This window comes from Coregonus lavaretus (genome assembly GCF_964263955.1).
Source record: "Coregonus lavaretus genome assembly, chromosome: 40".
In the NCBI taxonomy this organism is placed as follows: Eukaryota; Metazoa; Chordata; class Actinopteri; order Salmoniformes; family Salmonidae; genus Coregonus; species Coregonus lavaretus.
In genome coordinates, this window is record NC_140027.1 from 12,678,030 (window position 1) to 12,792,038 (window position 114,009).

At 41.8% G+C, this 114,009-nt stretch overlaps 1 protein-coding gene across 1 annotated transcript; it reads left to right on the forward strand.

The window, feature by feature from the left end:
• The first annotated feature begins 9,987 nt into the window (after positions 1 to 9,987).
• On the forward strand, positions 9,988 to 111,307 carry LOC311113690 (CSC1-like protein 2). The gene is made up of 24 exons (XM_084156992.1): positions 9,988 to 10,260; positions 43,916 to 44,159; positions 50,873 to 50,952; positions 53,870 to 53,908; positions 58,323 to 58,413; positions 59,297 to 59,334; positions 70,704 to 70,846; positions 71,789 to 71,840; positions 72,378 to 72,486; positions 72,652 to 72,722; positions 80,723 to 80,803; positions 83,572 to 83,695; positions 83,804 to 83,937; positions 84,127 to 84,264; positions 92,342 to 92,495; positions 94,599 to 94,705; positions 97,371 to 97,457; positions 98,399 to 98,464; positions 98,757 to 98,919; positions 99,004 to 99,109; positions 104,748 to 104,915; positions 105,073 to 105,188; positions 105,349 to 105,432; positions 106,890 to 111,307. The coding sequence occupies exons 2-24, from the start codon at positions 43,986 to 43,988 to the stop codon at positions 107,067 to 107,069; spliced, it is 2,505 nt and encodes an 834-aa protein (XP_084013118.1). The 5' UTR covers positions 9,988 to 10,260; positions 43,916 to 43,985; the 3' UTR covers positions 107,070 to 111,307.
• The last annotated feature ends 2,702 nt before the right edge of the window (positions 111,308 to 114,009 follow it).

The window sequence follows — 114,009 nt, forward strand, 5'->3', positions numbered from 1 at the left end:
ACATTTCTGATGCTCCATATGTGACCTCAGTCTGGATGGGCAGATCAGATTTTTTGGCTCTGACCTTAGCCTCGTGAGAACCATCCTGGGCCAGGTTTCCCGATATCGATGGCTTAAGAGTGTTTAAATGATGCATCTTTCCTACAACAGCCGAAGATGTAACATGCGTTTCCCAAAACACCATGTTGAGAGAACAGTTACTAAGTGCGTCATTGGAGCATGTCGATACTGATAGGATCGAAAGAAAAAGGCAGTGCTTCTCTCGGATCAGCTTTCTCAATTCAAATCTCACTTTAAGATTATAATTATTTCACAATACTGACAACGGATACGCTCCTAGAGAGATACAGTATTACCACCTACGGCTGCAAATATCGAGACGGCTTGTTCTAATGCTTACCCAATAAAATGCACTAAATCACAGATTTGGCACTTCATTTGTGCACGTTAGCACATCATGAAATATATATATATTGTTTAAATTGTAAAGCATTGCATTTGCGTAGCATACAGTTGAGCAGACGCGTTTTTAGGATTTCCACACTTAGGGATTTTCTTTTGCAGGGTGTAGATTTTTTTGTGCCTTTTATAAACACATTTAATTCATTCTACGTCATTTACATGATAGAAGACATTAGCAGAATATTTTTTAAATACCACACCAATTGCCAAACGCAGGATACTGTGCAACTCGCTATTCAGGTAGGATGCAATTTTGTAACTTAATGTATTATTTTTTCATATTTATAATCATTTGTTTTATTATTATTATTATTGTATATCATTGTTATTATTGTATGCCTATTATAATCTAAACCAGTTCTTTAAATAGTCTATGCAAAATGTGTTTTGTTTCATTCTGTTGAGACATTTTTGTTGGCTAAAGTAAGTTTGTTCTGTCTTTTGAATTGTGTTCCGTATTTAGTTTAAGGTTATACAGTAAGTAGGCCTGTTGTAAAATAAATATCATTGTTGTCATTTGGTGGGTACTGTAGGCACTGGTTTTCTTAGGATTAATATGGAGTTGGTCCCCCCTTTGCTGCTATAACAGCCTCCACTCTTCTGGGAAGGCTTTCCACTAAATGTTGGAACATTGCTGCGGGGACTTGCTTCCTTTCAGCCACAAGAGCATTAGTGAAGTCGGGCACTGATGTTGGGCGATTAGGCCTGGCTCACAGTCGGCGTTCCAATTCATCCCAAAGGTGTTAGATGGGGTTGTGGTCAGGGCTCTGTGCAGGCCAGTCAAGTTCTTCCACACCGATCTCGACAAACCATTTCTGTATGGACCTCGCTTTGTGCACAGGGGAATTGTTATGCTGAAACAGGAAAGGGCCTTCCCCAAACTGTTGCCACAAAGATGGAAGCACAGAATCGTCTAGAATGTCATTGTATGCTGTAGCATTAAGATTTCCCTTCACTGGAACTAAGGGGCCTAGCCCGAACCATGAAAAACAGCCCCAGTGTCACGACTTCCGCCGAGGCTGCCTCCCCTCCTTGTTCGGGCAGGTTTCGGCGTTCAGCGTCACCGGCTTACTAGCTACTGCCGATCCATTTATCATCACTCCATTTGTCTTGTCTTCAATCACACACACCTGGTCCTTATTCCCTCATTAGTCATTGTATAAGTGTTCGCTCTGCTTCCTTGTCTGTGTGGGTGATTGTTTATTGTGGAGGTTAGTGAAGCTCGGTGGAGCTTGTGTATTTTGTATCGACAGGAGTATTTTCCCATGTGCCTTGTATTTTCCAGTGCGCCTGTTTTGTGCCCTGCAGTGTGTTTGACGCATTTCTGGGTAAACCTGTATTTTGCGGATTAAAGCCTCTTATTCTGTGATTTACCCTCCTGCGCCTGACTCCTTCAACACCACCTCATCACACCCAGACCATTATTCCTCCTCCACCAACTTTACAGTTGGCACTATGCATTGGAGCAGGTAGCTGTCACACCCTGGCTCTGGGACTCTATATGTTGAGCCAGGGTGTGTATATTCTATGTATTGTATTTCTGTGTTGGCCAGAGTGGTTCCCAATCAGAGGCAACGAGTGTCAGCTGTTGCTGGTTGTCTCTGATTGGGAGCCATATTTATAGAGGCTGTTTTCCCACAATAGTTGTGGGATCTTGTTTCCAGTTGGTTTGTTCCTTTTGGTTTGTTACCGTAGGACTGCACGTATCGTTTGTTGTTTTGTTCGAGTGTTTACTCTCTTTAAATAAATATGTTTGCCGTCAACGCTGCGCCTTGGTCCACTCACTCTAACGATCGTGACAGAAGATCCCACCATACCAGGACCAAGCAGCGTGTCCAGGAGCAGGCGGCCTGGACATGGGAGGAAGCGCCGGGAAAGGAGCTGGAGAGGTTGGCGATGGCCCAGGTGGGCAAATCGTGGTCCTGGGAGGACATGCTCGGGGGCAAAGGGCCATGGGCTAAGATTAAGGCCCTGGCGAGAGAGGAGCAACGGCGTCAACAGTGTCGTCGTCGGACGGACGAGAGGCAACCCCAGAACATTTTTAGGGGGGGGGCACACGGCATGGGCGACTGGGCAGCAGGAGGCTGCCACAGGGCGAAATGGGAGACGAGGAGAGAGGGCCACCGGGTTACGGGAGCCATTGGTGAGAGGAGGGAAGGAAGTTGTAGAGGCACGGCGAGAGGTACTGAGGTGTATTACCAGTCCGGTCCGGCCCGTTCCTGATCCCCGTTTAAGGCCAGTGGTGTGTGTTCCCAGTACGGTCCGGCCTGTTCCTGTTCCTCGCACCAAGCCTACGGTTCGCGTCGCCAGCCCGGCCCGGCCTGTTCCTGCTCCTCGCACCAAGCCTACGGTGTGCGTCGCCAGCCCGGCCCGGCCTGTTCCTGCTCCTCGCACCAAGCCTACGGTGTGCGTCGCCAGCCCGGCCCGGTCTGTTCCTGCTCCTCGCACCAAGCCTACGGTGCGCGTCGCCAGCCAGGCCCGGCCTGTTCCTGCCCTTCGCACCAAGCTTACGGTTCGCGTCGTCAGCCCGGCCCGGCCTGTTCCTGCTCCTCACACCAAGCCTACGGTGCGCGTCGCCAGCCCGGCCCGGCCTGTTCCTGCCCCTCGCACCAAGCCTACGGTGCGCGTCGCCAGCCCAGCCCGGCCTGTTCCTGCCCCTCGCACCAAGCCTACGGTGCGCGTCGCCAGCCCGGCCCGGCCTGTTCCTGCCACTCGCACCAAGCCTACGGTGCGCGTCGCCATCCCGGCCCGGCCTGTTCCTGCCACTCGCACCAAGCCTACGGTGCGCGTCGCCAGCCCGGCCCGGCCTGTTCCTGCCACTCGCACCAAGCCTACGGTGCGCGTCGCCAGTCCGGCCCGGCCTGTTCCTGCTCCACGCACCAAGCCAGGGGTGCGAGTCGTCAGCCCGGTCCGGCCCGTTCCTGCTCCACGCACCAAGCCAGGGGTGCGAGTCGTCAGCCCGGTCCGGCCCGTTCCTGCTCCACGCACCAAGCCAGGGGTGCGAGTCGTCAGCCCGGTCCGGCCCGTTCCTGCTCCACGCACCAAGCCAGGGGTGTGCGTCGTCAGCCCGGTCTGGCCCGTTCCTGCTCCACGCACCAAGCCAGGGGTGCGAGTCATCAGCCCGGTACGGCCCGTTCCGGCTCCACGCACCAAGCCAGGGGTGCGCATCGTCAACCCGGTCCGGCCCGTAGCTGCTCCACGCACCAAGCCAGGGGTGCGCATCGTCAGCCCGGTCCGGCCCGTTGCTGCTCCACGCACCAAGCCAGGGGTGCGCATCGTCAGCCCGGTCCGGCCCGTTTCTGCTCCACGCACCAAGCCAGGGGTGTGTGTCGTCAGTTCGGCACAACCCGTGCCTGGGTCACCGGTGCCTGGTCAGGTACCGGTCAGCTGCTCCACACCGGAGCTGAAGCAATCCGCTCCTACGATGTCCAGTCCAGCTCCAGCCAGCGGGGCCAGACCGGACCAGGGGCGCTATGGGGGGATTATTGGAAGGTGGTGGGCGAGCCCGGAGCCGGAACCGCCTCCGAGGAGGAATGCCCACCCAGCCCTCCCCTGGTTTGTTTATGTTTAGGCGCGGTCGCAGTCCGCGCCTTTAGGGGGGGGTACTGTCACACCCTGGCTCTGGGACTCTATATGTTGAGCCAGGGTGTGTATATTCTATGTATTTTATTTCTGTGTTGGCCAGAGTGGTTCCCAATCAGAGGCAACGAGTGTCAGCTGTTGCTGGTTGTCTCTGATTGGGAGCCATATTTATAGAGGCTGTTTTCCCACAATAGTTGTGGGATCTTGTTTCCAGTTGGTTTGTTCCTTTTGGTTTGTTACCGTAGGACTGCACGTATCGTTTGTTGTTTTGTTCGAGTGTTTACTCTCTTTAAATAAATATGTTTGCCGTCAACGCTGCGCCTTGGTCCACTCACTCTAACGATCGTGACAGTAGCGTTCCCCTGGCATCCGCCAAACCCAGATTCGTCCGTCGGACTGCCAGATGGTGAAGCGTGATTCATCACTCCAGAGGACGCATTTCCACTGCTCCAGAGTCCAATGGCGGCGAGTTTTACACCACTCCAGCCGACACTTGGTATGGTGATCTTAGGCTTGTGTGTGGCTGTTCGGCCATGGAAACCCATTTCATGAAGCTCCTGATGAACAGTTATTGTGCTGACGTTGCTTTGAGAGGCAGTTTGGAACTCGGTAGTGAGTGTTGCAACCGAGGACCGACGATTTTTACGAGCTACGTGCTTCAGCAGTCGGCGGTCCCGTTCTGTGAGCTTGTGTGGCCTACCACTTCGCGGCTGAGCCGTTGTTGCTCCTAGACGTTTCCACTTCACAATAACAGCACTTACAGTTGACCGGAGCAACTCTAGCAGGGTAGAAATTTGACAAACTGACTTGTTGGAAAGATGGCATCCTATGACGGTGCCACGTTGAAAGTCACTGAGCTCTTCAGTAAGGCCATTCCACTGCCAATGTTTGTCTATGGAGATTGCATGGCTGTGTGCTCGATTATGTACAGCTGTCAGCAACGGGTGTGGCTGAAATAGCCGAATCCACTAATTTGAAGGGGTGTCCACATACTTTGTATATATAGTGTATACAGTATCTTTACCAAATCTATGCAAATTGGTATTGTTCCTAAATATTTGAAAATTGCCAAAGTTATCCCCCTCTATAAATCTGGGGATCCAAGATCTTTTACAAATTATCGCCCAATATCTGTACTATCATGTTTTTCAAAAATCCTAGAAAAATGTGTGTATAAGAGAATGTTGAAACATTTAAATCAACACTGTATTCTATATGAGCACCAATAGAGTTTTCGTAAAAACTACTCCACAGTATGGTTCTTTGGCAGCTTGTGGATATAATCTTTAGAGCCCTTAACAACAATGAATACGCTCTTGGCATCTTTTTAGATCAATCCAAAGCGTTTGACACGGTTGATCATGAAATATTACTTTCTAAATTGCATTGTTACTGTTTTCATGATTATACATATAATTGGTTATATAGTTATGTTTATGCTAGAGAACAATGTGTTATGCAAACGGCTGTGCATCTACCAGGGCCAAGATATCCTGTGCTCTGCCACAGGGTTCGATAATTGGACCTTTGTTATTCCTAATCTATGTCAATGACGTTGCTGCTGTGTCTTCTACCGTACTTCCCATTCCCTTTGCTGATGATACCAATTTAATTTTATCACACAATTTTTATTCACTAATTAATGAAGCCAACTCAGGTATGGCCACATTTTCTGAATGGTTCCAGATAAACAAAATATCTTTAAATGTAAAAACTATCGAACTTTATTGTATTCACTAGTAAGAATAAGAAATATTGTTTAAAAAAAGAGCCAGAATCTCAATTGGTGGGAATGAAATGGAACAAGTCACATCCACTAGATTCCTCTGAGTTCTAATTGATGAAACGTTATCCTGGACAGATCATATTCAATTTGTCTGTAGCAAAGTGATGAAATCTGTTGGTATCATCAGAAAGATTAGTGGTTTGGTTCATCAGGCTTGCTTCCTAACTCTTTACTATAGCTTCATTTGCCCATATCTCATTTACTGTAATATTGTCTGGGCCAGTACATATGCCTCCTACCTATACAAATTACTCATCATACAAAAGACATTTGCAAGACTTGCCATCTCGTCTAATTACCTGGCTCCATCTGTACCTTTGTTTAATAAACTCAATATCTTGTCTATTTAGGACATTCATGTATGCCAATTATGCACTTTCATCTACAAATACTCATACCTCCCAGACAGTTTACCTAAACCCTTCAATGGATTCTTCCAGGTTAATTCTGAAATCCATCTATATAACACTACGATAACCTTCACCTTCCCCACACCTCACAAAGTACATTCTCTACCAGATACATAGGAACCATACTCTGGAATTCTTATCTTCACATTGCCAAAACCTCATCATGCCTCACTAACTTCAAGTGAAGACTGGGGGTCAGCCTGATGAACCAAACTACCCAATAATCCCCTCTATGTAGCCTAACTCTCACTCACACACACACACACACACACACACACACACACGCACACACGCACACACACACATAATCAAACAAGGTTTTTCTTGTATACTGAATATATCATGTACAATTATAATTAATATGCTTTGTTTAACTAATTGAAAAAAAAAAAAAATGAAAAACATATGGATTCTTTAGACATTCAGAAAGGTGAGAAAATGCATGCTGAGGGCAAATAGAGAGCCACTCTACAAATGATCACTAACCCAAACAGGTCTATAATAGATGGAAAGACTAAATATGTTACAGCTTCCCCCGGTCTCCCCTTACTAAAAGTGAGCGTGCAACTTTTAAACGATTTCCCCCACTCTTCCCTACCAACAAATCAAGGAAATTCTGATGAACGCCACAAAGTTTTCAAGGACGGTAGGTAACTATTGACAAAAGTAGCAAGCCCATGTTTCAATAGGCGATAAGATATTGTGTCATGAAAAGAGTGTGGATATTTGGCCTGGCAAAGCAGTTTAATGCGCTGATGGAATGGAAGCTGATACTGGTCGCATTCCACTGCTTACAGTGCATTTCCACAGAACACTATGGGGGTGATGAAACAACGGAGCCCCATTCATTTTCAATGGAGGGAAGCGAAGTGGACAGGGGGACCGTTGGGCGATGCGAGCATAGGCGAGGGAGCGTGAACAGAGCAGGACCAAAGTTGGGGAAAGCTGAACTTTATGCAAATACTCTGCGATAACGCAACGCTATTGACCAATCGAAGCTCACTATAGCTTCCATCCCTTACTGGATTGGCTGTTGATACCTAGCACTACCTAAGCTGCTTGCTAGCTTCCACATGAGGGCGAAGCTACAGTGGTTATTGGAATTATTATGTTATATGGAAATGTACGATCTGTCAGTCGATGACACAGTCAATGACGTGGCACCAACCATTGGTTGATGCATGCAATGTCTAAGCAGTGGAACGCGACCACTGTAATTATTAGTTCTTTACTCTGCTGGTCTCGGCTGGTCTCTGGAAGAAATTATGAGTCATTGTCTGAGACTGAGTCAAGACTGAGTAAAAATGTATCAGACACTGAGACAAGACCGAGAAACTCAAAATGTGGTCTTGATTATGTAGTGTATTAAGAATTATGACTTTGCTCATGTTTTCAAGTGGAACCTGAGAGGATGTTTATTTAGTTTCAGAGGGAGTTGTTTTAGGGTGACGCCCCATAGAACAGAGGGAGTGTGTGTTGTAGACAGGGGATTGGACAGTAGAGGGAGCCACCCATATTTTGGGGAATATTATAAGTACTGGGTTTGAACAAAGAAGATTAGAGCAGACATATTCTTTTGGGACACTGCTCTCCGGATGCTCTAGACATCTGTAAACTTATGCTGAAATCTTGTGATATGAATAAAACGTATGATCAAAGCTCAGTATAAGCAGACTCCTTTGTTACAGCATAATTAGCAACATTGACTCGACACTACAATTACTACAACACTGAACTGTTCCTTGTAGTTACTGCAGACTGCAGATAGATATTATAGGGAAATATGGTCACAATGCGGACACAGTGGACAGATAACAGACACATTTTATTACCATGTGTAAACGTGACAGAACTTGCTTGGATCATCTTGATCTGATAATGAAAACCACATTAGCGCAAGGTGAAAACAAGGCTTTTGGGTTTGTACAGCCTTTAGTAGCATTTAGAAAGAATATCGTACACACCTGGGCACACCTAGGGGTCCGAGGATGACTACAGGACAGAAATAACACACTTCACCCAATGGTAAAAGGAAAACAGACTCATTTTGTATGTGAAAAACAACAACAAGGAAACGACAATAAACTTCAGAACTATAAAAGATGATACCGGGCCCATTCACATTGACTCAGAACAAATAGAATCAGTTGAGCAATACAAATATCTTGGAACTATAATTTACTCAAAACTCTCCTGGACTGCAAACACACAACAGATATACAAGGGACAACAACGCCTGTATTTCATGAGGATATGAATTAAATATCAGGTCAATAAAAGAATAACAACCATATTCTACACATCTTGTTCAGTGTGTTGTCACTTTCTGTTTCCAAGCCTATCCATACAAATAAAATAAAAACTACACAAAATAGTAAAGCTGTCAAGCAAAATCAGTGGAGTTAATCTCAAGAACATGGAAGCGCTGTCCTTGGAGAGAGTAGTGAGGGCAGGAGCGAGAATCGCCTCCGACCTGACACACACACTCAACCCACTCAATCAGCTCCTACCATCAGGCCGCCGATGCAGAGTCCATCTTTACAAAACAACCAGAGCTCAGAAATCATTCATTCCCACCATTGTAAATCAATTCAGTATAAATCAAGAAATAACTGCTCAAACCCCTTCCTCCTCCCCCCCACCAGAATTGACGAACTGAATTACGAACTGTGTCCACATGTCTGCTGTAGTTATTGCTTGTGATTTCTGTATGTATTTCTGTATTTATTGCACTTATTGGTGATGCTGTGCTGTTGTTTGTTCAGATGCAAGACACATTTCCCAAAAGGGACACACAATAAAGAATTATTAAATATCTCATCAGAAAGTTCGGACCTCTTGGTGCAACAATTTAAGTTTTGGACTCACAGTAGCAGTGACCTGGGTTTGTGTCCTGGTCGGGCTACTCCCCATATTCGCTACACTGGTGTTAGAAGTGGGATGGTGAGGCCATCGAAAGTGTGTCCCAAGGGACTTGTGAGAGAAATATGGGGATGGCAGTAGCATTCAGTAAGCATGTAGAGACCTTTGTACAACAACTAGTGACCTCATCGAGAGGTGTAATAGTCAGAGTCCCGAATTTGCTACAATATGTTCAAAAACAGCAGTCTTCCGGTAGCCTAATATGGATGAGTGTAAAAATGATCATAATGGTTAATTTACATTATCATTAGTCTTCATTTTATTTTGTGGATATGGTTACTGATTTACTGATCTATTTGTGCATATGTAGCAGATGGGGATCTGTGAAACTCACTCCTCAGCCTGAAAGTGTCACCCCTTGCGCTATTGAAATAGGCATTTTCTGGAAGTGCAATGGGTTGGAACGCTCTAGGAGGGCGGTCATGTGTGCTTGCGAGGCAGAGGTCCTGAGTTTGTGCTGGGTAGGAGCCGAATTGTGTGGAAGTGGCACTCCCTAAGTATGCAGTTGCCACTTTGTCATTTGCAACTTCCATACTAATACAATTCGGTTTTGGTGAGCTGACTGGACTGGTTTTTAGTTGAGACAATATTTTTTTTGTCCTTAAGAGTTCAAGTAAATAAAACAGATGTGTTCCAATGATTCCAATGAGGTGTAACTAATAGGACATAAATCAAATAACACTTTACAAAATGCCTGTGGACACTGACAGTCACACTTTGCAAAATACCTTTGCATGCGTTGCTGGATAAGGGGACTTTTATTCTGAAAACCAAACGGAAGTGTTACTTTGTCGCTACCTAGTGTTTATTGTTGGAAGAGAGGCTCACAATGGAATACGTCGGGCTTCTAATTGCCGGTATTTATATTCCCAGAGCGTCCGCGTCCATTTTCGCTGTTGTTCAAAGGGACCGTGAAGCAATTTGCCGAATGTGTTTCTGACGCTTCTCAGTAGCTTACTCTCGTGAGGCTGATTGCTTGGTTTCCAGACCTCGTCACCTTGGTGGTGGATTTGTAAGGATATATTTAGCCGATCTCGTTTGGGATATTGCCATTTGAGCAAGAGAAGACGCAAACGGAAAATCAAATTGGATTGCCAGGTAAAAGACGCTGGGGCTTCATTTAATTTGTTTTAACATATGGCATGAAGGTAAAGACCTACATACAATATAGACTATTGCGAGGGTTCACGTGTTTAAAAATGTTGACGCAGCGCAGCAATCATGCAGAATCGCATTTGCACTATTGTGCTCTGGGCCTGTCACGCCTATAGGCTAGTTGAGGGATAACCTATTTTATATAATTTTATAGTAGCCTAGACTATTTTATTAATTATTTCAATACCAAACAACGTCGTGTCATATGATCTAATTGACGTACCAAGAAAATAACCGCATTTAAAATAATTTTGCACTGAGCTGTCTTTGCAGAAAGGCTTTGTAGGATCCAGTGAGCGGAACAGTCTTGACTCCAGCCCAGCTTCTAGACAGATATTGTAATCTCCATCTCGCAGCATAGGGTAACTAGCACCCCCTGTAATTATCACAGAAACGACTTTATGTTACACTTTCCGTTGCTGCCACTACCCGAGTTATGTATCTCATCTAAATTTTTTAAGTCACTAACAAAACTGTTCTGAGGTAAATTGATCTAATATTTCGTCATTTAGAAGAAAAAAAAAATATATAGAACAATTTCAACAATTTTACTGAGTTACAGTTCATATAAGGAAATCAGTCAATTGAAATAAATTCAGTAGGCCTTAATCTATGGATTTCACATGACATGGGCCCACCCACTTGGGTGTCAGGCACAGTTTTCCCCTCAAAAGGGCTTTATTACAGACAGAAATACTTCTCAGTTTCATCAGTTGTTCGGGTGGCTGGGCTCAGACGTTCCCGCAGGTGAAGAAGCCGGATGTGGAGGTCCTGGGCTGGTGTGGTTACACGTGGCCTGTAGTTGTGAGGCCGGTTGGACGTACTGCCAAAATCTCTAAAAGGATGTTGGAGGCGGCTTATGGTAGAGAAATGGACACAGATCTGGTGGACATTCCTGCAGTCAGCATGCCAAATGTACGCTCCCTCAAAACTTGAGACATGTGGTGTTGTGACAAAACTGCACATTTTAGTGGCCTTTTATTGTCCCCTGCACAAGGTGCACCTGTGTAATGATCATGCTGTTTAATCAGCTTCTTGATAATCCACACCAGTCAGGTGAATGGATTCTTGGCAAAGTTGAAATGCTCACTAACAGATTGTGTTCACTTTTTCCAGATTTTGTTACGTTACAGCCATATTCTAAAATGGATAACAAAAACTCATCAATCTACACACAATACCCCATAATGACAAAGTGTAAACAGGTTTTTAGAAATGTATGCAAAACGGAAATACCTTATTTACATAAGTATTCAGACCCTTTGCCATGAGACTTGAAATCGAGCCTGATCATCCTTGAAATGTTTCTACAACTTGATTGGAGTCCACCTGTGGTAAATTCAATTGATTGGATATGATTTGGAAAGGCACACACCTGTCTATATAAGGTCCCACAGTTGACAGTGCATGTCAGAGCAAAAACCAAGCCATGAGGTCGAAGTAATTGTCCGTAGAGCTCTGAGACAGGATTGTGTCGAGGCACAGATCTGGGGAAGGGTACCAAAAATGTCTGCAGCATTGAAGGTCCCCAAGAACACAGTGGCCTCCATCATTCTTAAATGGAAGAAGTTTGGAACCACAAAGACTCTTCCTAGAGCTGGCCGCCCGGCCAAACTCAGCTGTCAGGGGAGAAGGGCCTTGGTCAGGGAGGTGACCAATAACCTGATGGTCACTCTGACAGAGCTCTAGTGTTCCTCTGTGGAGATGGGTCAACATTCAAGAAGGACAACCATCTCTGCAGTGCTCCACCAATCAGGCCTTTATGGTAGAGTGGCCAGATGGAAGCCACTCCTCAGCTTGGAGTTTGCCAAAAGGCACCTAAAGACTCTCAGACCATGAGAAACAAGATTCTCTGGTGTGATGAAATCAAGATTGAACTCTTTGGCCTGAATGCCAAGCGTCACATCTGGAGGAAACCTGGCACCATCCCTACGGAGAAGCATGGTGGTGGCAGCATCATGCTGTGTGCATGTTTTTCAGCTGCAGGGACTGGGAGACTAGTCAGGATCGAGGCAAAGATAAACGGAGCAAAATACAGAGAGATCCTTGATGAAAACCTGCTCCAGAGCGCTCAGGACTTCAGACTGGGGCGAAGGTTCCCCTTCAAACAGGACAACGACCTTAAGCACTCAGCCAAGACAACGCAGGAGTGGCTTCGGGACAAGTCTCGAATGTCCTTGAGTGGCCCAGCCAGAGCCTGGACTTTTACCCAATCGAACATCTCTGGAGAGACCTGAAAATATCTGTGCAGCAACGCTCCCCATCCAACCTGACAGGGCTTGAGAGGATCTGCAGAGAAGAATGGGAGAAACTCCCCAAATACAGGTGTGCCATGCTTGTAGTGCCATACCCAAGATACAATCTTCCCAGCTCAGCAGATTTAGCTGTGAAGAGACAGAATCATTAGATCATTTGTTTTGGTACTGTCCATTTGTAGCTTGTTGTTTGTCACAGGTCCAGGAATGGCTGAAGGATTGCAATATTTACCTGGAGCTAACCCTGCAGATAGCACTACTGGGTGATCAGAAAACTCATAGTCAATCGATCAATAATATAATATAATAATACTTTTAGCAAAAATGTTTGTTTTCAATTTACAATCTGTAGAAACAATGAGAATAGAAGGTTTCAGAACTTTTGTGAAACATCACAGTTAAAAATTATATGGCAAATAGAAATCCAATATGGTGTTAGGAGATAGATGGGAGGTGTTGAATGGAGCTGAAGGATGGGACTAATAACAGCTAACAACAACAAATAACAACAAGATAACTAATGTGAAGTATACTGTGTCCAGTATGCTTTACATAAGTATATTGGTTATAGGATGAGAGCTTTTGTGAAAGAGCACAGTTAGAAAGGTATGGCATATAGAAGCAAACCGGATGGACATCATGAAAATGATCGGAGAGGTTGAGGGCAGAGGACGTTGAGGAGTAAAAACAAACAAAATAGAATTATTGTAAAATGTACCATAAAATGTGTATATAGTATGTATAAGCACTGCTGTTCGCTAGTTTACTCCAGTTAGGGGAGGTGTGGTGGGGTTGGAAAGTAATAAAGGGAAATATATATTTTTTAAAGGATGTGTGTATATATATGTATGTATTTATATGTATGTATGTATGTATTTATATATATATATATTTTTTTTTTGTTTTTTTTTGTGGAGAAAAAAAAAACTATTGGAGGTGATGCAGACAATTACATTGATGGAAGTTACAATCTATCTGCAATATTAAAGCAGATCTACCCCCTTAAAAAAAAGAAGACTAGAGGCTAAAGGTTCTTCAACAAAGTACTGAGTAAAGGGTCTGAATAATTATGTATATACAGTGCATTTGGAAAGTATTCAGGCCCTTTGACTTTTTCCACATTTTGTTACATTACAGCCTTATTCTAAAATGGATTAAATGGTCCCCCCCCCCCCCCATCTATCTACACACTAACCCATAATGACAAAGCAAAAACAGGTTTTTAGAAATGGTTTCAAATGTTAAAAAAACAATTTATACTGAAATATCACGTACATAAGTATTCAGACCCTTTACGCAGTACTTTGTTGTAGCACCTTTGGTAGCGATTACAGACAAGTCTTCTTGGGTATGACGCTACAAGCTTGGCACACCTGTGTTTGGGGAGTTTCTCCCATTCTTCTCTGCAGATCCTCTCAAACTCAGTCAGGTTGGATGGGGAGCGTAGCTGCACAGCTATTTTCCGCTCTCTACAGTTTGTATCATCATACCCAAGAAGACTCCAGGCTATAATCGCTGCCAAAGGTGCTTCAACAAAGTACTGAGTAAAGGGTCTGAATACTTATGTACATGTGATATTTCAGTTTTTTATTTTAAATACATTTGCTAAAAAAAATCTAAAAACCTGTTTTGGCTTTATCATTATGGGGTATTGTGTGTAGATTGATTGAGTTCAATCTTGGTTTCATCAGACGAGAATCTTGTTTCTCATGGTCTGAGAGTCATTTAGGTGTATTTTGGCAAACAGAGCGGGCTGTTATGTGCCTTTTACTGAGTGGCTTCGTCTTGCCACTACCGTAAAGGTCTGATTGGTGGAGTGCTGCAGAGATGGTTGTCCTTCTGGAAGATTTTCCCATTTCCACAGAGGAACTCTGGAGCTCTGTCAGAGTGACCATCGGGTTATTGGTCACCTCCCTGACCAAGGCCCATCTCCCCTGATTGCTCAGTTTGGCCGGGCGGCCAGCTCTGGGAAGAGTGTTGGTGGTTCCAAACTTCTTCCATTTAAGAATGATGGAGGCCACTGTGTTCTTGGGGACCTTCAATGCTGCAGACATTTTTTGGTACCCTTCCCCAGATCTGTGCCTCGACACAATGCTGTCTCGGAGCTCTACTGTCAATTCCTTCGACCTCATAGCTTGGTTTTTGCTCTGACATGCACTGTCAACTGTGGGACGTTATATAGACAGGTGTGTGCCTTTCCAAATCATGTCCATTCAATTGAATTTTCCAAAGGTGGACTCCAATCAAGTTGTAGAAACATCTCAAGGATGATCAATGGAAACAGGATGCATCTTCTTTTGCTTTGTCATTATGGGGTATTGAAAAAAAAATCCAGAAAATCACATTGTAGGATTTTTAATGAATTTATTTGCAAATTATGGTGGAAAATAAGTATTTGGTCACCTACAAACAAGCAAGATTTCTGGCTCTTACAGACCTGTAACTTCTTCTTTAAGAGGCTCCTCTGTCCTCCACTCGTTACCTGTATTAATGGCACCTGTTTGAACTTGTTATCAGTATAAAGACACCTGTCCACAACCTCAAACAGTCACACTCCAAACTCCACTATGGCCAAGACCAAAGAGCTGTCAAAGGACACCAGAAACAAAATTGTAGACCTGCACCAGGCTGGGAAGACTGAATCTGCAATTGGTAAGCAGCTTGGTTTGAAGAAATCAACTGTGGGAGCAATTATTAGGAAATGGAAGACAGACAAGACCACTGATAATCTCCCTCAATCTGGGGCTCCATGCAAGATCTCACCCCGTGGGGTCAAAAGGATCACAAGAACGGTGAGCAAAAATCCCAGAACCACACGGGGGGACCTAGTGAATGACCTGCAGAGAGCTGGGACCAAAGTAACAAAGCCTACCACCAGTAACACACTACGCCGCCAGGGACTCAAATCCTGCAGTGCCAGACGTGTCCCCCTGCTTAAGCCAGTACATGTCCAGGCCCGTCTGAAGTTTGCTAGAGTGCATTTGGATGATCCAGAAGAGGATTGGGAGAATGTCATATGGTCAGATGAAACCAAAATAGAACTTTTTGGTAAAAACTCAACTCGTCGTGTTTGGAGGACAAAGAATGCTGAGTTGCATCCAAAGAACACCATACCTACTGTGAAGCATGGGGGTGGAAACATCATGCTTTGGGGCTGTTTTTCTGCAAAGGGACCAGGACGACTGATCCGTGTAAAGGAAAGAATGAATGGGGCCATGTATCGTGAGATTTTGAGTGAAGGGCATTGAAGATGAAACGTGGCTGGGTCTTTCAGCATGACAATGATCCCAAACACACCGCCCGGGCAACGAAGGAGTGGCTTCGTAAGAAGCATTTCAAGGTCCTGGAGTGGCCTAGCCAGTCTCCAGATCTCAACCCCATAGAAAATCTTTGGAGGGAGTTGAAAGTCTGTGTTGCCCAGCGACAGCCCCAAAACATCACTGCTCTAGAGGAGATCTGCATGGAGGAATGGGCCAAAATACCAGCAACAGTGTGTGAAAACCTTGTGAAGACTTACAGAAAACATTTGACCTGTGTCATTGCCAACAAAGGGTATATAACAAAGTATTGAGAAACTTTTGTTATTGACCAAATACTTATTTTCCACCATAATTTGCAAATAAATTCATTAAAAATCCTACAATGTGATTTTCTGGATTTTTTTTCTCTCATTTTGTCTGTCATAGTTGACGTGTACCTATGATGAAAATTACAGGCCTCTCATCTTTTTAAGTGGGATAACTTGCACAATTGGTGGCTGACTAAATACTTTTTTTCCCCACTGTACAATCTTAGTGTTAGGCTTTCAAAGGCACGTCAGACAAACGGATTGTAATTTTACATTTTCAAATATGGAAATGTGAAGTGCACATTTGGACTCATGGTTTTGTGGTTTGCTTGTATGACATCAAAGTGTTAATATAATCCTCAATGTCTCATCTTTCAGAACATATCGACTCCTTTTGATTTACAGCATTTCGCGCTCTCAGACAACAGCCAATGCGTTCCAAGTTAGGCGCAAATCAATGACAGTTTGCCATTTTCAACCCGTATACGGGATGACGGGCTGTGAGTGGAAAGGGCTACACAGAAGCAAACTGAATGAAACTGAGAGGGACCTAACTGCATTTGTCTAATAAACGTACGTTTTGGAACTGTTTGGCCCTTCACGTCAGCGGGCGAAAGCGGGGAGGGAGGAGCGTCCTTCTCAAATCGAACAGTAATCTGCTCGTCCATGTTGTCAACAAGGCAGCATGGTACAGCGTCCAGAAACACACATCGCTTTCCATAAAATAAATGTTTGAATTTTTTACCTACTTTTCATTGGGAAGGCAGATAAAGCGTTTTATGTATGGGAAAACACAGATCCCTAGTAATTGCTACAGGTGCTTAATGATGTAACTTTTGTTTTGAGTGGACTTCGCTGTCGGACAGAGCGGGGCACCTGGCTCACACCCGGGAGGCATCCCGTTTCCAAATTGAATGCAATCAACTTTTAGCCGATGCAAAACACGAGATTAATCGAACCCCCTCATGGATTACACGCCAGGTGTGAAACACAGACCGGTGTGTGCCCAGATAGTGAAAACACAACATGGAAACCATCCATGTTTGGTTTTAATTTACAGGTGGGTGATAGCATCTAACAATTGGATTTACTTATTTCTTGGGCACCGCTCGGCAACGCAAACAACAACTTTCTGATCAGAACTGTCAATTTTTTTTTACCCTTCGACCTGGGAAAAGCTATGTCAAACAGGCACAGACACAGGTCGGTAATTAAGTTGAACGATAGCTAACTGTTAAACTGCTAGATGGGGAATACAATCTCCGTCCAGAAGCTACGCTATCATGAGTCTTACTCTAATCTACACTATTTTGAGTAGACTGCTCTGCAGAATTTTGGCTTCTTTTCAAATTGGACTGTAACTACCAATTGGATATCACGAAATTGGGGAGGAAAAGGGGTAAAAGTACAAAAAATATAAATAAATAAAAATGTTGCTTCCTTCCTCCATGGTTTTCACAATGTTGGTGTTTGTTTCCCCCTTAAAGACTGCGTATCGGTCTGTGTAATTTGAAGATAACTACAGGCAACCGTGTAAGTCGTACAGAGGATAGCTAGATTGTTCATTTAGAGCAGTGGTCACCAACCTTTTCTGAGTCAAGATCACATTGGCAGTCAAAAAGCAAGCTGAGATATACAGCTCAGATTTCTTTTAGACATGACTAATAAAAACCAGTTCTATAGCAATGAGGTTTGTGCATTAGGCATATTACATTATCACGGCATATTGGCTATATGCCTGGCCTGGCAATATTGTTCTTACATTTACATTTACGTCATATAGCAGACGCTCTTATCCAGAGCGACTTACACATTGGTGCATTCACCTTATAGCCAGTGGGATAACCACTTTACTATTATTATTTTTTTTATTTTTTTGGGGGGGGTGGGGTAAGGGGGGGGTTAGAAGGATTACTTTATCCTATCCCAGGTGTTCCTTAAAGAGGTGGGGTTTCAAGTGTCTCCGGAAGGTGGTGAGTGACTCCGCTGTCCTGGCGTCGTATTATATTTTCAAACTCTAGCTTTGATAACAGAATAGATCAGTTGGTGTAGCATTTGCGAGACGAAGCTGAGTATAAATTGAAATAATTTGCTTTTTATTTTACTGGACTGATGGTACCTGCATCTGATGGTCATGGTGCTTTCAAGACAACTGGGAACTCAGGGGGGAACGAGGTCAAATCATGACGTCAGTGATCTTCAGGTCGGAAAGTTTAGGTTGGAAAGATGCCTGAGTTTCCGACTTGAAATTCTGAGTTGGATGAACGTTCAAAACTATTTTTACCAGTCGGATCTCGTTTTTTTCCAGAGTTCCCAGTTGTCTTGAGCTCATTGAAGTCGGAAGTAGGAGATTTCCGGGTTCCCAGTTGTTTTGAACACTGCATTAGTCTCAGCGGTTTTTCGTCTTTGTTATTTCTTTGTGTAATCCCTCAGGCTTTTCTGTTTTCTGTGTTTTGCATGTTACTGTTGTTTAATATAGTTTTAAAAAAGTAAAAAGAATAGTCTCAGCGGAGGGAGGGAGAGAACAGCAGAGGGTCCGCATCTCACGGTTCCTGCTCTCTCCTTCCTTTCCTCCGGAGAGACTGATCAGAGAGAGGGGACACCGTCTTCCACCTGATGGAGAAACTCGAGTCGCGCCTCATCTGCCTCATAATTCATGTTATTCCTATGACCAGAAAAAGTTAACTATTCCTCGATATTAAAATAGACATGACGAGCTGATAATAAAAATGAGGCTATCGCAGGGCTAAACACAGGGCTATCGATACACTTACTCATTCATTGCAGTGTGAGTGGATGTAGGGAGAATCACGTTTTGTATTGGTGTTGAATAAAAACAGTGACAGTGCAGAATAAAAACTTAGACATGAACTCACTCATAGTAACAGCAGCTCTTTGCTGTATTCTTTGACAGTCTCTCTGGTCATGGTTTTAAAAGTCATGAAATCTCACATAGGCTAGTATCAAACTTTGGCCAGGGTCGTGGAAGCTGTTGGTATGGTGAGTTGAGATATCCGATTGGCCAGCGCAGTAGGCACACTCGATTTAACCACAAATTTCCCACAAGTATTTTTGACTTTTCAGACAAATTAAATGGTTCCAAATGCGAACACTTTGCCTACCCGGTGTGCAGGGCTTCTGAATTAAGTGCAGATACCTGCAACAGCGCAACACAAAAAAAAAAAGAAATTCAAGCCTTTGTCGTTGGCTTTTCTACAGAAATGTTAGAGCAATTCTGTTTTTAATTTGACATTGCTGCTGTACTGTGGTTGTGTGTGTAATGAAGGTGCTTCCCTTCAGTGGATCACATTTGATCACATATTAGCAGTGTTGTCTTCGAGTCCACATAAAGCGAGACCGATTCAAGACTGAGACCGGAGCCAATTGGGTCTGAGTCAAGACGGGGGGGACAAGGGGTCCAAAACCGAGACCAGAAAAATGCGAGTCCAATTCAAGACCATGATTGTAATTTTGTCAAATCGCCACCATAATAAGAGTTCAAAATGTCCAATATTTCTCTGTTCATATTTCTGAACAACATATGGATTCTTTAGCCATTCAGAAGTGAACAAATGCATGCTGAGGGAAAATAGAGCTAATCTACAAATTATTACTAACCCAGACACAGTAGGGAACAATGGGCCTTCTACGCTAAGGATTTATAAAATAATAATAATTATATTGTTATTTTTAATGATGTTCTGATTTAATCTCTTCAGTTTTAGTTGGAAAGGGAAAATATATCCAATCAGGATTTGGATTTGCTGGTCTCTGAGGAGATACAGTAAATCTAGCTAGATACAGTGGGGGGAAAAAGTATTTAGTCAGCCACCAATTGTGCAAGTTCTCCCACTTAAAAAGATGAGAGAGGCCTGTAACTTTCATCATAGGTACACGTCAACTGTGACAGACAAAATGAGATTTTCTTTTCTCCAGAAAATCACATTGTAGGATTTTTAATGAATTTATTTGCAAATTATGGTGGAAAATAAGTATTTGGTCAATAACAAAAGTTTCTCAATACTTTGTTATATACCCTTTGTTGGCAATGACACAGGTCAAACATTTCTGTAAGTCTTCACAAGGTTTTCACACACTGTTGCTGGTATTTTGGCCCATTCCTCCATGCAGATCTCCTCTAGAGCAGTGATGTTTTGGGGCTGTCGCTAGGGCAACACAGACTTTCAACTCCCTCCAAAGATTTTCTATGGGGTTGAGATCTGGAGACTGGCTAGGCCACTCCAGGACCTTGAAATGCTTCTTACGAAGCCACTCCTTCGTTGCCCGGGCGGTGTGTTTGGGATCATTGTCATGCTGAAAGACATTTTTACATTTTTAAATTTTAGTCATTTAGCAGACGCTCTTATCCAGAGCGACTTACAGTTAGTGAGTGCATACATTTTTATTTAATTTTTCATACTGCCCCCCCCGTGGGAAACGAACCCACAACCCTGGCGTTGCAAATGCCATGCTCTACCAAGACCATGAGCTACATCCCTGCCGGCCATTCCCTCCCCTACCCTGGACGACGCTGGGCCAATTGTGCGCCGCCCCATGGGTCTCCCGGTCGCTACGACAGAGCCTGGATTCGAACCAGGATCTCTAGTGGCACAGCTAGCACTGCGATGCAGTGCCTTAGACCACTGCGCCACTCGGGAGACAGACCCAGCCACGTTTCATCTTCAATGCCCTTGCTGATGGAAGGAGGTTTTCACTCAAAATCTCACGATACATGGCCCCATTCATTCTTTAATTGACACGGATCAGTCGTCCTGGTCCCTTTGCAGAAAAACAGCCCCAAAGCATGATGTTTCCACCCCCATGCTTCACAGTAGGTATGGTGTTCTTTGGATGCAACTCAGCATTCTTTGTCCTCCAAACACGACGAGTTGAGTTTTTACCAAAAAGTTCTATTTTGGTTTCATCTGACCATATGACATTCTCCCAATCCTCTTCTGGATCATCCAAATGCACTCTAGCAAACTTCAGACGGGCCTGGACATGTACTGGCTTAAGCAGGGGGACACATCTGGCACTGCAGGATTTGAGTCCCTGGCGGCGTAGTGTGTTACTGATGGTAGGCTTTGTTACTTTGGTTCCAGCTCTCTGCAGGTCATTCACTAGGTCCCCCCGTGTGGTTCTGGGATTTTTGCTCACCGTTCTTGTGATCCTTTTGACCCCACGGGGTGAGATCTTGCGTGGAGCCCCAGATCGAGGGAGATTATCAGTGGTCTTGTATGTCTTCCATTTCCTAATAATTGCTCCCACAGTTGATTTCTTCAAACCAAGCTGCTTACCTATTGCAGATTCAGTCTTCCCAGCCTGGTGCAGGTCTACAATTTTGTTTCTGGTGTCCTTTGACAGCTCTTTGGTCTTGGCCATAGTGGAGTTTGGAGTGTGACTGTTTGAGGTTGTGGACAGGTGTCTTTTATACTGATAACAAGTTCAAACAGGTGCCATTAATACAGGTAACGAGTGGAGGACAGAGGAGCCTCTTAAAGAAGAAGTTACAGGTCTGTGAGAGCCAGAAATCTTGCTTGTTTGTAGGTGACCAAATATTTATTTTCCACCATAATTTGCAAATAAATTCATTAAAAATCCTACAATGTGATTTTCTGGAGAAAGAAAATCTCAATTTGTCTGTCATAGTTGACATGTACCTATGATGAAAATTACAGGCCTCTCTCATCTTTTTAAGTGGGAGAACTTGCACAATTGGTGGCTGACTAATTACTTTTTTCCCCCACTGTAAATCAGCCATTGGCTAGGCCATCAGAAGCTATATAGAAGGCATCTACCATTCAACTGTATTAGGGCAAAATGTTGAAGTGACAGTGAAATCAACCAATCACATTTTGACTTAATGTGTGGGACCATTTTTACAAAAACCTATGGAAACTTCTGCCTTCTCGAAGGCCAACAGGTCACTGCGCAGTAGCGAGCAGTAGTTTTCCCATGGTCTAGCTAGCTTTTGTTGTCGGCTAGTTTGCAGCAGCTGCAGCAGGTGTTGTTGCTAATTTGTTAGCTTCTCCCTTTTCAAAAATAACTTTCAACAAGAAGTTACGTTTTTTAAATGATCATCATCTGGTGAGTGGAACTGTGTTTTTAATTGCAGCACACTTGCTGTTGTTAGTGTGAAACGTTGCATTTAAATTTTAGGTCACCGGTTACTTTGTGTGCTAAACGTTAAATGTTTTTTGCAATGGGTAATACAAGTAATACTTGTAAATTTCGATTGGGGAATGCTTGATGGTTGTATTCTTATGATTGGGACCTACTTGCTTATTATTTCAGTGAATGGACTGCTTATCCTTTAACATCATGCTGTGTGTGACTGCTGTCTTTCCATCGGCCCTATGCAGTAGTGTAGTGGTGCCTGGAGAAGTGGAGAAGGCATCCTGTGTGAAAAACCTTATGTTTTATGAGTTTTCCTATAGATTGTTTTTGGATCTTCACAAAAAAAAAAAAAACTTTTAAAAAATAGAAAATAAATAAATAATTTATGTTCTTAGTCCACAACAATGCTTAAACCACATCAATCTGATTGGGTGGGCCTGGCTCCCCAGTGGGTGAGCCTGTGTCCACCCAGGCCCATCCATGCCTATGCCCCTGATGCAAACAGCCATTATATTTACATTTACGTCATTTAGCAGACGCTCTTATCCAGAGCGACTTACAAATTGGTTCATTCAACTTATGATAGCCAGTGGGACAACCACTGTCCTATGGACAGATACTCCAATTTTTGCTGTGGAGCTTTGCAGCTCCTTCAGGGTTATCTTTGGTCACTTTTTTGCCTCTGATTAATGCCCTCCTTGCCTGGTCTGTGAGTTTTGGTGGGCGGCCCTCTCTTGGCAGGTTTGTTGTGGTGCCATATTCTTTCCATTTTTTAATAATGGATTTAATGGTGCTCCGTGGGATGTTCAAAGTCTTTGATATTTTTTTATAACCCAACCCTGATCGTTACTTCTCCACAACTTTGTCCCTGACCTGTTTGGAGAGCTCCTTGGTCCGCTTGTTTGGTGGTGCCCTTTGCTTAGTGGTGTTGCAGACTCTGGGGCCTTGCAGAACAGGTGTATATATACTGAAATCATGTGACAGATCATGTGACACTTAGATTGCACACAGGTGGACTTTATTTAACTAATTATGTGACTTCTGAAGGTAATTGGTTGCACCAGACCTTATTTAGGGGCTTCATAGCAAAGGGGGTGAATACATATGCACGCACCACTTTTCCGTTGTTTCAAAAAATTCTAAAAAATAAGTTATTTTTTTCACTTCACCAATTTGGACTATTTTGTGTATGTCCATTACATGAAATCCAAATAAAAATCCATTTAAATTACAGGTTGTAATGCAACAGAATAGGAAAAACGCCAAGGCACTGTATTTACAGACCGATATAGATGTCTTCAGCGCGGGCAATTCCAATGCCAGGTTCATGGGTTAGGTTCCTGCTTCACTAACTATTGTATTAGAGGTAATGCTAATGGCATGCAGACAACCTGGGTTCAAACCCAGACGGTCACACAATTATATAAACTTAATTTTCTGTGGAGTCTTTCAGAGTGTGCATGCATGTGCATGTACCCACTATAATTCTGCACAACCACTATTGATAGAGGTGTGAAAGTATCTTGCAGAATCCGCCACAGACATTTTACAAGGAATACACTCATTTTTATGATCTTGATGGTTGAGTCAAGCTTCATGGATAACATACAGCTGGCGGGATATACGCTGCATCGGCAAGATAGAACAGCTGCCTCCGGTAAGACAAGGGGTGGCGGTCTGTGTATATTTGTAAACAACAGCTGAGGCATGAAATCTAATATTAAGGAAGTCTCGAGGTTTTGCTCACCTGAGGTAGAGTATCTATTTTCTCCGTGTATATCAATGATGTCGCTCTTGCTGCTGGTGACTCTCAGATCCACCTCTACGCAGACGACACCATTTTGTATACATCTGGCCCTTCATTGGACACTGTTAACAAACCTCCAAACGAGCTTCAATGCCATACAACACTCCTTCAGTAGCCTCCAACTGCTCTTAAACACTAGTAAAACTAAATGCATGCTCTTCAATCAAACGCTGCTGGCACCCGCCCACCCGACTAGAATCACTACTCTCGACGGGTCTGACCTAGAGTATGTGGACAACTACAAATACCTAGGTGTCTGGTTAGACTGTAAACTCTCTTTCCAGACTCACATTAAGAATCTCCAATCCAAAGTTAAATCTAGAATCGGCTTCCTATTTCGCAACAAAGCCTCCTTCACTCATGCTGCCAAACATGCCCTCGTAAAACTGACTATCCTACCGATCCTTGACTTCGGCGATGTCATTTACAAAATAGCCTCCAACACTCTACTCAGCAAATTGGATGTAGTCTATCACAGTGCCATCCGTTTTGTCTCCAAAGCCCCATACACTACCGACCACTGTGACCTGTACGCTCTTGTTGGCTGGTCCTCACTACATGTTCGTCGTCAAACCCACTGGCTCCAGGCCATCTATAAATCACTGCTAGGCAAATCCCCGCCTTATCTTAGCTCATTGGTCACCATAGCAGCACCCACCCGTAGTCTGCGCTCCAGCAGGTATATCTCACTGGTCATTCCCAAAGCCAACACCTCCTTTGGCCGCCATTCCTTCCAGTTCTCTGCTGCCAATGACTGGAACGAATTGCAAAAATCTCTGAAGCTGGAGACTCTTATCTCCCTCACTAACTTTAAGCATCAGTTGTCAGAGCACCTTACCGATCACTGCACCTGTACACAGCCCATCTGAAATTAGCCCACCCAACTACCTCATCCCTATATTGTTATTTATTTTTGCTCTTTTGCACCCCAGTATCTCTATTTGCACATAATCTCTTGCACATCTAGCATTCCAGTGTTAATACTAATTGTAATTATTTTGCACTATAGCCTATTTATTGCCTTACCTCCATAACTTGCTACATTTGCACACACTGTATATATATTTTCTGTTGTATTTTTTTACTTTGTTTTTTTACCCCATATGTAACTCTGTGTTGTTGTTTTTATCGCACTGCTTTGCTTTATCTTGGCCAGGTTGCAGTTGTAAATGAGAACTTGTTCTCAACTGGCTTACCTGGTTAAATAAAGGTTAAATAAAAAATAAAATAAAAAAAATCTCATGATAAACTGTAGACCACACTATTTACCAAAATAGTTTTCATCTATGTTTTTCGTAGCTGTCTATTTACCACCACAAACTGATGCTGGCACTAAGATCGCTCAATGAGCTATATAAGGCCATAAGCAAACAGGAAAACGCTCATCCAGAGGTGGCGCTCCTAGTGGCAGGGGACTTTAATGCAGGGAAACTTAAATCTGTTTTACCTCATTTCTACCAGCATGTTAAATGTGCAACCAGATGGAAAAAAACTCTAGAACACCTTTACTCCACACACAGAGATACTAAGCTCTCCCTCACCCGCCATTTGGCAAGTCTGACCATAACTCCATCCTCCTGATTCCTGCGTACAAGCAAAAACTAAAGCAGGAAGCACCAGTGACTCGGTCAATAAGAAGTGGTCAGATTAAGCAGATGCTAAGCTACAGGACTGTTTTGCTTGCACAGACTGGAATATGTTCCGGGATTCCGATGGCATTGAGTATACCACATCAGTCATTGGCTTCATCAATAAGTGCATCGATGATGTCGTCCCAACCAGAAGCAATGGATTACAGGAAACATCCGCACTGAGCTAAAGGCTAGAGCTGCTGCTTTCAAGGAGCGGGACTCTAACCCAGATGCTTATAAGAAATCCCGCTATGCCCTCCGACGAACCATTAAACAGGCAAAGCGTCAATACAGGACTAAGATTGAATTGTACTACACCGGCTCCGACGCTCGTCAGATGTGGCAGGGCTTGCAAAGTATTACAGACTACAAAGGGAAGCACAGCCGCGAGCTGCCCAGTGACACGAGCCTACCCGACGAGCTAAATTACTTCTATGCTCGCTTCGAGGCAAACAACACTGAAGCATGCATGAGAGCAGCAGCTGTTCCGGACGACTGTGTGATCACGCTCTCCGTAGCCGTTGTGTGTAAGACTTTTAAACGGGTCAACATCCACAAGGCCACAGGGCCAGACGGATTACCAGGACGTGTACTCTGAGCATGCAGTGACCAACTGGCATGTGTCTTCACTGACATTTTCAACCTTTCCCTGACTGAGTCTTTAATACCAACATGTTTCAAGCATACCACCATAGTCCCTGTGCCCAAGAACACTAAGGTAACCTGCCTAAATGACTGCAGACCAGTAGCACTCATATCTGTAGCCATGAAGTGCTTTGAAAGGCTGGTCATGGCTCACATTAACACCATTATCCCAGAAACCCTAGACCCACTCCAATATGCATACCACCCCAACAGATCCACAGATGATGCAATCTTTATTGCACTCCACACTGCCCTTTCCCACCTGGACAAAAGGAACACCTACGTGAGAATGCTATTCATTGACTACAGCTCGGTGTTCAACACCATAGTGCCCTCAAAGCTCATCACTAAGCTAAGGACCCTGGGACTAAACACCTCCCTCTGCAACTGGATCCTGGACTTCCTGACAGGCCGCCCCCAGGTGGTAAGGGTAGGTAACAACACATCTGCCACGCTGATCCTCAACACGGGGGCCTCTCAGGGGTGTGTGCTCAGTCCCCTCCTGTACTCCCTGTTCACCCATGACTGCATGGCCAGGCACGACTCCAACACAATCATTAAGTTTGCCGACAACACAATAGTGGTAGGCCTGATCACCGACAACGATGAGACAGCCTATAGGGAGGAGGTCAGAGACCTGGCCGTGTGGTGCCAGGATAACAACCTCTCCCTCAACGTGATCAAGACAAAGGAGATGATTGTGGACTACGGGGAAAAAGAGGACCGAGCACGCCCCCATTCTCATCGACGGGGCTGTAGTGGAGCAGGTTGAGAGCTTCAAGTTCCTTGCTGTCCACATCACCAACAAACTATCATGGTCCAAACACACCAAGACAGTCGTGAAGAGGGCACGACAAAGCCTATTCCCCCTCAGGAGACTGAAAAGATTTGGCATGGGTACTCAGATCCTCAAAGTTATACAGCTACACCATCGAGAGCATCCTTACTGGTTGCATCACTGCCTGGTATGGCAACTGCTCGGCCTCCGACCTCAAGGCACTACAGAGGATAGTGCGTATGGTCCAGTACATCACTGGGGCCAAGCTTCCTGCCATCCAGGACCACTATACCAGGCGGTGTCAGAGGAAGGCCCTAAAAATTGTCATTGACTCCAACCACCCTGGTCATAGACTGTACTCTATGCTACCGCACAGCAAGCATTACCGCAGCGCCAAGTCTAGGTCCAAAAGGCTTCTTAACAGCTAATCAAATGGCTACCCGGACTATTTGCGTTGTTCCCCCCACCCCCTCTTTTACGCTGCTGCTACTCTGTTTATCTATCCATAGTCACTTTAACTCTACCTACATGTACATATTACCTCAATTACCTTGACTAACCTGTGCCCCCGCACATTGACTCTGTACCGGTACCCCCTGTATATATCCTAGCTACTGTTATTTTACTGCTGCTCTTTAATTTTGTTTTTTTTGTTATCTCTTTTTTACTTAACCAACAATGCATTTTAAGATAAATAAGTGTTAAGGGCTTATAAGTAAACATTTCACTGTAAGGTTGTATTCGGCACATGTGACAAATAAAATGTGATGTGGGTGGGATGATTTGGAAATAAGTCTGACTTTATTGTGATATCCTAGTCACGTAAAAAAATAAGTAAATCAATGAAATTTGAGAACCTCCTAACAAAATAATAAGGTATTCAAATGGTTTACTGCCCATAGCTTGTCTGTCAAAATGATAACTAGATAAAATATTTTGTAGTCTGTAGCAATTGATCATCAATTATCATCCATTTACCCTATTTTCTTTTGGGTAGTGAATGGAACTCTTCAATCTAGATGAAGTCCCTTCCCATTAGATCAGGGGTGTCGAACTTATTCCACGGAGGGCCGAGTGTCTGCAGGTTTTTGTTTTTTCCTTTCAATTAAGACCTAGACAACAAGGTGAAGGGAGTTCCTTACTAATTAGTCACCTTAATTAATCAATCAAGTACAAGGGTGGAGTGAAAACCCGCAGACACTCAGCCCTCCGTGGAATGAGTTTGACACGTGCATTCGATTATACCGTGTACCAGGGTATTTTGAAATACGGCAGGTATGATTTCCAATACCATTGAAACACATTTTCTTTAAAGGTATGCTTTTCAGAAAGGTACAAATCTGGATACAGCCCAATCCATCTTTCCATTGGCTCCGTGTTTCTGACATGGAAGCATTGGAGGGAGAATCTTTTTTTTTCTTCATGTGGGGTGATTATAATATTTTATATCATGAAATTCTGTCATTCTTTTTCTCTCTCATTCTCTCTCTCTCATTTTCTCTATTCTCTTACTATCTCATGTTTTCTCTCTCTGCTCTACCTTTTCAAGTCAATTTACTGGTTAGCTTGGGTCTGTGTAATGGACACAGAGAAAGCTTTAAATTCATTTATAGAGCTCCTGCATGGGACCCAATCTACTGCAGCTAATGAGTGAAGATAAGAATTGTGTCAGAGAGGGGTGCACAGTCAGAACACAGCACTTGTTAAACTTCACTACAGCATGTCCTTCCCATTGACTAGGCTGGGTCAGCTTTACGTTGTTCCTAGGGCAGAATTAATATTTATAATCTAGTCTATAACTCAGGTTTACGATACTGATACAGACGAACAATGTACAAACAGGCTATGTACAAGTGGTAAGAAATACATGGACAATCATGGGACTTCTACGATATGTTTCTGTGTTTGTTGATAAGCACTGCACTCATGTTAAGCGGGTGTGTTCTTAAAGGCTACCTATAAAAAAAATGTTGTCTCTCTGCTCCTTTTCCCCTTGTTGCACACTTGCTGTCTGTTTGGCGCAGATAATCTCACTCTCCCAGAAGAACATGCCCAGTGCAGATATGTGATAATGAGCAGCCGGTGCTATATGAAGGTCCACCACAGTTTCCCTTTGAGAAATTGCAATGAGTGTAAAAAATAATTGGCATGTATACATACCACTGGAGTAGAGTTCTTGTTTTGGCCTAAACAAATAGATACACAGTACTTCTAGAATTCTATATTATACATTCTAAAATAAAGTATATGTTATATGGAGGGAGTATAGTGGCTTCTAGTATTCATAAATGGCTATGATTATAATTTATGTGAAATCTGCATCTGCTTGATGCAGTGTTATGTCTCTTTTCCATTGCAGTGTTGTTGACAGCATGAATTAATATGATAAATAATAATATAATATATACAGTGGGGAAAAAAAGTATTTAGTCAGCCACCAATTGTGCAAGTTCTCCCACTTAAAAAGATGAGAGAGGCCTGTAATTTTCATCATAGGTACACGTCAACTATGACGGACAAAATAAGAAAACATTTTCCAGAAAATCACATTGTAGGATTTTTTATGAATTTATTTGCAAATTATGGTGGAAAATAAATATTTGGTCAATAACAAAAGTTTCTCAATACTTTGTTATATACCCTTTGTTGGCAATGACACAGGTCAAACGTTTTCTGTAAGTCTTCACAAGGTTTTCACACACTGTTTCTGGTATTTTGGCCCATTCCTCCATGCAGATCTCCTCTAGAGCAGTGATGTTTTGGGGCTGTCGCTGGGCAACACGGACTTTCAACTCCCTCCAAAGATTTTCTATGGGGTTGAGATCTGGAGACTGGCTAGGCCACTCCAGGACCTTGAAATGCTTCTTACGAAGCCACTCCTTCGTTGCCTGGCGGTGTGTTTGGGATCATTGTCATGCTGAAAGACCCAGCCACGTTTCATCTTCAATGCCCTTGCTGATGGAAGGAGGTTTTCACTCAAAATCTCACGATACATGGCCCCATTCATTCTTTCCTTTACACGGATCAGTCGTCCTGGTCCCTTTGCAGAAAAACAGCCCCAAAGCATGATGTTTCCACCCCCATGCTTCACAGTAGGTATGGTGTTCTTTGGATGCAACTCAGCATTCTTTGTCCTCCAAACACGACGAGTTGAGTTTTTACCAAAAAGTTCTATGTTGGTTTCATCTGACCATATGACATTCTCTCAATCCTCTTCTGGATCATCCAAATGCACTCTAGCAAACTTCAGACGGGCCTGGATATGTACTGGCTTAAGCAGGGGGACACGTCTGGCACTGCAGGATTTGAGTCCCTGGCGGCGTAGTGTGTTACTGATGGTAGGCTTTGTTACTTTGGTCCCAGCTCTCTGCAGGTCATTCACTAGGTCCCCCCGTGTGGTTCTGGGATTTTTGCTCACCGTTCTTGTGATCATTTTGACCCCACGGGATGAGATCTTGCGTGGAGCCCCAGATCGAGGGAGATTATCAGTGGTCTTGTATGTCTTCCATTTCCTAATAATTGCTCCCACAGTTGATTTCTTCAAACCAAGCTGCTTACCTTTTGCAGATTCAGTCTTCCCAGCCTGGTGCAGGTCTACAATTTTGTTTCTGGTGTCCTTTGACAGCTCTTTGGTCTTGGCCATAGTGGAGTTTGGAGTGTGACTGTTTGAGGTTGTGGACAGGTGTCTTTTATACTGATAACAAGTTCAAACAGGTGCCATTAATACAGGTAACGAGTGGAGGACAGAGGAGCCTCTTAAAGAAGAAGTTACAGGTCTGTGAGAGCCAGAAATCTTGCTTGTTTGTAGGTGACCAAATACTTATTTTCCACCATAATTTGCAAATAAATTCATAAAAAATCCTACAATGTGATTTTCTGGAAAAAAAAATCTCAATTTGTCTGTCATAGTTGACGTGTACCTATGATGAAAATTACAGGCCTCTCTCATCTTTAAGTGGGAGAACTTGCACAATTGGTGGCTGACTAAATACTTTTTTCCCCCACTGTATATATATATTACATATACCTATATATGTTTGTGTTTTCGGCAGTACCCAAATTATAGCTCCAGTGGATCGTTTGACAACTATAAGGAACCAGGATTTAAGTGTTGGTTTCTTGCCTTTTTGTTTCACTCTTGAATATGTAAAATCTTTGAGTCCACAGTGGAGCTGCTTAGTATGGTGAGTGAAGACAACTTGTTCCAGTTGAAAGTATGGGGATCAATAGTATTTGGGTCTGTAGGCCGAGGGTTAGCACTAGCAGCCAGTCCTTAAGAAATTGGTGCGGAACCTGGCAGTGTGTCAGTGAAGGATGGGACAACACTCACACACATACACCTAGACATATGGTTGTGATGCAGGACACACACACTAACCTTTGATGTTGGTGAATAATGGGGTTTGCATTTCGCCGCTGTACCCTGACAGTTTGCTATGGCGCAAGGCACCAGGCCTGTGTTAATGGGAACATACAGTTGAAGTCGGAAGTTTACATACACCTTAGCCAAATACATTTAAACTCAGTTTTTCACAATTCCTCACATTTAATCCTAGTAAAAAAATTCCCTGTCTTAGGTCGGTTAGAATCACCACTTTATTTTAAGAATGTGAAATGTCAGAATAATAATAGAGTGAATGATTTATTTCAGCTTTTATTTCTTTCATCACATTCCCAGTGGGTCAGAAGTTTACATACACTCAATTAGTATTTGGTAGCATTGCCTTTAAATTGTTTAACTTGGGTCAAACGTGTCGGGTAGCCTTCCACAAGCTTCCCACAATAAGTTGGGTGAATTTTGGCCCATTCTTCATGACAGAGCTGGTGTAACTGAGTCAGGTTTGTAGGCCTCCTTGCTCGCACACGCTTTTTACGTTCTGCCCACAAATGTTCTATAGGCTTGAGGTCAGGGCCTTGACGTTGTTGTCCTTAAGCCATTTTGCCACAACTTTGGAAGTATGCTTGGGGTCATTGTCCATTTGGAAGACTCATTTGTGACCAAGCTTTAACTTCCTCAGTGATGTCTTGAGATGTTGCTTCAATATAGCCACATCATTTTCCATCCTCATGATGCCATCTATTTTGTGAAGTGCACCAGTCCCTCCTGCAGCAAAGCACCCCCACAGCATGATGCTGACACCCCTGTGCTTCACGGTTGGGATAGTGTTCTTCGGCTTGCAAGCCACCCCCTTTTTCCTCCAAACATAACGATGGTCATTATGGCCAAACAGTTCTATTTTTGTTTCATCAGACCAGAGGACATTTCTCCAAAAAGTACGATCTTTGTCCCAATGTGCAGTTGCAAACCGTAGTCTGGCTTTTTAATGGCGGTTTTGGAGCAGTGGCTTCTTCCTTGCTGAGCGGCCTTTCAGGTTATGTCGATATAGGACTCGTTTTACTGTGGATATAGATACTTTTGTACCTGTTTCCTCCAGCATCTTCACAAGGTCTTTGCTGTTGTTCTGGGATTGATTTGCACTTTTTGCACCAAAGTACGTTAATCTCTAGGAGACACAATGCGTCTCCTTCCTGAGCGGTATGACGGCTGCATGGTCCCATGGTGTTTATACTTGCATACTATTGTTTGTACAGATGAATGTGGTACCTTCAGGCGTTTGGAAATTGCTCCCAAGGATGAACCAGACTTGTGGAAGTCTACAATTTTTTTTATGAGGTCTTGACTGATTTCTTTTGATTTTCCCATGATGTCAAGCAAAGAGGCACTGAGTTTGAAGGTAGGCCTTGAAATACATCCACAGGTACACCTCCAATTGACTCAAATGATGTCAATTAGCCTATCAGAAGCTTCTAAAGCCATGACATAATTTTCTGGAATTTTCCAAGCTGTTTAAAGGCACAGTCATTTCAGTGTATATAAACTTCTGACCCACTGGAAGTGTGATACAGTGAATTATAAGTGAAATAATCTGTCTGTAAACAACTGTTGGAAAAATTACTTGTCATGCACAAAGTAGATGTCCTAACCGACTTGCCAAAACTGTAGTTTGTTAACAAGAAATTTGTAGAGTGATTGAAAAACAAGTTTGAATGACTCCAACCTAAGTGTATGTAAACCTCCGACTTCAACTGTAGTTGTCAGCAGTGACACTGGGATTTACGACTTGCTATTCATGTGATGCCCTTCTATATATTTCATATATTTACTTGCTGTCTACGTGGGCTGGAGAAGTGAATTTTTTTTATATCCTTCAAAATGGTCACAGATACCTTTTTAAAAGAAAAGGTAGAGGCGTGGATCAGAAAATCAGTCATATCTAGTGTGACCACCATTTGCCTCGCGACACATCTCCTTCGCATAGAGATTATCAGGCTGTTGATTGTGGCCTGTGGAATGTTTCACTCCTCGACAATGGCTGTGTGAAGTTGCTGGATATTGGTGGGAACTGGAACATGCTGTTCGTTGTCCATAGCTTATGCCTGCCCATACCATAACCTCACTGCCACCATGTTCTGTTCACAACGTTGACAACAGCAAACCGCTCTCCCATACAAGTGGTCTGCGGTTTTAAGGCTGTTTGGACGTACTGCCAAATTCTCTAAAACGACAATGGAGGAGGCTTATTCTCTGGCAACAGCTCTGGTAGACATTCCGGCAGTTAGCATGCCAATTGCACGCTCCCTCAACTTGAGACGCATGTGGCATTGTGTTGTGTGACAAAACTGCATATTTTAGTGGCCTTTTATTGTCTCCAGCACAAGGTGCACCTGTGTAATGATCATGCTGTAATCAGCTTCTTGATATGCCACACCTGTCAGGTGGATGGATTATCTTGGCAAAGGAGAAATGCTCACTGACAGGGATTTAAACAAATTTGTGCACAACATTTTAGAGAAATACACATTTTGTGCGTATGGAACATTTCTGGGATCTTTTATTTCAGCTCATGAAACATGGGACCAACACTTTACGTATTGCGTTTATATTTTTGTTCAGTGTATTTATCCACATTCATAATATAATGTAATTTATGTGCCCAAATTAGACGTTAAGGATGCACTGTGGAGTAGTGGTGTAAGAAATAGACTTCATTATGGTATCCTGCCACATCTTGCCTTTTGACTCAATAAAATTATTGTTGTATAAAATCTATCCCGGTAGGCTATTTTAATGCATAAGATCTTCTGCTTGGCAGTTAAATCAAGCAGAAATGGTTTGAATGGTATCTGAAGCTTCCGTATATGAATGAACTAAGATAATTATTTAGTTTACAGCACTTTGTTCTCACGCAAACCGGACGGGGGGGACAATGTTGGGATGGGCTGAGGGGTTTCCATGTCCTCCACCATGAGTCACATGTTTCCACTGCATCCTGGCAGTCCATTGAGTGTTCATTGTCACATCTGTGAGAGTTTGAAGTGGGGAGTGAAAGAAAGCGGGAGGGAGAGTGTTTTGAGGTGGGGAGCGAAGGAGAGAAAGCCTGTGGGTAATAGAGGGATTTCTCTGGTCTGCAGTGACAAAGAGGAAAGGTCCATTCATATTAAAACAGAGTGTGACGATTTTAATAATTGTCACTTATATGTGAATTAGAGTTTGGGCATTCTGGCCTCGAGTCGGATGCATTTTTACCCAGATTCTTTGTCGGCCGACCTGCTATCACGTTGCCTTTGGTGACCATAACTCGGACCAATGTATTTATTTTATTTAACCTTTATTTTATCAGGGAGTCATACTGAGACCTAGGTCTCTACAGATGAGCCCTGAATTAGAAAAGTTCACACATCAAATACAGAAATAAGAGAACAAACTTGGGGCTGAAAGAAGATATGTAAATTGCATGTCGGCCCATGTGGGGGAGTTGTCATAAGTTGAAGCTTTTGTTGTCCCGACTCATTTGTATTTAAATTCAGCTTAAGTGTGGGTTGCTGAGGAAGACCAAATCTGTTATATTCTTTCACCCCACACCTCCTCTCTAGCTCTTCTTCATTCTTAAGAGCGAGAGGGAGCTCATTAGCACTCATGAGCTTTCCCTAAAGACACCGCACACATTATATACCCTTACTGTATTTCTCGTTCTCTCTCTCTCACTCACTGTCTGACTTTATTACAAACCCATGGTTGTAGCATAATTCCTCCCTGCAGACCAAGGAAATTCAATCAGATGGATCATTTTAGATTGTATTTTATGTGCACTTAATTGCAGCTCATGAGACGGCCCCAAACTTTTTCCACTCTGTGTGTAACTCTTCTACTGACATGGAATTGGTCTTGTAGGAGAATTGTCCTGTTTCAATATTAATGTGTATGCAGTATATTTGTTTACACAACTACTGCCTTTGTTTGCTACACACACATTTACATTTACGTCATTTAGCAGACGCTCTTATCCAGAGCGACTTACAAATTGGTGCATTCACCTTATAGCCAGTGGGATAACGACTTTACAATGTTTTTATTTTATTTATATATATTATAATTTTTTTGGTGGGGGGGGGGGGGGTGTGGGTTTATGATAATAAACGGAGTCTACCTTACAGTACCCCAACTCTTCTGGAATATGTTTGTCAACAGAAGGGTTCATTTTTATTTCATTAAGCCCTTTATGTGTACTTTTCTGACTGCTCTCATGAAGTCTTAGGGCAATGGAAAGTAATCGCATTTGTACTCATAAGACAGATCATGGGCTTTTCATCAGGATGGTTAGATGGCTGCATAACACTATGTTCAGACACAGCTACAAAGTCATGTCAAACAAAAAAAGGACACTTTTCCATACCAAGAGCAGTAAAAGAGCACTGTATGAAACGAAGTGGTGCACCTGGCCACACTTTCTCAGTTGTGCTGAAGACCGCAGTGTACCTGGATTGAAAAATACCAAAGCCCCTTTTTCATCTGCTAGGATTCAGTGGTAACATGTAGTAGTGAATTTGGGGGGGGGTAGCCTGATCTGGAATCGAACCCATGTCTCTGTGACTCAGTCCAACACCTTAGTCATTACCCCAATGGCTAAAACCTCTTGATGAGGTTCCTACTTTGTACTTACACTTCCAGTCAAAAGTTTGGACACACCTACTCATTCAAGGAATCATGTAGTAACCCAAAAAGTTTTAAACAAATCAAAATAGATTTTATATTTGAGATTCTTCAAATAACCACCCTTTGCCTTGATGACAGCTTTGCACACTCTTGGCATTCTCTCAACCAGCTTCACCTGGAATGCTTTTCCAACAGACTTGAAGGAGTGCCCACATATGCTGAGCACTTGTTGGCTGCTTTTCCTTCACTCTGCGGTCCGACTCATCTCAAACCATCTCAATTGGGTTGAGGTCGGGGGATTGTGGAGGCCAGGTCATCTGATGCAGCACTCCATCCCTCTCCTTCTTGGTAAAATAGCCCTTACACAGCCTGGAGGTGCCAAGATTGTGCAAAGCTGTCATCAAGGCAAAGGGTGGCTATTTGAAGAATATAGAATATAAAATCTATTTTTGATTTGTGTAACACCTTTTTGGTTACTACATGATTCCATATGTGTTATTTCATAGTTTTGATGTCTTCACTATTATTCTACAATGTAGAAAATAGTAAAAATAAAGAAAAACCCTTGAATGAGTAGGTGTGTCCAAACTTTTGACCGGTACTGTAGTTGTACAAGTTACTTTCTACTTAAATTACCCCTTCCTTTGTAAAGAATTGGTTTCAGAAGCATCCCACTTCTGACACCAATGCAGCTAATTTGGGAATAGCCTCACTGGAACTCGGTCATGGGTCTTTGCAACTGTCAGTCAGACACCTTAGTCATTACGAAGAGGCTCAAACCTCTTGTCATGATTACTAGGTTTTGTACTAAGGTCGCTACAATGTTGTGCCCTAATAATGAATGGCAACACCCACAACTGAACCTGTGGCGGTTAGTTTAAAACATTTATATAACACTACTTCACATCCCTGCAACATTTTTTTTTCATGAGATAAGGAAGTAGTAGGCTAAGGTATTAAGTAGGTCCTCTGTAGCTCAGCTGTAACGCCAGGGTAGTGGGTTCGATCCCCGGGACCACCCATACACAAAAAAAAAAAAATGTATGCACGCACGACTGTAAGTCGCTTTGGATAAAAGCGTCTGCTAAATGGCATATTATATTATAAGTATTTCTGAACCCTGTTCTTCAATAACCACAGACAAATCAAAATGATCATTATCAAGGCTGCATAGGAGGTACAACAACATTACTTTTTCTGTGATATTTTACCTATTGAGTCCACATCCTTATTTAATCGTTGGGAAATTCAATGTTGTCAGTAAGATCTTTGCATAGAATTTCTGTTGATCAGCTAAAATTCAGCTGCCAGAACTCCACACTCATCACTATCTCGGCTCATTTTCTCTCTTTCTCTTTGCTTCTCTACTCTGATCCTTCTGATACACAAGTTGAGAAGAAAAAAGAAAGTGGGACGATTAGGTGTGAAAAATAGGTTGGGAACATCCCACAGTATCCATAAAGGGAATGCCGTCACCGAGTTGTAAGGCTCAGACAGATAGTCAGTGCAATCCCTGGAGAGTGGCAGCTGCAAGACTTTCTAAGCTGAGAACTCTGAAGCAAGCAGACATGCCATCTTTCTGGGAATGCAAATAGGCCAAACCCCTTTAATCTTCGCCCTCAACAACATCAAGACCAATTGCACAGTTCATACTGATCCAACCTGTATTAGTTTATCGTCCAGTCAATCTTGGGCATGACTGTACAAGTGCATGGAAAACTCTGAAACAGGTTACACTGTATTACTACTCAGACAATGTATGACTCAATAGCCCTGTTTATAACTAACATGCACCCTTTGTCCTGATCTTGCCCACATTCTGATTGTGACAGCTTTAGACCGGTTTAGACGATTAAAAGACACATTGTGATATGATTGTGATCAGATCTTCCTGACCACTTCCGGAGGTAGTCAGGCACACATTGTGTCTGGATATCAATCAAGTGTTAACCGATCTAGATGGTCAAACCATTTAAATCATAATTATACTGGCCTCTAAAATCATTGACCGGTAGCACCATTCACTAATGGCATCAATAATTATCTTAAAAATAAATACATATTATTTTGAAAGAATCTGTCAGATAATTTGCATACAGGGAGACACCAGCTGATCTGGTCACAATGCGGACACAGTGGACGGATAAGAGACACATTTCAATACAATGTGTAGACGCGACAAACCTTGATCAGATAGTGATTGGATCATATTGATCAGATCACAAAACTCATGTTAGCGCAAGGTGTAAACAAGACAAATGACTGAATAAAATGGCTGAAGTAATGTGGTGACATTCTTCAGGGCACCAATAATTTCAACTATTTAATAACATCAACACTATTGAGCTATTTTAGACCCCACCACAGACAGCTTGTTTAGCTATGCCTTTAGATAATAATGCATTGTCCATGTAAAAACTATGACACCTTTGAGGATAAAGGTGTTTTTATTTTTTGTTTGTTCTTGTCATAAATATTTTGTGCAAATTAGTACAAATCATTATCTGTGGGATTGAATGTCAGAAACTTAAATCAAATAAAATTATATTTGGCACATGCGCCGAATACAACGGGTGCCACCAGAGGTCTCTTCACAGTCCATGTCAAGAACAGACTATGGGAGGCGCACAGTACTACATAGAGCCATGACTACATGGAACTCTATTCCACATCAAGTAACTCATGCCAGCAGTAAAATGAGATAATAAAAAAAAAGAAGATAAAAATACATGTACACATGGATTTTGTGTTATAGAAATGTGGTAGTAGAGTAGAGGCCTGAGGGCACACACTTAATTTGTTGTGTAATCTGTTATGAATGTATTGTAATGTTGTTAAAATGTATAACTGCCTTAATTTTGCTGGACCGCAGGAAGAGTAGCGGTTGCCTTGGCAGCAGCTAATGGGGATCCATAATAAATACAAATACAAAGGTGCTACACATACATTGTTTTTTTTACAGAAAATGTCCATAATATACAGTGCTTTCGGAAAGTATTCTGGCATATGAGCCATTCCTAATGATTCAAAGTTAGAAAATGATAATAAAAATAAATAAACAGATCAATGTGCAGGGGTACGAAGTATTTGAGGTAGATATGTACATGAAGGCAGGGTAAAGTGTCTAGGCATCAGGATAGATACAAATATGAGTGAAATAAAGAATAGAGTAGGAGCAGCATATGATGATTGTAAATGTGTGTGAGTGTCGGTGTAGTGTGTGTGTATATGGTGTGTAGTCCGGAGTGATTATTGTTTTTTGGGGTTCGGGTTTAGATTATTTGGGTTGAATGCTGTAACGCAGAATAAAACAATTAATAAAAGTCCCATGATGGTAGTGACTGCCCATTACTAGTAATAAATCATTTATTCACATTACTTAAAAAACCAAAAATCAGTTGTAGTGTATATTACATTTGTTTTATTTGATTACTTTGTTTCATTCCAAGTCATCATCTCATCTCTATAGAGCTCCCGCCTATGCTGTCAGACAAAATCACTATTTGGTAGTTCTTCAAAGTAAATAAGGCATACTTTTATGACTGCTGAATACCAACTATCAATCACTTAGATCATGTATTTTCAGGTAGAGATACCTCGCAAAGCAACAGCGGCTCTCTATATCCTCACAATCGCACATTATTCTCTCCCTTTGCATGTCTGCCCCACACTAACCTAACGTAGCATGGTCGTTGTATCTAATTACCACGTTTTATGCGGTAAACTATGTAGAATATTGGCCTGTTGGAAACTACAACTCCTTACTACATCTCACAGTTCAGGCTGGATCTGATTTATCTCTAGAGAAACTGTGCAATGTGTGCATTTAGCTCACAGGAAAGAAAAATAACTACATGGAATTCGAATAATTGAACCAATGTCCGTCAATTAGTTGTTTAATAACTGAAATGTTGGTTAATCATTGAGCACTAATGATGTGTATAGTCTTGTGAGTGTACATAGTCAGTGCAAGATAGGGTCAGTGCAGGTAGCCTGGGTAACCCATTAATTAACTATTTAGCAGCTTTATGGCTATTTAGCGGTCTTAAGGCTTGGGGGTATAAGCTGTCTCGGAGCCTGTTGGTCCGAGAGCTGATGCTCCGGTACTGTTTTCCGGACATTATCAGAGTGAACAGTCTATGGCTTGGGCTGCTGGAGTCTTTGGCAATTTTCTGGGCCTTCCTCTGACAGCTGAAAAATAAAACGATGGATGCACTCTAGGAGCTCAGATGCAATAATTTTATAACCAACGTTTCGACAGCCAAGCTGTCCTTCCTCTGACACCGCCTGATATAGAGGTCCTGGATGGCAGGGAGCTCAACCCCAGTGATGTACTGGGCTGTCCGCACCACTCTCTGTAGCACTTTGCGGTCGATGGTGGGGCATTTGCCATACCAAGCGGTGATGCAGCCAGTCAAGATGCTCTCAATGGTGCAGATGTAGATCTTTTTCAGGACCCAGTTACAGAGGGAGGTGTTCAGTCCCAAGGTCCCCAGCTTGGTGATGAGCTTGGAGGGGACTATGGTGTTGAACGCTGAGCTGTAATTTATGAACAGCATTCTCACATAGTTATTTCCCCTCTTGTCCAGGTGGAAGAGGGCAGTGTGGATCTGTTTGGACGGTATGCGAATTGGAGTGGGCCCAGGGTGTCTGGGATCATGGTGTTGTGTGTCATGACCAGCCTTTCAAAACACTTCATAATTACAGATGTGAGGTTACCTTGGAGTTCTTGGAAACAGGGACAATGGTTAGAGTCTGCGGGTTTTCGCTCTTCCCTTGTACTTGATTGATCAATAAGGTCACTGATTGGTTAGGAACTCCCCTCACCTGGGTGTCTAGGTCTTAACCTTTTCACAAGTGAGTTCCAAATATCTCTAACGGTCGCCCCAGCGTGAGTTGCTTTATGCATGTGATGTCAGAATGCACTCACTGTTCCAAAACAGTTAACACGCACTGCCTGCTAATTATCTATAGGCTATGTTTCAACTTGTCAATTTCAAATTATTTTCTAACAAGTTGTATTTTCAGTTGAATTGAGGTGTGTTCCGCCTCATTAATTCACATAGAAGTAACTATTTCAGTGTTGCGGACAATTTATGTTTGAGGCTTTACTGAGCCGGACAAATTTCCCTCTTCGAGGAGAGCCCTGCGCATTCTTGCACGAACTGGCACATTTTCTGGCTGGCGCTCGCATTTTTGTTTTCCTAACAAATAATAACTTTGTACATGTGTGCGTTCCTATCAAAGTAAGTTCCTTATTTTCTGTATATCGTGTTGTCGTTTCTACTGTAGCATACACTATGTATGTATGGATGTATGGAGCATAATGTATTTACAGTTTTATTTACATGTTTTCAAGTACTGGTGACAAATAATGCATTCCGAATATTGCATAGATTGTAATGGACACCTATGATGTGTATAAAATACTTTTTTCAAGGTTGTACTGATTTATAATGAGCTAATGCTAAGCTATTTGCGGTGCCGTGTTTGTTGACATTATATAATGCATTCTGGGTGTCACGTAAACGTCTGTCAGACCAAAGATGTTATAATGAGGTGAAGGAATGGTTCACTCATCTTTCGAATAAACTTCCAGAAGTGAATGAAGGGAAGTGAATGATCGTAGACGACACAACCCCTTCAACATGCATACTGCAAACAGACCAAACTCATCTTGTCTCCTCTTGTCTTTGGTTGACGCGAAAAAACAAATATGGCGGCGCGCACAAACTATCCATCGTCGGATTACTTTCAATTTCTAGAAAGTGTTTTACTCAATTATTTTGATCAATGTTGAGCTCACCCGTGATGTGATGAATTATATTGTGGTTTCTGTCAGCCGAGAGTTCTCTAAATATGACCGCTTGTGTTACGTCAATCTTCCCTCAGTTAGCGCTAGGACTAATGTAGCCTACATTTTCCGGTTTGGATGATTGTGTATGCTGTCGCAACTTCTGTGAATGTCTGAACATTGCGTCCTAAAAATAAACTAGTCACATTCAGGACATAACTTTGTAAGGACTGTGTTTGTGCAAAATGTTTCTGTGAAAAACCAGTGTGGCTAGCTCAAATGCTGACTGTTGTGTCAATCGAAACTGGACGTTCTAAATAAACGTTCTAATCACATCGGTTTGAGCGTACGCTGCAGGGACCACTATAGAATGATCACACCTGTTTGTTGGTACGTGTGAACAGGTTAATTGGACAGATTGAAAGGAAATAATGAAAACCAGCATACACTTGGCCAGCCCTCCATGGAATGAGTTTGACACCCATTGGTTAGAGGAAAGAGCAAACCTTCCTTTTTGGTTTACACTTCCAATGAATACCCTCTTCATAATGGATGAAGCACATGTGTAATACATTTATTATGCTTTCATATGATAATGTTACCTTTTTTTCTGTGACAAGAGACAGTTGAGATCATTGAAGCCAGTACATGACATTTCATTTGTGTCTGGCTCTTCTTGAAATCTCATTGCTCTTTGAGTTTGGTTGATGTCTTTGACAGTGTCTGCTTATCATGTCTCTGTCACATTCTGTTGTTGGCAGTGTCGGTCTCTGGGAGGATTTTTCTGTTATTGGCTGTTTGTTTGAATTGGCACTAGTTCACAAAGCAGGTGAAGACCCACACTGGGTTTGGACTAATGAGGGGAAACACTGTTTTGGATGGTCATTTAATGTAATTCCAGTGCTCCATTACGTCAGACAGACACTTGATAGAAGAAGACACTCCATAACTGTGCTATAAAAATATTTCTGGTCAAACAGATGGAAAAGGGGTCTTAGAAAACATCTACCAGAAAAGGCTTAAAAGGGATTAGAAATTAATCAAAACACTAATGTTGAAAGAACGACCCCTAACTAATATCAACACCTATATTTAGTTTTGGATAAATTATTTGTAAGTTTAAGTACATTGGCCTGTGCCATGACCAAAAACCCACATATCTTAGATATTTTCAAATTTCTCTCCCTTATGAGGAGGAAGGATAATGAAAGTTCACAGAAGTAACAAGTAAAGGTACAGTGCCTTCAGAAAGTATTCACACCCCTTGACTTTTTCCACATTTTGTTGTGTTACAGCCTGAATTTAAAATGTATTACATTTTGATTTTGTGACACAGGCCAACACACACTACCCCATAATGTCAAAGTGGAATTATGTTTTTAGATTAATTTAAAATGAAAAGCTGAAATGTCTTGTCAATAAGTGTTCATCCCCTTTGTTATGGCAAGCCTAAAATTGTTCAGGAGTAAAAAATTAGCTTAATAAGTTAGAGTTTTTGGAAAACGTGGTCACATAAAAAAACTGAGATTTTACCGTCATTCTGTTACCAAACTTTACATCTGCACTGTTCTTCGATTTAAATGTGTTTTTGTAAAATGTTCTGTGGAAATTGTTAAAAGTAGTCCTTGTGCATAGAGTTGTATGGTTTGTTTAATTTTGCAATCAATGGTTTGTGTTTGACATACGTGTAAAGTGAAAAATCTGAGTTTCAGCGTCATTGTGTTACTGTGAGGTGCCCTTAACACACTTATTCTGCTTTGTGAAATGGTCCTTAGCGGCATAGCACTTGCTCTATTTATTGAATTGTGTTCACAACAAGTTCTAGTTTTAGAAACAGTAATTTACAAAGATCTGAGGTTTCAGATATTTTCTGATTTCTATATAAAGTGCACAATTCCTCTCCCTAAGTGATGATGTTTAGGTGTTTTTTGTTGTCATAAATGGTTTATCTGATATCTGAAATAATCTGTGGTTTCACCCTCCTTTTCCCTCCTTCCTTCCACGATAGGTTCCCAGGAAGATGCGGCTGTGAGCTTGCTCAGAGTGCTGATCCTGTGGGTCTTCACCTGATCGTGATCATGGGGATATGGCCAGGTGGTGTCCGGGCCTGCATTGCAGGCCAGGAGAACTGCTCTGCCAACAATGAGTCCAAGGACTACTGTTACTCAGCCCGTATCCGCAGCACCGTGCTTCAGGGCCTACCCTTTGGAGGGGTCCCCACCGTCCTCGCGCTGGACTTCATGTGCTTCCTGGTGAGTCTGCCTAGAGATCAGTCTTGCCTGAATTTCAAATTGATCCCTATCCCCATTCCAGTGTTGCAGGTTTTTCCTCTCTCCCCCGTAGTTAATTTATTGACTTATGTCACTGATTCATTGGCCAGAGATTCTACTTACCTGGGATCCCAGGTCAGCAATACTTATGACCTGAAGGTCCGGATTTAAGAAAAGGGGTCCTAGTGACTTTATGCTAATCTGCAATGATCACATGGGTATACAGTATATCTATGTGTATATATCTATGTGTGTGTTTATATGTATATCTGTGTGTGTGTATATATACAGTACGTATGTATACAGTGCCTTCGGAAAGTATTCAGACCCCTTTGCTTTTTCCACATTTTGTTACGTTACAGCCTTATTCTAAAATGGATTAAATAAAACATTTTCCTCAGCAATCTACACACAATACCCCATAATGACAAAGCGAAAACAGGTTTTTAGATTTTTTGGCAAATATATAACAAATAAACATAAGTATCTTATTTACATAAGTAATCAGACCCTTTGCTATGAGACTCGAAATTGAGCCCAGGTGCATCCTGTTTCCATTGATCATCCTTGAGATGTTTCTACAACTTGATTGGAGTCCACCTGTGGTAAATTGATTTGGAAAGGTACACACCTGTCTATATAAGGTCTCACAGTTGACAGTGCATGTCAGAGCAAAAACCAAGCCATGAGGTTGAAGGAATTGTCCGTAGAGCTCCGAGACAGGATTGTGTCGAGGCACAGATCTGGGGAAGGGTACCAAAACATTTCTGCTGCATTGAAGGTCCCCAAGAGCACAGTGGCCTCCATCATTCTTAAATGGAAGAAGTTTGGAACCACCAAGACTCTTCCTAGAGCTGACCGCCCGGCCAAACTGCGCAATCGAGGGAGAAGGACCTTGGTCAGGGAGGTGACCAATAACCCGATGGTCACTGACAGAGCTCTAAAGTTCCTCTGTGGAGATGGGAGAATCTTCCAGAAGGACAACCTTCTCTGCAGCACTCTACCAATCAGGCCTTTATGGTAGAGTGGCCAGATGGAAGGCACTCCTCTGTAAAAGGCACATGACAGACCATGAGAAACAAGATTCTCTGGTCTGATGAAACCAAGATTGAACTCTTTGACCTGAATGCCAAGCATCATGTCTGGAGGAAACCTGGCACCATCCCTACGGTGAAGCATGGGGGTGGCAGTATCATGCTGTTGGGATGTTTTCCAGCGGCAGGGACTGGGATACTAGTCAGGATCGAGGCAAATATGAACGGAGAAAGGTACAGAGAGAACCTGCTCCAGAGCACTCAGGACCTCAGACTGGGGCGAAGGTTCACCTTCCAACAGGACAACGACCCTAAGCACACAGCCAAGACAACACAGGAGTGGCTTCGGGACAAGTCTCAATGTCCTTGAGTAGCCCAGCCAGAGCCTGGACTTGAACCCGATCTAACATCTCTGGAGAGACCTGAAAATAACTGTGCAGCAGCGCACCCCATCCAACCTCACAGAGCTTGAGAGGATCTGCAGAGAAGAATGGGAGAAACTCCCCAAATACAGGTGTGCCAAGCTTGTAGCGTCATACCCAATAAGACTCAAGGCTGTAATCGCTGCAAAAGGTGCTTCAACAAAGTGCTGAGTAAAGGGTCTGAATACTTATGTAAATGTGATATATATATATTTTTTTTTATAAATTAGCAAACATTTTGATAAACCTGTTTTTGCTTTGTCATTATATTATATATTTATTTATTGATTAATTTAACGACATCTCCTCCCTGTGTTTTAATGTGCCGGAAGTCGAATGACAATCGCAACAAATATGACTGCACCCTTGTTGCCTGGCTACATAAGGTGAATAGTACACTGATCAGGGTTGGGGTCATTCTATTTGATTGTCAGTGCATGAGAGAGATTGAAATTCCAATTCAATAATTTATAAGCAACATGTATGTTCTATGAGGGTTTTTCTGTTTTAAGTGGATTTTCAACTAGCTTTAAAAAAAAAACTGTAATTGTGATGGAATATGCTTGAAAAGTGGAGGCCTCATAGAAAAAAAGTTAACATTGCTGGAGACACTGTCTCCAAAACGGCAAGGTGTCTCAAGCAGTGTTCACTTCCAGTCAATTCAAAAAGCAAATAGAAATTCCACTTAAAAATTTGACAGAAAAACCCTCCTAGAACATAAATGTTGCTTAGAAATTATTGAATTCGAATTTCAATGTATCTCATGCACTGACAATCAAATAGAATGACCCCAACCCTGATTAGTGTACTATTCACCTTATGTAGCCAGGCAACAAGGGTGCGGTCATATTTCTTGCGATTGTCTATCAATGTCCGGCGCATTAAAACACAGGTAGATTTAATTAAATATGATATATATTTGTCAAAACAACTAAGGAACGTGTACAGAATTTGAAAGATATGGTGTGTTTTCACGTAAGCACTCGGAAGCCGACGTTGGCATTCCCATAGACTTAACATGGGGTTAGCTAGTTAGCTTTGTGGCACATCAGATTGCAAATATCCTAATGTTATCTACATAAAAACATTTTGTTTTTTGTCTTTTTTCATTGTCCAACCGCATTGCCCTTTCATTTCTTGATCTTTGATTGAAAAGGGATAAAGCCTGTATGGATGACGACTATTAGATAATCGACTAAACTAGCTAACTACCCCGCCATGTTAAGTCTATGGGAATGCTTACATGCTAACGTCTGCTTCTGAGTGCTTATACTATGCGAAAACACAGGTTCATTATTTTTTAAAATTTTTTCTCACCAGAGAATTACCATATCTTTCAAACTCTGTACATGTTATGTAATAGTTTTAACACATGTAGTTCATATTTAATGACTTCTCCTCCCTGGGTTTGCTTGTGTGTTAATGCGCAGGAATTTGAAAGACACATGCGTTCAAAATGGCTCAGGTCAATTGGGCGGGCCTACATAAGGTGAATAGGGCTAGGCTATTCAAATCCAGACCAGTAAGTTCGTCAGTAGTGTTGGTTTTCTTTTCTCCCTGGGTGTTAATTGATTGATGTCATTGATTTGGTCTGAGTCCATTCAACCTTGTGTCCTTGTCATTTAGGTCTGAATCAGTCCCCGATTACAGGGGAGGAAGGGTATGGTTTGACAAATCTTATTGAATCTTATTAAATTCATTTAGAAACTTTACACCCACCAACTATGGATATCAAATTGGACAAGTCGGTGAGTGAGTTCAATGGTACCAATTTTTTACCAGTCCTAAAGGTTTGGCTGTAGTTCTGGTGTGGAACAGGATGCTCCTGTTCATGACTAATTGATGGTGAAATCCATAGTGCTTTGTGACCACGGGAACAATGGATTGACCTACATAGTGGCTGACTGTCTAGCAGGGGCGTTATTCTAATGAAGCTGTACTGTGTCATTGGGGGTCACCTCACCTCCTGTTGTTTTTTTAATGTATGCTTACCAATTGCATTTAAGGTAATGAGATAAAAGTAAGGAAGTTATTACCTAATCTGCAAAGTAAATTAACAAGGTAATGAAGCAATGCTTATTGTCTCAGGTTAGGTGTATGAGTAAGATAACTGTCTCAGTGCATGAATGAACATGTCTACATTCACATGGCCACATGCTCATCTCTTCAAATGCTCAAATCCAGATTTATTGTAACATTTTACTGGGCAGCCAAGGTCACAAAGTGGTGGGTTATGGCTGTGCGTTGGTAAGCATTATCTCTAACTATACATCTATGAAATAGATGTGTCCAGAATGCGTTTTCACCCAAAATGACAGGGTCTGGTAACCGAATAAGTGTTCCAAAGAAATATTGTAATGTGTGCCTGTGCCCTCAAAGATCTATGTATCTCAAGGATTTTGTTTCACGGGACAATGTCACGTTGATGCTCATAAAGCAGCATATAGCACGTCCCCCTCCCAAAATAGGTTTCTAACTTCAAGGGTCTGTCTATTCCTGGTTAAATAAAATATACTAACAACATGGACATGATATCATAACACAATGAACAGATGAAAAGGCCAGATAGTTGAATCAATTTATTTCATATTATTACTCACATCTTTGTCAGCATAAGGAAAATGTGAAATAAATATGCAAAACTGAATCCTTTTTGGAGTCTGAAAACTGAAAACGTTTTAATTAACATTTAGAATTAAGCACCAATGTTGCTCCATTCTATTGTCGTCCTCTAATACTACATCTACCTCATATAATGTGAAGTGGGGTCTGAAATGATTGACACCCTTGATAAAGATGAGCAATAATGACTGTATAAAATACATACAGTACCTGTCAAAAGTTTGGACACCTACTCATTCAAGGGTTTTTCATTATTTTATTTTTACTATTTTCTACATTGTAGAATAATAGTGAAGACATCAAAACTATGAAATAAAACATATGGAATCATGTAGTAACCAAAAAAGTGTTAAACAAATCAAAATATATTTTAGATTCTTCAAAGTAGCCACCCTTTGCCTTGATGACAGCTTTGCACACTCTTGGCATTCTCTCAACCAGCTTCACCTGGAATGCTTTTCCAACAGTCTTGAAGGAGTTCCTATATACGCTGAGCACTTGTTGACTGATTTTCCTTCACTCTGCGGCCCAACTCATCCCAAACCATCTCAATTGGGTTGAGGTCGGTTGATTGTGGAGGTCAGGTCATCTGATGCAGCACTCCATCACTCTCCTTCTTGGTCAAATAGCCCTTACACAGCCTGGAGGTGTGTTGGGTCATTGTCCTGTTGAAAAACAAATGATAGTCCCACTAAGCCCAAACCAGATGGGATGGAGTATCGCTGCAGAATGCTGTGGTAGCCATGCTGGTTAAGTGTGCCTTTTGAATTCTAAATAAATCACTGACAGTGTCACCAGCAAAGCACACCCACACCATCACACCTCCTCCTCCATGCTTCCCTGAGGGAACCACACATCCAGAGATCATACGTTCACCTACTCTGCGTCTCACAAAGACACGGCGGTTGGAACCAATTTCACCGGTCTAATGTCCATTGCTCGTGTTTCTTGGCCCAAGCAAGTCTCTTCTTATTGGTGTCCTTTAGTAGTGGTTTCTTTGCAGCAATTAGACCATGAAGGCCTGATTTACGCAGTCTCCTTTGAACAGTTGATGTTGAGATGTGTCTGTTACTTGAACTCTGAAGCATTTATTTGGGCTGCAATCTGAGGTGCAGTTAACGCTAATTAAACTTATCCTCTGCAGCAGAGGCAACTCTGGGTCTTCCTTTCCTGTGGCAGTCCTCAGGAGAGCCAGTTTCATCATAGAGCTTGATAATTCTTGTGACTGCACTTGAAGAAACTTTCGAAGTTCTTGAAATGTTCCTGATTGACTGACCTTCATGTCTTAAAGTAATGATGGACTGTCGTTTCTCTTTGCTTATTTGAGCTGTTCTTGCCATAACATGGACTTGGTCTTTTACCAAATAGGGCTATCTTCTGTATACCACCCCTACCTTGTCACAACACAACTGATGGGCTCAAACGCATTAAGAAGAAAAGAAATTCCACAAATTAACTTTTTAACAAGGTACACTGTTAATTGAAATGCATTCCAGGTGACTACATCATGAAGCTGGTTGAGAGAATTTCAAGAGTGTGCAAAGCTGTCATCAAGGCAAAGGGTGGCTACTTTGAAGAATCTAAAATATAAAATATATTTTGATTTGTTTAACACTTTTTTGGTTACTACATGATTCCATATGTGTTATTTCATAGTTTTGATGTCTTCACTATTATTCTACGATGTAGAAAATAGTACAAATAATGAGTAGGTGTGTCCAGACTTTTGACTGGTACTGTAATTCAAATACTGAGCTATATTGTATGCAAACAAGGGGTAAATTGTATTATTTTATACTAATACAATTGCTCAGAGAGATTTTGTGTAACATTTAGTATTTCTCAAAAAGGTAGGGGTCAAAATTATTGACACCCCTAAAATAGTCAAAAGTTTTGTTTTGGTTGAGTTTCAGATTATTTTGTGCCCAGTAGAAATGAATGGTAAATCATTTGTCATTTTGGAGTCCATTTTATTGTAAATAAGAATAGAACCTCCCCTGTTTTTGGTAATGGTGAGAGGTTAGCATGTCTTGGGGGTATAATCTTTGACCCTCTAACTTTCTCACTCACATTCATGTAGAAGTGTTTAGAAACACATTATTCTATTCTTATTTACAATGACTCCAAAATGAGGACAATACATAATTTACCATTAATTTCTATTGGGCAGAAAATTATCTGAATTGCAGCCTAAACGAACTGCAAATGCATCCAAGAAGTTTGTAGTCACAAGCTTGATATAGTCATTGCGTACTAGGAATATGGGACCAAATACTCAACTTTTGACTACTTTATTTATAATCTTTAAGGGTGTCAATTTTGACCCCTATTTTTTTGTTTTGTTTTACTTAAAATTAATAATCTATCTTTCCAATTTTTGGGAGCATACACTATAGCTTCGTATTTGTTTATTTCTGTCATTATTGTTCATCTTTATCAAGGGTGTCAATTTCGGAGCCCACTCTAAGTGCTTACTGGTCTTACTAAATTTTTTTAGAACAGCAGTGACATTGCTATAAAATCCATTTGAATGATACACAGATGTTCTTGGGGCTCAACCGAAGAAACACCAAAGAAGGTGAAAATCATATAGCATTACTTTCCTCTGTGCTTTCAGGTGCTTCTCTTTGTCTTCTCAATATTACGGAAAGTGGCCTGGGATTATGGACGCTTGGCATTGGTGACAGACGCTGACAGGTAGGCCTAACAAATTACTGAGGTTACATCACACACACACACACACACACACACACACACACACACACACACACACACACACACGTACACTGCCCAGATGTAGTCCTACTGGTCATTGGCCCTTGTCTGTTGAATTGTGAGAATTACTTGCCTATTATGACTGTGTGCCTTAAGTAACCCCATAACCATTCCTTCCTACCTCTTCCTGAAGATGATTGGTTTGCAAGTCATTCAGGGAGACTTGTTTCACTGTCACTTACATACTACTCATTTCTGGAGCTGGATATGAACAACGACTGTCTGTGCTGCAGGATTTGCTCACACAGCAGAGCAACTAAATCTTCTTTAGGGAATCTTCTTTTCACCAGTTTATTACCATAACCCCATGGGATACTTATTTATCAATTATGAGTAATCTATGGTTTGGGTATGTTGGTAATAAATATGGAAAGAATGTATAACTAGTTAGCATACTTACTGTATTTTATTGTTGTATTAAATCCATCACCTTGAATGTACATGATCTGATGCAGTGCAATTAAGAAGAGAAATAACAAGTTTCGAACTCCTTGAGTACTGAATCAGTCATTCACTAAGAATATTAATGTAATGTTGATTGAAGTCATAAACTTACCGTAAGGTACCCCTACCTTGAGGTTATAACTCATTACACTGCGATGCAGTCGAACATTTTTTAACTGTACTGCTCAGCTGGAAAGCTTCTTGTAAGGCTGTCATTTTTACATTAAATATTTACAAAAGACAGTCAATGGAGCATCTTACCAAGCACTCTCTATTCTGCAGCGCTTTTTAGTCAGCTTCCTTCTGGGCGCATCTCACAGGAGGCCTTTACACTGATGGGTTAGCTATCTGACATTAAAAGAAGTTCACCATCCCATTACACATCAGTGATCATGAATTCATGAATTTCATCAACCAATTTGTTCCATAAAACAAGTGTATACTTAGAAGACTTGTCCAGGTAATCCAGTGTGTACTTAGATATTGTAATGATGATGTAGCAGTTGTCCTACTGTGGGAATGTTACCAAATATACTCCATACTTGCTGCACGGTCACTTTTGCACAAGATTGAGAGAGTTGGCCTTGCCCAACCAGACACAGGCTTAGACAAGATTTTGAGAACTGCCACAACAAATTAGTTTGTAAAAATATTTGGTAGCACTTTATAATTACTCCACATAATAAATAATTTATAATGGATTAGGACTTGCATTCAGAAAGCCTGTCAGAGCAGAAAGTTAAACAAATGAATGATCGTAAACAAACAATGTACATGCAAAAATACATATTAAAATAAACTATTCTAAAGAAATCTACCTGCAACGGAGCATGCTGGGAAATATGACAGAGGCCCCTCCCAAATTTAACTCCATGTCTCTGGTTACTCTTAATTGAGTTAAACGTACTCCGTCCCAACTAACTCCAGAGAGCGTATCACTCTGAGGGTTCAGATAACTCAAGTAGAGTAAATTTAACCCAAACTATTTTAACACTGTGATTTCAATTCTCCTTGATTTACTGTGTACCAATCCTTGATGGCCGCTTTAAGTACAATAATAGTTTAAGACTTATTTGGTTATGTTAAGGTGACCTGGGTCTGCTTATGGATAGGATGTACGAGCTTTCTAAATGCTTTGTGTACTTTGCCTTTCTGAAATAGTTCTGTCCTCCTTAAAGGACAGAGAGAGAGGGGCAAACCATTTCCTGCTATAGTCCCACAGCTGACTGGACAATCTCTTTTGCACCACATACTTCCTGTTTTCTTGTCTGTCCCGCTCTCTCTCTCCCTTGTCGCTCCCTACACACACACACACACACTAGTGCTGAACGATTAATGCTTTTTGAGGTTAGTTTCAGTTTGGTTTTTGAAAAATAATCACGGTTTTCAATTTCGGTTAGATTTTTTTTTCTTCTGTAACTTCACAGAATAATACAATTAGCTAATAAAAGCCCCATGATGGAAGTGACTGCCCATTTTACTGCTTATCACTTAATTTATTCACTACTTTACTTCCTCTCATGCGGTCTGTGTGTGGTCTTGTTCCCCTGGTCAATCGATGAATTGAATCAACCAATGGGCGAATTTCTGCCGATTTAATGCTGGGTTCATAGCCAAAAAAAGTTTCCCAGCTTTCCAAAAAATGACGCCGCTGACAGAAGTGGAGTCACCACCTGCGTCGGCCATATGGTCGCGTACTGCACAGCGCTGCAGTAACTCTCCCCCGCCTGGCTCACACAGCAACGCTGCTCTACAAGCAAACACATTTTGGGCGGGAAAGAGAGGCAAGCACCTAATGCTATGTTAACTGCTCCTGCGCCTAGATGGAGAAAAACGCACCCTGTGTCTCCGTGTCTGCCCAGACAAGAACAGGCAGCTGTAGGCACAGTGGATTGTGGTCATTGTACTTAATTACCACATTTTCTGCACTAAACTATGTTGAATATTTGCCTGTTGAAAAGTCCAACTTCCCACAGTTTGTGCTGAATTTGATTTCTCTCTAGAGAAACGGCGCATTGAGTTAACATTTTTGTTAATCGCTCAGCAGTAACAGACATACATACACACAGCTGTTTTCTTGCTTTCAGGGGCTCTCTCTTTCAGAGCTGTGATGAGGCAGGGGTCACCAGTGTCGCAGTTGTGTGTGTGTGTGTGTGCGTGTGGGGTGAGGGGATGGGGGGTGACATCTGATCAGGGCCCATGTTATGTGATGGTTCGCCCCTCATCCTCACCCCGTCTATGGCTCTCATAAACCTGTCCTGCTCCTATACATTGTGTAACATCCAATTTGTTGACACTTCAGGATTTCTATCCAGGACTAACCTTAATGAAGTAAATGTGTACTCCTTTTCATGCCAGTTATGCTAATGTTTCCTCTTTTTGTTTCACTGTGAAGATCGAAGAAGCGTTTCAGCGGATTGGAGGAGCGGGAATAGTATGTTGTTTTTTAAACACGTTTTGATTATCTCCTGGTTTTCCAGCGTCTTCTCTCTTCCCTGGTTGCTTTACTGCCCTAACTGTACTTGTTGTCCTGCTCGCTGGTGGACTAACACACTGTTTTTCCCTTTCGGATAGGTGTGCATGTGTGTGCGTGCGTGCTTGCAATCCAATTCCATAATGGACTGGAATCAACCCCAAAATCGGGTGTCCTGTGGGTTGGTGTGTGTGTGAGAAAGAAGGTGTATGTGTATCTATCTTATTAACAAGCAACATGGTTTGGTGTGAGGGCTCTGTCACTGCTTTTTGCTGTGGATTTATTGGGTGTCGACTCTGACTTTTGTTAACCCACCATAAGTGCCTTGTGTGTCAATAACCATACTGTTGACTTTCACCAGTGTATCTGCCATGGCTTCTGATGCTTTGACTGTCACCTAACATATGAATCTTTTGACATGCATGCTTCCTTTTACACATTTGAATATAACATAGTCGGAGAAGGGAAAAGGGTAACTATGATACACTGAGAGCAAATAATACAAGGTAAAAGGTGCATCAGTGTGGATGTGAACTTCCCTAGGCCCTCTTGCTGTGGCGTCTTTGTGAATCCTTGTGACATTAGCTGTGATGCTAGCACCTCCAGAGTGGACCCTTTTTTAGACCATAAGAAACCACGTTCTCAACAGGCTGGGTTCTCATTCAAAAAATCACCCCTTCCCCTCTGTCCATTCAGGGCCATGAAGGGGTCAATAAAGGAAGAGGAAAGGACTGTTTTCAGATTGGAATCCAGCTAGAATGTGGAATGTGGTCTTCTGTCCTGACAGTGAAATGTATACTGCCCCCATTTCTGTACATGTTGTCATTGGACTACGTTTACTGTTGGACTGTGGTAGATTTTCTGTTGTAGGATGTAAGGGTGGGAGATTACAATATACATCCAGTGCTGCAGCTAAAACGCAACCTATTTGTAGACTTTGGGCCCTATTCAAAATCGCTAACTGGCTTTCCGGAATATGTCATAACAAATCCTAGCCTTCAAGAAATTATGGAGTAATACTGTTGTTGTTGAGGCCAGGCACCACACTAATAGTGTATTTTTGGCCCCTTAATCACAATCACCTAGGCTGTAGAGCCCCACAGTGGAGGTGTCATAATACCCATAAAACCTAGCAGTCAAACAGGGAAATGGTTCCAATAATTTTTTTCACCATTCATTTTTCCCATAGGGGATTTTAGAAACACTTAAAATAAGGGATGTGTTTCATGTAGGCTTACCATGGCGTGACGTTTTGATAACCGTGTAAATCTCTCTCGGACAAGGTGATTTTGATCAATATATTCGGCTCTATTTTCTCTGATTTAGAAAATGCTAATTAGCATCAAAGTAGACATCATGCAAAACTACAAATCCCTGCAAGCTCCTGCACGTTATCTCTAGTTGACACCTTTGCTAAAAGGTATTGTGTCAATTTAAAACTTGCACAAGACAGTTCACTGAACTGTCCATTTTAAAGAAATGTTGCCAATTTAGTCAGTACTACATTTAGCTAACATTAGATGGTTAAACCAGACATTCTTACATTTGCTTCGATTTGGCACGCTCGTCCAGATCATGGCATTTGTAGTTCTTTATGATAGCCACATTTGCAGCTAATTAGCATTTCTTTTGGGGGGGATAAATACAGGCAAATATATTGATCGAAATCACCTTGTCCTAAAGAGATTTACATGGTTATCAAAACCTCACGGCAGGTTAAGCCTACATGAAACACAGCCCTTACTTTAAGTGTTTCTATATCCCCTATGGGAAAAATCTATGGTGGAAAAATGATTGGAACCATTTCCCTGTTTGACCTCTAGGTTTTATGGGTATTATGACCCATACTGTGGTACTCTATATAATAAAAAATGCACATATTTGCATATCCTGTAAATCCATTTTTCTGGAAACTGTTATTAGCCCGTGGTGCCTGGCCTTGATTTGCATATATATATTTTTTTTTACAGGATTTCTTGTAGCATTTAAAATGCTAATTGCTCATGCTGAGAAGACAGTTAATAGGTTGAATTGAATAGGGCTCTTGGCGTTTAATGCAAAAGACACTGCCTCCTTTGTCCTGTCAATTGCTCAGTGGAGCTCTAATCACAAAATGAGATTATGCATATCATAGATAGTACACTACATGACCAAAGTATGTGGACACCCGCTCGTCAAACATCTCATTCCAAAATCATGGGTATTAATATGGAGCCTTCTGGGAAGGATTTCCACTAGATGTTGGAACTTTGCTGCAGGGACTTGCTTCCATTCAGCCACGAGCATTAGTGAGGTTGGACACTGATGTTGGGCGATTAGGCCTGGCTCGCATTTGGCGTTCCAATTCATCCCAAAGGTGTTTGATGGGGTTGAGGTCAGGGCTCTGTGCAGGCCAGTCAAGTTCTTCCACACCGATCTCGACAAACCATTTCTGTATGGACGTCGCTTTGTGCACGAGGGCATTGTCATGCTGAAACAGGAAAGGACCTTCCCCAAACTGTTGCCACAAAGTTAGAAGCACAGAATCTGTTAGAATGTCATTGTATGCTGTAGCGTTAAGATTTCCCTTCACTGGAACTAAGGGGCCTAACCCGAACGATGAAAAGCCCCAGACCATTATTACCCCTCTATGCATTGGGGCAGGTAGCATTCTCCTGGCATCCGCCAAACCTAGATTTGTCCGTCGGACTGGACTGCCAGATGGTGAAGCGTGATTCATCACTCCAGAGAATGCGTTTCCACTGCTCTGGAGTCCAATGGTGGTGAGCTTTACATCACTTCAGCCGACGCTTGGCATTGCACATGGTGATCTTAGGCTTGTGTGTGGCTGCTCGGCCATGGAAACCCATTTCATGAAGCTCCCATTGAACAGTTATTGTGCTGACATTGCCTCCAGAGGGAGTTTGGAACTCGGTAGTGAGTGTTGCAACCGAGGACAGATACTTTTTTTGCGTTCTGTGAGCTTGTGTGGCCTACCACTTCGCGGCTGAGCCGTTGTTGCTCCTAGACGTTTCCACTTCACAAATGCAGCCCTTACAGTTGACCGGGGCAGCTCTAGCAGGGTATACATTTTACGAACTGGCTTGTTGGAAAGGTGGCATCCTATGACGGTGCCACGTTGAAAGTCACTGAGCTCTTCAGTAAGGCCATTCTACTGCCAATATTTGTCTGGAGAATGCATGGCTGTGTGCTTGATTTTATACACGTCAGCAACGGGTGTCGCTGAAATAGCCGAATCCATTAATATGAAGGGGTGTCCACATACTTTTGTGTATATATTGTGTATTTCCTCAGGCATGTTGGGCAGCACAATGCAATGGTGGCCAACATAGATCGTTAAAAGCCTTTCTTCTGTCTGAAAATTATACTGCTAGCACATAACCATTATTTAGCTTGAGGGTACCCTCAATGATGCCTACCTTATTGTCTGGATGTTTGGCATCCTTGGGGCACCCTCAGCCAGAGTTGTTGGTCTGATTTGCACACTGTGTATGTCTCTTGTCCTATAGAGTGAGGGGTAACCCTTTACTTGACACCTCCCTGACAAGGCAGATGTCATAAACCGTCATTACGCTGTTGGCTGACGCTATCAGACTTTACAGTCATGACGCAAACCGCTATCTAGGCATCTATCTAGCCCCGCGAGTTTGACGTTTGTGTAGCTACTAATGTTGAACTTGTGGAGCTCGACATCTATTATGTCTTTTCACATAGCAGCCTTCTTGATGTTGGCCTTGGAGTGGGGAGTTCAAGTGAAATGTTGTGTGGTTTTGTTAGTGCATAGTATCTACAGTAAAAAAGTCAAAAATATGTAGGATTATGTCATGTGACAATGACTAAATGAACTATTTTCTGATTGACACCTCTGTGCGTACCAACTCAGAGCTCTGCTCTACACTCTGCAATGCTTGATTGGCCAGTAATTCTGCTGTGGATGATGGGATCTTGAATGTGTCATGTTAGACCCTCCGAGAGATGGAGAGTTTATCAAACTGACAATAAAATATACACAGAATGGCATGGTTCTACGGACATTATTGAGGAACTGTTATGGGTTAATTAATAAAAGGGCATTTTTTATGATAAATATGCAGTAGTGAAACATAATGTGGGTTGGGGTCAATTCCATTGAAATGTTTTAAGGAAGTCAACTGACATTCCAATTTTCTGTTTACTTTCTGAATTGATGGAATTTAAATGGAATCGACCCCATTAGCTGTGACAGTACTGTTCATTTTAATTGTGAAGAAATTCCTCTAGCCTCAATTCCATTCTGTTTCAAACCACAAATTAACAAACTAAACAGTTGCAGGACCCGGTCCTGCCTTGTTCTTCGTGCCTCCGTCAAAGCCTGACACTTGTCCTCTTTTTCCAGTGTTGCCTCAGCTCTGCATTCTGAAACGCCAGACCGCTATGAGCGTCTCACTTCAGTCTCCAGCTCTGTCGACTTCGATCAACGGGATAACGTGAGAAATCCCTCCCTCCTCCCTCCGAATGTCTCCCCACCACTGAGGTTGTCTCCTACTGGTCACACGTGCATCTCTTTAAACGACTCAATTGGCTTTGCCTCCCATCCCTGTTAAATAATGCAGGATAAGCAGAGGACTGCAAAGCCGCTGGTTGCCAGCCTTGGATGTGGGTGGAGTCAGGTGGGGTGGGGGGGGGACCTGTCCGCCAGACACAGATTTCCACTTAAAGTGTGACTCCTGATGGAGACTCCCCACCCCTTATAGATACAGTACATATATGTTTTATCATAAGGGAGACTTATCTCCTTATCTCTCTTGACTCTTCCAACTAATGCAACACAATATCATATATGGTGATAGTTTGAAATAATATCCTTAAGGTGAAATGCCCCAGTGTGTGGAACAGACACTCATAGATGAATTGTCCTTTAGTCCAAACAACTTGTGACTGTATTACAGAAATATAAGCTAAAGCTAAACCTGTCAGTTATCCACACACCAATGTCCTTCAAGAACATTCTATGCAACTCCATACCATATCCCTGAGTAATACGTAGCACTGTAATCACCCTAGGAGGTCAATTCAAGTCCAAATTATCTCTTTCTACCTCCTAGCCTTTGAATCCCAGCTGGTAGGCTAAGGCGCTTCCTCCACTCTCCCTGTCTGTTCACTAAAACTCACATCACGTTTGGGCCACCGCTATACATCAATTTAAGTTTTTTTTTTTAAATCTCCATGTGTTGATGTAATTTCAGCTGTTATGAAAACACCTTTGGAAATGTGACTGCCGACTAATCATGTTTTCAACTGCAAATTTTGTTTTAAACTGCATATTTTTCAAATGTCAGATTTTTTTTATTGTGCATTTCTACACTGCAGGGCTTCTGTTCCTGGTTAACTGCCATCTTCAGAATAAAGTAAGTGGGTCTGTTATCAACATTCTATGTAAATACTTGATTGGGAAAAAGCTAGAGATCATGCATGTCAATGTTGCCACAAAATGTGCAACCGAATGAATAGTGCAGCTACAAGACCATCGCCAAGCAGCTTGGTGAGAAGGTGACAACAGTTGGTGCGATTATTCGCAAATGTACTCCTGAGTGGCGCAGTGGTCTAAGGCACTGCATCACAGTGCAAACTGTGCCACTAGAGATCCTGGTTCGAATCCAGGCACTGTCGCAGCCGGCCGCGACCGGGAGACCCATGGGGCGGCGCACAATTGGCCCAGCGTCGTCCAGGGTAGGGGAGGGAATGGCCGGCAGGGATGTAGCTCAGTTGATAGAGCATGGCGTTTGCAACGCCAGGGTTGTGTGTTCGATTCCCACGGGGGGCCAGTATAAGAAAATAAATTTAAAAAATGTGTTCACTAACTGTAAGTCGCTCTGGACAAGAGCGTCTGCTAAATGACTAAAAATGTTTTTTTTTAAATGTGCTAAAGACCACACCTCTGATAAGAACAAACAGTGATAAATAACTATCGCCCTATTTCAAAACATTCTTGCCTAGCAAAAATATTAGAATCCTTCATTAATTCTCAGCTATGATCTTATCTATGAAATGTATCCAGAATGTTCATCAGTCTGGATTTAGACCAGGATATAGCACCATCTCTGCTGCATCCCATGTCTGCCTGCTTGAACGCCAATAACTCAGATACACATGAAACCCAGGGAATCGATAGAACAGAAATGCACAGAAACAATATAACATTCAAAATGTGTGAACCTTTCCTTTAAAAACGACTTGACAGATCTAACACAATGTATATCTATAGTGTTCAGTTAAGTTTCCTTAATATAACAAAAGGTGTTCCGCAAGGGCTGATTCTGGGTGCAATACTTTTTACTATCTACATTAACAATATTGGTTTGCCAGTGAATAATTGTAAACTGCACCAGTATGCCGATGATACTGTTGCGTATTCTACTCCACCGTGGACCAGGCTCTAGCTGACCTACAGACTGCTTTCATTGTATTACAAAAATATACGAATTGACCTAAAATGTGTATTAAAATACGGGAAAAACAAAGGATATGTTGTTTTCTAGAGCGCTCTACAATGACTCTAAAGATGTAAGCATCTTACAAAATCTCAGCGTACAAATATCTGGGCATTTGGATAACTGAGAAGCTGAGAATAAAACTGGACTTCTATAGAAATAGGTCATGACTCTGACTTAATTGTAGAAAGCAGATCTTTCAGTCGACGTTCCTACCAGTCCTAGACTATGGTGACATCATCTACATTGTTGCAGCTGCCACTTCATTAAAGCCGTTAGATGCAGTGCACTTTGTTTTATCACAGGCAACAGGTTTTGCACTCATCACTGCATTCCCTATCATTAAGTAGGCTGGCCCTCTTTGACATTGCGTAGGTCAAAACATTTCATTCTGTTTATTTATAAAGCCCTTTTGCTAAAACTCCCGTATTACCTAACATTGTAACTAACCTATACAGTGAGGGGAAAAAAGTATTTGATCCCCTGTTGATTTTGTACGTTTGCCCACTGACAAAGAAATGATCAGCCTATAATTTTAATGGTAGGTTTATTTGAACAGTGAGAGACAGAATAACAACAAAAAAATCCAGAAAAACGCATGTAAAAAAATGTTATAAATTGATTTGCATTTTAATGAGGGAAATAAGTATTTGACCCCCCCTCAATCAGAAAGATTTCTGGCTCCCAGGTGTCTTTTATACAGGTAATGAGCTGAGATTAGGAGCACACTCTTAAAGGGAGTGCTCCTAATCTCAGTTTGCTTCTGTGGACAGGTGTCTTTTATACAGGTAACAATCAATCAATCAGATTCCAAACTCTCCACCATGGCCAAGACCAAAGAGCTCTCCAAGGATGTCAGGGACAAGATTGTAGACCTACACAAGGCTGGAATGGGCTACAAGACCATCGCCAAACAGCTTGGTGAGAAGGTGACAACAGTTGGTGCAATTATTCGCAAATGGAAGAAACACAAAAGAACTGTCAATCTCCCTCGGGTTAGAACCTCCTTCCCTCAGCCAGGGCATTGAAAATGGGTCGTGGATGGGTATTCCAGCATGACAATGACCCAAAACACACGGCCAAGGCAACAAAGGAGTGGCTCAAGAAGAAGCACATTAAGGTCCTGGAGTGGCCTAGCCAGTCTCCAGACCTTAATCCCATAGAAAATCTGTGGAGGGAGCTGAAGGTTCGAGTTGCCAAACGTCAGCCTCGAAACCTTAATTTTACATTTACGTCATTTAGCAGACGCTCTTATCCAGAGCGACTTACAGTTAGTGCATACATTATTCTTTTTTATTTTCATACTGGCCCCCCGTGGGAATCGAACCCACAACCCTGGCGTTGCAAACACCAACTGAGCTACCTCCCTGCCGGCCATTCCCTCCCCTACCCTGGACGACGCTGGGCCAATTGTGCGCCGCCCCATTGGTCTCCCGGTTGCGGCCGGCTACAGCAGAGCCTGGATTCGAACCAGGATCTCTAGTGGCACAGCTAGCACTGCGATGCAGTGCCTTAGACCACTGCTCCACTCGGGATGACTTGGAGAAGATCTGCAAAGAGGAGTGGAACAAAATCCCTCCTGAGATGTGTGCAAACCTGGTGGCCAACTACAAGAAACGTCTGACCTCTGTGATTGCCAACAAGGGTTTTGCCACCAAGTACTAAGTCATGTTTTGCAGAGGGGTCAAATACTTATTTCCCTCATTAAAATGCAAATCAATTCATAACATTTTTGACATGCGTTTTTCTGGATTTTTGTTGTTGTTATTCTGTCTCTCACTCTTCAAATAAACCTACCATTAAAATTATAGACTGATCATGTCTTTGTCAGTGGGCAAACATACAAAATCAGCAGGGGATCAAATACTTTTTCTCCTCACTGTAGAAGTATGAGTTACCATATCCTGTCGCAGAGATGACTAACTTTTGGAAATTCCTTCTGTTACTAGGTAAAACTGCTTTTAGTTTGTTCTATAAGTGATGTGCGAAGAAACTTCAGAATACCCTACAGTTGGACGCATTGGTGCCTTTCAGGCAATTCAGATTGTTGGTAGAGGTACCTCTTCACTGTGGAATGGAGTTGTTTTTTATGATTGTTTTTTGTCTTTTCAAATCAAATTGTATTTGTCACATGCGCCGAATACAACACCTTACTGTGAAATGCTTACTTACAAGCCCTTAACCAACAATGCAGTTCAAGAAATAGAGTTAAGAAAATATTTACCAAATAAACTAAAGTCAAAAAATCAAATAACATCAAAAAGTAACACAAGAAAATGTCATAACAATAACGAGGGTATATACAGGGGGTACCGGTACCGAGTCAATGTGCGGGGGTACAGGTTAGTCGAGGTAATTTGTAAAGTGACTATGCATAGATAATAAACAGCGAGTAGCAGCAGTGTAAAAACAAAGGGGGGTGGGTTCAATGTAAATAGTCTGGGTGGCCATTTGATTAATTGTTCAGCAGTCGTATGGCTTGGTGGGTAGAAGCTGTTATTGAGCCTTTTGGTCCTAGACTTGGCGCTCTGGTATCGCTTGCTGTGCGGTAGCAGAGAGAACAGTCTGACTTGTGTGGACTAGAGTCTTTGACTATTTTTTGGGCATTCGTCTGACACCGCCTAGTGTATTGGTCCTGGATGTCAGGAAGCTTGCCCCCAGTGATGTACTGGGCCGTACACACTACCCTCTGTAGCGTCTTACGGTCAGATGCTGAGCAGTTGCCATACCAGGCGGTGATGCAACCGGTCAGGATGCTCTTGATGGTGCAGCTGTAGAACTTTTTGAGGATCTGGGAACCCATGCCAAATCTTTTCAGTCTCCTGAGGGGGAAAAGGTGCTGTCGTGCCCTCTTCACAACTGTCTTGGTGTGTTTGGACCGTGATAGTTTGTTGGTGATGTGGACACCAAGGAACTTAACTCTCGACCCGCTCCACTTTGTGTTTCCTATGGTCCTTCTTTGATTGTGTAATTGCTTGGCCTTGTCATGCAGGGCTCCCTTGAAAAATAGATATTGGTATCAATGGGACTCCCTGCCTAAATAAAGGTTCAATAAAATAAAAATCCAATACTGTAATCTAATACAGTTTTTACGTTCCCCACAAACAATACATTTACTTACACCATTTTTTTAAAGAGGGTAAATGACCTTTTTTAAACAGTCCCTTGAAAACAATTTTGGGGGGTGTATCCCCTTTTGTACATTTCAGTGCACAACCGGCAATTTGGAAGGGCTGGGTTGTTAAACCATGGGGGCTATTTGAAATTCAAATTATAATGGTCTTTAACAATGCAAGTGTTAATGAATTTACCTGCAAAAAACACAGCTCAATTCCCACAGACAGTAAAAAACTGACCTGGGCAGAAAATAATTGTTTTTTGTAGTTTATTTTAAAATACCAACTTTTCAAATACTCTAGGTAGTCGAATATAGAGTTTCAAAAATAGAGTTTTCAAAGGCAATTATTTTCTTTGCTGATCAAATACAGGTCTCAGAAAAACAAATAATATTTGATCATTAACACATGGTTTGGAGGGCTCTCAGATAAGAATCTTAATATATCACCTAGAAATAAATACATGAGGGACATAGAATCATCTCAACATTAGATTAGACCACTTTTGCTATTTCTAAATGACTAACAAATATATTTTCATAATGAGTGAGACATGATGTCAAGTGTTACTGTATAACCTTAAGTTCTTATACATGTGTAGTTACTTTGATTATTACAATAGCAACATTGGTGTTACGTAGGACTTTGTAAATTGTTTTATAAGTGCATAATAGAGTAATACCATAGTTATAAAAACTCTCAGCTCATTGCTATGCAATTATCAAAGTGTTATTTAACAACATGCTAATAAAATGTTGCTCCAAAAGTAATTTGTTTTATTACACAGGCATAAGAACAGTTTAATGTTAACAAAATCTGGCTATTAAATGTCGAAAGGGGAAACAATGTAAGAACTGCCTTCTTGAATCAACTACAGCCAAGGTAGGTTGAAAATCATGTTAGTTTATATTCTGTGTAAACTGTCCCTTTAAAGATGGTTATAGTGTGTTTGAAACAAGCACACTTACCCTCAGATGGAAAAAGAGGTTCAAAATTGTTTTTGCTAAGCATCCATCTTGCTGTTTGCAATGTTTGCAAATGGCTTTGAATGTCTCTGCTGTATTTTCAGGTATCATAAAATCAATTGCAGCTTTCGACCTTTTCAGTGGCATGTTGATAGTCATACAGTAGTTGAGCGTCACAACTTGTTTATACTTATCTGTACAACTGACTTGATTATCTACACCTGGGGCAATGGACATTCAGGAGAATGTACATTTAGAGAAGTTTCAGATATAAATGTATTGTGTAGATCAAATATGATCTGCTGTCGGATAGATTGGAATAGTATAAGAAATTGTATGTGCTCTATTCATATATTTCAGTTCCAGATACAGCAGTTCCAGATACAGCCGTGCAATTAGTTGAAGGCACCCAATCCAATAGTTTTTGAAAATAAGTCACTTCCTGAGGTGTATAAAAACAGAAAAGTAGTTGCTTTCTCAGATCTGTATTCAAATAGTATAGAAAAATTAACTATTTTGGAGGATCTGTATTCAAATATTTGCAGTCACCTCCAAACAAACTATTTGTTCCTCCCAACAAAATGTTGACTTTCCACAAAGCATACAATCAATCAATCAATTTTATTTTATATAGCCCTTCTTACATCAGCTAATATCTCGAAGTGCTGTACAGAAACCCAGCCTAAAACCCCAAACAGCTAGTAATGCAGGTGTAGAAGCACGGTGGCTAGGAAAAACTCCCTAGAAAGGCGAAAACCTAGGAAGAAACCTAGAGAGGAACCAGGCTATGAGGGGTGGCCAGTCCTCTTCTGGCTGTGCCGGGTGAAGATTATAACAGAACCATGCCAAGATGTTCAAAAATGTTCATAAGTGACAAGCATGGTCAAATAATAATCAGGAATAAATCTCAGTTGGCTTTTCATAGCCGATCATTAAGAGTTGAAAACAGCAGGTCTGGGACAGGTAGGGGTTCCATAACCGCAGGCAGAACAGTTGAAACTGGAATAGCAGCAAGGCCAGGCGGACTGGGGACAGCAAGGAGTCACCACGGCCGGTTGTCCCGACGTATGGTCCTAGGGCTCAGGTCTCTCAGTTGGCTTTTCATAGCCGATCATTAAGAGTTGAAAACAGCAGGTCTGGGACAGGTAGGGGTTTCGTAACCGCAGGCAGAACAGTTGAAACTGGAATAGCAGCAAGGCCAGGCGGACTGGGGACAGCAAGGTGTCATCATGCCCGGTAGTCCTGACGTATGGTCCTAGGGCTCAGGTTCTCAGAGAGAAAGAGAGAACGAGAGAATTAGAGAGAGCATACTTAAATTCACACAGGACACTGGATAAGACAGGAGAAGTACTCCAGGTATAACCAACTAACCCCAGCCCCCCGACACATAAACTACTGCAGCATAAATACTGGAGGCTGAGACAGGAGCGGTCCGGAGACACTGTGGCCCCATCCGAAGAAACCCCCGGACAGGGCCAAACAGGAAGGATATAACCCCACCCACTCTGCCAAAGCACAGCCCCCGCACCACTAGAGGGATATCCTCAACCACCAACTTACAATCCTGAGACAAGGCCGAGTATAGCCCACAGAGGTCTCCACCACAGCACAAACCAAGGGGGGGGCGCCAACCCAGACAGGAAGATCACGTCAGTAACTCAACCCACTCAAGTGACGCACCCCTCCCAGGGACGGCATGAAAGAGCACCAGCAAGCCAGTGACTCAGCCCCTGCAACAGGGTTAGAGGCAGAGAACCCCAGTGGAGAGGGGAACCGGCCTGGCAGAGACAGCAAGGGCTGTTCGTTGCTCCAGAGGCTTTCCGTTCACCTTCACACTCCTGGGCCAGACTACACTCAATCATATGACCTACTGAAGAGATAAGTCTTCAGTAAAGACTTAAAGGTTGAGACCGAGTCTGCGTCTCTCACATGGGTAGGCAGACTGTTCCATAAAAATGGAGATCTATAGGAGAAAGCCCTGCCTCCCGCTGTTTGCTTAGAAATTCTAGGGACAATTAGGAGGCCTGCGTCTTGTGACCGTAGCGTACGTATTGGTATGTACGGCAGGACCAACTCGGAAAGATAGGTAGGAGCAAGCCCATGTAACGCTTTATAGGTTAACAGTAAAACCTTGAAATCAGCCCTTGCCTTAACAGGAAGCCAGTGTAGGGAAGCTAGCACTGGAGTAATATGATCAAATTTCTTGGTTCTAGTCAGGATTCTAGCAGCCGTATTTAGCACTAACTGAAGTTTATTTAGTGCTTTATCCGGGTAGCCGGAAAATAGAGCATTGCAGTAGTCTAACCTAGAAGTAACAAATGCATGGATTAATTTTTCTGCATCATTTTTGGACAGAAAATTTCTGATTTTTGCAATGTTACGTAGATGGAAAAAAGCTGTCCTTGAAACAGTCTTGATATGTTCGTCAAAAGAGAGATCAGGGTCAAGAGTAACGCCGAGGTCCTTCACAGTTTTATTTGAGACGACTTTACAACCATCAAGATGAATTGTCAGATTTAACAGAAGATCTCTTTGTTTCTTGGGACCTAGAACAAGCATCTCTGTTTTGTCCGAGTTTAAAAGTAAAAAGTTTTCAGCCATCCACTTCCTTATGTCTGAAACACAGGCTTCTAGCGAGGGCAATTTTGGGGCTTCACCATGTTTCATTGAAATGTACAGCTGTGTGTCATCCGCATAGCAGTGAAAGTTAACATTATGTTTTCGAATAACATCCCCAAGAGGTAAAATATATAGTGAAAACAATAGTGGTCCTAAAACGGAACCTTGAGGAACACCGAAATGTACAGTTGATTTGTCGGAGGACAAAAAAATAAAGGTAACACTAAAATAACACATCCTAGATCTGAATGAATGAAATAATCTTATTAAATACTTTTTTCTTTACATAGTTGAATGTGCTGACAACAAAATCACACACAAATTATCAATGGAAATCAAATTTTTCAACCCATGGAGGTCTGGATTTGGAGTCACCCTCAAAATTAAAGTGGAAAACCACACTACAGGCTGATCCAACTTTGATGTAATGTCCTTAAAACAAGTCAAAATGAGGCTCAGTAGTGTGTGTGGCCTCCACGTGCCTGTATGACCTCCCTATAACGCCTGGGCATGCTCCTGATGAGGTGGCGGATGGTCTCCTGAGGGATCTCCTCCCAGACCTGGACTAAAGCATCCGCCAACTCCTGGACAGTCTGTGGTGCAACGTGGTGTTGGTGGATGGAGCGAGACATGATGTCCCAGATGTGCTCAATTGGATTCAGGTCTGGGGAATGGTCGGGCCAGTCCATAGCATCAATGCCTTCCTCTTGCAGGAACTGCTGACACACACCAGCCACATGAGGTCTAGCATTGTCTTGCATTAGGAGGAACCCAGGGCCAACCGCACCAGCATATGGTCTCACAAGGGGTCTGAGGATCTCATGGTACCTAATGGCAGTCAGGCTACAGTGAGGGAAAAAAGTGTTTGATCCCCTGCTGATGTTGTACGTTTGCCCACTGACAAAGACATGATCAGTCTATAATTTTAATGGTAGGTTTATTTGAACAGTGAGAGACAGAATAACAACAACAAAAATCCAGAAAAACGCATGTCAAAAATGTTATAAATTGATTTGCATTTTAATGAGGGAAATAAGTATTTGACCCCTCCGCAAAACATGACTTAGTACTTGGTGGCAAAACCCTTGTTGGCAATCACAGAGGTCAGACGTTTCTTGTAGTTGGCCAACAGGTTTGCACACATCTCAGGAGGGATTTTGTCCCACTGCTCTTTGCAGATCTTCTCCAAGTCATTGAGGTTTCAAAGCTGACATTTGGCAACTCGAATCTTCAGCTCCCTCCACAGATTTTCTATGGGATTAAGGTCTGGAGCCTGGCTAGGCCACTCCAGGACCTTAATGTGCTTCTTCTTGAGCCACTCCTTTGTTGCCTTGGCCGTGTGTTTTGGGTCATTGTCATGCTGGAATACCCATCCACGACCCATTTTCAATGCCCTGGCTGAGGGAAGGAGGTTCTCACCCAAGATTTGAGAGTACATGGCCCGTCCATCGTCCCTTTGATGTGGTGAAGTTGTCCTGTCCCCTTAGCAGAAAAACACCCCCAAAGCATAATGTTTCCACCTCAATGTTTGACGGTGGGGATGGTGTTCTTGGGGTCATAGGCAGCATTCCTCCTCCTCCAAACACGGCGAGTTGAGTTGATGCCAAAGAGCTCCATTTTGGTCTCATCTGACCACAACACTTTCACCCAGTTCTCCTCTGAATCATTCAGATGTTCATTAGCAAACTTCAGACGGGCCAGTATATGTGCTTTCTTGAGCAGAGGGACCTTGCGGGCGCTGCAGGATTTCAGTCCTTCACGGCGTAGTGTGTTACCAATAGTTTTCTTGGTGACTATGGTCCCAGGTGCCTTGAGATCATTGACAAGATCCACCCGTGTAGTTCTGGGCTGATTCCTCACCGTTGTCATGATCATTGCAACTCCACGAGGTGAGATCTTGCATGGAGCCCCAGGCCGAGGGAGATTGACAGGTCTTTTGTGTTTCTTCCATTTATGAATAATCGCACCAACTGTTGTCACCTTCTCACCAAGCTGCTTGGCGATGGTCTTGTAGCCCATTCCAGCCTTGTGTAGGTCTACAATCTTGTCCCTGACATCCTTGGAGAGCTCTTTGGTCTTGGCCATGGTGGAGAGTTTGGAATCTGATTGATTGATTGCTTCTGTGGACAGGTGTCTTTTATACAGGTAACAAGCTGAGATTAGGAGCACTCCCTTTTAGAGTGTGCTCCTAATCTCAGCTCGTTACCTGTATAAAAGACACCTGGGAGCCAGAAATCTTTCTGATTGAGAGGTGGTCAAATACTTATTTCCCTCATTAAAATGCAAATCAATTTATAACATTTTTGACATGCGTTTTTCTGGATTTTTGTTGTTATTATTCTGTCTCTCACTGTTCAAATAAACCTACCATTAAAAATATAGACTGATCATTTCTTTTTCAGTGGGCAAACGTACAAAATCAGCAGGGGATCAATTACTTTTTTCCCTCACTGTACCTCTGGCGAGCACATGGAGGGCTGTGTGGCCCCCCAAAGAAATGCCACCCCACACCATGACTGACCCACCGCCAAACCGGTCATGCTGGAGGATGTTGCAGGCAGCAGAACGTTCTCGACGGCGTCTCCAGACTCTGTCACGTCTGACACATGTGCTCAGTGTGAACCTGCTTTCATCTGTGAAGAGCACAGGGCGCCAGTGGTGAATTTGCCAATCTTGGTGTTCTCTGGCAAATGCCAAACATCCTGCACAGTGTTGGGCTGTAAGCACAACCCCCACCTGTGGACATCGGGCCCTTCATACCACCCTCATGTTTCTTACCATTTGAGCAGACACATGCACATTTGTGGCCTGCTGGAGGTTATTTTGCAGGGCTCTGGCAGTGCTCCTCCTGCTCCTCCTTGCACAAAGGCGGAGGTAGCAGTCCTGCTGCTGGGTTGTTGCCCTCCTACGGTCTCCTCCACGTCTCCTGATGTACTGGCCTGTCTCCTGGTAGCGCCTCCATGCTCTGGATACTACGCTGACAGACACAGCAAACCTTCTTGCCACAGCTCGCATTGATGTGCCATCCTGGACGAGCTGCACTACCTGAGCCACTTGTGTGGGTTGTAGACGCCGTCTCATGCTACCACTAGAGTGAAAGCACCGCCAGCATTCAAAAGTGACCAAAACATCAGCCAGGAAGCATAGGAACTGAGAAGTGGTCTGTGGTCACCACCTGCAAAACCAGTCATTTATTGGGGGTGTCTTGCTAATTGCCTATAATTTCCACCTGTTGTCTATTCCATTTGCACAACAGCATGTGAAATTTATTGTCAATCAGTGTTGCTTCCTAAGTGGACAGTTTGATTTCACAGAAGTGTAATTGACTTGGAGTTACATTGTGTTGTTTAAGTGTTCCCTTCATTTTTCTGAGCAGTGTAGTTAAATCTAGTTATACCAGGTCTGCACATGACTTGCTCTCAGTCTGGGCTTTTGGTGGTTTAAAATGAAAAAACATGTAACCCCTACCCCTTTAACCAAAAATAAGGTCAAAAAGTTAAAAAAAGAAGGTTCTTGTCTCTGTGTAAATGGGGCTCAACTTATACTCCAAAAGTTAACCCACTTCTCCTGCCCTTACCCCACCTAGGGACGAGGAGATCCGGGAGAAGTGTGGTGAGGACGCCGTGCATTACCTTTCCTTCCAGCGCCACATCATCGGCCAGCTGGTGGTTGTTGGGGTTCTGTCTGTGGGCATCGTCCTGCCAGTCAACTTTTCTGGAGACCTTTTGGGTGAGTGTGCCAGATTTCCCTTCATTTCTATTAATGAGATGTACCTCCTTGTTTAGCTTATAAATCCCTTATTAATGAGATCACCTTAAGCTAAAGACACACACATTTTTTGTTGTCATGTGAGACTTTGTATATAAATGATGTGACTTCAAATTCTTTTTTTTTTTACAATGGAACAATATGAAGGAAGTCGTATTCCATCATATTTGCACATAGAAGTAGCATATCTGCTCTCCATTGTACAGTTAGTTTACAAAATCTCCTATGACAACAAAAACACATGGATCAATGAGTCCTTGTTTTGGGGTTATGATATGCCAAAATGGACATTCTAGACGATTCTGTGCTTCCAACTTTGTGGCAACAGTTTGGGGAAGACCCTTTCCTGTTTCATCATGACAATGCCCCAGTGCACAAAGCGAGGTCCATACAGAAATGGTTTGTTGAAATCGGTGTGGAAGAACTTTACTGGCCTGCACAGAGCCCTGACCTCAACCTCATCGAACACCTTTGGGATGAATTGGAACGCCGACTGCCAGCCAGGCCTAATCGCCCAACATCAGTGTCCATCCTCACTAATGCTTTTGTAGCTGAATGGAAGCAAGTCCCCGCAGCAATGTTCCAACGTCTAGTGGAAAGACTTCCCAGAAGAGGGGAGGCTGTTATAGCAGCAAAGGGGGACCAACTCCATGCTAATGTCCATTTTGGAATGAGATATTCGACAAGCAGGTGTCCGCATACTTTTGGTCATGTAGTGTATCTCAGCTGTTAGGTTGTATTCTTCTGCAGACTACTTTATCTACGTTGACTATCATAGCTAAATTGCTACAAGAAAGTATTATTTAAATTGACCAACAGATAACTAAATACAGATAATATAAATACTTAAATGGAAATGTCACAAGAAAATGTCTATATACAGTGTTTTCTTTTTGTCACCAGAAAATAATGCATACAGCTTTGGGCGGACCACTATAGCAAACCTGAAGTCTGGGTTGGTACATTTTTTATAACACGCTTTTGTTATTTTGTTGGTTATTAAACCAATGGCATTAATTGAACAGAAAGAATGATGGTAGTTACGGAAAATCCCAGCAGGCAAAACTGGTTGCAATGACTTTATTGTTAAGTATTTTGGTAAATCATGATCAGATGATTGGTTGTAATGTTTTAAATATTTTAAACAACCAGCAAAAAAAGTACTTATTGGTTGTCATCTGCTTATCTGACCAGATAACAACCACAATATACTGTCTTTCCTTGACGTCTTAATGACATCATGAAAAATACATCTTCATGTTGTTGTAGTCTGACCTTCCCTGTAACTATTCCCCAGGTCATTGCTGTAAATGAGAATGTGTCAACTTACCTGGTAAAATAAGGGTAAAATAAATAAACAGAAAAACAGTTTACAACTAGACAATTATATCAATATGACATTCCAACCCAAATGTTTGCCCACTAGGATGTGTAGGTCCACAGTTATCAAGTGTTATTGTTGACTTATCAAATCTCTTCTGCGTTTTCTCAGGACTAACCTCTTGTGGCTCCACACTTTGTTTGCGTTCATATACCTGCTTCTGACTGTGTACAGCATGAGACGACACACGTCCAAGATGCATTACAAGGAGGACGACCTGGTAAAGTTGATTTTATTTTATTTATCCAGCTTAGACAAATTCAGATGAATGCAATGTCCCTTAATCAGTGGGCTACTATAGGAACATTTTGAATGTAATAGTTCTGATGTACAGTAAAAAAAGAAATTTTAGCAGTCATAAATCAAGGCATATGCTCTTTTTCAGGTGAAACGCACTTTATTTATCAATGGGATCTCCAAATATGCCGAAGAGGTCCACATAAAACAACACTTTGAGTAAGCGTTTCTCTGGTTTCATTTATTGTCAGGCATCAGCAAGGCATTGGCTTGCACCTTCATGTGTGGTACATTATACAGTGGGGTCCGAATTTATTGACATCATTGATAAAGATGAGAAATAATGACTGTATAAAATAAATAATTCAAATACTGAGCTATATTGTGTGCAAAAAAGGGGAAATTATATTATTTTATATGAATAAAATTGCTCAGAGAAAGAGATTTTCTTTAACAAGTAACATTTTCTTTCTCAGAAAGTTAGGGGTGAAAATGATTGACACCACTAAAGACTTATAAATAAAGTAGTCAAAAGTTTAGTATTTGGTCCCATATTCCTAGCATGCTGTGACTACATCAAGCTTGTGATCCTACAAACTTTTTGGATGCATTTGCAGTTCCTTTTGGTTGTGTTTCAGATTATGTTGTGCCCAATGTAAATGAATGGTACAGTTGAAGTCGGAAGTTTACATACACTTAGGTTGGAGTCATTCAAACTTGTGTTTCAACCACTCCACACATTTATTTTTAACAAACTATAGTTTTGGCAAGTCGGTTAGGACATCTACTTTGTGCATGACACAAGGAATATTTCCAACAATTGTTTACAGACAGATTATTTAACTTATAATTCACTGTATCACAATTCCAGTGGGTCAGAAGTTTACATACACTAAATTGACTGTGCCTTTTAAACAGCTTGGAAAATTCCAGAAAATGATATCATGGCTTTAGAAGCTTCTGATAGGCTAATTGACATCATTTGAGTCAATTTGAGGTGTACCTGTAGATTTATTTCAAGGCCTACCTTCAAACTCAGTGCCCTTTGCTTGACATCATGGGAAAATCAAAAGAAATCAGCCAAGACCTCAGAAAGATAATTGTAGACCTCCACAAGTCTGGTTCATCCTTGGGAGCAATTTCCAAATGCCTGAAGGTACCACGTTCATCTGTACAAACAATAGTACGCAAGTATAAACACCATGGGACCACGCAGCCGTCATACCGCTCAGGAAAGAGACGCGTTCTGTCTCCTAGAGATGAACGTACTTTGGTGTGAAAAGTGCAAATCAATTCCAGAACAACAGCAAAGGACCTTGTGAAGATGCTGGAGGAAACGGGTACAAAAGTATCTATATCCATAGTAAAACGAGTCCCATATTGACATAACCTGAAAGGCCGCTCAGCAAGGAAGAAGCCACTGCTCCAAAACGGCCATAAAAAAGCCAGACTACGGTTTGCAACTGCACATTGGGACAAAGATCATACTTTTTGGAGAAATTTCCTCTGGTTTGATGAAACTAAAATAGAACTGTTTGGCCATAATGACCATCATTATGTTTGGAGGAGAAAGGGGATGGCTTGCAAGCCGAAGAACACCATCCCAACCGTGAAGCACGGGGGTGGCAGCATCATGCTGTGGGGGTGCTTTGCTGCAGGAGGGACTGGTGCACTTCACAAAATAGATGGCATCATGAGGAAGGAAAATTATGAGGATATATTGAAGCAACATCTCAAGACATCAGTCAGGAAGTTAAAGCTTGGTCGCAAATGGGTCTTCCAAATGGACAATGACCCCAAGCATACTTCCAAAGTTGTGGCAAAATGGCTTAAGGACAACAAAGTCAAGGTATTGGAGTGGCCATCACAAAGCCCTGACCTCAATCCTATAGAACATTTGTGGGCAGAACTGAAAAAGTGTGTGCGAGCAAGGAGGCCTACAAACCTGACTCAGTTACCAGCTCTGTCAGGAGGAATGAGCCAAAATTCACCCAACTTATTGTGGGAAGCTTGTGGAAGGCTACCCGACACGTTTGACCCTAGTTAAACAATTTAAAGGCAATGCTACCAAATACCAATTGAGTGTATGTAAACTTCTGACCCACTGGGAATGTGAAAGAAAGAAAGAAAAGCTGAAATAAATCATTCTCTCTACTATTATTCTGACATTTCACATTCTTAAAATAAAGTGGTGATCCTAACTGACCTAAGCCAGGGAATTTTTACTAGGATTAAATGTAAGGAATTGTGAAAAACTGAGTTTAAATGTATTGGCTAAGGTGTATGTAAACTTCCGACTTCAACTGTAAGTAATGTATTGTCATTTTGGAGTCACTTTTATTGTAAATAAGAATAGAATAATGTCTAAACATATGTTTCTAAACATGTCCAATAACAGGGGAGGTTAGCATGTCTTGTGGGTATGATTTCTCACTCATCATTATTCACGATTAATTCAGGATTATCTGTAATCATGGGAGCTTCCACATTAATGTAGAAGTGTTTAGAAAAATATTATATTGTTATTTACAATAAGTGACTCCAAAATGACACCGTACATTGTTTACCATTAATTTATAATGGGCTAAAATAATCTTAAACACAACCAAAATGAACTGTAAATGCATCCAACAAGTTTGTAGAGTCAAATGCTTGATGTAGTCATTTCATGCTAGGAATAAGGGAACAAATACTACACTTTTTAATACTTTATTTATAAGAATATTTATGGGTGTCAATCATTTTGACCCTTTACCTTTTTGAGAGAAAAAATATTACTTGTTAAACAGAATATCTTTCTCTGAGCAATTGTATTGTTACAAAACAAAAACGTATTGTTGTCTATCAACAATGACAAGCCACCAGGGTCTGACAACTTGGATGGAAAATTACTGAGGATAATAGCGGAAGGTATTGCCACTCCTATTTGCCATAACTTCAGTCTAAGCCTACTTGAAAGTGTGTGCCTTCAGGCCAGGAGGGAAGCAAAAGCAATTCCGCTACCTAAGAATAGTCAACCCCCCTTTACTGGCTCAAATAGCCGACCCATCAGCCTGTTACCAACCTTTAGTAAACTTTTGGAAAAAATTGTGTTTGACCAGATACAATGCTATTTTACTGTAAACAAATTTACCACAGACTTATAGGGAAGGACATTCAACAAGTACGGCACTTACACAAATGACTGATGATTGGCTGAGAGAAATGTATGATAAAGAGATTGTGGGAGCTGTTTTGTTAGACTTCAGTACGGCTTTTGACATTATCGATCATAGTCTTTTATGGCTTTACACCCCTGATATATTGTGGAGAAATAACCTGTCTAACAAAACACAGAGGGTGTTTTTTAATGGAAGCCTCTCCAACATAATCCTGGTAGAATCAGGAATTCCCTAGGGCAGCTGTCTAGGCCCCTTACTTTACTAATGACATACCACTGGCCTTGAGTAAAGCCAGTGTGTCTATGTATGCGGAAGAATCAAAACTATACACGTCAGCTACTACAGCGAGTGAAATGACTGCAACACTTAACAAGCTGCAGTTAGTTTCAGAATGGGTGGCAAGGAATAAGTTAGTCCTAAATATTTTTAAAATGAAAATACATTTATTTGGGACAAATCATTCACTAAACCATGAACCTCAAATAAATCTTGTAATAAATCATGTTTAAATTGAGCAAGTTGAGGTGACTAAACTGCTGTAGTATCCCTGGATTGTAAACTGTCATGGTCAAAACATGTTGATACAACAGTAGCTAAGATGGGGAGAAGTCTGTCCATAATAAAGCGCTACTCTGTCTTTTTAACAACACTATCAACAAGGCAGGTCCTACAGGCTCTATTTTTGTCGCACCGGGACTACTGTTCAGTTGTGTGGTCAGGTGCCACAAAGAGAGTCCTAAGAAAATTACAATTGGCTTAGAACAGGGCAGCACGGCTAGCCCTTAAATGTACACGGAGGGCTAACATTAATGATATACATGTAAATCTCTCATGGCTCAAAGTGGAAGAGAGATTTGACTTCATCACTACTTGTTTTTGTAAGAAGTGTTGTCATGCTGAATGCACAGAGGTGTCTGTTTAAACTACTAGCACACAGCTCGGACACCCATGCATACCCCACAAGACATGCCACCAAAGGTCTCTTCACAATCCCCAAGTCAAGAACAGACTATGGGAGGCGCGCAGTACTACATAGAGCCATGGCTACATGGAACTCTATTCCACATCAGGTAACGGATGCAAGCAGTAGAATCAGATTTTTAAAAAACAGATTAAAATACACCTTATGGACAGCAGGGACTGTGAAGACACACACACACCCACACACAGGCACATACACATAAGACACACACTCTACACACACATACACATGGATGTTGTATTGTAAATATGTGATAGTGGAGTAGTGGCCTGAGGGAACAAACTAAATGTATTGGGTAAAGTGTTATGAAATTTAATATTTTAAATTGTATATAACTGCCTTAACTTTGCTGGACCCCAGGAAGAGTAGCTGGTGCCTTGGCAGCAGCTAATGGGGATCCTTAATAATTGTTTTAGCATAATATATAGCTCAGTATTTGATTTGTTTTAGATTTTATACAGTCATTATTGCTCATCTTTATCAAGGGTGTCAATTTCGGACTCCACTGTATGTGCCTTCAGAAAGTATTCATACCCCTTGACTTATTCCACATTTTGTTGTGTTAGTCTGAATTCCAAATGGATTAAAAATATTATAATCTCACTCATCCACACACAATACCCCATAATGACAAAGTGAGAACATGTTTTTAGAAAGTTTTGCAAATGTATTGAAAATGAAATACAGAAATATCTAATTGACATAAGTATTCACACCCATTTGCTAGGGCACTCCAAATTGAGCTCAGGTGCATCCAATTTCCTTAGTCATCCTTGAGCTGTTACTACAACCTGATTGGTGTCCACCTGTGGCCGATTCAATTGTTTGGACATAATTCAGAAAGAAACACTCCTGTTTATATAAGGTCCCAAGGAACTGCCCGTAGATATCCGAGATTGAATTGTGATGAGGTGTACAGTATATCTGGGGAAGGTGTCGTGGAAATTCACCACTAAGGACTCAAAGTCAAAGTTAATCAACATATCTTTATTATCACGGCCGGAGAGGTTACAACAAACGTAATACTCAAAGTACAAGTCTGTCAGAAGCTCTGAAGGGATGCTCTGCCTTCAGCACTCTTTATACTCATGCACAAACTAGGCGTCTCTGCTCTCAGGGTGCAATAGGCTGATCATGACCTTGCACGCACAGTTTCTAGGCGTTGGGCCAAAGTAACAGTGTGTTTCCTTCTTTCTGATCTTCAATCAGTCCCTTCCCTGAGAGCAGTCACAGAACATCCTAACACAATAACAAGAAACAATACGCTACATGTAGTCGCGCATTTGCAGAGACACAAAGGACACTAAAAATGTCCACTACAAAAGATACAAAACCATTTCTAGATTGTTGAACGTTTCCAAGAGCACAGTGGCCTCCATTGGTAAATTGAAAAAATATGGAACTACCCAGCTGGTTGTCCATAAGCATAAGGCAAAATATTCTGTGGTCTGATGAGACCAAAATTGAACTATGTCTGGAGAAAACCTGGCACAGCTAATCACCTGTCTAACACCATCCCTACTGTGAAGCATGGTGGTGGCAGCAGCATGTTATAGGGATGCTTTTCAGCGGCAGGGACTGGGAGACTGGTAAGGATAGAGGGAACAATGAATGGAACCAAATACAGGCAAATCCTTGATGAGAACCTGTTTCACAGTGCAAACGACCTTAAACTGGTGCAAAGATTTACGTTCCAACAGGACAATGACCCCAAGCATACAGCCAAAGCAATGCTGGAATGGCTTTTGAACAAGAATGTGAAAGTCCTTGAGTGGCCCAGGCGAAGCCTAGACTTGAATACTATTGAAAATCTGTGGAAATACTTGAAGATTACTGTTCAATGTCGCTCCCCATCTAATTCAACAGAGCTTGAGAAAATCTACAAGGAAGAATGGAAGAAAATCCCCAAATCCAGATGTACAAAGCTGATACAAGACAACTCAAAGCTGTAATCACGGCCAAAGGTGCTTCTACAAAGTATTGACTCAGGGGTGTGAATACTTACAGTACCAGTCAAAAGTTTGGACTCACCTACTCAAGAACTTTGAAAGTTTCTTCAAGTGCAGTTGCAAAAATCATCAAGTGCTATGATGAAACTGTCTCTCATGAGGACCGCCACTGGAAAGGAAGATTGCTGCAAAGAAACCACTTATAAAGGATGCCAATAAGAAGAGACTTGCTTGGGCCGAAACACGAGCAATGGACATTAGACCAGTGGAAATCTGTCCTTTGGTCAGATGAGTCCAAATTTGAGATTTTTGGTTCCAACCGCTGTGTCTTTGTGAGACACAGAGTAGGTGAACGGATGATCTCTGCAAGTGTGGTTCCCACAGGGAAGATTGGAGGAGGAGGTGTGATGGGGGGGGGGGGGGGGTCAGTGATTTATTAATTAATTAATAATTAATACGCCATCCCATCTTGTTTGGGCTTAGTGGGACTATCATTTGTTTTTTCAACAGGATAGTGACCCAACACACCTCCAGGCTGTGTAAGGACTATTTGACCAAGAAGGAGAGTGATGGAGTGCTGCATCAGATGACCTGGCCTCCACAATCACCCAACCTCAACCCAATTGAGATTGTTTGGGATGAGTTGGACCGCAGCGTGAAGGAAAAGCAGCCAACAAGTGCTCAGCATATGTGGGAACTCCTTCAAGATTGTTGGAAAAGCATTCCAGGTGAAGCTGGTTGAGAGAATGCCAAGAGTGTGCAAAGCTGTCATTAAGGCAAAGGGTGGCTACTTTGAAGACTCTCAAATAAAAAATGTATTTTGATTTGTTTAACACTTTTTTGGTTACTACATGATTCCATATGTATTATTTCATATTTTTGATGTCTTCACTGTTATTCTAAAATGAAGAAAATAGTAAAAAAATAAAGAAAAACACTTGAATGAGTAGGTGTGTCCAAACTTTTGACTGGTACTGTATTTCTTTTTCAATACATTTACAAACATTTCTAAAAACATGTTTTCACTTTGTCATTATGGGTTATTGTGTATAGATAGATGGGTGAGAAAATACATCTATTTAATCCATTTTTTATTCTGTTAGTAACACAACAAAATGTGGAATAAGCCAAGAGGTATGAATACTTTCTGAAGGCACTGTATGTGGGAAGTGAGTTAAGATGAGTGGTGTAAAGTACTTAAGTAAAATACTTTAAAGTACTACTTAGTGGTTTTTTGGGGTATATGTACTTTACTATTTTATATTTTTTACAACTTTTACTCCACTACATTCTTAAAGAAAATAATGTACTTTTTGCTCCATACATTTTCCCTGACGCCATTGAATGCTTAGCAAGACAGGAAAATTGTATAATTCACACACTTATCAAGAGAACATCCCTGGTTATCCCTACGTTTCTGAACTGGCGGACTCACTAAACACACATGCTTCATTTGTAAATGATGTCTGAGTGTTGGAGTGTTCCCCTGGCTATCCGTACATTTAAAAAACAAGAAAATCGTGCCGTCTGGTTTGCTTAATATATTTTTTTTTAAATGATTTATACTTTTACTTTTGATACTTACGTATATTTTAGCAGTTACATTTACTTTTGATAATTAAGTATATTTAAAACCAAATATTTTTAGACTTTTACACAAGTGGTAATTTGCTTGGTGACTTTCACTTTTACTTGAGTCATTTTCTATTAAGGAATCTTTACTTTTACTCAAGTATGATCATTGGGTACTTTTTCCACCACTGGTTAAGATTGCATTGTCAGCATATTGTACCAGTCAATCTCCTGTTCTGGATTAAACCCAAGCACATTGGAATACAGGCACAGCTGTTTTAGGCCCAGTCAAAATAGAACTCTGACAGTGAATGATTGTGTAAGTTCCCCCGTTTACCTTGAAGACACCACGAATGAAATTGTTCCCCATCTGAATTATAATTTAGAAATGTTCAAATGAAATGTAAAACCAAGGTGACTCACTGATAGACACATGTTAGTGTACTAATATTGGAGGTGTAGCTCAACTTATCCTATATACTGAACTTCGGTATATATTCGGTACAATTTTTTATGGTAATTGTTCTGTTTTGTTTTCTCGCCATTGTCACACAGACAAGCCTATGAGAACTGCATTGTTCTGGATGCTCGAATCTGCTACAACGTAGCCAAACTCATGTCCCTGAATGCTGAGAGGTGAGACCTTTTACCTGCTGTTCACCAATTGTGTTCAATCTCACTTTCCTTTAGAATGCTTCATCACAATTTCAGCCCCCAACATATCCAACCCCCTCTACATAAAATGGCAGTGCTTGACAAAATGGTACAGATTTAGGATTGCAGGTGCAGTCTCCGAAGTGACTCTTTACACTGTATGCGAAGATTTCCTTTGTGTTGTCTTAAGAATTTAGCCTTGTCTGTGTTGCTCTCCACATCCCTCATTCTATCACACCTCTGTGAAACAGGTTCCGTTGTCTTTATATCCTGTGGGTCTGATATCTGATTGGAAGTTAACTCAACAGTAATGCTATTGGTCAACAACTCAGATTTTGAATCCAAACAAGTCAGATTCTTATAAAAAGCTCTTAGATTCATTGTCTCTTTCTCTTTGTTCCTGACCTGCGTTGGTGAAATATACACTGTCTTTCTGTCTCTGTCTCCCCCAAGAGCTACGGGACATGGCACAAGTCATGACTTCTCTCTCATTCCCTGTCTGATCATGCCTAGAATAATGTCTTGTAACTTAAGCTTATGCCTTGTATAATTGAATCATTTATTTTATAATGATATTACATATTTTTGCCTTTGACAACTGAGACCTTTCTTGATAGCCTATTACTGTAACTCAACTATAGTTTCTTGCATTTTGCTAAATAATCTTTATGGAGTCAGAAAAACATTTAAATAGGCTAATTACATAGTCTTATCACGGGTCATGTGAGGTATATATTATCTAGCCTATATGATAAATATTACTTTACTACAGGATTTTAATTTGATCACACTTTTGTTGCTGAGATTTGGCTGTGCTGCAATGCAGATGAGTGATTTACATAAATTCACTGAAAACCCGCACTAACACATGGTTATATTATCCGTATTCCACTTTACACGTAGCCTCATTTTGACCAGCGATCAAGCAACACGATGGACTAAACGTTAAAATCCTGTTTCTGCAGGATTATTTTGCTGCGACAATACAGGTCTAATTAAGATCCTACATCTGTAGTTACTGTAGAAGAACTCCAGGTGGAATTTATTCCTGCCTTTTTGAAGGAGACAAAAAGCACCCAAAAGCAGAAAATTGTTGACCAGACGTAGAGAGATTACATTAATTAAATGCATTACCTACTCACGCTCAACAAATGGGTCAAGGCAAGTGTAAGGTCCATAAAATAGTGTTTGAATTGTATATGGAGACGCAGGGTTGGGGGAGTAACTACATAATAATAATAATAATAATATGCCATTTAGCAGACGCTTTAATCCAAAGCGACTTACAGTCATGTGTGCATACATTTTTACGTATGGGACATGAGGAATAACTAAACCTTAACCCTTACTTTAACCATTCGGAGTTAATGCCTAAACTTAGATTACTTTACTGAGTTTGGGTAATCCAAAAATTACATTACTAATTATCATTTTGGATAGGTAACTGTAACAGATTACATTTAGAAAGTAACTGTTACATGTTTACTTCTTGGATTACATTTAAATGCAGAAAGGATGATTTGCGAAAAAATACATTAACTCCTTTCTGTTTTCTCAATGACATTCAATTCAGCATTGGAAAAAATTAACGCAAGTGTAAGTTTGTTCCACACGAGCGAGTCTGACCAGAAGTCCGAGACCACTATGATGACACACCAAATGTGTTTGATGGATCCTTTTTGTCTTCTAATGCCTCTTCAAGGAATAATCCACTCAAACTACATTTGGGTATTTTCTTCATTAGTTCACTGTTAATACAGTGATGTGGCAAGTTACACTTTGCTTCTTGAAAATCCTATATCTTGAACAGGTAGTTCACCCGTGATACAAGTCAGTAATCAACATCCATCCATGTCTGAGGACGTCGGGAGATGACGTGGAAACCAGCCACTAGGGGCAACAGTGAGCGCTGTTACCATCAAGTAGGCTTTGGTTTTGCTAGGGTGTTGTGAACGGGGATGGTGGATGGGTGTCTGCCTCTGGTTCCAAAGATTGCATGTTTGAATCCAGTGATAGAAAGTTGTTTTTGTCAGAATCTGCCTCTGGTTCCAAAGGTTGCATGTTCGAAACCAGCGATAGAAAGTTGTTTTTGAAATTTTTGTTTTAAGCCTATCCCAAACCTTAACCATTACCTTAACCATTCGGAGTTAATGCCTAAACTGTAACTGCTAGATTACTTTACTGAGTTTGGGTAATCCAAAAGTTACTTTACTGATTTATAATTTTGGATAGGTAACTAGTAACTGTAACAGATGACATTTAGAAAGTAACCTACCCAACCCTGTAGACGAACTACTTTGTTTAAAGTTAGTCACAGTTATGGACACTGTTGCAAAAACATGTTATCTGTGTGACCTATAAGATATTGGAGGAGAGAGGCCATATTCTTTAGGTCAGTGAGTTCTGATGACAGAAGTTGCCCTTGATGACTCAGCAGCGGCCATTTTGATCTCCTCCTACTCGCCCACTGGTGCTAAACACTATTGATCTCCAGTGGATGGAGAAATCCTCCGTGCTACTGGTATTGAGTGCCAAAGTTATGGGTCGAAATGCACTCACTTGAGCCTTACTTTGTCTGTTGTGTGAGCGTGTATATGCATGTTTGCGAGTGTATGTACTGCTCTGATGAGATTGTATGGACGTACAGTATGTCACCATGCATGTGTGCAGGATTGTGCGTTGATGTGTGCACCACGTGCAGAGCTCTCAATATGAATTTTGTGTCCGCGTGTGTGTGTGTCGCCTCACAGGAAGAAGACAGAGCGCAGTTTAAAGTTCTTCACTGATCTCATGGCCAAAGAGCACATGCCCACCATGATCAACCCCAAGCCCTGTGGCCACCTCTGCTGCTGTGTCATCAAAGGCTGTGAGCAGGTTGGACACCCAGAAAACCATCACATTTATTAGGCTGTACCTTTAGGGATGTGCAAATGAAACTACTGTGCAATGTTATGTCAGGTATAATCTGTCATTGTATTTCAGGAAGAGGCGGTGAGCTTCTATACTAAGCGGGAGGCCAAACTGAAGGAGGAGTACAGAAAGGAGAAAGAGAAGGTGAACACCAAACCTCTTGGCATGGCGTTCGTCACTTTCCAGAATGAGGCCATGACTGCAATGTGAGTCGATCTCAACATAATTTTATGTTTGTGGGGTGTATGTGTTTGTTTGTACATGCATGCTCTGCTATATGTGATCAGGATGGTCTTTCAAAACGCCTCAGTAGATCAGTGCCATCACCAAATGCCAAATTTAATAAAAGCTTGTTTAGCCTACTCAATTTCCCTGCCATTTACCACTTTTCACAGAATACTAAAGGACTTCAATGCCTGCCAATGCCATGGCTGCACATGCCGCCAAGAGCCCAGGTCATCCCAGTTCAGTGAAAGTCTCCACATCTACAACTGGAGTGTGAGCTATGCTCCTGACCCTCAGAACGTGCGTTGGTAAGAGACAGTGTCCTGCACAGGGTGGGCCAGCAATATAAATAGAATTTAGAATATAATTAGAATAACACTCATTCTATTTCTATGGGGCCAGCACCAACTATGATGTTGAGGTAGAACAAAGGGGGGCGGCAAGAAAGGCAAAAAGAGACAATCATCCTTTAGAAGTGCTGAGTAATCCTTTCTGCATGAGCAACTGCACTCCACGCCTTTGCACTCAAGGACAAAATGTGGCTATGGGCAGAGATGGAAAGAGGGGATGGGCTTATGACGGGTATTTGTCCAAAACTCATTAATGCTCCTCAGCCCCACTTGACCTCCTGTCAGCTCTTTTCCTGAACCCCTGACTTTGGTGCTTCGTGGCTTACTTGCCAATAATTTTAACCCACTCAGTCTCCGCCCATGCTTAGCTGGCTCCACATCAAATCAAATAAAATGTTATTTGTCACATGCGCCGAATACAACAGGTGTAGACTTTACTGCTAAATGCTTACTTACGAGCCCTTTGCCAACAATGCAGAGTTAAAAAGTAAGACAAATTTGCTAAATAAAAAAAGGAAGTAATAACACAATAAAAGAACAAGGTTATATAAAATAAGTACCTTTACCGAGTCAATGTGCAAGGGTATGAGGTAATTGAGGTAATATGTACATGTAGGTAGGGGTAAAAGTGACTAGGCAATCAGGATAGATAATAAACAGTGTAGCAGCAGCGTATGTGAAAGTGTGTCTGTGTGTGTGTGTGGCGTCAATATGCATGTGTGTGTGTTGGAATGTTAGTATAGTACGAGTCCAGTGAGTGTGCATAGAGACAGCATTTTATTAGGATCCCTATTAGCTGTTTGCGAAGGCAGCAGCTACTCTTCCTGGGGTCCACAGCCAGTGTAAGAGAGTCAGTGCAAAGAAAAAAGGGGGTCAATGAAAATAGTCCGGGTAGCCATTTGATTAACTGTTCAGCAGTCGTATTGCTTTGGGGTAGAAGCTGTTCAGGAGCCTTTCGGTCCCAGACTTGGGTTAGGGTTAGGTAGCAGAGAGAACAGTCTATGACTTGGGTGGCTGAAGTCTGTGACTATTTTTGGGGCGGTCCTCTGACACCGCCTAGTATAGAGATCCTGGATGACAGGGATCCAGTCAAGATGTTCTCAATGGTGCAGCTGTAGAACTTTTTGAGGATCCGAGGGCCCATGCCAAATCTGTTCAGCCTCCTGAGGGGGAAGAGGCATTGTCGTGCCCTCTTCACGACTGTGTTGGGTGTGTTTGGAACATGATTTGTCCTTAGTGATGTGGACTCCGAGGAACCCATAACCCACTCCACTACAGCCCCGTCGATGTGAATGCGGGAGTGCTTGGCCCTCTGTTTCCTGTAGTCCACGATCAGCTACTTTGTCTTCCTGACGTTGAGGGAGAGGTTGTGGTCCTGGCACCATACTGCCAGGTCTCTGACCACCTCCCTATAGGCTGTGTCATCGTTGTCAGTGATCAGGCCTACCACCGTCGTGTCGTCGGCAAACTTAATGATGGTGTTGGAGTCGTGGGTGAACGGGGAGTACACCCCTGAGGGGCCCCTGTGTTGAGGGTCAGCGTGACGGATGTGTTGTTGCCTACCCTCACCACCTGGGGGTAGCCCGTCAGGGAGTCCAGGATCCAGTTGTAGAGGGAGGTGTTCAGTCGCAGGGTCCTTAGCTTAGTGATGAGCTTGGAGGGCACTATGGTGTTGAACGCTGCACTGTAGTCAATGAATAGCATTCTCACGTAGGTGTTCCTTTTCTCCAGGTGGGAAAGGGCAGTGTGGAGTGCAATAGAGATTGCATCATCTGTGAATCTGTTGGGGCGATATGCGAATTGGAGTGGGTCCAGGGTGTCTTGGATGATGTGAGCCATGACCAGCCTTTCAAAGCATTTCATGGCTACAGATGTGAGGGCTACGGGGTGATAGTCTTTTAGACAGGTTACCTTGGCGTTCTTGTGCACAGGGATTATGGTGGTCTGCATGTAGGTATTACAGACTGGGTCAGGGAGAGGTTGAACATGTCAGTGAAGACACTTGCCAGCTGGTCAGACCATACTCTGAGTATGCGTCCTGGTAATCCGTCTGGCCCTGCGGCCTTGTGTATGTTAACCTGTTTAAAGTGCTTACTCACGTCACTGGGCAGAAAGAGTCAATATCCGGGGATGTCTTTATCTATATATTTCGGGATATCTGACATTTTATTCGATATATGGAGTAGACATGCTCCAGATACGCATGTCCTTAATTTCATATACAGAGCTAGGATATTCTCCGTAATGGGACAGTTTCTACATGCATCCCAATCCGGACCTCAGAATGAGGTCCACGGAGATATCTGGGGTGAGATATGTTCAAGACACGCACCTGATGCGCGTGCACCCGCTTATATATTTGTAGAATATTCTAACTCCGGAAAGGGTATGTGTCAACATGCTGACATACTGTATCTAAGCCTTTATACTAAGGCATGAACGAATCCACATATTTTCTGAAATGTATCATATCTGTTAGGCTTGGGCGGTATACCGTATATACTGTTTATCGGGGTATTTGGAAATAGCCACAGGATGGTTTTTCAATACCGTTAACTATTTCTTTGAAGTTTTTTATTTTTATAAATTTAAATACCTGCAGTCAACTTGTGAAATAATTTAGGAGATAAAGAAGATTGAGTTCTTCATTTTACCTATCACATAATATTTCATTATGAATCTTACCGGTAGTCCCGGTTGTTTCCAAACTCCCAACTATGACAGACCGGAGCGTTGTGGGTCACTCACTGTTGTGCAGCACATGCCAGGTGATGTATCCTGAACAAAAATATAAACACAATATTCAACAATTTCAACGATTTTACTGAGGTACAGTTCATATAAGGAAATCAGTCAATTGAAATTCAATTCATGACTGGGCAGGGGCGCAGCCGTGGGTGGGGCTGGGAGGGTATAGGCTCACCCACTTGGGAGCCAGGCCCACCCACTGGGGAGCTAGGCCCAGCCAGTCATAATGAGTTTTTCCCCACAAAAGGGCGTTATAACAGACAAAAATACTCCTCCGTTTCATCAGCTGTACGGGTGGCTGGTCTCAGATGATCCCACAGGTGAATAAGCCGGATGTGGAGGTTCACGTGGTCTGCGGTTGTGAGGCAGGTTGGACGTACTGCCAAATTCTGTAAAACGATGTTGAAGGCAGCTTATGGTTGAGAGATGAACATTACATTCTCTGGCAACAGTTCTGGTGGACATTCCTGCAGTCAGCAGGCCAATTGCTTGCTCCCTCAACCTGAGACATCTGTGGCATTGTGTTGTGACAAAATTGCACATTTTAAAGTGGCCTTTTATTGTCCTCAGCACAAGGTGCACCTGTGTAATGATCATGCTGTTTAATCAGCTTCTTGGCAAAGGAAAAATGCTCACTAACAGGGATGTAAACACATTTTTGCACAACATTTGAGAGAAATAAGCTTTTTGTGCGTATGGAAAATTTCAAGGATCTTTTATTTCAGCTCATGAAAAATGGGACAAAGACTTTACATGTTGCGTTTATATTTTTTTTCAGTATAGTTACAGTATAGATTTCACAATTAAATGTTTGCAGCTAAATATCCTATAACTATTAACTGTCTAAAATGTGCTAAATGCTCTGCAGTTGTGCATTTGGTTTGCTAATTTAGTATCTATTTAGCTATCGAGCTAAGTGGTTTGCTTCTTCCAAAATCAAGTTTAGCTTGGTAACAGCAGAGAATCCCCTCCTGGATACTGCTGTCTGATATTTGTTTTGTGCATGCAGCAAACTGTGAGTAGCATTTTTTAGTTAGTTGTATAACTTGATGAGCTGAGATGTCTGTCCTACAAATACTTTAGGTCAGAGACTATAAAATGTTCGCAATGCGCTTGTTAGCATTTAGTTAGCGTTCTCTATGGGATGTAACATTTACTTGTTAGCATTGCTAACCTTCAGATTACAACAGCGCCCCTTGTGTTCAGTGCCAGTATTACTGAATATCCCGGTATGGCACAAGGTCGGTATGACAATCTGGATACCGCCTAAGCCTAATATCTGTAGTCATTACCGGATCATTTACGTGACCGTATTTCAAAAATAATAATAATAATCAATAGATTTCCTTACATAATATTTAATATTCATCCTCGTATGTCTGATCGAAAATGTGCTAAATCCGACTCATGACATGTCCAGCGCCCAAATTATTTTACCTGTTCAGGCGCCGAAAATCATTGTGGTTCTTCACATGAAGGTGACATATCTGAGCATTCATTTGCACCATATTCAGTAGTAGGCTATACAAGACACAGAAAGGCAAACATCGTCATATTTCATCCAAGTTGCTATTTCCAAAGCATATCTCTGCTATTTCTGTTTAAAAAATGCTGCATAGCAAATCCAGAGCTCCAATCACAACACATACTGTATTTTCTGTAAAGATGCAAACGTAGGCCAATCTTTGCTAAAAATGTATTTTATTTATTTAACAGAAATTAAAAGTTGCACACCCTCAATAACCCTGCCTGCCCTGTTTGATTTTGACGATGGATGCGATGGGTGCAGATTGGGTCGCCAGCGGTGGTCCCTCGCAGTCTAGACACAGCTCGGTGGTATTATTTGGTCTGTGATCCACTCCAAACTCTCAATGCATAAATCATAAATCGAAATTGTGTCAATATTGCAAGAAAATATTGTCCTTTCACATAACCATACCACAAGGTAGCTACTCTACCTGCTTCATTCATGACGAGAAAACTAACTGGAACAAGCTAGCTAGCTAGCCTAGTTGCTAGTGTTAAGTTGCGTCAATTCAAATCTGGTATTGGAACAAAAAAGAGGTCAATACACGTCTTCTAAAATAGACTAGTATTTTAATTAATGCAAAACACTTCAATGGTAAATATGATGTTCGTATATACGGGTCCACTGAAATACCACGCAGGGCACTCAGAGAACTGATCCATTGTTCTAAGTTCTTCTTCAAATACTCTGACAGAGATAGGCCAGCAGGGAGCGGGAACTATCAGAGTAGAGACTGAGCGTGGTTTAGACTTACTCAGCCTATCGTTGGCGCACAGGCTGGTCCCAGACCCTTGGCGCTTCACTGTTGCCAGGCATAAGTTGTTATCATCACAACTTGTCCCGAGTCAGCACTTTTGCAGTTTCCCTGTACTTTCCCACCCTAACTATACTCTTTGTACCTACGTCCTTGGACGGTTCAACAAAGAGGCAGTGTGTGTATGTGAGAATCACAAGTCTGTCTCACCCTACTCCCTAACATTCCTCACATTAATCACAGCTTATGTTAAACAATTTATATCAGTACAGTACAAACCTATTATGTTTAATCATTAATGCATTATTTCTAAGCTAGGCATCACATCTAGTTATAAGAAAATAGATCCCCACACTAGTTAGCTAGCTAGCTTATATTGACCAGTAATACAAAATATGCCTAAACGTTTTAAAACGTTAGCTGTCACCTTGAGGCGTGATAGTGGGTAAAAATGTTTTTTTAGAAGGCAATTTTGTTATTTGTCAGCTTGCTAGGCTACCAGTTAGCTTTTACCCGCCTATCAAGCCTAGCTTGCTACTGCTGCTGACCAAATTTAGCTAACGTTCTTCATTCTAGTTACTAAGATAACTAAAACATCCTAAATTAGCTACTCATTTTAGCGTTAACTTCTTTGAGGTATTTTCTGAACAGCTTCTCACTTCTTTGTTTATCCAGTTGTCAGTTTGACCACACACCATTTACACACTCATTTGTTGCGCCCAAATTCAAAAATGACAGTTGGAACTCCACAGCAGAAAATATGTGATTCTTGTTGCTAGGCTACCAGTTACAGTAATTTAGTTTGCGGTTTGTGCGTGCCTTTATCCAGAGGCAATATCAAAATTATAGCTAGTGTCTGAAAGAATGATATGGTTTAATATTTGTCAAATTATTGAGCATGTCCTGAAATAAGCATCAGAAATGTTCCTTATTTAGCATATGAAAATGCATATCAAGATCCTGATATGGACCTCAGTCAAGAGCATATGCATTGTATGTGCTGAGAAAAAATACTTTAGGCCTACTGTCAATATTTGTCATCATATAGAGAAAATAAGATGTCCACATAGGCCTATCTCAGGATATCTAATGAGTCAATATCCTGCCATACCATTTATGATATCCAGAGGGAATCCAAAAATGATTTGTGCATGAAATAAATATAGATTTCATATTTGTCCAATTATTTAGCGTGTGCTGAAAACTTAGAAATGCATCAAATCATGCTATAGCATATGAAGATCCGGATATGGACCTCAGCCAAGAGAAGCATATCTGGAATCAATATAGCTTCATATCTTGAATGTGCTGAGAAAACAGATATGCAATGTATACAGTAAGTATTTGTCAACACGAAGAGAGAAAATAGGTTGTCACATATCTCAGGATATTGAATGAGTCCATAGGACATTTCCATGTGTGATATGCGGAGTAATCCCAAAATCATATATGTCTAAAAGCCTTATCTGGATTCAGACTTTTTCAGGATATGGTACATATCAAACATATGGAAAGCACATGTTTGACTCCGTTCCATTTATTTAATTCCAGCCATTAAAATGAGCCTGCCCTCCTATAGCTCCTCCCACCAGCCTCCACTGGTGAGGACGTCGTCGTAGATGCACTTATTAATGAAGCCGGTGCTGTGGTAAACTCTTCAATGCCATCGGATGAATCCCGGAACATATTCCAGTGTGTGCTAGTGAAACAGTCCTCTAGCTTAGCATCCACTTCATCAGACCACTTCTGTACTGAGTGCGTCACTGGTACTTCCTGATTTAAGTTTTTGCTTGTAAGCATGAATCAGGAGGATATAGTTATTGTCAGATTTGCAAAATGGAGGGTGAGGGAGAGCTTTGTATGTGTCTCTGTGTGTGGAGTAAAGGTGATCTAGAGTTGCACCGGTGACATGCTGGTAGAAATGAGGTAAGACTGATTTCAGTTTTCCTGCATTAAAATCACCGGCCACTAGGAGTGGATGAGCATTTTCTTGTTTGTTTATGGCCTTATACAGCTCGTTGAGTGTGGTTTTAGTGTAAGCCAGCATCGGTTTGTGGTGGTAAATAGACATCTATGAAAAATATAGATTAAAACTCTCTTGGTAAATTTTATGGTCTACAGTTTATCATGAGGTATTCTCGCTCAGGTGAGCAGAACCGCGAGCAGAACCTCGACTCCTTAATATTAGATATCGTGCATCAAAGAGCCGCACACCACCACCCTTGAGTTTACCCAACGCTGCAGTTATGTCCTGCTGATGTATAGAAAAACCAGCTAGATTTATATTTTCCATGTCCTTGTTCAGCCACGATTTGGAGAAACATAGGATATTAGATTTCTTCAAAATACGTTGATAGGATAGTCTCAAACGGAGCTCATCCAGTTTATTCTCCAGTGATTGCACATTCACCAATAGAACGGAGGGTAGAGGTGGTTTATCCACTCGCTGACATAGTCTCTTCAGGTATCCCAGGTAGCCTCTATAACACCGCCTCTATCCTTTCTCGAATGTCGGGGATTTGGGCCTGGTCCTGGATGAGCAGTATGTCCTTCGCCACCAACTCATTGAAGTAGAAATCCTCCTCCAAATCGAGGATCGTTGTTCTGATATCCAGAAGCTATTTTCGGTCATAGGAAACCATGGCGATAATATTATGTACAAAAAAGTGAAGATCAGCAAAAATAAATAAAAATAATAGCACAATTTGTCAGGACCCGTAAAACAGAATAGTAGTATGTGCGTGTGTACACGGGTGTGGTGTTATCTCGTTCACTGAATTTTGTTCAATAGATTTGATATCAACAAATCTTTGGATTTTGACATCTTTTAAGTGATGAACACCAACACTAGTGTGTTCTATTTTTCTTATTTATATTACCTTAGCAGAAGGTATTGTATTAAGTCTGATATGAAGGTAACACTTTAATGTGCATGTTGGGATGACTTGTTTAAATGCTGGATGGTTTACAAATGATCTCTGTGTATGTCAACTTCTCTCTGACAGGGAGCACTTATCGTTGGGGGGGATTTCCTGGTGGATTCGCTGCTTCATCATCAACTGCATCCTTTTCCTCCTGCTCTTCTTTCTCACTACACCCGCCATCATTATCTCCACGATGGACAAGTTTAACGTCACCAAGCCTGTGGAGTATCTCAATGTAAGGAAATCTTCGATATCCCCCAATGTATTTCACTACATATCAAAGGTTTTGTTGTGGCCTGGCTGGTCTAGCAGCCTCTGCCACACAGGTCCTTAGTCATCTGGGTTGTGTTTATTAGGGCAGTGGTTCTTAAACCTCTCCTTGGGGACCCCCAGCCGTTCCCTGTACAGTGAGGGGAAAAAGTATTTGATCCCCTGCTGATTTTGTACGTTTGCCCACTGACAAAGAAATGATCAGTCTATCATTTTAATGGTAGGTTTATTTGAACAGTGAGAGACAGAATAACAACAACAAAAATCCAGAAAAATGTTATAAATTGATTTGCATTTTAATGAGGGAAATATGTATTTGACCCCCTCTCAATCAAAAAGATTTCTGGCTCCCAGGTGTCTTTTATACAGGTAACGAGCTGAGATTAGGAGCACACTCTTAAAGGGAGTGCTCCTAATCTCAGTTTGTTACCTGTATAAAAGACACCTGTCCACAGAAGCAATCAATCAATCAGATTCCAAACTCTCCACCATGGCCAAGACCAACTAGCTCTCCAAGGATGTCAGGGACAAGATTGTAGATCAACACAAGGCTGGAATGGGCTACAAGACCATCGCCAAGCAGCTTGGTGAGAAGGTGACAACAGTTGGTGCGATTATTCGCAAATGGAAGAAACACAAAATAACTGTCAATCTCCCTCGGCCTGGGGCTCCATGCAAGATCTCACCTCGTGGAGTTGCAATGATCATGAGAATGGTGAGGAATCAGCCCAGAACTACACGGGAGGATCTTATCAATGATCTCAAGGCAGCTGGGACCATAGTCACCAAGAAAACAATTGGTAACACACTACGCCGTGAAGGACTGAAATCCTGCAGCGCCCGCAAGGTCCCCCTGCTCAAGAAAGCACATATACATGCCCGTCTGAAGTTTGCCAATGAACATCTGAATGATTTGATGAGACCAAAATGGAGCTCTTTGGCATCAACTCAACTCGCCATGTTTGGAGGAGGAGGAATGCTGCCTATGACCCCAAGAACACCATCCCCACCGTCAAACACACCGTCAAACACACGGCCAAGGCAACAAAGGAGTGGCTCAAGAAGAAGCACATTAAGGTCCTGGAGTGGCCTAGCCGGTCTCCAGAACTTAATCCCATAGAAAATCTGTGGAGGGAGCTGAAGGTTCGAGTTGCCAAACGTCAGCCTCGAAACCTTAATGACTTGGAGAAGATCTGCAAAGAGGAATGGGACAAAATCCCTCCTGAGATGTGTGCAAACCTGGTGGCCAACTACAAGAAACGTCTGACCTCTGTGATTGCCAACAAGGGTTTTGCCACCAAGTACTAAGTCATGTTTTGCAGAGGGGTCAAATACTTATTTCCCTCATTAAAATGCAAATCAATTTATAACATTTTTGACATGCGTTTTTCTGGATTTTTTTGTTGTTATTCTGTCTCTCACTGTTCAAATAAACCTACCATTAATATCATAGACTGATAATTTCTTTGTCAGTGGGCAAACGTACAAAATCAGCAGGGGATCAAATACTTTTTTCCCTCACTGTATTTGATATATTCCAGAGCTAGCCAACCTGATTCAACTTGCCAACTAATCATCAAGCCTTTGACCAGGTAATTTAGTTGAGAGCTAGTTCAGGGCTACAACAAGATTGTGAAACGTCTGGGGATCCCAGAGGAGAGGTTTGAAAAACACTGTGTTAGGGTAGACCACAAAATAACATTTTAAAAGGTTTTGCAACGGAAAATGAAAAATTACCATTGTTACTGGTGAATTCCAGGTAGTCCCTTTCCATTTCCTTCCCTTAATGAACACAACCCTGCTTTCACAGGTCTGATTCAGTCCTTGATAAGAGGGTAAGAATGAAAACCAGCAATGCTTCTGCCGTAATTTAATAGTCATACCCTGCCTTAATACTTTGCTCAGTGAGAAATGAGTCATTGTTCTTAGCATGGTGTTACAGATTGCAGTTGGACAGAATCTAAAGCTTTTTGGTACAGTGCTGAATCTGAGGGCCTTTGAGGAGCAAGGCTTTGTTGACTATTGAGGAAGTGTCTTTCTTCTGTTCCCTCCTGTCCTTTTTCTCCAGAACCCCATCGTCACCCAGTTCTTCCCCACTTTGCTCCTGTGGGCTTTCTCTGCCCTGCTGCCCACCATCGTCTACTACTCTGCTTTCTTCGAGAAACACTGGACGAGGTACTGTTCACTTTCCTATCGTTAGCTATATGCTTTTGCAAGTTGCACCGAGGGTTAGGCCATACTGGTCCTAGGGATTTTCCAGGTCCAAATGGGTTGCTGATTTGGTGTAAAGAACAGAAATCAGCACACACAGCGGGGACTGGAGTTGCTCTTTCCTGAGTTATGAGAGTTATCAATCAATCAGATGTATTTTATAAAGCCCTTTTACATCAGCAAAGTGCTTTACAGATACTCAGCTTAAAACCCCAAAGAGCAAGCAATGCAGAGGCAGAAGCACAGTGGCTAGGAAAAACTCCCTAGAAGGCAGGAACCGATTGACTAGTAAAACGCACACACTGCCCTCTGATTGGACCAGAAAACTCTCAATCAACACAGGTCGGGTGAGCTAGCGAACAGATTGCTGATTTGCAGTACAGAAAATCTGCAATCTGCAACAATTACTATCATAGGCCTACTGGTCTTTTGGTATGTCAAAATTGATTGAAAAGCTTGCATTTAGGCTACTGTGGTGAAGGTGTAGCATAGGCGCATATCTCCACTTGTGCTCTCCAAACTCCTGCCAGTAGAGAGTGCTTTGTTCTCTTGTTGAAATGTTTGCTTTTTCTTTCAAATGTTTAAATGCATATGTGGAAAATATATATTCCATGTAATCCTACAATAATTGCTAGCGTTTCATCATTCCATTCCAGTAACGTTTATTGCAACACTTAGACATTTCTGTTTCATGTTTGATACGATACATTTTCATTTACCATTTCTTACCCTTTGAGTGGGCTCGCGCAATGTTTATTGTGCTCATGAACGTTCGCAAGACTCATGAGGTAGAAGTGCTGTTTATTTAATTCAATGTATGATTTCCTTTGTTCATATTTCCCGGGTTATGTCAGACTATGTCTCTGTCATTTGTGTTATGTGAAATAGGAGCACATGCCTCAGTGGCAGGCACGTGCACATAGGGCTCTACCTGTGTAGAGAGTAATAATAATAATAATAATAATAATAATAATAAGCACATGCCCCTTTGCCCTTCCAGTCTCCAAAGTTCGTTTTTCTGTGGCATGCTTTCCATCTGATCCTGCAACCTCCGCTACAAGTAGGCTGTATAATTTAGCTTGCTCTGTCTGGACTCCAGAGTAAGTAAGGAGCCTTTCACGAGCTTGTGAGAGCCATAACGGCAGGAGCCGATCTCCTGTTTCTGTAGCGTGAGGCAGCTTGATGTACAAGTACACCCCCTGGACAGGACGCTAGTCTACCACAGGGCCTTACCCCCAATCTACAGTATCTCCTTAATACTGCCAAGCAGAGACGCATCAGGTCCCATTTTTACAGTCTTTGTGGTATGACTCAGCCAGGGATTGAACTCACAACCTTCCAATCTCAGGGCGAACACTCTAACCACAAGGCCACTGCGTTGACTTCAGAGTAGTGACATGATATATCCCTAGTTGACATTGGCTACTAAAATGAATGCCCTTCAGATCCACATGCAGGTGTAAAGAGCAGTTTATGCCTCACCGTTTATGGCAGTAATGACAGGCTACACTTACACAGCGATTGTGGACGCATGTTTACGTGTGCACACATGCATGTGCGTGCGTGGGGGGTTGCAAGTTTTGTACCACTCCTTTTTGGGGGTAACGGGTCAAAAAGTTTGAACCACTGGGATGATAGTGGTAACAAACAGTTGGGTTGGATATAGTAATGGCTACAGTATTTCTTACAATCTATTTTGACTGGAATTGTGTTGGTAATTGTTAATAGTGCAGTATTTATTCCAGTTCAAAATAGTTTAGCAAAATACTTTACTCATCAGATTGTGCTGCTTTTCCCTCATTTTGTAATAATTGCTCAACAAGTCTGTGACCGCGGAGAAGCTATTTTTGTTTCTTTTTGACCATTTTCTTGTAAAACAATCACAGTAAGGTACTTAATTGTTACCCAGAAATTATTTGATATTGAGATAAAAACGGCTGCATTGGATCTTTAAGAGTACATGTGGCCATTAAGGTTATGTTCTGAGAGATCTTTAATTCCGACAGCTCTTTGTGCAGATGTGATGTTGACAATGGGGAATAACCAAAATATATGGGAGGGGTTTCTTTCAGTTGACCTATATAATTTCCACTCAATCTGTTCTTGATTTTGGGTTTTCTAATGATCACACACACTTCAATTAGTATAATTGTAGAGATGATGAATACTCTGACGATTACCGATGGCTTTCTGGCGCCAGCGGCTGCCGGTGCATCACCCAAGTGGGTACTACAAATTAGTAGTGAAGAGGAGTAGCTAGCCAGCTACCTACAGAATCCATAAGGAGAGGCTGGGGACGTCGTGGACAGCGAGGTGTGCTGATGGCTGCGGACCTGATATGACCACTGACATCCCTGGCTGTGACTGTGACCAAGATGCTCCCTCCTCCCTTCACCGCTCAGACCGTTCTACCTCCCTTCTTGCCTCAACTCCCAGACGTTTTGATTTTGTTCAATTTGTTGTATCTCATTTTATTAATTGAAATGTGTTTCTTGTATGTGTTACTGTCATTCAGCTTTTAACCGCCATAGTACACATTCAACTAAATGAAATAAACCATTATCATCATGTAAGTGATGTAATGCTCCTTCAGTGACATTGGTATTTTTCTCTGTTTTTTCATGGGCAGGTCGGGGGAGAACCGGACCACCATGCACAAGTGCTACACCTTCCTCATCTTCATGGTCCTCTTGCTGCCTTCACTGGGTCTTAGCAGGTACCTGTTAAATGATGTACTATCTATGTTTTAAAGGCGCAAAACATTTCATGCGGGTCATTGGTTATTTCAACTAAGGGAATATACCCCTTCAATATTTTTATAATATCCCCTATGAAATCCCTTAGACATGCTCTGGAACTTTGGCATCTACTAAGTATTTTTTAATCCTACATCTTTGTGCTGGATGTGTCAATGTGTAGTTCATGCATAATCTATGAGCGGAATTACTGTCTTCCCTCAATTAGCCACGAAATCCCTAGTTTGAAAGCGACTGTTTTTCTGGAAGCTGTGCTGCGTCATTTTCCCTAGATTTTCCCCCATGTCGGCCAGCCGCCTAGCAATTCGAGTTTTGCCAATGAGCTTCAGCCCCTCTCCATTTGAGTGACAGCTAGCAAGATGCACACATAGCAGAGCAAAAGAGAGCGCATTGACATGGTGCACATATCTGCACATATGTGACGTAGTACGCAATTTTCGGGGGCCACCTTTGGCTCGTGAGCGCTACTTTCCGAACTACTGGCTAAAAAGTATACAAAAGTCCCAGAGAATCTAATTAATAACCCCAAAACCTAAGCTGTTGCTATATTTCTTATGCCATCATAGAAGACTTTGAAATATACCTGTACATGAAATGGTAAATGTAGAGGCAAATGTTATAGCTGGCACCTGGAAAGAGAAGAGGTTTAGCCATAGAAATCAGCAGGTGAAATACAGTAATTTTCCTTGGCCCTAGGTAGGAAGTTACATTGCCTGGCTGTGCAAGTCCACCTTGGCCCAAATGCCTTGTAGAGATCGGTCTTGCTCTGTTTTTGCCAAATTACTTTATCGAATAAATGGCACATGAATAATCAACCAATGTCTGCCTACAGATTTCGTCCAAATTATGACCCAACAGAAAAGCTAATTTGATTTCATTTTTTTGGTTGCTTTTAATACAGTTTGGATGTCTTCTTCCGCTGGTTGTTTGATAAGAAATTCCTTGCTGACGCCACTGTCAGATTTGAGTAAGTATTTCTATTTTTATAAAGGAGGACTGTAATTAAGATCCAGTCCTGTTACAGCTGGTATTTGCCTGGTATTATGGGGGAAATATCTAGTACGTCCTGGCACTGTACTTTCAACACAATTGCTAACCACCTGGTACATTAAGGCACATAAGTGTTTGTCTCAATGAAACCAAAGCATAAGTACTGTGTGATTTGTCAGGCCATTACTAGTAAATACCAGTGACATGTATTTACAGTACTATGGTAAATGCTATCTAATCGCACTGGTGGTGCCTCCCCCTCGTTTAAGGTGTGTCTTCCTCCCTGACAACGGAGCCTTCTTTGTCAACTATGTCATCGCCTCAGCATTTATCGGTAACGCCATGGATCTGCTGCGGATTCCAGGCTTGCTGATGTATATGATCCGACTGTCCCTGGCCCGTTCCTCTGCAGAGAGGCGTAACGTAAAGAGGGTAAGAGTTCTTAAGGAATATATTGCCGCTGCTGTGCTCAAAGTTCAATTGACTTTTCAATACTGAATGTTTCTGGGTCTACAGCATCAAGCGTTTGAATTCCAGTTCGGAGCGGCCTACGCCTGGATGATGTGTGTCTTCACTGTAGTTATGACGTACAGCATCACCTGTCCAATCATCGTCCCCTTTGGTGAGTCAGCCCACCTCTCCCCAGAGAGGGAAAGGGGTAAGAGGGAGAGAGGGAGGAGAAAGTGAGAGACGGGAAGAGAGACTGGGGAGAGGGAGGACTAGCTACTGGCAGTTCTTTGTATGAGTCAGAATGAATCACCAAGGAAATGAGGGAAAACTAAACACTGCATTACGGCAAGAACAGGCTTACCCACTCCTGGTGTGTACATACAGTATTAATATATCACTACTGTGCATCTCTTTGTAAAAGCACTGTATAGGTACAATATGCAATGTATCTTTACTAAGACATACAGTGCCTTCAGAAAGTATTCATACCCCTTGACTTATTCCACATTTTGTTGTTACAGCCTGAATTCAAAATGGATGAAACATCTGTTTTTTTTTATCCATCTACACATAATACCCTATAATGACAAAGTAAATACATGTTTTCAAAATATTTAGCAAATGTATTGGAAATGAAATGCATAAATATCCAATTTATGTGAGTATTCACACCCCTGAGTCAATACTTTGTAGAAGCACATTTAGCAGCGATTACAGCTGTGAGTCTTTCTGGGTAAGTCTCTAAGAGCTTTCCACACCTGGATTGTGCTACATTTGCCCATTATTATTTTCTAAATTCTTTAAGCTCTGTCAGATTAGTTGTTGAACATTGTTAGACAAACATTTTCAGGTCTTGCCATAGATCTTAAAGTAGATTTAAGTCAAAACTGTAACTCGGCCGCTTAGGAACATACTGTCTTTTTGGTAAATAACTCCAGTGTACATTTGGCCTTGTGATATAGGCTACTGTCTGGTGGAAAGCAGACTGAACCAGGTTTTCCTCTAGGATTTTGCCTGTGCCTAGCTCCATTCCGCTTCTTTTTTATCCTGAAAAACTCCCCAGTCCTTAACGATTACAAGCATACCCATAATATGATGCAGCCATCACTATGCTTGAAAATATGGAGAGTGGTACTCAGTAATGTGTTGTATTGGATTTGCCCCAAACATAACACTTTGTATTCAGGACAAAAAGTTAATTGCTTTGCAAAAAATTTAGCAGTATTACTTTAGTGTCTTGAAAACAGGATGCATGTTTTGGTATATTTTTATTCTGGACAGGCTTCCTTCTTTTCACTCTATCAAATAGGTTAGTATTGTGGAGTAACTACAGTGTTGTTGATCCATCCTCAGTTTTCTCCTATCACAGCCATTAAACTCTGTAACTGTTTTAAAGTCACCATTAGCCTCATGGTGAAATCACTGAGCGGTTTCCTTCCTCTCCGGCAACTGAGTTAGGAAGGACACCTGTAGTGACTGGGTGTATTGATACACCATCCAAAGTGTAATTAACTTCACCATGCTCACAGATACAGTATATTCAATGGCAGCTTTTTTTATACCCATCTACCAATAGGTGCCCTTCTTTGCCCTTTCATTGGAAAACCTCCCTGATCTTTGTGGTTGAATCTGTGTTTGAAATTCACTGCTCGACTGAGGGACCTTACAGATAATTGTATGTGTGGGGTACAGAGATAAAGTAGTCATTTAAAAAACATGTTAAGCACTATTATTGCACACAGTGTGTCCATGCAACTTATTATGTGACTTGTTAAGCACATTTTTATTCCTGAACTTACTTATTAGGCTTGCCATAACAAAGGGGTTGAATACTTATTGACTCAAGACATTTCAGCTTTTTATTTGTAATTAATTTGTAAACATTTTGAAAAACATAATTCCACTTTGACATTATGGGGTATTGTGTGTAGGCCAGTGACAAAACATATTCATTTAATACATTTATATAGTCAGGCTGTAACACAACAAAATGTGGAAAAAGTCAACGGGTGTGAATACTTTCTGAAGGCACTGTACTTGGAAAGACAGGCCTGTCCATAGTGAAAATAATTGTATTTGTTAAATATAAGTTCATAGTGATACATAAGTTATTTATATATATATATATATATACACAGTTGAAGTCTGAAGTTTACGTACACCTTAGCCAAATACATTTAAACTCAGTTTTTCACAATTCCTGACATTTTATCCTAGTAAAACGTCCCTGTCTTAGGTCAGTTAGGATCACCACTTTATTTTAAGAATGTGAAATGTCAGAATAATAGTAGAGAAAGTGATTTATTTCAGCTTTTATTTCTTTCATCACATTCCCAGTGTGTCAGAAGTTTACATACACTCAATTAGTATTTGGTAGCATTGCCTTTAAATTGTTTAACTTGGGTCAAATATTTCGGGTAGCCTTCCACAAGCTTATCACAATAAGTTGGGTGAATTTTGGCCCATTCCTCCTGACAGAGCTGGTGTAACTGAGTCAGGTTTGTAGGCCTCCTTGCTCGCACATGGTTTTCAGTTCTTCCCACAAATGTTCTACAGGATTTAGGTCAGGGCTTTGTGATGGCCACTCCAATACCTTGACTTTGTTGTCCTTAAGCCATTTTGCCAAAACTTTGGAAGTATGCTTGGGGTCATTGTCCATTTGGAAGACCCATTTGCGACCAAGCTTTAACTTCCTGACTGATGTCTTGAGACGTTGCTTCAATATATCCACATAATTGTCCTTCCTCATGATGCCATCGATTTTGTGAAGTGCACCAGTCCCTCCTGCAGCAAAGCACCCCCACAGCATGATGCTGCCACCCCCGTGCATCACGGTTGGGATGGTGTTCTTCAGCTTGCAAGCATCCCTCTTTTTCCTCCAAACATAATGATGGTCATTATGGCCAAACAGTTCTATTTTTGTTTAATCAGACCAGAGGACATTTCTCCAATAAGTATGATCTTTGTCCCCATGTGCAGTTGCAAACCGTAGTCTGGCTTTTTTATGGCGGTTTTGGAGCAGTGGCTTCTTCCTTGCTGAGCGGCCTTTCAGGTTATGTCGATATAGGACTCGTTTTACTGTGGATATAGATACTTTTGTACCTGTTTCCTCCAGCATCTTCACAAGTTCCTTTGCTGATGTTCTGGGATTGATTTGCACTTTTCGCACCAAAGTACGTTCATCTCTAGGAGACAGAACGCGTCTCCTTCCTGAGCGGTATGACGGCTGATTGGTCCCATGGTGTTTATACTTGCGTACAATTGTTTGTACAGATGAACGTGGTACCTTCAGGCATTTGGAAATTGCTCCCAAGGATGAACCAGACTTGTGGAGGTCTACCATCTTTTTTCTGAGGTCTTGGCTGATTTCTTTTGATTTTCCCATGATGTCAAGCAAAGAGGCACTGAATTTGAAGGTAGGCCTTGAAATACATCCACAGGTACACCTCCAATTGACTCAAATGATGTCAATTAGCCTATCAGAAGCTTCTAAAGCCATGACATCATTTTCTGGAATTGTCTAAGCTGTTTAAAGGCACAGTCAACTTATTGTATGTAAACTTCTGACCCACTGGAATTGTGATACAGTGAATTATAAGTGAAATAAACTGTCTGTAAACAATTGTTGGAAAATTTACTTGTCATGCACAAAGTAGATGTCCTAACCGACTTGCCAAAACGATAGTTTGTTAACAAGAAATTTGTGGAGTGGTTGAAAAACAAGTTTTAATGACTCAGTGAGGAAAAAAAGTATTTGATCCCCTGCTGATTTTGTACGTTTGCCCACTGACAAAGACATGATCAGTCTATAATTTTAATGTTAGGTTTATTTTAACATTGAGAGACAGAATAACAACAAAAACATCCAGAAAAATGCATGTAAAAAATGTTATAAATTGATTTGCATTTTAATGAGGGAAATAAGTATTTGACCCCTCTGCAAAACATGACTTAGTACTTGGTGGTAAAACCCTTGTTGGCAATCACAGAGGTCAGACGTTTCTTGTAGTTGGCCACCAGGTTTGCACACATCTCAGGAGGGATTTTGTTCCACTCCTCTTTGCAGATCTTCTCCAAGTCATTAAGGTTTCGAGGCTGACGTTTGGCAACTCGAACCTACAGCTCCCTCCACAGATTTTCTATGGGATTAAGGTCTGGAGACTGGCTAGGCCACTCCAGGACCTTAATGTGCTTCTTCTTGAGCCACTCCTTTGTTGCCTTGGTCGTGTGTTTTGGGTCATTGTCATGCTGGAATATCCATCCACGACCCGTTTGCAATGCCCTGGCTGAGGGAAGGAGGTTCTCACCCAAGATCATCCATCGTCCCTTTGATGCGGTGAAGTTGTCCTGTCCCCTTAGCAGAAAAACACCTCCAAAGCATAAAGTTTCCACCTCCATGTTTGACTGTGGGGATGGTGTTCTTGGGGTCATAGGCAGCATTCCTCCTCTTCCAAACACGGCGAGTTGAGTTGATGCCAAAGAGCTCGATTTTGGTCTCATCTGACCACAACACTTTCACCCAGTTCTCCTCTGAATCATTCAGATGTTCAATGGCAAACTTCAGACGGCCCTGTATATGTGCTTTCTTGAGCAGGGGGACCTTGCGGGCGCTGCAGGATTTCAGTCCTACACGGCATACTGTGTTACCAATTGTTTTCTTGGTGACTATGGTCCCAGCTGCCTTGAGATCATTGACAAGATCCTCCCGTGTAGTTCTGGGCTGATTCCTCACCGTTCTCATGATCCTTGCAACTCCACGAGGTGAGATCTTGCATGGAGCCCCAGGCCGAGGGAGATTGACAGTTATTTTGTGTTTCTTCCATTTGCGAATAATCGCACCAACTGTTGTCACCTTCTCACCAAGCTGCTTGGCGATGGTCTTGTAGCCCATTCCAGCCTTGTGTAGGTCTACAATCTTGTCCCTGACATCCTTGGAGAGCTCTTTGGTCTTGGCCATGGTGGAGAGTTTGGAATCTGATTGATTGATTGCTTCTGTGGACAGGTGTCTTTTATACAGGTAACAAGCTGAGATTAGGAGCACTCCCTTTAAGAGTGTGCTCCTAATCTCAGCTCGTTACCTGAATAAAAGACACCTGGGAGCCAGAAATCTTTCTGATTGAGAGGGGGTCAAATACTTATTTCCCTCATTAAAATGCAAATCAATTTATAAAAAATGTTACATGCCTTTTTCTGGATTTTTTGTTTGTTATTCTGTCTGTTATAGACTGATCATTTCTTTCTCAGTGGGCAAACGTAGAAAATCAGCAGGGGATCAAATACTTTTTTCCCTCACTGTATGTGTATGTAAACTTCCGACTTCAACTGTATATTAAATAAATATATTCTGGACATAATGAATATGCAACTATATTTTGAATTCCCCTGCATATATGTACATACTGTTTATTATAATACATTCGTGTTCAGTATGGGTAATATACAATTGTCTACTTTAGTAAGGAACATTTGCTTAATGGGCAAAAGTGAGCACACAGTTGTTAATTTAGTAAATACTTTAATCTGGAGAGAATTATTGAAGATAGAGGTCACATGCAAATACTTTCAAAAGTGAGTTGACATCATGTACTGTGCTATAAACATATTTTTAAAAAACAGCCACATGCCCTCAACTCAGGGATTTCAACTGTAGCAACCCAGGTCTAACCCCCCAAAGAGCAAGCAAAGACTATTATCAGAATGTCAGTTGTCTCCAGCAAAGACTTAAAACGGGTGGGGGGAGGTGTATGTTCAGTAGTTATATCGGTTAAACAACAGTTCTCAACCAAAAAATGTTGTCTCCCTCTTTCCAGGTCTGATGTACATGCTGCTGAAGCACCTAGTGGATAGATACAACATGTATTACGCTTACCTTCCCTCGAAACTGGACAAGAAAATCCACTCGGGTGCTGTCAATCAGGTGGTGGCAGCTCCGATCCTCTGTCTCTTTTGGCTGCTATTCTTTTCCACCATGCGCACAGGTAAGGGACTGGGGGATGTTTTTCTTCCCAGACACTAAGTGGTAAAGTGGATTTGTTAAGATGTGTTAGTACCTAACACTTACCACCTTATTCGGAGGCTGAGCCCTGAAGTCAAACCTTGTAACTTACCGTCTCTTTGCACTGTGTTGTAACCCAGGCTTTGTGACCCCCACGTCCATGTTCACTTTGGTGGTCCTAATCATCACCATTGTGGTATGCCTGTCGCACGTCTGCTTCGGCCACTTCAAGTACCTCAGCGCTCACAACTACAAGGTACGGGTCACTGTGCTCAAGGTACGGCTCACCAACTCGCCAAATGTCCAGTCCTTCAATTCAGGTAGCAGACTTAGGCCAAGGAGGACCATAGAGGAGAATCTCTGATAGCTCTTTTCCCTTCTTTCCCCGCTTTCTTCCCCCCTCTGGTCTCAAACAGATTGACACCAAGGAAACTGATGTTGACGTGGTTGAAAATGGCCGCCCACCACTCCGCACCTTCTCTCCTTCTAATAAGTCTCAGGTAAGCAGAGAAGCCAATTCTTTTTGTTTTTGGAGTATTCCAAGCTGTTGAATTGTGGGGGGACTAGAATGGAACTGTCCAGATAGCACACTGACATTGGCCCAATGTGATCGCAATGCACAATATGCGTCATTTTGTCCAGTGGGCCAACAATGTGTGTTTGTTTGCTCCCTTGACAAACAATCTGACTTTGGCCCAAATGAGAGCTTTAATATTTTTTGAAGCTATACAGTACTTCGACATTGTAGCCCACTTTAAAAGCAAGTTGAGACTGACTGATCTACAAATCACCTTGCATCATAAATAACTACTCAATATTTGTAGATCAGTCAGTCACAATGATGAATTACCCATGATGCATCACGGTTTTAATGCTCCTGAAAACTGCCAATGTCAAGTGTTTTCGGATCATGTCATCGGAAATACTTATCTTCCTCTATCTTTTTTAATACAAAACATAGAAATGCACCATGTTCATGTGGTCCTCTGTGGCTCAGTTGGTAGAGCATGGCGTTTGCAACGCCAGGATAGTGGGTTCGTTTCTCAAGAGCACCCATATGTAAAATGTATGTACACATGACTAAGTCGCTTTGGATAAAAGCGTCTGCTAAATGGAATATCATGGCCATCTAATCATCCCCTTAATTAGCATATATCACTCCTCACCTCTGCACCATGTTAGCTGATGTGTGGTGAGCGTTCTGGCACAAAATGGTTTCCGTGCATTACCCAAGTGGGTGCCACACATTGGTGGTGGATGAGGTGAGTTTCCCCCTTATTATCTAAAGCGCTTTGAGTACCGAAGTTGGTTGAAAGGCGCTATATAAATCCAATCCATCATTATTATAAACTTTTGACAATTTGCTCCCTGGGTATTCCCTGTCCCAGTGGTTGTTTGGAGTCAGCAGCACTTTTAAATAGGCCTTAATATCAATTATAATATATCTGTAATAGTAAAGGAATTAAATTCCTTAAGGAAAAAAAATTTGCTTGTTCACTGGCCATTCTGATCATCTTCAATGTAAACAAACAGCATTGTCTTGCTGATTTACTGTTGGTTCACGTTCTTGGCAGTTGAACATGTAAACAATATAAAATTTTCCCGCAAAGAATGGTAGAGTTCCTGCCCGACTAGATGCGCAGGCGTTGTATTGCATCAACCAATGGTTGGGTCAACTGTGCAGTCGGGCATCAGATTGCTATATCATATGATGTGGTTAACCCAGGGCTTTGTAAGAGCTGGCATTGGTCTGCAGTGTAGTCGGGCAGGAACTCCACCATTGTGTGTGTTGGGTTATGATGAAGGGTGAAGCAATACCAAGCTAAGTAGTATTCTTTCCAAAAATGATCAGTAAAATGTTAAACACCTTTAACTTCTCAGATACCATTTATAAGCATATGAATGATGAGGTGCAGGATCCTTCATAACATTGAATGTTTGTTTCTTTTTTCCTTAGCAACCAACGTATATTGCCCAGGTCTTACAGGACCCAATCACGGATGAGGCTTACACAGGCAGTGGGGAGGAAGATCGGGGGTCCTCACAGGATGAGGAGATCAACGCTGGGAATAGTCTCAATGAAGCTGATTTCCAGTCAGGTGAAGACAGCCTCATAGCCAACGAGGTCCACCAGTAACACCACTAACTGAGAAGGGGAAAGAGAGACAGATGGTGAGAGAGGGATTTTGGAGAGGATGAATGCCAGACAAGAACAACAAACCACCAACTTCACTTTGGAATCTAAAACCATCTGCACCTTTTTTCGGTTGTGCCTCTGCACATTGGCATTACCAGAAAATGCCTGATACACTCACATGGTATAATTGTGAGTGGTTTTGTTAAGCCTAATTTGGAGCTTGTCTGTGCGGATTCTTCAAAGTCCCCTCTCAGTGTATTTTGAACACCTATCTGCGCTATATGAATCTGGGCGTTGACGCCCCTTGTTTTATTTATTTATCTACTGGAGTCCTACACTTTTTGGAGCTTCTATGGAGCACCAGTCCAACACTGGTTTTCATCAAACCCAAAAAGATGGAGTCCCAGGAAAGAAACCATATACAATAGGCTAGGCTTTGTACATATCCCAAAGTATGCCAACCGTTTTTGTGTCTCTTATTGGGAAGAGGGGGTCAAAATCGTACCTGGTTTGGGATTCTTTTCATCCATGTTTCCTTACTTGTGTGTTTAACTACTAAATCCCAATCAGGGTGGCTCAGGACTGGTGAAGAGGTCATGAAAATTAGGCCACAAAACCGCCAATGAAATCCTGCTCCAAGCACAGGTCCCATGAACTTTTATGGGTCTACAGACTCATACCCAAACTAAACTTGGTTCATTCTTGTCAACGGGCAAAGCACCCTGCATTAGGTCTTCTTTCTCATAGTTTATGAACAAAATGACTTGCTTGCCCCTTTTTCTTTGATATCTTCTGTTCGTCATAAGATATTCACTCTGCCACTGAACATCCTAGCTAGTGGTTGGAGACGCCATCTTAACGTGACATAATGTTTTGATAAGTTTTTTTATTTTATTTTATTTCACTTCATATGTCTCACGTCACTGAATGGGCACTGTTGGATGATATCAGGGCCATCACATCGGCCCTCTATGGTGTCATAGACATTCCAAAGACGGCAGTGGGCATGGCATGCTAAACAGCCAACAGACCAGGCTCCGCTCAGTTGGATTGTGGTGTTTCTGGTGTGACTTGTGTTGTCATGACGTGTCTACAGTCCTCCTGCCTGTGATGCCCTGTAAGTCACCTGGTCTCTCTGCTCCCCTCCATCCTGTCCCTCTCAGTTTCCAAAGGGTCAGTCATGGATGGCTTGGTGACTCTTACAGCCACTGACTTGTACAGTTTTTTATTTATTTTATTTTATTTTTTATTTCACCTCTACTACCTTAAACATATGAAATAGGAAGCTAATTTTCTTGTCAGCGCATAGTTCAGTAGGCAACTTCTACTCTAACTGGGTTCTGTTCACCTTGGAGAACTTGAACATTTGCACAATTGTTCAATAGTTTAGCTTATGTTGTAGATCCAGGGAAAAGCAGTGCTTTTGCACTTGATCATGACCTTTTTAAGCCTGGAGTTTTCAGCACTCCTGTAAGAGGGTATCTGTATGGGTTCTGTCTGTGTTTATGTGCACTAACAGTAGATCAATACATGAGAAGGATTTCAAGATTTAAACATTAACGCCCCCCCCCAATTCTTTATTTCTGATTCTTGCAATGTTTATAGTTACCTACTGCTGAAATTTGAAGAGAGGTCAACTACAGATTTAGTCTATAGGTAGAAAAAAAATAGGTTTACAATTACTTACATGCGCGTGCAGCATTAAAATATTTGTTTAGTTTTTGTAGTCAAGCCTTGTCTTTCGTCCCACAGGGAACACAAAACAAAAAAAAAGGTTTCAATTGTGAGGACCCACTTTGTGTTTGTTGACTATGGTCATCAGCTGGTGCCTGTTGTTTTGAGACAAACAGTGTTCAAAGAGAAACTAGACCGAGGGGTGGGTGGGGGCACTGGGAGACATGAAGAAACTGGTCTTGCCTCAAGTTGTACTCTCTACCCTTAAAGTCCTCCAATCAGAAGTACGCTGAGGTGAGCTAAATTATATGCATCTCTGGAGGAGCCAAGTCCCAATGAATTAGCTGTTTTTGTATGCTTCCTCTCAGAGGGAATAGTAATGAAGTGTAGATGAAGAAATGTAGCCTTAGTAAAGTATTTTGCTCCTCAGGAGTCATACTTATGGAAGATAATTGTTCAGATATACAGCACCAATGAATAGCGACGCTTCCATTAATTTTTTTTCACATCAGTTTGGGTGCAGTGCGTTTTCATGCACTTGGATAAAAAGTACCATTAAGTTGTCTCTGATTGAAGTGCAATCAGCCAGGTGTCTGGTTGAGAACAAAGTGACATCATGGGCTGGCCCTTCTGGCTTAGATGTCAGCCATCTTTGTTTTGCACTTTCTGGAACAGAACTGTGGTATTAAGGCCAGGATCTATTTTGGCCCTCAGCCTCTTTTCTCAGCCCGCATAGCAACTACTCATTTGGTGTTCACAGTTATACCCTGGGAAAGTGTGATGACATTTCAAAGCCAGTGTTCACTCTCTTTTCTAAATGGACTTCAAGCACAAAACACATGAAAACACAATCAAATACTTCTATAAAAGGCATTGGGTAGAAATAAATGAATGCACAAATACGTATATAATTTCATACATATCTTAAATTACCACGTTTTCATGAATTTGATATAATCCTGTCAAAAACAGAAAAAAGTGGATAACAGAACAAAGGCAGAAATAGATGCAACTTTCCCAGCATATTAAATCACTGGGTAAGTATAGTCAATATACAGCAGTGATGGCTCTATCTCCCAAATACTGTTAAGTGGAGCATTCAAAGTATTTATTTATTAACCTAGCCAGTCCTTTCAGATCTGTGAACACCATAGGGATAGGGCCAAATGGAAGAGGCTAGGGACACACATTTTACCAGGCCCAAGAGTGTGGCTCCACTGACTAGTCCAACAGATGAGGTGCACTGATAGTGAAGGTCTGCTAGAGGTCACTGTATACCTGTGTTTTTTTATTACTATAATTATCATGTTTTGGAACGGGACGAATCGTCTCTTTGCAAAATAATTTGTTGTAACAAAAAAAGGATGCAATAGCAACAAGGAACATGCAATAGCGACATTCAGCAAAGAAATAGAACTAGAGCAGTAACTTAAGGAAATGTTGAAGTCCTCAGGTGTACTTTTTATTTTTATTACATCTGTGTTTTTTTGTTGTTTTTTTAACATTGTATTAGTTGTTTTCAACTTTAAGCATTTTGATCTGTTGACTAAGCTAATCTATGAAAGCTGTGGCTATTGGTAACATTAGTAGCTTTCTATCAGAGGATTTTTTTTGCCATGGCTGTCTTGTTATTAGCAGCACATGTTCCTCTGTAGACACACTGAAATTACCATTGTATTGTGGTTTGTCCCTGTTTGAAAACCATAGCTACATGCTGGAGATATTGTAGCTGTTCTGTGTCTACTCTGTTCTGTAACTTCTGTTTCCCTTTTTAAGTGAGTGTGCACTAAGACGCCGTTCATGATTTGTATGCACACTAACACAAGACTTAACAATAATCCAGTGAAAGTACATTTTCCTGACACTATAGGAAATCTTGTTATAGAGGCTTGCTTGCTAATAGACGGTCTCTTTCTCAATGGAAATTAAGTTACTTTACAGTAACAGTATTCTACAGTGACGAAAAAGGCTTTGAGATATTTTTGTAAATCGCAAAAGGAACTGTGTTCAGTGACACAGCCTATTCCAGATTTGATACCGATTATGTTGATAGCTGTGACAATGCTGTTACATGTATTGGGATTTTTTATTTATCATGAACTGATTTTTTATTTTATTTTATAATTGTTGCTAAGGATTTAAGTTATGAAAAGAAGAATGTGATCTAAAAAATAAACATGTCAAATGCTTGGATAGAAGGATTGGGATTGGGAATGGTTTGCTCAAAGTTTATGATTAGATGTCAATATATATTTTTTGTAAATAGCCATCATAATTCCCTATTAAATAATGGTAGTGTTATAGAGCACATAATCTACAGTTTCTATAAAACATGAATATTGGTAGGGATACATATAAATACAGCAAATGGTCACACGTTTGTTTGTTTTGAAGCCTCTGCTAACATTCATGCTGGTTCCATTCACTAAGACAACTAAGGAAAGTTTAATTTGATGCTGTAGATTTGTCAGGTTGTCTATACTATTTATTTTGACTTTTGTCCAAAGGTCTGTATGGTGAAGCATTTGTCAATATCTGTTCCTTGATCAATAAAATCGTCATTCATCCTTCATGTTGGTTTATAAGAACATGATTGAGCAGCGATCCCTGTGGTAGCAGAGATTCCATCTCTTGACATAATGCTATTCCCAATCTCTTTCATATTTAATACTTTTTGTGATAGAACAGTAGGGGAGAGCGGGAGAGAGATGGAAGGGCACCTATGGTAAAGTGGCCGAGCGGTATGTTTGGTCCGGAGTCAGGAGCGGTACCGCTACACCAGACTCTGGCAATAATTTACAATCCGATCGCACTTTGTAGACATTTTTAAAGGTCATTTCCAATTGAGCGGACATATGAAGTGACCGTAAATGCGGTCTCAGCTCTCACGCAATTACACCTCCGACACGTCTAAATAAAATAAATGAAAAGCTATGCGTTTGCCCGCTAACACGGGTTACCGCTGATCTTATTGAGTCCATACTTGTGAACATTCAAACAAGTTTAAGGGCTCTATTCAATCGGTATCGCTGAAGTTCAGCGCTACGTGATTGAAATCTAAAGGACATTTTTCCGCGTTAGCAGAGAACGCATTCACAGTAAGCGCTGCATGTCGGCTCAATCGGAATTAGCTTTAAATTAAATGTTGCGCAATCTGTAACGCTTCAGTGATAGATTGAATAGAGCCCCCAGTTTAATTTTTTTCTCTGTCTCAAAATCCACATCAGACAATTTAAAATTGGACGTAGTGGCACGTGATATAACGCTACATGTATAGCTGTTCTCATAAGATAACCTGGCACATTTAGCCATAAGCTAACCTGACGAGTTGGCCGGTGATTATTTCCTGTAACAAATTCCGCATCAGCGTATCTTAGACTTTTTATCCACCAACCAATGGCATTTCTTAAAATAGGTCAACTTGGCCACCAGTGGGATATTTTAATACTCCAAATTCAAGGTTTACTTTTGTTTCCGCTTTGTAACAAAATATAGTGTGCCAAAATTGCATGATGCATCCATGACTAGGTTACCAGCTACTAGTACTAACCTTAGACAAAATTCAAAAGGCATATTTTCGTATATATGACAAAATCACACATTTTTGCTTATCCGTTTCACACACATCCATGTGCTTTTACGGAAAAAAATATAAATGAGGTCCTTACAACATGTACGTTTATCGTACATCGTAAAAAACGAAGAGCCTCATGGACTTGTCAAATAGCTGTCATGTAACATGTACCTGAAATTCACAGTGCACATTAAGCATGGGTTCAAGCCCCTCTTGTGTCAAGCTTTTTTGTTGGGATGCTCGATTCAAATAACACGTGACGAAGTGGATGATTATAATATTGCATATAAAAGGTTATACATGTAAGTGTAGCCTACAAAATAAATTAAGTGGTGTTTTTGGTCTAAAAGTAACCTTATACTATACATTTTTGGTATGCCTATTCTATTCTACTGTATGACTATTGCCCCGTAGCACTCACTTCTGTCATCATGAAGTGCTTTGAGAGAATAGTTAAGGATCATCAAGGACATCAGGCCAAAAAGATCATCAAGGACATCAACCACCCGAGCCACGGCCTGTTCACCCCGCTACCATTCAGAAGGCGAGGTCAGTACAGGTGCATCAAAGCTGGGATTGAGAGACTGAAAAACAGCTATCATCTCAAGGCCATCAGACTGTTAAATAGCCATCACTAGCTGGTTTCCACCCTGTTACTCAACCCTGCACCTTAGAGGCCGCTGCCCTATATACATAGACATGGAATCACTGGTCACTTTAATAATGTTTACATACTGCTTTACTCATTTCATATGTATATAGATACAACTGTACTGTTGGAGTTAGGAACACAAGCATTTCGCTACACCAGCAATAACATCTGCTAAATATGTGTATGTGACCAATAACATTTGATATTATGTAAAATACAAATTAATAATTAAGTGATCTTGAGAGACATTGATTCATCTTTGATCCAAACTTTACTAAATGAGCGCCATACTGAAAAGTGGCAGAGCGTCGCTCCGGTGCGCTCTGGCACCGGCAGCACTCAACCCACAGATAGAAGAAGGAGCCAGTTACCAGTATCTTTGCTACACCCCTGTGTAGCAGTAGCACATGGCGCATTTCCATTGAGGAATTTACCCGTGTTTTACCCAAAAGGCTCAGACCTTTCTGTGTCCATCTACACGTGCCGGCACCCGTGTCTCACTGTGTCATGGCCCTGGGTATTTCTTAGCTTTCATTTACGTAACAATGGCTAACTTTAAAAGTCTTTAGTGTCACACTCCTGATGGAAATTTAAGGTTACTTGCGTAACCCCGGTTCTATATTATGAGTGAGACATCTCACTAGTGGAATTCACCAACATCTCCTATGTAGCTCGAAGAACCAATCATACACGTCTGTCGGATGGGTCAAGTGGCGAATGAGGGAGCCCCTCCCCTCATACTAAAGAGCCATTGCCTGCCCTCTGATCATTATCGAGTGTGTCGAACTTCCTCACCGTCTTGCGAGTACGGGAATGTGTTGAGATGTCTCACTCATAAATTCAGAGAACCAGGTTTTCGCAAGTAACCGTGAGTTCTCTTTTAATTATTTGTTTTGACATCTCAATAGTGATATATGGCCAACTCCCACCCCACCCATCCCAAACACACACCCATCCCAAACACACTTTATTCATACGGGCAGTGGATAACTTCTACATAAGTATGCCAGCCATTTCCTTGTATGAAGGTCATGTGGTGG

Excerpts from the sequence above, each read along its gene's own strand:
- LOC311113690 (XM_084156992.1), top strand. The coding sequence starts at position 43,986 with ATGGGGATATGGCCAGGTGGTGTCCGGGCCTGCATTGCAGGCCAGGAG. Across the intron at positions 94,706-97,370 it reads TTCGAGAAACACTGGACGAG|GTCGGGGGAGAACCGGACCA; the intron begins GTACTGTTCACT and ends TTTCATGGGCAG. Across the intron at positions 98,920-99,003 it reads AGAGGCGTAACGTAAAGAGG|CATCAAGCGTTTGAATTCCA; the intron begins GTAAGAGTTCTT and ends CTGGGTCTACAG.